Source organism: Camarhynchus parvulus, chromosome 5 (genome assembly GCF_901933205.1).
Source record: "Camarhynchus parvulus chromosome 5, STF_HiC, whole genome shotgun sequence".
In the NCBI taxonomy this organism is placed as follows: Eukaryota; Metazoa; Chordata; class Aves; order Passeriformes; family Thraupidae; genus Camarhynchus; species Camarhynchus parvulus.
The window spans coordinates 55,030,530-55,149,368 of NC_044575.1; the positions used below are offsets into that span (position 1 = coordinate 55,030,530).

The 118,839-nt window shown below is 40.4% G+C and overlaps 2 protein-coding genes across 4 annotated transcripts in view; both read left to right on the forward strand.

The window, feature by feature from the left end:
- WDR89 (WD repeat domain 89) overlaps positions 1-14,212 on the forward strand; it is an 18,430-nt gene extending 4,218 nt beyond the window's left edge. For both annotated transcript variants that reach the window (XM_030949615.1, XM_030949617.1), the window contains exon 3: positions 10,105-14,212. In XM_030949615.1, the coding sequence (XP_030805475.1) occupies positions 10,117-11,286 (1,170 nt within the window). In that variant the 5' untranslated portion in view covers positions 10,105-10,116 and the 3' untranslated portion in view covers positions 11,287-14,212. The remainder of the gene's footprint in view (positions 1-10,104) is intronic.
- Positions 14,213-38,162: 23,950 nt separating this feature from the next.
- On the forward strand, positions 38,163-108,072 carry PPP2R5E (protein phosphatase 2 regulatory subunit B'epsilon). Of its 2 annotated transcripts, none has more exons than XM_030948569.1 (14): positions 38,163-38,707; positions 41,296-41,459; positions 78,682-78,878; positions 91,126-91,227; positions 93,847-93,939; positions 97,814-97,944; positions 98,029-98,088; positions 98,712-98,820; positions 99,824-99,877; positions 99,973-100,023; positions 100,834-100,953; positions 102,034-102,161; positions 103,955-104,056; positions 106,691-108,072. In XM_030948569.1, exons 2-14 carry the CDS (start codon positions 41,303-41,305, stop codon positions 106,788-106,790), a joined length of 1,404 nt encoding a protein of 467 aa, XP_030804429.1. In that variant the 5' UTR covers positions 38,163-38,707; positions 41,296-41,302; the 3' UTR covers positions 106,791-108,072. The 2 variants fall into 2 exon arrangements, with proteins under 2 accessions (XP_030804429.1, XP_030804430.1); XM_030948570.1 differs by having other exon boundaries at positions 41,299-41,459.
- Positions 108,073-118,839: the final 10,767 nt, after the last annotated feature.

The window sequence follows — 118,839 nt, forward strand, 5'->3', positions numbered from 1 at the left end:
TGCTCTCTTACTAAATTCCTAATGCTGCTTTTGAAACGATGGGCTGAGCAAGAAATGTGTCTTGCTGTTGTCTGCCTGGCAGTGTGGTATCTTCCAGAAGGGAATAATGAGCCAGCTTATCTCAGAGTTGCTTGTTTCTCAGTCTGCCTTCCTATTTGGGTTCTTTGCTGTGCAAGGACAGTGGTGGGTGCCAGGCTGGCGGGGTTATAAAAGCAGATGAAGGCAGTTAAAGTTTTTACCCCCACTGTTATAACTGGGAAGTATTTTGTAAGATAAACTTTATGATTTCTGCTCCATATTTTATTTATGGTCAGTTTATACTTTTAAACTCTTGTGCCAGTATTGTTCTTGAGTAGCTCCCCTCCCTCCCCAGCATTTATTCCTTTGATGTATTTGTAGATAGTAATTGTATCCCCTTCAGTCTCTGTCTTTGCCAAGCTACACAAGGCAAAGCATGCAGCTACTGCTTGTGAAATAAACAGTCCATTACCTGCAGCATCTCACCCTTCCTTCTCTGCCCTTGATTATTGGCCTCAGCAAAGGGCACTGCTGGGAGCCTCCTATGACCCTGTGAAATGTGGCTTTACTTAAGCATTAAGAATAAACATGGCTTGAGAGCAAGGTTATTAAAATGCAAAAAGCTCTTGACTTTGCTTTTTATCCCTGCATTATTCTGGGGCAGCAGGCTGCTGAAGATGTTGGAAAAGTGTTTGTGGATCTCAGAAAATTAAGTTTCCACCTAGGTCTTCAGGGTTTGTGGGTCCTAACAAAACCATGGAGTTCTGGTTTTGCCAGCAGGGATTGTCTGTGCTGCTGCATTCAGCAGATCTCTTGATCAGAAAATTTGGAGTATCAATACCTGCACACTTTCTCCTTTGTCCTTCCCTTTCATGATTCTCTTTCTTGTGACTGAGTCCTAAACCACTAAAAGAGTGAAAAAACAGTTGAATGTGAACTTCCATTGGAGTATGGAAAATCACTGTGCATTTGAGTGTCGTGAAAAGTAAAAGCTGTTTTGGTTTTTTTTTTAAATCTTTTATGGCATTGGTGAAGCTGCTGCTGGAGTTCCATGTATGGTTCACTGTCTAAAGGCTCCTGAAAACAAAGAGCTGAAGAGAGTGCCTTGCATGGCTTCAATGTCCACATCCTCAATGCCTTAGCGTCTTTTGTGGAGACTCAAAAGTAAATTCTCCTGATCAGGATGAAGGCAACATAGCTCTGAAACCCTTTATTTCAGCCTCTTCCATCATCCTGTTGTCACTTAGATGACATCTTTTCCTTTTGTCTGCTACAAAGCACTGAAAATTGAGCTTAGGGCATGATAAAGATTCAGCAGAGCCTCCAGCTGTCAGACTGTGCACAAGGAGCATGTTTTGGAAACTGATAGTCTGTGAACTGTCACGGGCACACAGGGATCTCAGGTTTCTCTTGTTGCTTTGTAACTGGAGAGGGTCTGACAAATTACCTTGATGTGGGGATGTTCTGGAGTAGCTAAATATAAAAAAATATGTTGTGGGATCTGACTGGCAAAGACATCTCAGTGATCTGCAAGTTCTGGGGAAGCAGATGAGGAAAATCAGGAAGAGTCATCTTCCCTGCTTAGGCTTGGCAGATGTTTGTGCCTGTGCAACACATCTGGAACTGCAGAGAATTGCTTGGGCAGTGATGTTGGAGTGGGGCTGAGAATTACCAAGCACACAAATGTTGTTTGTCTTGTATTCCCCTACATCTGCATTGCAGGGGAATCTTCTTACCTGTTCAGCAGTGACTGATTTAAGCTTGGGTTGTTAAGAAAAGAGTCCTGAAAACATAATAGTTTCTGTTTTGAAGAATGAGCTGGGATAATGAAGTGTACTTAAGGTAAATTACTGTTGTGAAAGAATTTCTGAAGTATTCCAGTAAATAAAACATTGACTTTATGTCATTGTAGGTATTTTGGCACCAGTGTGTGGTAGTAGAAGCTCTTTTTCCAATTACAGCAGTTTCTTTATATCCTTTTATTATGGTTGCTGCTAAATTCAGGCTGAAATTCCCCAGGCTTCCTGTGGTGTAGAAATAAATTATTTGGAAGAATTTTAGCAAGTTTTTATTAATCTTTGGGAAGACTTCTTACTTATTTCCAGGTTTCTTCTATATGAGGATGCTGGTAGTAAGTGACAGTGTCTAAATTGAAGGAAATGAATGGTGTTGTTTCAGAGTCACTAAATTATTCATGCAGCTGTGTAAGTAATTTTTTCCTTTCACCTTTCTCTGTAGGGTGGATCATTGGTGTTGCCTGTTCATGTGGTGTTTTGTTCAGCTTAAAATGGCCCTGAAAATCATCACTCTTGGAGTCCTTTCTTGTAATCCCAAACTTGAAAGGGCATCAGAGCACTTTGTGATTGTGGAATTTGCAGGTGCACCACGGTGTCACAGTGACTTTTGCATTGTATCTTGTAGTGTAGACACTCAGAACAAGGCTTCTTGTGTGACAGTGTGCTGCTGGCTGTACTCACTAATGTTTGTGTGCACAAGGATTGTGAATTGGGCAAACACTGTCCTTGTTTCACTGGTTGGGAAAGTGAGGAGTGAATGTTGGCCCTTGCTGGGAATTGCTCAGCAAGTTATTCTGCCACAGTCAGGACTGGGAAGTGTTTGTAGGCCAGGCTCATGTTCAAATCCACTTAGATAAATACTTTATTTCTGTCTGATTTGAGATGCCCATCTCAGTGCCCAGCTCTAGTGCCAAGTCAGACAGCAAAGCTGTTGGACCCTTTCAGAAAGGAAAATGCTGTTTGTGAGCATGAACCTCCTCTGAGCTGCTTGTGGCTGCTGTGCTGAAGTGTGAATGGATCAAAACTTAATGCTACATGCAGGTGACCATTGTAGCTCCATGTTTGATTGCCAGCAGCTGTGGCTGTCTGTTATTTGGGAGGCTGATGCGTCCTGTATCCTCTTTCTCGTGTTTGTGGTTACGAGAATCATCTCGGTGTGATGCGTTCGGTGGGAGGTGCTCACAGGAGAAAGGAAATGACTTTTCTGTGGTGGCTGTGGTCTGATGAGATAAGCACAAGTGCTGAAGGCTGAGACTTGGATTGTCTTCAAGGTTTGCAGCAGACTGGTAGTATAGCTGTGGTTCCATTACAGGCAGCAGGCACAAGGCTCATCTTTGACCCCCCTGTCTCAGTGCAGAAGCCAGAGCCCAGCACTAGGGCTCTTTCCCTGTTCTCCAGAATCCACCTGAGGATGCAGCATTTGTTGTTCACCTGTTCAAAAGCTTCTGAGAGTGCAATCTAGGCATAGATGAGCTTTCAAAGTGTTTTTAAATACAGTATTCTTTGCCAGAAAAAAAGAAGAAGAAAACATAATATATAGAATTTAGAATTCAAATAGCCCAATTGCAGTATCTCTTTCTGTAATTTACCCTTTGCCTGGGACTCTTTCAGGCCTGCCTTTATGAAATAGGATTGCTTCTGCTGCAGCTTGATCTGAGAATAGCCAGGAGAGCAAAATAGAGCATCTCTTATCCTCTTATTACTCCTTTATTGGATGACCACCTCACCCACACCTGGATGCAGCCACATCCTCTGCCTGGCGAGGTCACTGCAAGGAAAGCTCCTCCTCACAGGAGGTTCTTGGCTGGGTCCAGCTGCTCATGGCAGAGTGGGATTTCAGGGACAGCTCCCTTTGTGGCTCCTCTGTTAGTTGGCCTGTGTCACAGGCAGGGAATTGGATGAAAAGAGAAGATTGAAAAAGGGATATTCTCAAATGTGTTTGAATTATTGTTTTACACAGTTTCTTAGAGTATTTAGAAACTGTTTCCCATGTTTATGTCAGGGCCTTCTAAATTGTTCTAGAGAAGGTAGGTTAGCAATCTGAGCATTATATTTTATTAAATTTGCCTTTATTTTGAAGCTAAAATTTGTAATTTGGCACTTTTATTGTTTTGTATAGTACTTTCTAATTTATTTGAGTTTTTTAATTGTACATTGGATTATTCTACACTTTTTCAACTGGTCATCTGATCTTTTGCAGCTCTTTACCATCTCTTTGATTCATGTATTTCTGTCAATAGGCTTTCAATTACTCAAGCTTGAATGTTAATTCATTGCACTTTGGACCTGACGGCATGCCTGAATGTTCTAGATCTCTCTAGATCTCCACCATATTTTCCAGTGTTGCAAAATCAGGATAGGTCTTTCTAGTTTGGATGCAGAATCTTACACAAAAAAGACCCCAATCTGAAAGTTTTCTTTTGATGAAAATAGTCACTGCATGGTTTTTGTGATCTGTGCATTTAAAGCTATGCTTGATCCAGTTTAGAAGTTGTTTTTGCATTCTCTCTCTATGGATGTCTAGAATAATATTCAAAAAAGGTTTTGTTTCTGCATTGATGTGAACACTTGCTTATGTCCCCAAAAGATGAGTTCAGAACAGTTATAGTTTCCATTTAATTTTTTTTTTTTTATTGAATCCCAAGGCACTGAGCACCTGGGCCTTTTTCCCTTTATTCTTTCTTACCTCTGACTCTTACTTTTTCCCTCCAGCCAGTGCTGTTTAAGGCCATTTCCTTGGTTCTCTCTCCCACCTACAGCTCCTCTCTCCATTGCTCAGCAGGATTGTACCCCAAAGCTCAATCCTGGTGGGAGGGCAGGAATTGATTTCATGAAAGGCAAGTAGCTTGCTAGACCTAATTTTTTTGATCTTCCCATAGACTTTGTGTTTTATCTTTTTCCTCCTTTCTATTCCACTGATACAATTTTCTCTGTACTGCAAATGAAGAATTACATGGAGCTTCTTTGTGACTGTGCCTTACATTTGGAAGCGAGATGTAGCTGATTGGAGAGGATGAAATAATTCTCTTGGCAGTTACATCTTGTCTCTGCACTTTAGTGTAGCCTCTCGTGCATTTCATTCCCTTCCTGCCTGATGACTAAATGCTCTTTGCCTTCAGCAGGCTTTATGGGAACGCTGGAAAAACCCCTTCTCCCTCTGCTTGGGGGAAACAACAAACCCAGCTATGGGAGAGTGTGTGATGGAAAAACTGAGGGTTCCTGGAGGGTGTTTTGTGCTTTCCCTCTGTGCTCAGCTCATTTGCTGGGGAGTGGTGCCAGTGAGGAGAGGTCTCTGCTGAGCTGGGGAGGTGCAGCAGTGATGTGTTCTGTCCTGCACTGGGGCAGTGCAGCAGTGATGTGTTCTCCCTGTACTGGGGCAGTGCAGCACTGATGTGTTCTGTCCTGCACTGGAAAAGTGCAGCAGTGATTTTTCTCCCTGCACTGGGGCAGTGCTGCAGTAATCTGTTCTATCCTTAATTGGAGAAATGCAGCACTGATGTGTTCTCCCTGCACTGGGGCAGTGCAGCTCTGATGTGTTCTCCCTGCACTGGAGGGATGCAGCTCTGATCTGTTCTGCCCTTCATTGGAGAAATGCAGCACTCACGTGTTCTCCCTGCACTGGGGCAGTGCAGCTCTGATGTGTTTGTTCTCCCTGCCTTGGCAGCTCTGCTCCCAAATGCAAACCACATGTCCTGTGCATGCACGAGCTGCCTGCCGCTGCCCAGAGCTCTGGGTTTGTTCTCAGCTTGCTCTGGAACTTGTAATAATTGTGAAAATAAAGGGAGGGTCTGCTTGTATTGTTTATGGTAGGGAAGAACAGTGCAAGATTTCATCTGCTGCTGTTCAGATCCCTTGCTATTTTTGGTATTTGACCTCTGCAGAGAAGATTGCCAGAACTACAGGTCTCTTTCATTTTTATTATGTGTTTCTGCCCTCCTACTCATAAGTTACTCTTATGTTAGTGATTAAATCTTTGAGAATGTGCCATTTTTCCCTGTATTTTTCAAAGGAAAATTTGTATTTCTATATATTTTTGAGCTAACATTCCCTTTTGGAAAGGAGAACTTGGCAGCATCTTCTGTACACCACTCAAAGGAAAAGGGAAATAACTTATGATTTGCTGGTTTATCTTTTGAAAAACGTTCTGGATTGAAGAGGACTGATGAGCCTGTTGGCTTGAACTGAAGCTGCAGCGTTTAGAATGCTGCACAAACAGCCCGGCAGTAAGTGCTGGGACAATGTTAAGTTTAGTTTGTGCAGATAGGTGTTTGCTTTTCATTCCTCCACCGTTGGAAAGGGCTGCCTTTAGCACAGCTGTTTACTTCTAGTCTTGTGTGGTTGTTTCCACATGCACCAGTGAAAAACACATAACAAAGGCATCTGAAAATCCTGTCCTGCTTCTTTGGCATCACTTCCACTTCGTGTCTTCTATTCTAAACACTGAGTTTATTTCTTTTTTAAAGGAGCCTTGTAGGATGCCCTGGAGGTCAAAATATTTTAGGTTATTTCAGAGAATGGTATTCATTCTGAGTTCCCAAGGTGTAATGAGTTTTGAGTGTCCTTCCAGAAGCTTATTGTTTCGGGTAGTTGTGGTATCCAGGAGATGTGCAGGGGTTGCATGTAACTGTGTACTTAATTCATAGAACAGATCACCTGAGTGTAGTTCCGAGTCTGGATATAATAACAGAATTTTCAGGTTTAATTTGTAAAAGGTGGCTTTTCCTGGCTAGGAGGGTGCAGGTGTGGATGCAGCTGGAGGATTCAGCTGTTCCAGGTAAGGAATGGTGATCCTAAGGATGGGATTGCATCTCTGTGTCAAGCACAAGTGACTGGCCAGAGCCTGACACCTTCAGGCAGGTGCTGGTGTGTCAGCCCAGTGGTGGTGGGGGTTTCCTGGCACCTTGACATCCCCTGCATTTTGTCAGTGTTGAGACTATAGATGCAGACTGTGGGAGAAACTGAAAAACCTGAAGTTAATGAATTTCTTTGCTGGAGAAACTGAAAAACCTGAATTTAATGAATTAACTCATATTCTGAGCAGAGGGGGATCCACGGGGAAAGAAGAGCTTTTGGCCAGTGCCCTCTGTGATTTCTTCTGAGACTGGAGTAGTCCAAGAGCAAGCTGTTAGTACAAGTCTTTGTGTCAGGGAGTTTGGCATACAAACATGAGCAGTTCTCCTCTCTGATCACAACTGGCTGTTGTGCCATGTCCAAAACGTTACAAAGACTCTGGTTTTGCCAGAGGATTCTTTTGAAAACAGATACCTCCGTTGTTGAACTTAAGGAACTGAAAGTGCTTCGGTGCAGAGGACCATGTGCTCTGTAGGTGGCTGCAGTCCAGTGCTTAGTTATCTTCTATTGTGTTTGGAAGACCATTGTTTCCTATTTGTCTCATAAATTTAACACAGATCCTATTCCTGCCATTTAAACTTTCCCATCAAAATACAACAGTGACTTCCCCTTCTGAAAAGGAAGGGCTGGCAGCTACACCCTGAAGTTTGAGCATGAATTGTTTATATAACCTTCAATCACAATTTCATAATAGTCTGAAGACTTTCTTGCTAAAGCAGACATTTTACTGAGTTTTTAGCAAAAACCTGGCTGCCATCGAACACAAGTCTGAGTTGTTGCAGTGGAAATAGAATTGAACCTTCACCTTCCTGATGGTAGAAATTGCATTTCTGTCTGAAAACATGAACATCATTTTATGGTGTTTCAGAATAGCTGTAGTTAAGTCATTCTGGGCAAAAGCTTAGGAGTTGTGTTGAGCTAATTTTATTTCCCAGAAAATATTATTAAAACTGAATGAAGCTCCTTTTGCAGACTCTGGCTTTTTACAACTTCTGGATATTTGCAGAGTTCCCTCACCTTCCCCAGCAGTAAAAGCTCTGACATGAGTGTTGTAGAAACTGCTTATTGAAAGATACTCTCTATCATAGTCAGTAATATTTAAACAACTGCAGCTTGCCTTCCAAATGGATGACATTTGTCAGGAACATGTCTGTTTGAGTTTGCTTGGCCTTTTGAGCAGACTAAGTCTGAATATTTAGAGCTTAAAATTCAGGTCAGCTTGGAAAACTATATTTTTCTTACAAGAAATTCACAGAGAGAACCAGATTTTTTTAGTAACCATAGCACTGCAGGAGAGCTGGTTTACGAAAACTCCTTTCTCCACCCTCAAGCATGTGTGTTTGAAACTCTATTTAAATAGAAGCTTTTATTGTAATTATTCAGTAAATTGAATTAAGCAGTTTTCCTAATTAATAATGTTAAAAATATTTTATTTCTTCAGTTAATATTATTAATTTGCATGGCTGTTTAACAGTTTTGTGTTTAAGCAGCGTAGCAAACAGCGTTTGGGAGCAGTTGGCTTTATGTAATAGTTCTAGTAAAAGCTTGTTTCATTTGAGGACATACCCAGAAAAGTAAGGAAGGAACAAGTTCTGTGGGTAGGTTGTGCACAGGGTAATGCCAGAAAACACGTTCAACTTCTTTGCTTTGGAGGGGGAAGGAGTTTCCACAGGATGTCTGCATTTTATGGCAAAAATGACTGGTAGATGTGCTCTGAAAGGTTGCTTTGATGTAGAAGATTAACCTGGGGACCTCATTGTCAGGATATTACTGAGGCAAATCGCTTAGTGAGATTATTTGTGACTTGGGAATTAATTTTTTATGTGTGCCTGCTTAAGCTGTTTTTTAAGAATTTGCTGGTTTGTCACATGGTGTCGTGAATATTTGTGTACACCAAACCAGAGGAGGGAAAGCAAACCCCTGAAACCACAAACAATGCCAAGAAGGGGAAAAAAAAGCAGAATGCAGCTTTGTCATAGCAACTTCTCCTTTGTTTTTGGTCTCTCATGGGCTATTAAAATAATTGCAACTAAAGCAAGTAATACATGGAAACTTGCACATTCCACCCCTAAAAATCCAGCCTGGAGAATTTGCAGAAAAATTGATGATAGAACAGCTGGGAAGGCATGAGAATATTTTCTCACATTCTGTGTCTGCCTGATTTTTTTATTCCATTTCTCTTTGGATTTTTTTAAAGGGTCATTTCATGCATATGGTACCTGGGATTGGTTGCTGGTCCAGATCTTAAGGAGATATCAGTACCAGTGAGAAATCACTGGAGTGTTGACCCCTTAAAACCTCTTGTGATTCCCTCAATGTTTGGGGTTTGATTCTTTTTAAACACAGAATTGTGGTCTCATTGAACCTGTGTTTTTGACAGAAGTGGATGACTGTAATAACATACCTACATCTTCTTTTAAAAAATGGTTGTAGTTTGTGAACCACTAAAACTATTGCAAATATCTCTTTAAAATGTAAATGCTGCTGTGCTTTTCCTGACTCTGAACTGATGGAGTCTTTACTGCAATTACAGAATAGAATTTTCTGTTGTGTTAAAGAAAGGAAAAGTATGTTTTTCCTTTTTTTTCAGGGCATATTTTCAAAATGAATCTGTGAGAGAATCCAAGAGAATTTTGTTTAACTTTGGTTTTGCTAGGTAAAGTTTGCATTTGGGTGCATTGCTGAAATAGTTTGGGTTTCTAGGAGGGTTCAGTAGAGCCAGAGAGGAATTGCCTCTGAAGGGAAGATTTTTATCAGCTGCACTAAAAGCCAGTGTTCTGTGGTTTTACAGGAGGCTCAGAGAACACTGAGGTGCTTAATTGCAGTGAATTCCACAGGTGACATTGCCTGTTTAGGTGGTCCCTGATATGCTGGCAGGTGTTTCTGTGCATCATTGGGCACCTAAATACTTGTAAAATTACCTCACCAGGCCATTTCAGGCTGTAGTGCTGTGTCATTTTGGTCCTGTTCTCTGCCTGCCCTGTGCACGTCCCTCAGCACAGAGGTTCACTGAAGAAGTCTCCTGCAGCTGTACTGATGCAGCTGTTTGTGGGCTGTGCTTCCTAGAACAAAACTTATTTCTCCTCAGGTAGAGGGAGTGACTTCATTTTGTTTCCACTTGTGGAGAACATCATGTTACTTTATAAAAATAATAAAGCAAATTTAGCTGAGTGATTTTCCCAGATAGACTGTTTAATCTGTTAAGGGGATTATCTGGTGTGGTGCTTACAGACACAAGAGACTGAACTCCTTGAATCAGGGAGCCCTTTCCTGTCCTGTGCTCCTGTGAATGAAGTTGTGCAGGGGAGGACATGGTGATAATTGAATTTTATCCCCTTGCATCACCTCTGCACAAGATGCTTCCTCGTACGAGTTTTTAAAGCTAACACTGTTGAAGAATGTTGTAATTAAAGCTCTCCTTGGCTTTTATTTGTTGCAGGTTGCTGGCGAGATGACGACAGTGGAGAAGGTGGAGCAGCAGCTGGCGGGGCTGCGCATTGCCAGGCGCTGTGTGCCCAGCGAGGAACCCACCTACCTGCTGGACATCCACACCTCCAGAGCTGCCCAGCCCGGGGGCAGCCCCTTGGTGGCCGTGTCCTGCTCCAATGAGTCCCTCAGGGTGTACGACAGGGACACGCTGCGCCTCCTGCGCGAGTACGGCGGCCGCGGCGGGGTCCTGGCCGGGGTCAGGTTTGCACACACCTGTGACAGCCTGGTGTTCTCAGCCTGCAGCCAGGGCACGGTGAAGTGCTGGGACGTTCGCTCAGCCACACAGAAACCAGTGCAGGTGTTCAGTGGTTATCCCTCCAACGTCTTCATCAGCTTCGACGTCAGCTGCAGCGACCTCATCGTTTGTGCCGGAACGGAGAAGGTTGAAAAGGACTCGTTTCTGGTGTTTTGGGATGCAAGAGGCGTTACAGACTGTGCCAGTGCCACCAAAGAGCCCTTGGGAGTCTATTCTGAAAGTCACAATGATGACATCACCAAAATCTGTTTTCATCCTGTCGAACCCAATTTGGTTGTGTCTGGGTCGACCGATGGCTTGGTGAATGTGTTTGACATCAACAAGGACAATGAAGATGATGCTTTGATATCCACTTGCAATTCAGATTCCTCAGTGAGTTCTCTTGGCTGGTCTGGAGAAGACTACAAGCAGGTCTATTGCATGACACACGATGAGGGGTTCTGCTGGTGGGACATGGCTCAGCTGGACACCGAGGAGCCAATAACCCTGCTGCACGTTCTGGATGTCAGAGAGTCAGTGTGTGCTGAAAACCACGGCCTGCATTACCTGGTGGGAGGCTTCTACCATGAGAAGGCAGGGAAACTCTTCCTGATTGGGGGAACCTCCACAGGAGACATCCACCTGATCAGCTGCAGGGCTGATGGCCTGAGCCTGGTGGCGACCCTGTGTGGGGGACACTCGGCCACCGTCCGCTCCTTCTGCTGGAGCCCCACGGATGAGTCTCTGCTGACGGGTGGAGAGGATGCTCAGCTGTTGCTATGGAAACCTGGGGCTGTGGAAAGGTCCCTCACAAAGAAAGCATCTCTGAAGATCTCTTCTTCTGTGCAGAAGAGAGTGAGAGTTCACAACACCTCCCTCAAAAGCAGGAAAAAGTGAATTGCCTGAAGTGAGAATCTCTGCTGTGTAGAGCTTTCCTGGTGTTTAATCTCTCTAGGCAATACTTGGCCTTGTTTTATTTGGAGGTTTTCTGTGGAAAAAAACTGTGGTGCTTAAATTCCCCCTGGGAATGTATTTCAGTCATCAGAAGAATGCCTTTTATTTTTTTTTAAGTTGCTAATATTAATCAGACAAGAGTAAATGTTTGCTCCTGAGTTCTTGAGCAACAGATGCTAAATCATATTATATAAAACTGTTTCTGTGGTTATTTAATGTCTCAGACAATGTTTTAAATGTGTAATACAGGCCTATGGCTTGCAAAGTTTGTTACCTTCCCAGTGATATTCCCCTGGCACATTTTAACAGCTTTTGTATTCCATGCTGTATTCTGCTTTCTTCACAGAAAACTTAATGAAATTGTTCAGTTTAGTAAAAGATTTTATGTCACATCTTAATGCCTGAAGGAATTACTTCTTGATGAAACAGAAAATAAGTAGTTTTGCACTGTCACATCACTGGTTTAGAACAAGCTCATAAAGAAGCAGCTGATAGAGCCATCTTTTTCATAGCAGATATGAATGTATTCAACCAAACAGCAGCTAATTTGTATGAGTATGAGAACTGTTCAACTGGCATTATTTCCTGAATGAAAATACCCAAGAATTTTGCAAGCAGCTTCATTCTCTCCTCCTAAGTGCAGCTGGAAGACTGGGGAGATCTTTGGTGGGTTGGAGAAATTGATGGGTCTAATTACACCAGTGGTGCTTAAAATCCCAAACACTGATTTGAAAGAAACTGGTATCACATGCTGAGTGATGATGTTGAAACCCAAAAATGAACACTGCCTTCAGAGTTATGGAGGAACAGACTGATATGAGGAGACTTCACCAAACACTTTTAGAGGTTGGCTGGGTCCTTTAAGAAAAGTTTCTCTCAGCAGAGAGGTTTATGCTTGGACATCTCCCCAGGAGAGTTTTGTTTTATTATTCCACCAAATACCCACTGAGTGGTGCAAAACCAGCCCTGTACTTGTAAAATGGGTGAGACTTCATGTTTATTCTGCTTTGCTGGCAGACTCCAACCTGTGCTCCTGGCTCTGCACACACTCATCTCCAGCCTTCCCAGGAGCACTGCAGGCAAATGGTGTTGGTGTTTAGGCTGTAGTTACACATGTGCACTACAACTGAAACCAGCAGCAGAGTATTTAAAAATTGCTCTCTTATAGATCAGCTGGCAAAGGATTTAAGAGGGGTTGGGTTTATTTTTTTCCCTTGAGGCTGGACGGGCAATTCTTTCAGAACAACTCCTGAACATCAGGTTTAGAAGATTATTCTGGAGTTTAGAGACAGTTTCTGAGGTACAGAACATATTCTAGTGTGTGGTTACAGCTGTACTGAAGATGCCTGAATCATCTCTGGAACTGAATCTTTTTCAACCACAAGTATTGAGTTTCCACTTGATTTTTCACAAACAGTTAATACCCTTTAGCCACAACTGTGACTCCATTGTTGGTTTGGGTTTGCCTTTTGGTGATAAGTAAGATGATTCACTTGGTTTTGTTACTGCTGGTTATTTAAAAGTGCAGCTTCAATTTGAAAATCACAGTTCTCTACACCTTTTTTTTGTCACTTGTGTTAAATTCATGTTGTCCCCACCATCCTTATCTGTTGCTTTCCAGATTACATTGTGCTGTTTTGAGACGAGGTGGGCACCGAGTGTCAGGGCTATGATGCACCTGGATCATGTGCCCTCTCAAGATTTATTATCCCAGGTTTTTTGCCTGTTGTGTGAGGGGACCAAGAGCTTCAGACTCTGAATTCACAGTAAAGCCCTCATGGGGCTGACTTGGTTCAGTGCCAAATTGAGGGTGGGGGACTGAAGGATGATTCTGAGACTTATTTCATTGCAGGTACCCAGTGTATAACTTGTTTTTTAGATGTTTATCCGCTCTTTCCCTGGTATTTTGACACATTCATTGGAGTGAAGTCGTTGGGTCTGTCTCATGCTTGATTTCTTGAAGACAGGTTTGTGTGCACGTAGAGAAATGCACAGAGAGGGAGCTTGTGGTTGCCCCACTTGCTTTCAAGTGTCTGCTGAGTGAAATTCCAGTGTGCTGTGCCAGCTGCCTCTGAATTAAAGCAGCAGAGGTGGGAGTCTGGGACTGAAGAGTTTGCAGTATGCAACCTGTGCCTGTTGTCTTGTTCCTGGATGAGGTGGATATTGATTTGTTCTGTATCAGTCACAGCTGAAGCCATTATTTTCTCTGGGAAGCTGATTTCTCCCTTTTACGTGCATAACAGAAATAGCAGCAGAAGGGAAAAAATGTGTGTCTGTATCTTAAAATTCTGCAAAGGCACAGCAGCTGTCACGAGACTGAGGCTTGTGTTGCCTCTGAAAATACTCAGTTTTGTTGTTCCTCTTTTTCTTTTGTGTTGACTTAATTTCAGGTTAATACCCACAAAATAAGCATAGATGGAAACCACATGTGAACAAGTAATTAGCGCTGCTTGCTTCTGTAGGCTGCAGACACTGTTTCACAGACCACAGAGCAGAATCCACGTGTGATCACATAAATAATAATAGACTCAAAATCAGGTTAATGTGTCCAACAGTATTTAATCTCGGGTTAATTTTGACATCTCCAAGTTGGCTTCAGCATTGGTAAGAAACTCTGAGTCATGGAATCACAGAATGATTTGGGTTGGAAGGGACCTTTAAAGGTCATTTAGTCCAACCCCCCTGCAAGGAGAAGGGACATCTTCAATTCAACCAGGTTGCTTAGAGTCCCATCCAATCTGACCTTGAGTGTTTCCAGGGATGGAGCATCCACCACCTCTCTGGGCAACCTGTGCCAGTGTTTTACCACCCTCATTGTAAAAGAAGTCTTCCTTATGTATTACCTGAATCTACCCTCTCAGGCAAAACTTTTACCCCTTTTCCCATCCCAACAGGGTCTGCTAAAACATTTGTCCTCATCTTTTCCATAGGCCCCCTTCAGGTATTGAAGGATTGAAGGATTGCAATAAGGTCTGTCCAGAGCCTTCTCTTCTCCAGGCTGCACACCCCCAGCTCTCAGCCTGTGTTCACAGCAGAGGTGCTCCAGCCCTGTGAGCATCTTTTTTGAGCCATCTCTCCCGTGCTGGGGGTCCCAGAGCTGGGTGCAGCACTGCAGGTGGCTCTCAGCAGAGGGGCAGAGGAGCAGAATGCCCTCCCTGGCCCTGCTGCCCACGCTGCTGGGGGTGCAGCCCAGGATGGGATTTGCTTTCTGGGCTGTTCTGCCAGCTCCTGGCCAGCCTCTCCAGCAGCAGCACTGAGTCCTTCTTGGCAGGGCTGCTCTGATCCCTTGATCCCCAGCCTGGATTGATACTGAGGGCTGCCCTGACCCAGCTGCAGCACCAGCACTTGGTCTTGTTCAGCCTCATGAGATCCCTGTGGTCCTGCTTCTTGAGCTTGTGCAGGTCCCTCTGGATGGCATCTCATCCTTCAGGAGTGTCAGCGGCCCCTCTGGGCTTGGTGTCACCTGCTGATTTGCTGAGGCTGCACTGGATCCCACTGTCTGTGCCAGTAATTAAACAGTGCTGGCCCCAGTACAGACCCCTGACCTCTGTCTGGACATTGAGCTGTTGGCCAGTACCCTCTGGATGTGAGCATCCAACCAATTCCTCATCCACCCAACAGCCCATCATCAAACCCATCTCTCTCCAGTTCAGAAGGATGCAGGAGGGGACTGTGTCAAAGGCCTTGCAGGAGTCCAGCTGTGACCTTTATAAACCTTACGTCATTGAAGTTATGTGCAAGTGGCTTTAGGAAATCATCACTGTGTGAATTGTTTAACCCCAGGGGAAGCTCTCATTCCGGAAGCAGTATCAGGTTTGTTCCAGTAAATGAAAAGCACAAATCCAGATAGACTTCTTGAATGCAAAAAACAGTGTCCATTTTTATTCAGAGTTCATAGTAAACCTGCTCTATGATATATCTGAGCAGCAGAGTATCCTGCTGTAAACATAAAATTATGAAAATTAACTTACTTGCATTTGGCATGTCCTGAAATGTACTCTTCATTTCTTTCTCTTGTCCCTGTAATTAAAGTGCAGTACTTGCATGCTCATCACTGTTCTTCAAGTAAAAGATGTTCAGGATGACATCCCACAGTCTGGGTAACTTCATCAATTACTTGAGTGTAGGATTTTACCCACACTTTGGACTTGAGGTGGAAATTATTTGACAAATCTAAAGATGTGAATTCATTTCTGGGTGGAATTTATTTAGCCAGTTCCCAGCCATAATCTATTCTGTGGTCAGATTGTATATGGCACATGTCCTGTGTATTCAAACTGCATATCTACATTCAAATATCCCTTAGCAGAGAAGCTGATACAGTAAAACATTTTAAAGACATGAGTGCAAGCTTTACACTGTTCCCAATGACAGCTTTCTCTTGGCTCCTGCTGTGCTGTGGCTCTGTGGGTCAGAGTGTTGTGTGAAGCAGTGCATTTTGTCATGGGAATGCTGATTCAGCCCCTGCACACTCCTGGAGCTGCATCTTGTGCTTTACAGGATCCTGGACTGGTTGGGGTTGGAAGAGACGTCTGGAGATCACCTGGTCCAACCCCCTGCTCTTGCAGGTTCACTGGAGCAGGTTGCACAGGATTGTGTTCAGGCAGGGTTTGAATATCTCCAAGAGACTCCACAGCCTCTCTGGGCAGCTGTTCCAGTGCTCTGCCACCCTCCCAATAAGCAAGTGTTTCCTCATATTCAGATGGAACTTCCTGTGCATCAGTTTCTGCCCATTGCCCTTTAACCTGTCACTGAAAAGAGCCTGGTCCCATCCTCTTGGTACTCACCCTTAAATATTTGTGTTTTGGGGAGAGGCTCCCATCTGTCAGGAGGGGTTGGGTATGGATGCAGTGAATTGCATTGTCAGTCCATCAGCAAAGCTTTTGTACTCCTGAAAGAGCTGACACACTTGCCTATCACCTAAAGATCATTTGCAGTGGTTGATTTGGAATTTTTTCACCTCTTCAAAATAGTCTTCTGTTGTTTGGTTTCTTGGTCTCTTTTTGGACAGGGTAGTGGCAAGTTGTGTTGGCACCTGCTTTTCTGGAGAGTTGAGTCCTGTTCCTTTCCTCTGGGAGCTCTCCTGCCCTGTGCATGATCTGCTGGACTCTGCACTTCCACACCACACCAAATGGAGAGTGGGAAGCAGAGGGAGAGAAGAAAAAGGGGAGGTTGGCCCCAGCTGAGCCTCTGACTGGGCTTCTCTCCAGGGAAGCTCCTTGATAAGGAGCTGGACCCTCTACCTTTTGAAATACATGTAAGAGCTTATTCTGGAGCATGATGTTAGCAGGATAGGACCTCAAATAAATTATACAAGACATAAACACCCTTTAAGCATAAAAGCCAGTTCCTGTTTGTCTGTGAGATGGGTTTGTCTGTGAGATTGTCTGTGTGATTTGGCAGTGAAGCGTGTGAGAGGCAGAAGCTGTTCGCTCACCAGGGCTGGGTGTTCTTTACTTCCAGGAGCTGTGAGCAGAGCCACTGGTTGAGCCACTCTTGCTCTCCCTGCTCTGCAGGAACCAATGGATTTGGGGATTCCAAGTGCCATGAGAAAACAGGAGGGCAGGAGTTGGTGTGGAGGTGACAGCCAAAGGCAGCAGTTCAGTCTGTGACCTTGCTGCAGCTGGGTGACTGTACGGCTCCCTGCTTCCTTAGCAGAGTTACTTCCTGATAACCTATCAACCAGTTCTGAGGATCTTTGATAACTTCTTGCTTTCTGTTTTCTTCTTCTGCACCAGTTCTGACCTGGCACAGGTGTGTTGGCTGAGGGGAGAGATGTTACTTGCAGTTGCTGCCACTGCAGGCGTGGCCTCAGCTTCCTGACAGGCTCTTCTGTCCTGCTGGGATTTCTACATGTGTGTTTCTTCCAGCCTTCCTCCTCCTGCCTTTGGATACTTTGAAATCTGTATTTTGAAAGTTATCTACTTTTCTGGAAATAGAATGTCAGAAAATACTATTCTGTATACTCTTCCTGCAATCTTGGCACTGATATTTTTGAGAGAATAGATTACATTTTGAATAGCAATTTCAGTCTTACTCTCTCGTGCTCTGACTAGATTTGATGGAGCTCCAACCCCATAAAGGTGGTACCTGAGCAGCCTGTGGCTGCAGGAACTCAGAACTGGTAGTGAGAAATGCTGGGAGGAGTTCAGGAGAGTTCTCAGTGGTGATTTAAAATTATAATTTGGAGAAATGTCCTGAAAGTGGGAAAAAAGACAGTCTAATAACTCAAAACACACAGTAGGGCACTGAAGGACTGTTGCATCCCAGGTAATATATTTGATATTACTGATTTGGAGAGTATATTAGATAGAAACTGAAGCAGGTTTAGAGACTGAGAATCCAGTTTTCTGGATGTTTTTAATACAGCAGTTCTTGATTTTTAAAGGAATTGAATATCTGCAAGTACAATGTATGCCAGCCCTCAGTATTTCAGGTCCAGATTAAAATAAATTGAATTTATTTTAATAAATAGCAGGCCAAACAGCTGGAAGTGGCTCCCTCAACTTTTACTGGGACTTCTGGAGAGCAATGCCCATAAACCCAGCACAGTGGTTTTGATTTATGTCTTTGATTTCAGAAATGCAGATACATGAAAAATGAAGGCAGAAAGGTAGACTGACATGTCTTAAAGAAACTGAGGCTGACACACTTTTCTGTTGGGAACTCTTACTGGTACATGGAGATCTCAAAGGTCCCTTTAGAGGTTTGTCACTCAGGCATTTAGAGAATGTAGAGTGCAGTGTTTTCAAACACAGTAATTTGGGCATCATTTGAAGAAGGAAGGCTCAGGGCTTCACTCTAGCAATGATCTGGGTGAATTATCTCAGTTTAGGACTGATACATCATGGATCAGGATAAACAGGGGATGTTCCTTGGATCAGTTAGGATGGTGGTTGTGCTTCACCCCCCAAAAACCAAAGACTGGCTGAGGCCAGCACTGGACAACCTAGTGTTTATTAGAAAGGAATGAGCATTTTAGAAAACAATCTTGTTTTGATAAATGAAGACAAATAATGCTGTGTGGGTCAAGAAGATACCCTGAGATAGCAACCCATCAACCTGGCAGTAATAAAGATCTTGTGTAGCTTTCTAGATATGTGTGGTACTAAACCACAGGTAGATTAAATCATTGTTGGAATTAATTCTTATTGTTGGGTTGAACTTTTGGAGTCCTAACTGTTGCAATCAGAAGAAAGTATGAAGGCAATTCAGGAATGTAGTAAAAGGAGCACACAGGCATCCCAGCACATGCCAAGGAATGAATAGTGGAGCTTTGTTAAAACATTTTGGCTAAAATAAGCCCAAATCCTTATTTATTCTTAATAGTGTTATTATTTTAACATTTCTGTTGTGGTTTATTGCCAGGATGCCTAGACAGTGAGTGAGCTGTAACTCAGCTGTTCTGAGTGAGCTCTGGGCCATGTGCAGGGGGTGAGAGCTGCTCTTCCCTCTCTTGTCCCCACCTGCCAGCCAGGACTCTCCTGTCTCCCAGGCTTCACCTTGCTTTTGTTTCAGATGTTCTAAGTCAGCAGGTTTATTCTATTTCATAGAAAAATTTGCTCCCATTTATTTTCTAAACTGTTAGAATGCCTCAGGACTGCATTTAAACGAGACATAGCTGAAGTATTTGTGGTTTCTTACAGGGGTGTGTATTAGACCCATTTGCTGATTTATTGTTGGACACATTTAATAGATTTACTAGCATGGCAAAATTAACACGTGGAGAATTACCTCTTTATGCATTAATACAGCAGTTTTAACTGCCTGGTCAGTACTCTTTAAAGACACAGACACAAAAAAAAAAATCCTGAGATTTGATTATAGTTGACAATTTCTGTAGGTGGGGGTGTTTTTAGAGACTTTTGTTGGTGCAACAATTCCAAAAAGCTCCACAGTATCTTGTAAATGAAGAGCCAGTGTTTTCCAGATGGCTCTATAAATAAATTTGGTAGATGCAGAAATAAGTGAAGGTATTTCAAGAGCTCCAGGCGTGTTTTTGCACATAGTGCAATGGTGAGCTAATAGAGGAAATGAACTTCCTTTTGTTTGCGAGGTACAAACCCCCTCCAGTCCTTAACGTGTTTTCCACCCCGCCGGGCGAGTCCAGCCACGGCTCAGCTTTTCCCTGTGGATCCTGGGCTTCACCTGGACCATGCTCAGCAGCTCAGGGGAGAAAGGCCACAGGGAGCTCTGCACAGCTCATGTGGCTGCAAACCACAGCGTTCTGCTGGGTCAGAATCCAAGGTCCAGGAGAATAAATCCTGCATGTGTGGAGCAGGATTTATTGCTCCTCTTAGAGCAGCAAGAGCTGCTGTGTTTGTGTCTTCCCATTCTATTCCCTATTTTTTTTTTTTTTGTTATATTCTTTAACTTCCTGTCCAATCTGGTGTCATCTTATTACCAAAAGAGAATGTTGCTGAACTGACACTTGAGACAGCAGAGTCCGGGTAGCCAAGAAGGCCAATGGCACCTGGGCTTTGTCAGGGCAGTGGTTGTCCCCCTGTGCTTGGCACTGGTCAGGGCACACCTCAAACCCCATGTCCAGTTCTGGCCCCTCACTGCAAGAGGGGCTGGAGTGGATCTGGAGAAGGGAATGGAGCTGGGGAAGGGGCTGGAGCTCAAGTCAGATGAGGAGCAGATGGGGGAGCTGGGGGTGTTTACCCTGGAGAACCTGCCACTCTCTGCCAGTCCCTGACAGGAGGGTGGAGCTGGGTGGGGATTGGACTCTGCCCCCAGGGAACAAGGAACAGGATAAGAGGAAATGGCCTAAAACTGGACCTGGAGAGATTTAGATTGGAAAAGAAAAAAATTCTTCACAGAAAAGGTTGTCCAGGGCAGTGGGGGAGTCACCATCCCTCGAGGGATTTAAAAGGTGTGGATGTGGCACTTGGGGACATGGTTTAGTGGTGGCCTTGGCAATGCTGAGTTGATGGTTGGACTCAATGATCTTAGAGCTCTCTTCCAGCCACAATGATTCTGTGGTTCTGTGATCTCTAAGAACCTCCTGTTCCCCACCTTGCTCTTCCTGATTGATCTCAAACCACTTCTGTCCTTTAGGCAAAGGTGAACCTGACAATGACCAGGAAAATTCCACCTCCCTGGCTCGCCACACAAGCACTGGGACAACACCAAAGGCACAGGAAACATGCTGTTTGTTAAAAAGAAATCATTTTAATCCCAAACTGCAATGTTACTGAGTGCTCCCTGACATTTTGGGCTGTGGAGCTTCATGCAGGATATTGAAAGAGGAATGGGAAGTGCAGGGCATTGTGCCCACCTGCCCTGTTCCCTGCTGGAATGTGCAGAGGGATCAGGTGTGAGCAGCCCTGCTCAGACGCTGGTCTGAGAGGCACTTTGCTCCAGTTTTTGGAGCTTGGAATCACTGGTGAATGCCAACAGCTATCAGAAAGGTTTTAACATGGTTGACATTAAAGCAACTGTGTTAAGTGGAATAGTCTAAATATATACTTGGAATAATAAACTATTGCTAATCTTCTGGAAGAAAATGGTCCTCTGTCACTCAAAGATTATTTTTCCCAGATTTTAGACAGGATTTAAGCTGGGTCTCACCCCCCACCCCCACTATCTCCAGTATAACTAAAATAAACTGCATGATTTTTAAAGTTATGTTACATATTTATTCTCAAGCAATGAAATTAAAACCTCTAAACTTTAGAACCCAAATGGAATCTAGGTTTCTAAAAGCACAGATTTTTTTAAATATAAAAAAATACACATTTTGTTCCATCAGGAGGGTTTAATTATGATATATTTCATGAGCAGAATGGTCTTGAAACCCATTGATAAATATTGTATCACCTTTTAGAAAATGGTACAAAACAGCAGCTCTCTCTAGCTTCCTTAGGAAAGTCTTCCCTGAGTGCCACTAACTTTTTTCTGATGTGTTCCCACCTGCTCGTGGTGTTCATTGTGACCAGCAGGGCCCAAGGTTTTCCTGCATGGATGAACAGCTCTGTACAGGCTGCCTGTGGTGTTTTGTGGATAAACAGTGGATTGGCCTGCCAGAGAGCTTGTCCTTTGGGTGTGGATGTTGTATGTTTCATTTTAGAGAGAGAAAGTGAGGCAAAAACCTCCCCAGGTGCACATAAGAAATCTGTGCCAGAGCTGATCAGAACCAAGAACTCCTGCCTCTCTTCCATCCCTCTGCTCCACAAGGCTGCTGCTGCTTTGGCCTCTTGTGGAGTTTATAAAGTCATCACCAGGGGTAATTTATTTTGTTAAAGATTTGAAGCTTGGGGTCTGGAACCCCAGAGAGACAAGGGGCACAGAGCTGATGTACTGAGGGAATAAACCACTCAGGGAAGGGGAAGGAGATGAGAACAGCAGCAATGCAAGTCAGGGTCATCAAACCACAAACCCCCAACCTTTCCCCAGCCCCTTCCCATTTCTGTGAAGTTTTGCAGACTAGCTGGCAGGGAGGGGAATGAACACATGATTTTAAAGGATTCTTAAAAGAGAATAAAGCAATGGCTTGGTGGTTTCCTGAGAGCCCCTGGGGAGAGCGAGGAGGGGCAGCAGGGGAGAGAGCAGGAAAGTGTTCATTTGGAAGTCAGACAAAGAGGTGATAAAACTCCTCCTAGATGTGTATCAGGCAGGAGTAGGACGGGTGTAACCCGTGTGGCCTGTCCTGTGCTTCATCAATGCTAAACTGCAAACTCAAGGGCTTCTGAAGGGATGGCAAGGGGCCTCTGAGGAAGCCCTTATTAGAGTAATTTCTGTTTTCCTAAAGCAGAAAGCCTCAGAGACATTGTGGGGCTCCGAAATGTGCTCCTGTTGGTGTGAAGCTGCAGGGCACTGACAGATAATGATGAGCCTTCAGAAAACTCAGAGGGCAAATGTTTGGAGAGAGGAGGAAGAGTCAGGAGAGCTGGGACTGGGATGTGCAGGAGGAGCTCGGTGCAGCCCAGGCAGGGTTTGGGAACCAGCTGAGCTGTCAGCCACGGTGGTTTATGATGATGCCCTGCAACGTGATCTCTGTTTACATTTTAATAGATCCATTTAGCAAACGCAGTGCTGGGATTGCTGCCAGCTCTGTTTTCCTTGCTAATGAGAGTGAGGGGAAGGCAAAGACAGGCAGGGAACCTCTTGTGCCAGTCCAGCAGGAGCTGGGCCTGGGAATGGGAGCAGTGGGGCTGAAGTTTGTGCTTAGCCCAACTCCTCTCCCCTGAGCAAAGATTTTTACCAAACTCTGCCCTCTGAAAAGTCCAGGCTGTGATCCTCTGCAGCCTCAAGATAAAGATGAATGGAGGCTTTTTACCGTGGGTGGCACTAAAGCAACCTTTTGGTGTTTTCTTTTGCATGTTTTGTCCTTAAAGAGCTGGATGGGAGAACAGGAAAAGCTGAGGGTGATGTGGAGGAGATGGTGTGAGATGAGAGACCACGGGGCACACAGGGGCTGTTGCCTTCTGTCCTCTGCTGCAGGCACTTGACTTCCCTGCTGTGTTCCTGTGTAGGTTTTAGACATTTTGGGAGCTCTTAACACCACACACACTTGGGATACAGCATGAAGTGTGTGCAGGAGCCTGTCTGTGCTTGCTGCCATTGTGCATTATGTAGGAAGAGATGATAAACCAAGTCTGTTTCATTTCACTTTAGTTTGAAAAACCCATGGATCTCTCCTGTGGCTCTGTTTGTGTTTTCCAACACTTTAGCAGAGTTGTATTTACTGCCCTAAGGGCACTGACAATCCCTTTAAAATCATCATTCTGGGAAACCAGGACAGGTCTGAAATGGCTGTGAGAGTCCATGGGAATGCTGAAGATGTTTTTTGTACTGTGCTGGCTCTGGCTGGGATGGAGTTAATCGTGCCCACATCAGCCCTCCCAGGGCTGTGCTGTGTATTGGAGGCTGGGAAGGTGTTGATAAATAACACACTGCTGTTCTGGCTGCTGCTGCCCAGCACTCCACAGCATCAAGCTGCCTCTCCAGCATCCTCCCCTCATCAGGGTGGACAAGGATTTGGGAGAGGACACAGCCAGGACAGCTGACCCTAAGTGACTAAAGGGATGTTTCAAACCATTTGATGCCTGGTCATCAATAAAAACTGAGACTGGAGAAAGAGGGAGGGCATTCCATCCTTACCCTGCACCATCCCAGGAAGTGGCTGGACCCTGCCTGCTGGTGGGAAGTAGGGAATAAATACTTTGTTTTCCTTTGCCTCCATGCATGGCTTTGCTTTTGCTTTATTTAACAACTTTTGTCGTGACCCATGAGGCTTTTTCCATCTCATTTCCCCTTGTCCCCATCCTGCTGAAGGAAGGGACTCACAGAGTGGCTTGGTGGGCACCTGGCTTCAGTCCACTACAAGGAATTGTCTTTAGGTGCTTTAGCTCAAATACTGTGTTTAATACAGCCTGTGTGCCACTGAGATCTATTTACATGTGAGAAACATTCGGACTTTAGCATGTTTAAAATTCCTTTTGCAACAGAGGCTTCTGGGAAGACATCACAATTAGTAGTAAAATTAATTAACAGCCAAGAATTTGAGTATCTAATCCTGCCACACATCTGTGAGAACAGCTGAATTCAGGTTTGGTGGGGTGACCACCAGAGTGGGATGCCTAAACTCATCAGTATTTTCCTTGCAGAGATCATAATGTACAGGGGAAAAACATCAACCCTCAAAAGTACAAGCCTGGCTCCAGGACCTTCTTCTCCACTGATCCTGCAGTCCTTTCCCTCTCCTGGGCTGGGAAACCACAGGAGAGAAGACAGAAAGTTTTTAGAGGCTGCTTATCCTGCTTGAAACAGCCTGTGAGCACTGCAGACCCAGTTTGCATATAGCAATAAATTCAGTAATGACAATATTTTTTACAGTAATCAACATATGACAGGATGAATGCCTGGGAGCCAAAATTGGACATAATTTCAATAAGAAAGAAGATACATTATAATGGCAGAGGTCAAAATTAACCATTCAGCAACTTGCCTACATCACACAAGGCCACAGGACAGGAAATACTAAAAATTAAGATTGGATTTCCTTCACAAGAGATGACAACTCCTCATTTACTAGAGCATCACAACTATTTTCATACTCATATATACTTTCATATATTTCATATATTTGAGTGCATTTTCATATAACATTTTCTTTTATTTTTCCTTCCTCAAAATAATTTCCCTAACAAAATGCAGAATGGATTTTTCAACTCTTTAGCCAGGAGTATTAACTTTCATTGAATTTTTCTCCCTGCTTTCCCTCCCAGTTAAGAAATTGTCACTTTTGTTAATTCAGTTTAGTGATTCCCTGAAAGGATCATGCCCTCCTCACTCTCATAAATTCTTGGCTTTTTTCTATTTGTTTAGCTCAGGTGTATGATTTATCAATTTTCAGGAAAAAGCTGGAGTAACTTGGTGCATCCTGGAATGTGGGAATGACCAGAAGCCACTAAAGGACAATACAGGGGACAGTTCTATCATTCTTAGAATACCTAAATACCCTGAAGGTTTTTAACTGTGAAAGAACTGTTAAAGAATAACAAAGTTACAGGGGAAAATGATCCTGAGGAAGAAAGAAAAGCAATAAGCAATTCACAGGAATAGGAGAACTAGGAGATGGGAGAAACTTGCCTGATAAATTGTGTATTGTGAGGCATTGAGTGGTTTTATGGTTTCATACATGTGTATTTGACCATGGTATTTTTGCCCCAATATCCTCATAGGTTAAAATCTGCAAAGAAATGGTTCTGGTTAAGCTGAAAAGAATGGAGACATTGGTGGTATTTCTAGAGGAGAGGTATTCTTCACTTACTGGGAAGGTTTCAGACTTCTGCTTGCAACATGATTGGCCCTGGTTCATCTCTGTTGTTTATATTTTGAATTTTCAAGTCACATACTGAATTTTGCCAAGTGACAGAGGGGAAAGTGTCAGTGTGGAGCAGAGTCATGCCCCCACAAGGAATTGGCTTCCTTGGCACATCATTGTTTTCAGGCACTGCTGACCCTCTGAGTGAGAAATGGAAAGAGGAATGATGAGCCAGGCTTCCAGACAGGCACACACAATTAAACACATTTGAATGTGCCTTATTTGTTCTCCTAGGGATTTATCTGGATTTCTCTCCTTAGCAGCCTGAGCCTGCTGTTACCTTCTTTAATAGCCACAGAGGGTCAGTGCCCTCCTCAAGGGCCTGATGAGCTGGAGCTTGCTGCCCTCCTCTGTGGCACTGCTGGAGCCCCTGGCTGGGCAGGAGAGATTTTGGGCAGTGTGAGGCACCCAGAGCAGTTTCAGGGGGGAAAGCCCTGAGCTGGATGTGGGATATCCACAGGGTGTGGGATCTGTGTGTGGGTATGGAGCAGGAAGGTGAGAGGCTCAGTGCTCACCAAAGGCTTCTGGCTGAGTGTGTGACTCTGGCTGTGACTCTGCTCAGGATTTCTGTAGGAACCTTCTCTCCCACTTAAAATTTGCAAGGCTTTACACATGGCCCTTTGCTGCTGATTACAGCAAACATCAATAGAAATGGAATCAAGAGAATGGTTTGGGTTGGAAAGGACCTGAAATCACCTTGTTCCAAACCCCTGCCATGGGCAGGGACACCTTCCACCAGACCAGGTTGCTCAAAGCCCCATCCAACCTAGCCTTGAACATATCCAGGGATGGGGCAGCCACAGCTTCTCTGGGAAACCTCTGCCAGGGCCTCAGCACCCTCACAGTAAAGATTTTTTTTCTACTAATATCCAATCCAAACCTACTCTCTTTCATTTTGAAGCCATTCCCCCTTGTTCTGTCACTCCAGGCTCTGGTAAAAAGTTCCTCTCCATCTTCCTTATAGGCTCCTTTCAGGTACTTACACTTGATTCCAGCTCTCTTGTTGAGGAATAAGTGATTTTGATGCCTCATTTGATCACAGGTGTCATTCATGACAATTTTATCAAGCCTTCTTTTGCCAGAAACATACATTTTTGTAGAGATGGAAAAGTACTAAGAAAAATTTCTTCACTGAAGGGATTGACAGCCATTGGAAGAGGCTGCCCAGGGAAATGTGGAGTCACCATCCCTGGAAGTGTTCAAAAAACATGTAGATGTGGCACTTGGGGACATGGTTTAGTGGTGGGCTTGGCAGTACTGGATTAGTGGCTGGAATCAATGATCTTAGAGAGCTTTTCCAACCAAAATGACTCCATGACTTTGTCTCATTCTGCATTGTTTACACTGTTGTCCCTCTTCCCAGATGCAAAACCCCGTGGCTCAGTGCAGCAGGCAAAATGGTTCACAGATGCTTTTGTTGAGTTTGAAAAACTCAGTGGAAAAGCCCAAGAGACACTGCTGTGGTGAAAAACTGTAAGAAAAAGGACTAGATACAGCTTTGTGGTTCATACTTTATTTGCAAACACCTTTGAGTGGGTCAGTACAACCAGTTGTAAATCTTTCTTCTCGATTAAAGAACCAAAACAAGAGCAGAAATATTGCAATTTGCAAAATATACTGAATTATTGGCAGAGTTCTGTGGCTGCAGGTTATCCACCTGACTTCAGTGCCCATATTCTTCTGTGGCTGGGATACATAATAAAATAAAGCAAATGTACATAAAGGGAAATGTTGATAGATTGTTTTTTTCTGTACTATTGATTCTTCTGAGCACAGCCTTTAGTAAAAATAAAGAAATCTCAAGAAAGTCTTTGGCTGCCTACCCCAGTCAATGACACTTAGTCCCATTAGTGGGAAAAAAAGCCATAACCAGCTAGAGAGTGTCTCTTCAAGTACAGAAGCTGCTGTTGGAAGACAGGATCAACAATCTCATCAAAGGTTTTGACCAACGGTGTGCTAGGCTTAACAAGAGTTTGTCAAAAAACCCCCAATGAATTGTAAAGGAAATTGGAAGTGTGAATAACTTTGATTTAGGAAATAATGAAGACTGTTGTGGACTATGACTAGCCTATTGAATTCTTAATGGAAATATGCACTCCAGAGCCACTGGGAGCTTTCTACATTGGTGTGATAGAGGAAAATATCCTATGGTATGCATTAATTCTGTATTGGGTTTGCATGACCAGAGAGGTTCTGGATGATGAAGGATTGTTAGTGCTAGCCTAGCCTGCACGCAGACATTTTTATAATCAGTACACTTGGAGGAGAAACATCAGAAATGTTGTCATTCTTTAGAATTACTTCCTGGAGTTGATGATCTTGGAGGTATTTTTGAGCCCTAATGATTCTATGATTCTAAACAAATGGCATCATTTTTAGGGCCTCTGAATGCAACAGAACAGATGTGTAGCCCATTGAAGATCATCCATGCAAAGAAATCAGTGCACAAGTTGTGGAAGAATGCAGGTGTTCTTTCAAAAGCCTTCTTTGATGCTAAATACTCCAACATGAGATGGAAAGTGGGCAGAAATGGCTGAGACTGAGCCTGTTGCTCAGTGGAGAGAAGTTTTAAGCAGGAAAAGATGAAACCCTCTCCCAAACTGCCCTTTCCTCAGGACACAACATTCTCAACAGACCTAGTAGAGGCTATTTGCTTGGACTTGCAGCCCAAATAACTCCTTTGTTGCCTCCTTCTGGGAGAAAAAATGAGTGGGAATGAGTCCCTGAACACAGCACACACGTGCAGGGTCAAGTTTCAAGCTGAGAAAAGTTGCCCAGAGAAGTTGTGGATGCCCCATCCCTGGTCAGGGCCAGGCTGGATGATCCTTGGAGCAACCTGGTCTAGTGAAAAGTGCCCCTGTCCACAGCAGCAGGGGATGGAATGAGATGATCTTTGAGGTCTCTTCCAGCCCAAACCATTCCAGGATTCTGTGATTCCTGCTACTTCACCTGGACACTGAAGTGCCCCTGATTCCACACCTGGGGTTAAGCACAGACACCTCAGGGTACTGCTGCTGCAAGGACATTTGTCTGTGTCCCCTGAGTGTTACCTGAGGTGGAAAAAATACAAATCACCTTCTGCAGATCCTGCCAGTATCCTGAGCAGGAACTGGCTCTGAGCACCAAGGAAACCCAGTCATTCCAAAAAACACCATTTACCTCCACAAGATACTTAATCACAGAGGAAAAAAAATTAAACATACACAGATTTTAACAAATGCACAAAGGACCTTCAGGCTTGGTGTTTAAAGACTTGCATGTGGATGCTGTTACCAGTCCACCTGGCTCAGCACTGCTGCACATCCATCCCAAAAAGTAAGATGGGATGAGCTATGGAGAATCACCATGTAGGACTGATTTGGGCTAAACTGCTTTGTGGCTGGATCCACGTTCCCACCTTCTGGAAGTATACTGGGTTTGGATTCCAGAAATAAGTCTGCTGCATGGGAAATGTGATCCATCCTATTGCTCACAGTTTGCAGAAGCAGCAGCCATCTGCTGGGGTTTAGAGAAGGCTGAGGAACACAGGATGTTTGCTTTCATTCAGATGTGCTGTGGATGTGCCTCGTGTGAGCAGACTTGTCACAATCCTAATAAAACAACTGGGACATCACACTCGAGAGGAAAGCTTGCCTTATGGGGTAAAATTAAACTTGAGCAAGATAGAAAGCACTACAAATACACATGCACACATGCATATACATAATCATCTAAGTAAAGGTCAGCAGAAAACAGGCCAGGCAGAAATTCCAAGCAAATGCAGCACTAACTTTGAGACTGAATTAAATGCTTTCTGAGGTGTTTGATGGAAACCACTCCCAAGAGAAAAAAATCTACACAAGGTAAGATAAGGAACGGTCCAGTTGCAAAATAAACCTACATGGCAAAATAACAAGATGAGATTAATTCAGATAAACTCTCCCACGGGGGATTTGGGATTACTGACAGAACTGAAACGTGGGTGTGGATTCACAGCACCAATCCAAGACTTGGGAAGAGGAGACAGAGGCATTCCCTTATCACTGGCAGTGATCACCAAGGCCACCTGGGAGACTCGGAGGGAGCTGGGCTCAGGTGTCTGCAGCTGCAGGAAAATGTCATCCACAAGGAGAGTAACTCCATGCTGCTGCTGTGAATGGTAGCCACAAAGGGGAAACATTCCCATGGGAGCAGAGGATGCAAGCAGCATTCTGCAAATGCAGGAGGAGAAGGAACCCGAGGAGTAACCAAAGATGCAGATGGAGGTGCTGGCAAACAGCATGAGCAGCAGCTAAGGCTGTTCCTGCCAACAAGGGAAAAAGTTAAGTATAGTAAATCAAATAAAATTAAACATGCAGCAACAATGGATGCCCCACTTTTCTCTGCAAACGTCTTTTACCCTGTTTTCCCCAGGAGGTAATGAGGATTTTTGTAAATCTCTGTCAAAAGCAGACAATCTTGCTTATACTTCTGTCTTATGGCTTGAATAAGTGGTGAGTATTTCTGGTGGCAAATATTTTTGCAACAAAAATAAAAGAAAACATTCTGCATATGTGGCATTGAGGTTGAAATATCCTGTGGATGATCACCAGCAGGACTAACACTACTTGTATTTTCTGTGAAGAAACCATTCGAATGGATGAAAGGCACTGTATGAAAGCTTTGGTGAGTGTATTTGTCAGAATCCTGTCAATTCCTCAAAAGCAAAGCAGTGAGGGAACAGGGGACAAGGTAAATTGCTTACACAGATGTATCAAACCACTCTGCCGAGTTGCAATGCTACCAGGAATTCTGAAAAAAGTCTCCTGAGTGTATTCACTGCTGTGTATCAGAACAGTAGTGTGCAACTTCTGCAACATCCCAAAGAAAAAGCCCTGGATCATGCTGGGAGAAGGCCTGAGGTGGGTTTCACTGGGGGCAGAATTACATTTGATGCCATCAGAACAGTTTGAATGTCATGGCATCAAATTCTGGATGAAATCAGTGTACTTTGGAGGAAAGTTTAGTAACTCAGAAAGGATGCTTTATGAAGAAGATGAAAAAAATCTATTTTCACATCTCCCAGGATGTGACTTACATAATACTTTAAGATCTTAAATGAAGATGCAGAGAGTTTTCAAGAAGGAATCCAAGATCATAATATGAATTTGACCTAGCTATAAATCAGAGAAAAGACAAAAAAATACATTTAAAAATTGTACTCAAGCAGGCATTGAACAGCATTTCCCTGGAGTATCTCACACTCATGCATCAAGATGGTGATAAAATTTCAGGAACAAAAGACTCTACAAAGATTATGGAACTAAAAAATGTCTCAACAGCCTATCATTAAAAGCCAGTAATTGCAAGAAACTATAATTATTCTAAAACAAACTTGCTGAGAAGTGCTTGTCTGAAGGGCTCTCATTAGCCATTTTACTAAAAGCTTTCAATATTAGAATTTCAGTGCCTAGTGTATTTTTGATGGCCTTTAACACAAGAAATAGAGGTACACACCTATAGAATTGCAGTTAGAAATTAATTTGCTCCAAGGCAGGAGATCTTAGAACTAAACATGACTCAGAAGCACTCAACTCTCTAAAATATTTCTTTATTTATTTGTATTTGAGCTGAAATGGCTCAAGTGGGAGCTACAATTTCTTTGGATGTACTAAATACAGCTTAAGACAAATTTTCCAGAGATGTCCTCTGGTGCCACTTGGTGCCCCAGCAAATTGTGGTTTTAACTTCTCCTTGCTTCTTAAAAAGGGAAATCTCAACTCTGTTTTTGATCAGCTCTCACTCAAGTCCTGGCTATTGATTCTTACTATAAATTCTTTGAGGTCCCACCTGACACTGGATAATGCTGAAAATCCCCCAAGTGTGGGGACTGCACAGCATGTCAAAGAAACCACTCAATAATGATAATATGCCAAATATTACACATCACAGATTTTATATTGGTTCCAATTCTTCTCTATTTACTGAGCTATCTTACCCTAAATCTGATGTCTAGACTTCTCTACAGAGCAGACTTTTAAAGCTGAGAGTTGTGCATTTTTATTTAGTATTTAGATAGGCTTCTCCACTCATTAATATGTTGTATGTGTCTTGTATGTTGTAATTAAGGCAGGCCATTAAATATAAGGACAATTTAATCTCCTCGGTGCCCTTGAGCATCTGGTTTTTAAAATTTTGCTTTATTGAACCTGTTCAAACCTTTTGCCTCCCTAACAGGATGTGGAAGCTTGCAATATTCCACCTTGCCAGATAACATAAGAACAAAAAATACAAAGCAGTTTTGATATTGATAAATAACTCACTCATTCACCTGTCTCCCTTCTACTGAAGATCTCAACAAACCTCTATCAAATTCAGCATGAAGCTTTTTTAATTCTGAGATCAAGATCACCAGAGTGTGAATCCTGTCCTCCTGTGGGAATTGTACCAAGCCATCTTATTTCTTGGCTTTCTCTAAATTACACAGAGTTAGAGATAAGGAAGGATGCACAATGGATTTGTACAGTGGTATGTTTTCTGTTTATTTGCTATTCTTTTCCTAACTTTGGCATCCTCAACTCTTTTGGCCACCATGTATAGGGAGGCTTTAATGCCATTCCTTCTCAGTGTTTCCTAAAAATCAGTCCTATCAGAGTGCTCTTTTAAAGTGAGATGTCCTCATCTCTTCAAGTTTTTAAACTTCCAGTGCTTGCACACAACACCAGTTTTGTTCTTGTTCCAGTTATCTACTTTTGTGTGGTCTGCTTAGTCATGAGATTATTTAGGCATTTCTTTGCTATTTTCCATCTCAATCTAATGAATTTCTGCCTTTTTCTAGGATTTATAGCTTTTGGATCCCAACTCCAGTTCCTGTCTCACACACAGTCCGTTCTTACTGGTCATTTATAGGGTATCTGAAATTCCTGTACAGGGTCATGACAGAACTACAACCTCCTAATCCATGTAATTTTCTCTGTGGCAAAATTATCCTATTTGTTTTCCTGACAATGGATCTCAGAAGACTCTAGAAAATGCTCCTATTACCTTTCTTTTTCTATCCTTCCCATTTTGGCAGTATTCCTACATATCTACTCAATCCCTACTGCAAAATCTGGAACCCTTTAAGACTTGTATTTTAAACTTAAGTGCTGCTAGACCCCCTCTGATGTTAAGCATTCCTTACAATGCTGAGCTGAACCACTGACTATAGAACAGTTCCATTTGCTGTAAATTGAAAATTTAAAAAGTATCCAATAGGTTAAGGCTCTACAACGAGACAGAGATAAAGCAGGTTGCAAAAATACAACATGAATACTTGCCTGTTCTCTTTTACAGCAAAGAGAACGAGGTATCTGTCAGCCTACTCCATCCTCAGGGTCTCTGCACTTGTGGAAAAATCCAAGAGTTTCATCAGCTGCTGCTTTGATCACCAGAGATGCACCAAGCTTGGGAGGGAGCTAGTGATGCTTCAGTGAGATTGGGAAGTGCTACAGTTCACTCACTTTCTGGGCACCTGCACCACACACACACAGAGGTATTTTACTCATTTGTTCTTTCCAGGGTGATGTTGTAAGTAGGAAGCTGGGCCACGACAGAAGGGGCTCACCTGAAGAGGATGTTTTATGGCAGTGTAATATTGGTTTGTAATACATTAAATGCAGAGATAACTGAGGAGACAGAGCCAAGGAATGGTTTGGGTTGAGAGAGACTTGAAAGATCATCTTGTTCCAACCCAATGCCATGGGCAGGGACAATTTCCACCACACCAGGCTGCTCCAAGTCCCATACAACCTGGCCTTGAACACAGCCAGGGATAGTGCAGCCACAGCTGCTCTGGGCAACCTGTGCCAGCACCCTCACAGTAAAGAATTTTTTTGTAACACATCATCTAAACCTATCCTGTTTCAGTTTGAAGCCACTCCCCCTTGTCCTGTCACTATATGCTCTTCAAAAAATCCCTCTCCATCTTTTGTGTAGGCTCCCTTCAGGTACTTGAAGGAGACTTGATCACAAAGCAAAGAGCACAAGCTGAGTTCCTGGAGACTCTGACATCCCCCAGTGGCCCACTGCCCTGGAGGAAGGGGCAGCACCAGAACCTTCTGAGGCAGTTGTAGGTGACAGTTGGGGCGGGCAGGGACAGTTGGGGAGGGGAGTTGGCCCAGCAGTGGAGCGCAAGGCCTGAGGAAGGTAAGAGGTAAACAGGCAGCGAAGGAAAGCGAACAAAAAAATTCAGAAAACTTGGCTTAAAGGAGTGCCTGGGGCCTGGAGGCAAGTTAAGACGCTGGGGGAGGGGAACAAGGCAGGAACAAACCCATGAATTGGGGAATAAGTGAGAGCAGTGTTGTGCTGGAGGAGGCAGCTAGCCAGCTGCCAAGGCGAGCAAGCTCCTACTTATCTTGCCATGTTGACTACAGAAACAGACCTCAAATGACGCAGTGTCTATAAACAGAGAGGAAGAATTAGTTCCCATTCTGGTAGTTGTGTCTATGACCCTAAAATGCTTACCCCACACACAGCAGGAATTCAGTTCCTGAGGGCACTGACAGTGCCATGGCACAGCTGATAGAGGAGGAGCAGGGGGAAGCTGTAACAAGCACTTGCTTATTATTAGAGAAACTTGGTATGGCAATTGCAAACACTGCCTAAAAGCCACACCACTCCTCCCCAAAACCAAAAACGCGAATCAGGAGTCAACTGCAGGGTGAACAGACTTAAGCAGAATGCTTTCTTGTTACACGTGAATTGGATTCCAAAGTAAACAGAAAAGTCTCAGATTGTGCCCTTTCAATCCCAGTGATGGAGCAGGACAGTTACTTTGATGCTGTGTTCCACAGTATTAATTTTTGTTAAAAGATGTATCAGAAAAGCCTTGTTCAGATGCTGATTTGCCTCTTCAAACAGCTCTGCTGCTTCCTCCATAAGACTTCCCTGGCTGGTCTTTTTCCTGATGGTCTGAATAATTAGTTCTCTGGGGAGATCAAGTCTTTTCTTGCTTCCTACTATTGGAACAGGGAATATCTGGACTAATCCCATAGTACCCTGATAATGCTCCCTCTGACATATAGGAGATCCTTTATGGAGCATTATGTGACCCTTCCTGTAGACAAATACATGTCACATGTGCCAGGTGAAACAGGCTCCAGCTAGATCCATTTATGTTTATCACTCAATACAGCAGGACTTGCACAGTGGTATCTCTGCAGCAATCCTGTTTGATAAGCTGCTCTGCAAAGAGCAGAATGCCAATGTGGATGAGAGCTCCTGTATTCCTGCCTGGGTGCCCATAACAGATGGTCTATAGTGGAACTCCAGACACACAAAAAAAACGTGAAGTGGCACAAATCTGAGTCACTGGTGCAAAAATCTCTGTTCTGGAGGGCTCTTGACTGCTGTTCCAACTGTCTGTGTGCTAAAAAGCAGAGCTGAACTGGTGAGGAGCTGGCCCTGAACATTCCTTTCCAGCTATTTTTAAAAAGCCCCTTTGTATGAGAGTGAGGCAGTGTAAGTTTTCAAAATAATAGGTTTGTCTTGTACCTTTGATAGCAATGGAAAAACACTGATCAAAAGCATTTATTATTGCTTGTAGATCTCCAGGAAGGGCTGCAGGTACTGAGTGTGCACATATTTTCATATATATGCCCACACACTTGTATGGGAGATGTTGATCATGTGAACTTTAATCTGAGGAAAGTTAATTTTTATTCTTGCAAATTGGTATTACATGTATTTATACAAACACATACATAAACACATACAGATACACATCTATGTAAAACACATGCAATACTCAGTTCTTCTCCATCTCTGCTTGGGATTCACATAACCATTTTCAAAGCAGCAATTTTTACAAAATACAGGCTAAACAGAGAATAGGAGAAGGGCAAGTAACAGTACCCCTTTGAAACCTCAGCAGTCTTACATTCATATCTTATGTTGTGCTCTGAAATCTCATCACAGATGAGGACTTCACAGATTAAAGCAGAAAAAAGAAAGCGACCAGGAAATAAATGGGAAGCCCACTGCGTAAAATCTGATGGCCACGTGATAAAGAAAAGGTAAGATTTGTTTATTCCCTGATAAAGCCTGTATTTTTTTCTTGAATTGTTACTGTCCAAACATCACCTGATATAAAACTGAAGCATGAAAAAATGCTTTACACAGCCAAAATGGACCAACCAGACTACATGATGACCATCTAAGAAATGAATTAGCTGAATGCATTATTTACCAGCTTGTTCAGCTGTACTGAAGAACCAATTCTGTAGTTATTATACAAAGTCAGAATGAAGAGTAAAAACATCTGTGTGCACTGGACAGTGGACTTGGACAGCACTGTTGATTTTTATGCCTTCTATGGCAGTTATTTTAATAGATACCCACATCACAGGCTTCAGTTTTAGATATTTGATGTTTTACAAAGATGGATTAATCTCATACTAGGAAAACTGAAGTACATTCATGTAAAATGACTTGCTCAAAGTGCACCTGAAGTGCCAGTGCAGCCATCAGGCTGTGCTAGAACCTCCCTTCTGCAGAGCGTGCTGCCAGTAGCTTTATGAGCTGCTCATTGCATGGCTCACATCAAAAGCAGCACACAGGACAGTGAGCAGAACTGAGGAATTCTGGGCTAACAGAATTAAGCACATGGAACAGCAAAACACACACAAATACAGGTTCTGTCCATCACTAATGGGACATTGCACTGTTTTTGCCATATTTTACCTTAAATTGGTATAACTCCAACCCACATTCTTTGTTATCCACCCTTGTTTGCATTTAGAGTATTTTAGCTGGTTTAGTTTAAGAAAATTTAAAGTTTTAAATGTCGACAAATACATACAAATCACTCTTCTAAACTTAAGAGTTACACAACCCTTCTGTAACTGTGGCACAGTTCAATCTTAGTTTTGCTTTTTTAAATACAATCCTTCTGAGAAATGAAATCGATTTACAGAGGATGACAAATTCTACAGTTCTCTGACTTAACATCATGTGGAATTTCATTTTAAAAGATGTCTTGACTGCTTGATTATAAAATAAAAATGAAGGCATGGCATTAGGGCTGTTGCAGGAAATAATTTCTCAAGCAGCATTACTGTCTACTTGAGGGAGAAATACCTCGCTTGGGAGGTCAGCAGAAATGGATGCGGGGTAAAACAGGTCAGCAAGATTGTGAATAGATCAGACTGACTCAAAAGCATCTGTACTGGCATGTGTAAACAGGAGTGGGGTCTGTGACAGGCAGGACAACAGATGCTGGCCTTGTTGAGGCCTTAATTTTGGTAATGTCCAGTCTTGGGCACTACTGTTAAAAAAAAAAGATGTGAATGGTTTTGAGACAACACAAGGAGAAGACATAAGCATCTTAAGAGGTTTAAACCTGCCCCACACCAGGAAGGATTGAAAGGAAGCAAAATTGCTTTGTCTGTAGGAAAAAAAAAATAGGAGAGACATTTATCTTAAGATATAAAGAGGCATTTTGAGAGATGAGAAGCAAAACCACTCACATGCATTAAAGTTATTCTTCAGTGGCCATGAGCTTTTAACTAGTGTTGCAGGTTCCTCAGCGAGAGCTAGACCAGGGAACTGGCTGAAAATTAGCAGTTTTGAAAGCAGTTTGAAAACAGCTTAAATGACTTTGAATCAAGTCTGACACAGTCTCACTTCCTCCCTTATGCCAAAAGCTGAGTCAGGAAGCCGAGTAGGACAACAACTAGATATCCTTTGCAGGGTTAGTAATGTTGAGAGGATTCAGTACCTGCACAAACAGCAGGGATGTGGCTGACCCACCAAAGCAACCAACTCTCAAACTGCCTTTGAGCTAATTTCCTTAAAAAAAAAAGACTGTACGTCAGAGGGATTTGGTCATATCAACATAGGAGGGCTGCTACTCATAAATGTCAACTTTTTTTAAAACGTAACATTCATATTAACACCAATACAGAATCACACAATCAGTTAGGTTGGAAGAGACCTCTGAGATTTGGACTGAACACCACCTTGTCAACCAGACCATGGCACACCCAGTCTTTCCTTAAACACCTCCAGGGACAGTAACTCCACCGATCTCCCTGGGCAGCCCATTCCAATGTCTAATTACCCTTGCTGTACAGGAATTCTTTCTAATGTCCGATCTAAACCTTCCCTGGCCCAGCAGGGATGTTCCCCGACATCCCCTACTGTGTCCCTTTATTTCTGCCACTTTTCTGACAGAGAAGAGACTGAACCCTGGCTACACCCTCCTTTCAGGGAGTTGCAGAGCACTAAAATCACCCCTGAGCCTCCTCTTCTCCAGACTAAACATCCCCAGCTCCCTCAGCTGCTCCTCACAGGACTTGTGTGCTGCAGATCCTTGCCCAGCTTCATTACCCTGCAGCCATCAGATGTATTTTGGGAAAACCCACAGCAAAAACAAACAAACCAAAACTATCAAACACCAAGCCATCGGGTAGATAAATTTAACCGAAATTTATGATATTTAACTATGGTATCTACAAGCAGTCATTGTGCTGGTCCCTGGTTCCAAGTATGTATAAATATACTCGGGGGGCAAAAAAAAAAAAAAAGCGATGCAGACAGCGAGATCACACACTGGGCTAAGAAACCCAAGGGTGCAAAGCTGCAGCAGAGAAGAGTGAGGGGTGCAGCGGCTGCTTCCCAAAGCAGGGAACCGCCGGGTCGGTCTCTCCGGCTGCACCCAGCGCGGCCCCTCGCCCGCAGTCCGCCCCGGGCAGCGGCTCTGCGCCCCCCGAGAGGCTCCGACGGGGCTTTACCTCAGCCTGAGCGCGGTTTCCCCTCAGCAGCGCCGGGTTTTACTGCTCAGCCGACGGGCCCCGCCGCTCGCCCGGCAGAGGGATGCGGGCGACGCGCGGGCGAAAGAAGCGAGAGAAGCGAGGGACGCGCGGGGCTGCGGGGCCGCGCTGCCAGGGGAGGGGGCGGCCCTTTCCCGGCGGTCCCGGCGGCCAAGGCGGCTCCGGGCGCCACTGAGGCGGCGCGTCCCGGCGGCGGCTCCGGTGGGCGGTCGGGGGCGGTCCGCGGGCGGGGGGCGGTGGCAGCAGCGCGCTCGGTTGTGAGCGAGAGCGAGTGCGTGCGAGCGAGTGCCATGGCCGGAGCCCGCTGAGAGCCACAATAGGAGCGAGACCCCGACGCCCACCGGGACCCTCCGCTCGCTCTCCCCCGCGCCAGCCGCCGGCGGAACAGCAGCGCTCCCCGCCCTGCCCGGCACTGCCCCCCCGCGCCCGCCGCTCCCCCTCGGCTCGGCTCGGCTCCCTCCCGCCTCGCAGGGCCCTTCTCCGGGAATGTGAAGAGGCAGCAGCACCGCAGGCAGCGGGGAGTGCACGGGACTGAGCGGAGCCGCCCGCGCCTGAACCCGCCGCCGACGCCGCCCTGCGCCGGGGAGGCCGCGCTGCCGCCGCCGCCGAGGCCGAGGCCTACAGGGCTCCTGCGCCGCCGCGGCAGCGACCGAGCCCGGCGAGAACCGCACTCGGGCCGCCGCCGCCGCCAGGCATCGGCCGCGCTCCGCCAAGGCCGCCGCCGCCTCCCTCCGTCTCCGGCTTCTCTACCGGGAGCGTCAAGGTAACTCCATCGCCGGCCCGGCGGTGCGGGAGGAGGAGGCGCGGGGGGCTGCGGGAGGACATGTTCCAGCTGCGGAGATCCCGTCTGGAAATGACAGCCGAGAGCGGATAATTGCGCCTCTGCTCCCTTCCCCGCCGATAGCCGTCGGTATTTTCACTTCCCCCCCCCCCCCGACCCCCGGGACCGGCGGATCTGATGAGCGTGGTTTCGTATTTACCAAAATACTCGGGGAATAGAGCGGAGGAAGCGGGGAGCGGTGGCCGGGTTTGCAGCTTTTCCCCCTCGCACACAATAAATAATCTCGGGCTTTATTCCCCCCTCCCCCCCACTGTTGGTGGAAACAGAGTATTTCCCTGTGATAGTGTATGCAGGGCAGCGAATGTTCATTTGGAGAGGCGAAAAAAAAGATCAGTGTTTACTGTAAGGTTGTTAGGCTGGATGTAGTCTTGTTGAATTAGAATTAGATTTTAATAATTTATAAAGCAGGTTAGGGAAACTGTTACTAAATTTACAGCAGAGAAGTGTCAGTAAAGCTCCTTGCTGACACAATGATCCTGCAGTTTAAGTGATCTACTTTAGTCGCTGTCCATTATTACTATTTTTATTATTTTTTGTAATTTAATTTGGAGAGAGCATGCAAACATTTCTGCAGGGATGGTTACACTTTAATGATGCACGTGATGAGGAGGGGAAGCTTTCTGATGAGATGAGATGGGGCCAACCCGATTCAGGTTTAGGGAATATATTTTTGCTGATATATTCAGAATTTGGTTTATGTAACAGGTAACTTTGTGTGTTTTTTGGCGGACTGTTGAAATCTTAGAAGTGGGTTACTAAAGTACAGGCCATTCTATTCCAGTTTATCTGACTTTTTTATTTATTAATCTTGGCTGGGGCCTGAATGCCCTGGTGATGGTGGCTTTTTTTTTGCCTGGGTGATAAACAAGACCAGTTTAAGGTACGGGTTCATGTTGCTGATAGTATATTATATTTAGAAAGCCTAAGCTGGTAGTGAAAGAATACCTCAGGAGAAATCAAAAAGATGGAATAAGGTTTTTTTCATTATTGTAATGCCAGCTGCACAGTTCAGCTTCTGGGTGCTGAACATGCTTCCTTGAAGAAGCTATGGAGTTTATACTCCATTTTTGATAGATTCAGTGCACCTCTATGTAATTTTGCATTAAATAGTTCTTATCTTTTGGAGCTTGTTTACACTGTTGCAACAAATCATGCTTTCGAAAGCTTTTCTTACAAAGGACAAACCCAAATAATGCCTGTTTCAGTGGGTTTAGTAATCTACCAAGCACACCAGTAACCAGATAATTTCAATAAAAATAATAAGTACTCGAAAGCGTTCTGTATGTTGTGGAATCAACTTCTTGTAGCACACGAGGAGTCGCTTTGGTAATTGAAGTCAACAGACATTGAGGATGAGTAATGCTTTCCAAGGACATGCTCTAAGACCCTGATCCTGCAAGTGCTTACGCCGATGCTTAACTTTGCACGGGTGCCTGTCCTGGCCGAAATCGACAGAGCTGCCCTCGTTAATGGTCGTGTTAATTAATGAATGCAGATGAGGCTGCTGGAGTTAACTGTGCACCGAGCTGCTGCTTGTAACGTGTAGGCCTGAATTCCTCCTGTCTCCTCTCCCTTGAGTATTACTCATGTATTTCATCAAGCTCTGATGGGCCTTTTTAACAGACAGCACCAGACTGGTAAATAAAATAGCTGGATGTGTTAATTCAGTGTTTGCTCGTGGTACAGAATCAGCTGCAGGAGTACCACCAAGGCAGGTTTTGTAGGAAGAAGCAATGCCTATTGCTTAGGCCAGCTGAAGTTGGGAAACAAACAAACTTTTGCTTGCAGAAACCTTTTTTGGCTCTCTGCCTCTCCCTGCAAACCTTAGAGTCTGTCTCATGCCCTTAGAGCAGTTACTGCTACCACACTGCCAGTCGTCCAGAAATGCCAGGACATGGAATAACTACATGTATAGGCACTTGCAGGAAAACAACTGAGTGTTTCTGAAGTGGAGAATAAAGAAGTAATATGCACAATCTGTCTCTGTTAGTGAATTGTGAAACATAGCAGTACTTTTTACTATACTTTCCTCAATTTCTATAAAATCTTGTATGTAGGTGTGGCAAATAAATGGAGTTTTTGTTCTGTCCTGTGTTTTTTGTCCTTAATGCCAAAAAACCATCTGTGCCCTTTTGTGTACCCATTCTTTAGCAGAGTAAGTTGAAATGACTTCATCCCAAGGAGTGCATAATTTAAAGCTACAGTCAGGTCTGCAGGTGTATGAAGTTCTGTTCTGATGAAGTTCTGAATGCAGTGATGTCAGCATTAGGTCTGAAATTTTTGGCAAATGGGAGACACAGATAAAAAAGTAAGCAAGAGGAATTACTACACTAATAATTAAGTTCCATTAAGTTTATTCCATTCATAAGATGGGTTAGATCTCTCAACAGTTCATCTATGTGAGTTGTCAACAGGAGAGCAGTGCAGGAAGAAGATATTTGGAAAGTTTAGATTAATCTTTACCTGTTTCACTCATTTGGAACACATTTTTAACACGTGCTTTCCTTCAGTAGGGATATGTCCTCAGCACCAACTACTCCTCCATCAGTGGATAAAGTAGACGGATTTTCTCGGAAGTCCGTCAGAAAAGCCAGACAGAAGAGGTCACAAAGCTCCTCCCAGTTCAGGTCTCAGGGCAAGCCTATCGAGTTAACTCCCCTGCCTCTGCTAAAAGGTAAGATCAAACACAGTTTTTAATAAATTAAACAATTTTTGCTCTACAACCAACTTTGAAAATCAAAGTATTCTATTGTCAGGAATTGCGGGGAAATTTTGCAGGCATTGAGAAATGTTTCATGCCAGATATATATGTATTTAAGCTCTGCAAAATATTTTATCTGTGACTTGAGGGTGTGGTAATTGTTTGCAATACTTTTGAAAGTTTTAAATGCTGATGTTAACCCCTACCATGACTTGAATTTTCAAGGCTCTCAGGCTTTGTGCAAGAGTGTTCTGGTTTGTGAATCCTCAGCAGTAATTTTGGTAAGGGTAAATGGACTTGTGAGCTGAAGGAAACTGGTTTTTAGTATCTTTCCTTGGTGTTTGGATCTGCAGCCCCTACAGCAAGAGAAGGAGGTGGGATCCCCTCTCATACCATTTGTGCATGGATAGCTCCCAGGTCCTGCCTTCTGCTGGGTTTTGAAATGGAAAGGTCCCATGAGCTGCAGCCTCCCAAGGGGAAAGATGCTGCCAATCTGGTCTTAGGCAAGGCCCTACTGTTTTGAGATCTTGCATATCCCAATGCTGGTTGAGTTTCTGCTGGCAGATTTAACCTCTGATTTGAGAAGGAAAAATATTATCCAGCATACTACTCTTAAAAGGATGCCAATATCTCTGTGATACCTTGACTGCTTCCCCTGAATTCTAGTTGTCACTGAATTTCAGTACAAATCCAGGGGTCAAAAGCACCTCTCAGAATGTCTGTCTGGTGAGGAAGGAGAAATCACCTTTCAGAAGTCTTCGACACTGACTTCTCAAATGGTTTATTTACTTCAGTGTATTTTTTTCTTTGCTATTCCTCATTTCTGCCTTAAGTAGTAAAAATAGGCATGGCTGGTGCTGATAATTCTGGAAAATAGAAAGTTTATTAGGTTTAATACTGTATCTGTCCCTTTTCTTCATTTTTGGGCAAGTATATTCCCCACATTCTCTCATCTACCTTGTTTGACAAATTTGTTAATCAGAGTATTGGAATACATAACAAATACGGAACTGCTCTTTGGTTAGTTCTCAACCCCACTTCATAAGGATACAGTAGTTGCAAAAAAAACCCAGCAAACCCCAAACCCCCCAAAAATCTCTCACCTTAATGTGTGTTTCTAAATTTAATTAAAAGTAGGATTCTTTTGCAGGAACAGGATTAGTTCTAGTGGATCTGTCATTGCAATATTGTGGACTTCTTTCTGTGGCTCCCTGTAAGAATGCACAAATGGAGTATCCTGAGTCCAATGAAATGTGCACCCAGCCCTCCTGCACTGTGCCTGGTGGTGACTTTTATCCAGTATTTCTCAGTTTAGGGTTGGTTGGTGCCACTGGATTTGACTTTGTAGTCTGCAGTGAATATTATTTGTGATTCTTTGGGTGATCCTGTGCAGGGCCAGGAGTTGGACTTCAATGATCCTGTGGGTTCCTTTCAGCTCAGGTTATTCTGTGATTCTAAAAATTTTTTTTCTCTTTGTTGTTGAACTCTTTCGTTTTGTGACAGTATGATAAAGAAGCAAATACTTCTTTCAAATAATTTTAAAGCTCTGTTTTACACTTTTTCAGGTAATTTTTGATATGCAAGTTATTTCATGCCAGTTGCTGCATTTTGGAAGGTGACTGGAGTTTATCCTTTGGCTTAAATGATGGGATTAGTGGAAAACATTGAGATTTGTATTTGTACAAATGAAGAAATTGATGTTGTAATTATTTCACTCTCTTCTGTAGTCCCATTCAGGGAGTAAATCAGGCATGGTCACAAGCATAAGCAAAACAGTGAGAACCTTGCCTTGCAGAAACACAGGTGTGTCCAGGTGCTTAATGTGACTACTGCAGCCAGTCCTGAGGATTGAGATATAAAACTATAATAAGATAAAACAAACAGATGGAGAGTGTTGGTGAGACATTTATGATTAGTGTCATAATGAGTTACAGTGGTCCAGCTTCAAATTAAGAATGTGATGCTGGGAGTTGGTTTTCCCTCTTTGCCTTAATGCGGATTCCCAGAGGTGCAGGGGAATCCTGTGCAGATTAATTTGTGGGATTTGGGCCCAACCATCTCTCTGAACAGCAGAGCTACTGGTCCCTGCAGAAGGGACAGCAGCTAAAAATCATGCTGCTGTTTGGAAGTATTCTTGACCTACATTAATATTTGTAACATTCAGGGTTGTTAAGTCTGCAAGAAGTGAGGAAATTATTTTCTCCTGTGTTTTTCATCCTTTTCTTGACCAATTTCATCAATGTCCTGATTATTTTTTAGCTCTTATGGTTACACTCACCTTCCAAGAAGTGACCAGTTCTATTCATTCTGTCCAGTAACTGTATGATTTCCAGTTTTATCCTGGAAAATTTTGTCTTTTAAACCCAAATAGAGAAGAGATACCAGCAAAGTAGCTTTTTAAAGTCTCAGCAAATAGAACTTAGTTTGGAGATGTGCAATTGATAGGCTTCCTGGTTTGAGTAAATTTCAGGTTTAATTAAATCTCTTCAGAAATGTTTCCGTATGGGAACTTTTTAGAGGACAGACTTCAAATTCATATTCATCAGATGTATTTCATATGCATCATGGAGGGGTCTTGCTAATACAAACATACATGCTATGCTCCCTTCTATTTTTTTTTTTAATTTTTTTGTGGATATATTGCATATTGACATTGGCAGGCTGCTTTATCTCAAACAGCACTTTATGGCCTTCACTATCTTCTGTGATTACAAGATTCATGTATGCAGAAAACTGCGTAACTGCTTGGTCCATTCCTTGCAAGTTTTTATACTCTGCCTGTCACCATAATGATCTGAGCACCTTCCAGTAGTGTATTAAGTGACGTGACTACACATCTGTCACATCTTATCTGCTCTCTTTCCTTTCCCTGGGGGCAGAGTCACATATAGTGAAATGGCTTGTTTTGGTAGTGTTTTAATGCAGTCTGTTGCCTTCTGTGAGCATACACGCCTGTATTGCAAAAACAGATAGATACGCCAGCCTTGTTGTTGTTCTTTTGGTAATAAAAATATTTTGGGTAAGAAAAATAAGAGAGATGCTATGTTTTGATGCTCTGTACAAGTCTGAAGGATAAGCTACTATTTAGGAAATGGAGTAAGAACAACTGGAATTTTCAGTGTTGCTCATTTCAGGGAAAAAAGTATGGAGAAATTAAGTTGTTGCTCTCATATTAAAAAAAAAAAGTGTGTATGGTATCAGTTTGCAAAGAAACATTTAATGTATTTGGAAAACAAGGTGTTGCTTCTGAGGCTCTGCTGGGCTGAGTTCAGGCTTTCAAAAGCCCCAAGTCAAGAAACTGCTGTTTGCCTAAAGACTTAAAATTTTAGATGATTTCATTATATTTTTATTTATTGAATTGTGACTAAATCTGATTTGATGTTATCTTTAAAAATCTGACTATTGTCCAATATAACACTTTAAGCCCAATGTTTTCTGCTTTGTTTCAAGTGTAGAGGAATGGGATGGGAAGTGCACATGGGAGTTGTGGCACAGTTGTATTTTGCCTGTGTGTGCTCCTCTGTATGTTTCTCACATGCATTTTTTGAAGGTTGCATGCTTTTCCCTGGTGGATCTCGCAGTGCATGATGGATTTTGGCTGTACTTTGAAGAGGCTGGTACTACCCAGGCTGACAGGTGCCTTAGGTGTAACTGGCTTGTGACAGAGCAGTCCTGGTGAAGGGCCCTTTTTTGGGATTGAGTAATTCCATCTCTGTGCCTGAGATTCCCTCCCATTTTTGCTAACCAGGTTTGTGGTGTGCCTCAAATCGAGCTTGCTCTGTAGAGGAAAATAGGATTGTAGCTGCATTGGATAGGTGTATTATTTATTGGAAGACTATTTTGCTTTCATTTTGTATAGCTGCTCTTTTTACTTAGAAGTCTCTAGAGGTGGAACAGCAGGAGTGCAATGTTAGAAAGCATTTGGCTGGAAAAAGAGTATATTGTAAGTGCTGGACATGTGAAAACAGAGCAATTTCAGTATTACCTGCAAAAGGGGGAGGGGGAGCTCATTTGTGTTCCTGCCTGGTGTCTGTAGAGGTAGGGGAGTGTTCAGAGGATGAAAACATGCACAGAGGTGATTAAAAACATCATGTGTCTTACAAATGCACATTTAGCATCCTGAGAAATTGCACAGAAAACTTGCTTATAGCTCACAGCATCATTGCCACCCCCCTTGCCCTCATTGCAAATACAGAAGTTGGGCAAAGCAAACCATCCAAAAGCCAGACTGTTAATTGTTAAATCATTTGTATCCCATTTTTCTAATTCAGGGTGTAGTTTTTTCCTGTCATCCTTCCACATTTTCCAATGATTTAATATAATTAGTGAAGGTTACTTTCATGTTCTCTGCAAAGATTGTATATTTTTGTTGAAAACATTTCAAAGTATGATTTTTATTTTTAGATGTTTTTTCCCCTTAAAATAAGCGCTCAGAGCAGAAGTTCTCTGTCAACAGTACCAATTGCTTTGCTACCTCAATATTATGAAATTTTTTGAGCTTCTAATACATTTATCAGATAGTTTCCATGGCATTAAAGAATTGGTGTGGTGGCAACAAAAGAGCATTGCATAGTCAAAAAGGGAAAAATCTCTTTTCACTTGCTATTTGCTTTTGATCATTAAATTATTTCCCTATAGCTGAGATTTTATTATAAGCTTTTCTTGTGAATCTTATCTATTGGTCAAATGCTGAGATTCCTAAAGAGTAAAAAATTCTAACAATTTGAAAAGACTCTCAACTGAGAACTGCAAGATGTGCACCTTCTTGTTCAAATGCAGTTACTTTTGAATTTTTAAAATATTCCTTTAGCATAAAAAAAAGTATCCAGGCCTTTGCAGACCTATGGAAGCCATCTAAAACTTGTCATATGGGAAATAGTTATGATTTGAGTTGTAGAAGAAGAGTTTGTTTTCTGTTGGCTTCCATGGGAGCTGCCTGCTTATCTTGTCTGTGCTGCTCTTCATTTGAGACATTTGGAATGTTTTGCAGTTATCAGATATACAAATATCAGTAAACTGTTAATAAAATCACTGAGCTAAATGCTCTCTTCTCATATATAAACAGGAATTTAGGGTCATAGTGGTTATGATTTCTCAAAATAAAATTCAGCCTTATTTACAGAATTAGAAATAGATCTTAGGACTCCTAATTTGTTGCATGGAAGAAACACTGGAGCTTGGTCTGAGCTGCATGTACATAATCAGGGATGAATCCTGGAACTGCTTCTAGGAATTTTATGCCTGTTCTGGTTGATATAAATCTGGACATAATAGGCCATCTCTGTGTAAGATTTGGGAACAAGGCCACAATCTCAAAAGGAAGAAGGACTTAGCCCATTTAGTATTTTCTTTATGAATATGTATGATGTTCTAGTCATAAGTAATAAATTTCTTCACTTTCTTTGTGCTCTTGTCAGTTGGATTTTGAATATGCACTTAACCTTCTTTATGACATGTTTACATCTGTTGATTGTAGACATTTTTTTCCAGTAATCGTAAAGGTTTCTGTTTTTTTCAATAGACTAATTACATTGTCTTTTTTTTTTTTTTTTTTTTTTTTTTTTCTTGCTTGTTACTGTCTCCCACATTGGGAATGTATTTCTGGAGGACAACATTTGTAGAGAATGGGCCGATTAAGTAAAAGAAATACCCTCTTCTCTTAACAGTGTATGGTTGAAAATGCAGTTGGTGAGGAATTCTGTCAGCTTATCCCCAGTCCTCCAATGTTTCCAGTCAGTTCTCTGTATTCATTTCTGAGTCTCTCTAGGACTGGCAGTTTTCCTATGGCCAGAGCAGTGGTGGGTTATTTTTTGGTTTTTTTTTTTTGAGGAAGGTGGTTTGGTTTTGTTTTGTTTTGCTTTGCTTTTGAAGCCTCCAGTGTAATTGTTTTACTTCCGGAATTTCTCAGCCTGGCTTCTGGAAGTGTTTAGTGATGATGATTCCCACCTTTTCCTTTTCTGTTTTCTTTTTAATAATTTTAAAAGTGAAGTAAGTGATAATTCTGTAAAATGTGTTTCTATACTCTTTACAAGATTGAGTCTAAAATCTTGATAATTTTCTGCGGGATGTTTAGACTTTATCATAGAATCACAGAGTTACAGAAGGGTTTGGGTTGGAAGGAACCTTAAAGATCATCTCATTCCAGCCCCTGCCATGGACAGGGACACCTTCCACAGACTAGGTTGCTCAAAACTCCATCCAACCTGGCCATCATAATGAAAAACTTTTGGTTTCAGTCTGTTCTTGTACAGTATGTCTTTATAACGTTCCCAGTAATACTTATCTCTCTAATAATATTGCCATTTTCTTTTCTGTGCCCAAGTGCAACTCTGTGGGTCTGTAATAAAACCACCTGTTTCTGTAATAAGTACCTCCTTTATATTCCTTTCCTGAAGTACCTTCAACAAATACAAGTTCTGGTTCAGCCAGGCTATTACTTCTATATAGTGCACATGGTTGTTGAAGTATAGTGCTGCCTTTATAATTGGTTATGTTATGGAGCTTTACTGTTGTGAAAGAACACATTTTCCATATCTCTGGAATTATGTGTGTATTTATAAAATCTGTGTTTGTGTATATTACATGTGTATAATATAGAAGTGTATATAAATAAGCTATAGACATATTTAATGTCTTATACAAAGTTTATATTTTGAGTTTATTTAATTTTCTGTTTTTCAAATGGGATACTGCTTCTGTTCATTGGTAGAGCTTTATAGTAAGGCAGCAGTCCTTTCACATTCATCCATTGTAAGCTACTGCCTCCCTGAGAAAAGAGCACTTTCATTAATGCTTTCTGGGGAGTGGGAGGAGGACACACAACTATTTTTAGGTTCAGGGTAACTTCCTTTCACCTACAGTTTTTTCATTCAAGTTATTACTGTTTCTTTGACTCCATCAGGCAAAAATCCTTAGTAACAGAGGAGGGGACTTGGGGAGTTCAGGGAGTTTTGGTAGGGTGGGTATTTATGGATTACTGTACTTTTGATAACTGTATAACGCACAAGTATCAGCAGATGGGCTCACTTTGCTTCATAAGAGGTTAAGGCAAATCTGTTAGAAAAATACTAGAATTTTCCTCTTAAACCTCCCTGGTAATGTCATTCTGGTTGCAGGTGCAGTGACAGGAAGGTTTTTTTCTGGTGGCAAAACTTTGAGAAGTTCTGGAGCCAAGCGTGGCCTCTCATGTGCTGAGAGAAGTGTCTGAGGGCCACAGTGTAAAACAGATTGTTTGGAACATTCCACCTCCTCCTGATTTGAGTGATGTGCTTGATCTTGTGTCCTCTCAAACAGTTAATTCAGCAAATCTGAAATGCTGGTGAATATTTATGTAGGGTTGATAGTTTCTGTGTCTGTGGTTTTCTGCTTAAAGTAAAAAACAGTGCAGCTACAGTCTGAGGATCTTTATCAAGCATTTCAAAAGATAAGGCAGATGTCCAAAGAATCAGTGTAAAATACTTTTCTACCCTTAGTGGTTGCACTTGATTGAAAATTTTGTCTGTTTTCAACGAAGTCTTGTAGTCAGACCTAAGAGGAATCAGTTTGATTAAGAGTAATAATGATCCACAGTAATGGAAGGTTTTTCACCAGTAGTTTTTTTCTAATTGTTACATTAAACAAATCTAAGAGTATATACATGAAAATTATACATGTCAGTATCATTTTACTTTTGAATTTCCTGTAGGAAGTTTATTTTTCAAGTCACAGTATGTCTGAAATTAACCTTTTTTTTTTCTTGAAAACAAGGTATTTAAGATTTTATTGTAAAACACTTTAGCATTTTAAATATATTTTTAAAAAAAAAGACTATTATTTTTTATTTATTCTCTTTGTTGATTTTTCCACTCTTCTTCCATTGCAGTATGTATGACAGATTCTTAGACAGTAGTATTTGCTTTGTGTGTGAAGTGCAAGGTCCTTCCTTTAGCATTTGCCAGAGTCTGGGGCAGAGGAGGAAAACAATACAGCAGAATTGCTGTACCTGGTTAAATGGGCAGAAAGAAAAAAAAAGTGAAATAGCTAATTTCTGGGTAGCTTCCCAAAAGAAAAATTAGAATATCAGATTGCTGTAAAGTCTGTTTTACAGGGTTGGACATGGTGCCAGCTCTTCTGTAACAGCAGTTTCTCGTGTTCCCCGAGCTGAAGAGCTTGTTCTGATAACTCAGTGTTGGACTTCAGAGCTGACTGAGTTACAGGAGATGTGGAGACTGCAGACAGCAGCCTGCTGTTCTGATTATAGAAGTTTGTGTATAATTAGGATATTTCTGAAGATTTTTATGAATTGGAAAACGTGCATCTCCTGCAAAACACGAATCACAGATTCAGCTGTCCTTACTTGATGGCATTTTGCAGAAGTTGAAGTAAACCATCAGTGGTATCTCAGGGGTGGTGAGTGAATGCTGACACCTTTGTGCCCCTGCTGGTTAAAAGTATCAGTTTTAGAACTTGACCCCCAGAAGGAGATATGATAAATTACTCAGTTGAAGCAATTTTTATTCTGAAAAATCAGATACCATAATGAAGGATAAGGTTACATTGAAATTGTCGGTTGTCTGGAGTTCTTTGCTGTCAGATTTTGATTAAAACAATGAAATAAATATAAGTTGCATGGTTATCTGTTTTATATTTTTCATTGTGAAGGCTGGCTGGGCAAAAATGTACTTTGGATATTGGGGGAAGGCATTTCTTAGGGTATTCTTTTATCATAAGGCTAAGGAGATCTGTCATTAGAATTGTTTGTGAGTTTCTAACTCTTTGAGGAATATCAGAAAAAAAGTTTAGTGTCATTAAGAATTGTAGTAACTGTAGCTGGATGTGGTCTTAAGTTTTCTGTGGGATTCCTGGAAGGTTTTCAGGAAGTTTTAGGGATGCAATGTGTATGATGTATTTTTTCATAATGCTCACGATGTAGCTACCTAGTCCGAGTTGTGCTTTTGTTGTTTGGGATTTCTATGCTTCTTTGCAGTGTCATGAGTTTAATGTTGTTATGACTTCCTTGGCTTTTTTTTTTCCATGTGCTTGTGCTGAACTTGGATTTTCAAATTTTACAGCGTAGGTGGTAGCAAATTTGTTTGTTGCTTTCACTGCTTTTGTCATATGGATTATGCTGCAAAGGAAATCTACTGCAAGTTAAATTTCTCTTATTACAAATTGATACTATGGATAGTCAGAAACTGAGGGAAGGATGATTTCAGATTTTAGAGGAATTAAATATTCTTATTTTTCCTTTATGTTACCCAGTAGGAAGTACTGTGAGTGCATAAACTTTCATCAGTTTTCTTGGCAAGTTTTGCTCATGTGCTCTCCTCTTTCACATTCCAACAGCAGGACATAGATCTTATATGCAGTCTCTGTATAAATTAGAAAGTCTATTTAGTGTTTTCTGATTTCATATAAGATTAACTGTTCAAAGCTGTTTATAGAGAATGTTTTCCCATCTATGTGTAAACAGAAATGCAAAAGGTGATGATTACAGCTGAGACAGTACTTGATTCGCTGTCGAAAACGAAACTTATTGGTTGAATATTGTCAGTGTTACCAAGGGAGAGTAAATTTGGCAGCTTGCTCTCTTGATGTTTTCAAACAACATTTTTGGGATAGCTTTTTGAAGAAGTTGAGGTGGTACTGTGTCATCGTGATTCTCCTTTACTTTCCCTTTATTGACCCAGCCCATACTTCTCCTGCTTTCTTCTGTGCTTGTTCCTTATCACTGCCTTCCTTACTCCCACTTCTTTTTCTTCCTGCACCCTCTGATGGATACGATAACATATTTTTCCACAAGAGGGTGATAAAACTCACACGTGTTAAAACGAGCACTCCAGGTGGAGGGGATTGCAGAGGTTATTGGCAAACTCAATGGAATAAAATTAGCTGTACTTATACAGAAAAATAGTCTGCTCACCTTCAGCTCCATCCATGTGTTACAGTGGTTGTTTGTGTGCACTTCTGGAGGCAAGACTAGACCTGTCAGGATGGAGATCCACCCTGGGAAGAGCATGCCAGCTCCATCCTGCCTCTCTTGCAGTAATCAGACCTTGCTGCAAGACAGTCTTTTATATCTGTTATTCATGCAATAATTTTCCTTTTCCTTTCTCTCCCCATGCACTCTTGTGAGTAGTTCTTGCTTTTTTCCCTCCCTGTCCTGTTTACTAGGATACAAAACCTCCTTCTTCACTGGTCCTATGAAACTGCAGTGGTTGAAATTTCTGTTCATCTTTAAGAAGTGCATAAAGAATGAAAAGATGAGGCAGAGAGAGAGAGGAAAATAGCCACTCTTGTGATTTGTCTTTAATAGGGAATCTTAGGAAAAATTTCTGTCTGTTTTTGACTGTACCCAGGCTTGAGCAAGTGTTTTACTCATGACTAGATGCTGCTTCAGTTTTGCTTTTTAGGGCTAGGAAGGCTGATGGAAATAAGTGATTCTTAGTCCCTCTGACAAAAGCAGCTCCAAAATTGTATGCCTTAAGTGATGGAGACCTTGACTGGAGTTCTGGCTACTGGGCTTGGCTCTTGGAAAAGTGTTGTGGTGTGGCTGGATGACCAAGATGTGGGAGCAGATCCATTATATGTGTGGGAGAGGGTTGGGATGCAGGGCTTTTTAGATGACCTTCAAGAAGAAGTCAGCATTTCAGGGTGGTTGTTATCCTGTATTTTGGATGCCATAATCTCAGAAGAAGTGTCCATTGCTGTAAATTGCTTTGGAATATGATCTGAGCTGCCAGATTAAGTCTCTGCAGTCACAAGTAAAAAGACCTGCTGTGAGTCTCCTAATATTAGAGAAATGAGCTCTATACTGTGGGTTAGGCATAAGCCAGGCAGTGAAAAGGCTTCTGGAAAAATTCTAAACACTTCATTGCCATGAGTCAGCGGGAATCGTGGCAAGGAGGGAGAGAGGAACAAAGTACTTGAGGTTATGTTTACTCCATCCTCCTATTAACTGTGGAATTCCAGGTCACAGAGTGAAATTTCTCACTCTTCTTTAATTTCAGGAAGAACAAACAAGTGTCCCAAATAATAAATAAAAAAGATTCTATCTTTTTTCTAAAAAGACGACCACAGAGTCGATGATCTTGTCAGAATCTCTTTTTAAATATTTTGTCTCTCTTTAGCTGTAGGAAATTCCAGTGGCAAGAGAAATGTGTTGAATTTCTCAGGACAAGTCTGTTTCTCTTCCTGCTCTTTTACTGTCCTGTTTGTCCCTAAACTACCACATCCATCATGAGCACAGTCAAGTTCAATAAACAGCATTTGGAGCTCTTGCTTCATGGGCCAAGTATAAGCTTTGGTTCAGGTATCCCATAATCTTAAATGGGACAAAATCTTCCAATTAACACTCTTGAGGTGAACATCCCAACTCCACAGCAGAAAAAACAATCTACAAAACCCCCAAAATACTTAAAATTTCTGTATATGCTTCTGAGCTGATTCTGAGTGTAATTGGGCACATTCTAATTTCCATTAGCAATGTATAAGTATTTTTCTTAAGTTTTTGGGATATTCTCCTAATTAAAGAATGCCTTAATACCTAGAAAAAAATGTAAATGGCTAGAAGCAGGCTTTGAGTATCTCTAAGCAAGTTTCTCTTATTTCCTGCTTGGTAAGGAGCAGTCATTCCTCTTGCAGAAACTTTCTTAATCAAGGACTTTGTAGAAAGGAGGATTGCCGTGCCCTTCATATAGATTCTGAGGCGACCTCATTTGACACGAGTGTAGCATTGGTTTGTCTTCCCTTGTTTTGTACAGTTGTTCCCAACATGAACAGGCATTGCACTATGGCAAAAATTCATTTGAGAGCCAAAATCTTCAAAGTAATTTCAGTTGTGGTGAGATGTGCCAAAACTTCATGGTCAATAAAAAGCAAATGGTTTGGAAATGAGCATATTTTCATGTTTATTTGCTTTTGGAGAAGTATTATACTTCTGGATTAAAGTGTTCCGATATATCAAATATAACAAAAAAGCTCTAAATCACCACATCATATACAATAAAAAAATCCCAGACTGCTTTTCATTACACTTGGTCTTTTAAGCTAAAGCACTCAGTAGTTGATGGTATTTTTGCCTATGTAGTTTGAAATGTCTGAAGGAATGGGACCTATCTCATGTCCAGAGCTGCAACAAGGAGTGGAATAGGGCACCCACTCGTGTGTGCTTCATTTTGGGAGAGCTGTCAAATGGGTGAAAGGGAAGTAATTCAGCCTTCTCCCCATTCCTACATTCAGTGGCTGGACAGACACTCCCTCCCTCCCTCTTTTTTTTTTCTCATGCTGCTTTTGTGGTTAATGCAGTTTTTCTGCATTGTTGTTTCCCAGGTTTCTTGTCCATATTGAATATCTATATTTGGGATTATTTTTCCCAGATGTATTAGCTGATGTTTTTCCAAACTGAATTTCACATTATTTTCTGGCTGTGTAAGGAATGTGCTTAGGTTCTTTTGTATTATTTCTGACTTTACTGCTACTCAAAGTTCTCTATTTAATATCCTCAGAAGATGTTATCTATATGCTAGTTTAATCATTGGATCATTAAGGAAGTTATTAATGTCTGGACTAAATTGATTCTTATCTCTCACTGGCATTTCTTTCCAGCTGGGATACTTGGAGATTTTTATCCTTTTAATTCTAGACTTTTTGGCAGCGCTGTGTGTGTCAGCCTCTTCAATCCAAAAAAATTGGAATCTGCTTTAAACGTAGGACTTTGAGGGAAAACTGAAGTGTGATTCATGCTGGAATAGAGTAAACTTTGTAAATCCAATCACAATTGAAACTGAAGATGTGTTGTAATCACTACATATGTATCTTCACATGGATTTCAATATGCTGTCTTTTGTACTTTCATTTGTACAGTAGTAGTTCTTAAATGATAAATTATTAAGTAAATATTTTCCTAGTGGAATGTGCTTTCTATTTTTGTATATCATCTTGAGAACAGAATGTGATTCCTTTCTGTAGGGTCAGCTATTTGAAATACTTGCCTGTGTTTGTTCTAACTGCATAAGCTATAATCCTCAATATGTCTTTAATCCACTTTATCTCCTACAGAACTAAATCTTTGGAATTGGGGAGAATATAGTGTGATAGATGGTATCTAAGGTTATAAAGTTTGGGAAGATTAAATTTACTTCTGAGGTCAGATTGATAGATTTTGGCAAATAACAGATAAAATAAATGACTAGTAAAAAATAAACACTACTCCTATTTTCATGCCTATGGAATAAACAAATAATAAGTAACAAAGAGGTTTTGTAGTATTTCATCTCTAGAAATAAGATAAAATTAAAGATGAAATTTCCCACTTTGCTAATATTAAGCATCTCCTACAGTGATAAGGAAAGGAATTGATTTATTTTCTGTTTTATTTTTCTTGTGTGAAGTTGAATTGAACTTCAAAATGTTTACCTTTGTGTGCATGACTAAGGCAGAAACCGGAGTGCATTTTTTAGCACTGACCACTTGGGAGTGAGTGGATGCATTAATGTGAACAAATTTAACCTTGGGTTCAAGGAGAAGGTGTGTGCATCCACACACGTGTCTTGAAGTCTGTGCTGGGAGAAATGAGCTCGTCCTGGGATCGTTTAGGGTGGCTTTAACACTTTGGGGTGCTGGCTTTGCTAAGGATTGCACAAAGTGCTTTTGTGGGATTGCTTCCTTAGAGAAATGGAAGGAGAAAAACTCCTGGGAAAAAAAAAATCCTTTTTTTTTTAAATCCTTAAATAAAACAAGTTGTCAAAGGTCAGGTGTCTGTGTTGGTCTAATAAAGGCATTAGGTATCGTTTGTTAGGGGATGATGGATTTGTCATTTCACTTAGTGATAAATAATCTGATTTTATAAGGTGTTTGGGGAATGGGGATAATGATCATGTCAAATGGCAGGTCTGCACAGCACAGGCTTTTGGTAATGAAGGCACACTGCATAGCAGACCTGGGTTCAAAGTCCACAAGTAGTTATTTTGTTTTAAGTAGTTGGTGTTTTACACAAATACTCCTGGTTTCATATTTTAGAAGAAGCAAGATGATCAGCAATGTTAAGTAAATCTGGCTCATCAGTCCTAATATTTGTTCTTAGAACAACATGCATAACACTGAAAAAAACACATGCTTCTAATACTAAACATAAGAAAAAAGTTAGTGTGGAATTTCAGCATACTGTACTTGTAAAATTGAGGACAATCTTGAGGAGATGTAAATTGCCGGGAAGCTTATTTACATGAGTAGAGATTTCCTTTACAGAGCAAAAACTACCATGTAAAACATGGCCTTGTCTGGTACAGACCCTTGAAAATTATTCCCTCTGATCCATTCCCTGGGAGGGATAGGAGCTGGATGGCAGGGCAGTGAGTGATTCTGACCACTGAAACGTCTCTTTTGCCACAGTGATGGCATCCATATGGCTGCAGGGAGGGACGACCTGCATTTTATTTTTTCCAGTGAGGAAGTAAGTGGGATTTCACTCCTTTTTTTTCCCCCTTTCAGACAACAAGAAGTTTTCTCCCAGCTTCACTGCTTAAATTCGTGTTGTGCTCTCTGTGCTGCCATACCATTTTCAGTAAAAGAGCAGTTGCATGGAGACAAAGAGGCTGCTGATTTAAGTCTCAACAGAAAAGTCTGTTAGACTTCAGCTGTGGGAGGATGCTAAATGTAGCTCAGAGGTTGGCAGATGCTACCTGGACCAAAACTACTTGAAAATATTAGGGAGCTGTTTAGTAGGTTTGCCTAAAAAAAGAGACATTTAATGACTGGAAGAATTAGTGGGACAAATATGACAATGGACTTGCAGTTTAAAAAGGTACTTACTGTGTGGATGTGATCTGCTGTTCATGTTGAATAAAAAAAAAGAGTTCAGCAAAAAAATATTTTGCTAATCTTGATGGGAGGGCAGAAGAAATCTAAACCCAAGCCCTTTTCTCTTCCTACCTGTCTTACAATTTTTTTTTTAATTATGTCAGTTAATGCAACATTTTGAACTTCATTTTCAAAGGGAGCAATACTGTTTCTGATCACGATTATGTAAGTTAAACTGAAAGCTGTGGAGTGTTATTTTCTGAAGTTTTCAGAAAGCTCAGTGTTACTATTAACATTTTTGCTAAGCCATAACACAATGAAAATTTACCTTAAGGGTTTATTTTGTGCTGAAGCCTTTGGGAGCACCATAAGCATCATTACTGAGGCGGTGGGACTGGGCTTGGCTTTCTGCTGGGTGTGTGTAGAGCTTCATGGATGATCTAAGAGGGGAAGTTTTCTTCATCCCTGCATGAGCATCATCTATCCCTGCAGGCTGGATAGTCCTGGGATCTGCCAGGGTTTCTCACCTTGTTGCTGAGCCAGGGTTAAAGGCTCTTTAGCCATTTCATTTCTGACCTGTGAGATCCTGTGCAGGACACATGAAATGAAGTATCCCAGCATTGTTTGTTATTTTCTGTTTTAGGGATGGAGAGGGGAGATAAAAGTAGTGTGAAGGTGTTGTGCAGCCTGAGTAAACATAGAGAAAAGACCAAAGGAATCCACTGCTCAGGACTAGGGTAGTTGGTTTAACAGGGAGGATGAACTTCTAATTAATTTCCAAGTGGGGTTTCTTTTATGACCTGTTCCATGGGGAGAGTTGATGAGAGGATCTCTGTGCCAGGTTATTAAATAGTTAACTTCAAGGAAGATAGTTTTACTTCTGAAGCAGAGGTTTGCACATGTGTGGGTAACAAAGCATTTCCAGTAGAGCACGTTTGATACTTAACCTGCAAAATGTCAGAAGAAGTGATTAATGTTTTGTACCTTTGGAATAGGTTTGATTTTTGTGTGCCTGAAGCTTCTAGCAGGTGCTATAGAAACCAGGGAAAAACATTATCTTTTCAGCATGTTGCACTCAAAGTTCACGTTGAGCCACAAAATATCCAAATGAGTGACAATCTCTTGTTCGAATCTAAATGGAAAATGGAGTTTTCCATGGCCTACTTACTCTAGAAATGATCATTTCGTTGTAGGCAGATTTAGCTAAAACCTAGGAGACTTTGTCAAAATTACATGAAAGAAAAAAAGATATTATTCACTTTTAAAGTGAGGCAAAGAAAATGACAAGAGACTTTTCAGAGGGTCTGTGTTGAGCTATCTTGCCTGCTGGTTCTGCTTTTGAGAGAAAGCAGTTTTCAGTTTTCATAAACATGTTCTTGGTTGTTTGATTACTTTTTTTTTTTGCTACTACACTATACAGTAATATGGCTAAAATTGCTGTATACAGTGTCTTAAATTTCAGGGATGTTTTTCAGAGTTTATAAAAGTGTATTTCTGAAAGAATGTCTGTATGCCCACATGAAATGGTACTTTAGAACTCTGCTAGTGGTCCCTTGCTATTTGTCAGGGATGATGTTTGTGCCCTATGTCAGCTTTTTGCCATGTCTGTGAACAGCAGCCCAAAACTGGCTGAATTCTGAGACAGCAGATTACTCTGTGTATAACTGCTAGATAGGGTTATCATAATTAAGAATGACCAGGCATTTTAGCATCTGTTATTAATCGGAGTGTAGGTGTGTCATCCTCATGGAGCAGCTGAGGGTGATTTGTTTCCTCTGAGGTGTGATGGAGGCATCGTTGTTAGATCTGGCTGGGGCTCTGGTCAGATCAATATGAGGATGCATCATGGCCAAACTTGCAGGAGCTGTAGGAGGATAAGAGAGGTGTAGACCCATTAAATGATAGAAAACCCAGAGAAAATGCCTTATGCAATACAATTAGAAAATAATTTTGAATAGTTTATTAAAAGGCTCATGACCAGATACGGTCACAGTGTCTTATGGGGAGGAAATACTGGTTAAATAGAAGAACTGATGCTGTCAGCTAAAGCAGGATCCATGTGGTTTTAATAGTGAGGAAAAGTCTGTGCTGGCAGGAGCTCTTTAAATGGATGATAAATTCTCTGTGAGTTTCCTACAAGTCATGACTTTTGATTTGAGAAGTTGTAGTTGAGCACACATTGCCAGATTAATTCATGGAAGGTTGCTTCTGTAGGGTGTTTTAGGGACTGTTTTCATTTAGGGTAAATTACCTGCTTTGGTAGCTTCTTCCAGCTTTCAGTCTCCTAAATTTGCAGCTCTAAGACCCCTTGTGAAGCTGTCAAAGTTGATGGAAAAGCAGCAAGGAATTTGGGAAGAAAAGTGAGGCTTTCATGAGTTAGACTAGTGGGATGTTCCCTTGGAGGAATTAGCCTCTGTTCTTTCCTCTGCTCTTTGTATCTTGGGTGAATCTCTGCTCCTTGTTGAGAGCTGCTCCTTTACTGTTTCTGCTGCTCAGCCTGAGACAGGAGGGGGTGATTTCCAGAATGGAGGATGACTCAAAGTGTGAGTGAACTTGGTGGGAGCTAGTCCTGAGTGTCACACAGTGCTAAGTAAACATCCAGAGAAATCAGGATGTCTCCAGTTGAGCATTGAGAATTAATGGGTGCTTTTAATCTGACTCTTTGTATTTCTCAGCATTCTTTTACATTGGTATCTTGTGAGTAATACAGCATAAAAATGACAGTCTTTAAAAAAATATTATTGTCAGCTTTAAGGAAAAACAAGATAAAAATTACATATGACATTATGCTAACTCTAAGATTCACTGCTTTTATTACAGCTAAGTAACTGAAAGATTGCTCTAATTTTACTTTTAATAGAAACAAATCTGATTGAATTATTTTTGTTTTTCTTTTAAAAAATGAGACTATCATAAACATTTTAAAAAGTCTTGATTAGAGGTGATGAAGTGCCTAGTGAAATTCAAGTATCCAGACTGGAGCAGCGTTGCTTTGTTGGCTCATTTTGAGCATGAAGTCTTTTGCTTTTCAATCAGATTTTATTTTTCTTTACGAATAAAATTTTAAAAGTAATTATTCTTGGTTTTTATACAATACAGTAATTCCTGATTTTATTATACAAAATTAATTTTTTTTTCCTTAAGAGTAGTGTACTCTTAGGGTTTTCAAAAATTTTTAACTGAAATCCATAGTTCATTTTGTTGCTTCACCGGCTCTTTTTCCTCTCCTTAGCATCTTTTAGCAAGGCTCACCAGGTTAAGGAAAGGCCATAGTGTTAAAATAATTTTAAACTGGGATCCTGCTTAAGCTCTTCTATTTTCTCACTTCCTGACTGAGCACAGCTATCTTTGCCTGCCCTTTCTCCCCTCTTTTGTTTACAGCTGAGGACAGGGCTGATACCCCATGCATTGGATATCCTCATTGTCAGCTGGAAGGAGTTCAGTAACAAATGCTTTGTCTTAGGGAGTATTGAACAGCATATCCCTACCCTGTGAAGAGATATTTTATGGCATCAGAAAATTCATCTGTGTGGGCTTTCAGTGTTTATTCTACTAATTTGGTAGTGGAGCATGCAGTAATTTATTGTCATGTGTTACATATTAATAGATCCAAAAAAAAAAAAAAAAGGAAAGCAAAATAAGGTTAAAACTTGCTTTTTGGTTTATTTTTTAATAAGTTTGGAAACATGAAACAGTGTGCTGATGAATCTGAAATTTATGGAGATTTGATATATATCTTATCTATTCTTAAATATATGAAATGTTTATATCAGTGAATTGCTATTTAATATATCTTGTTGAAAAATGGATATGCTCTTGTTCTCTAAAAATAAGGGCTTGTAATTTGAGACTGCCTTTTCTGCCTTTTTAAGAGTTCCCTCCAACGCTGTCTCAAGGTAGAGTTTGAAAAAGGAAGCCGTTTTTAAACTACTGAAATACAGCTCAGTGTCAAAGCAACCAAAGAGTAAAATTGCTCAAAAGAAATAGTCACTCTTATTTTGAAAGCCAGTCAGAGTGGAGGAGCTTGCTTTTTGCACAGCTGCTATTGGCTGCACAAACCCCTCATCTCTGTGGCTAGTGCTAGATAGGAATATTAATAATATAACTCATGCCTCGTCGTATTTTGCTGCTTAATCATCTTGTTTGGCACACCCCTGGTCATGTTCTACGTGGCCATAATTCAGGAAAGAAAACTCACTGGGGCACTGGTGTTAGAGTGCAGCGATCAGAGAGGCTGGGATTATGCAGATGATGAAAGGACTGCCCGGCGTGGGTTTATCCAGGAAAACTGGAGAGAAGTTGTAGCAGGCAGGAGCTGAGTGAGGAGCCACCTCCTGTGCCAGCCCATGGCCGGGGCTGCCTCGTCACAGCTGTGCTGAGGATCCAGGCTGGGTAAGCAGAAACCTGTGTCAGCAGCTTTGCTGTAGGCAAAAACTCCAGCTCTCTCAAGTCCTTCCCAGTGTTGTCTTCCCTGTGCTCTTGCTGCTGTCAGAAGTGGCATTTCAAGGAGGTTGATAATATTTTGTTGGAAAATACTTGATTATGTTAATGTAGTTTGGGAAGGTAGAGAGGGGCTCTAGCATGAATTCCAATAGAAGTGAAAAGCAGTATTTTTAAAATGTCCTCCTAATTTTTTCTAAACCTGACATTTCCTCAGAGACTAGAACTGAACCCTGTGAATTGCTTGTAATTCAAAGCGTTGCTATATAAGTCAGGAAAACTTCTGAAAAAAATGTGGAGTAGAGAACAAATGTTTGGCTTGATCCTAAAGGTTGGATCCTTTACAGCTGAGCACTATAAAGGATAAAATGATGAGAGAACAAGAGGAAGTATCTAAAACAAATCAAAGGGGAAACTAAATTTGATTGGGTTTTGTTTGGTTGTTTTTGTTTTTTTTTTCTTTGTTTTATTTTTAAAAATGAAGAAGTCCTTTCCCTCTTTTGGTTTTTAAATAGTTTGATCTTTAAATAGTGTAGGTCCTTCCAAGAGACTCATGATTTTTTGTGAAGTGTCTTCCATGCTCATGTCAATGCATGAATAAGAAATAATACAATGGGTGGGGAGGAAGTTGATTGTAATTTGACTTAAAAGCATGAATGTTTTGACCTCAGCGATTGGCAGTTTGAAAAGAATGATTTGCTGTGCTGTTTGTTTGAGTGTTGGGTTGTTTAGTGTTAATCACCATCCAGTTATGAATATAATTCACTCGTTAGACAAGTGAATTAGACCATAGGCTAGTGCTGGACTTCTAAACATACCTTCAGTAAACACTCAGGTTAAAAGGAGGGAGGTTACTTGGAGTGCTTTGTTGAGGGAAATTTCATATTCATCTTGTGGAAATATTCATCTTGTGGATGTAATGAAGGTAATGCTCTTCAGTTTGGAGAGGTCTGTAAAAATAAGAAAATTTTATTATAGTTTCTTATATATTTAAAAGGTGTATTTTCTGAAATACAGTTTTGACTGTGAAATTTTCATGCCTAAACAAAGGATATGGTGTTAGGGTTTCCTTTTTGGTGGGATGTTGTTTTATTTGCTTTTTCTAGTAGTTTATGTTTTGGGCTCTAAGGTTCAAGTAGGACCCTTTTTGGTTTGGTTTATAGCTTAAGTTGGCTACTTTAGCAGCTGATACCATTTAAGAATATTTTGTCTTTGCTTGCTGTAGCAAAGCGGTGGTGTCAGAGGAAAGCTGATCCTTACTTTTTAAAAATGATACTTTTGTTTGTGGTTTTTAGAGCTTTGAGGCAGTGGGTGGAAATCAAATCAACATAAAACCTGATCCTAGCTGCAGAGTTCTCCTAGGCTGGAGAGGCCCAAATCTGAAGAAGTGGAGGATCAATCCCCACATTGTAACAGTTTTTCCTGCATTTCAGAATTCAGACCAGTTCTTGTGATGCTTAGAAATAATTCTCATTTGATTATATTAGCACTTTGTCTGATTAAGGATTGCTGAATCAGGTTCAGTATTTGAAATGTGAAGGAAGATGAGTGTTAATGTTTGTGTTACTCTGGCTGGTGTGTTTTGTGGTGACATTTTAATAAAGCAAGGACTGATCATTGTGTTGAAGGATGTTAAAAGGGACCGTGTTTGTAGTCTAATCCAAAAGAGAGATTTTTCAATTTATTTTTTGACCATGTTTTTGCTGAAGTTGTTGAGCATGCCAGGGCCTGAGTTGGTTCTCTGGTTGGAGGCAGAAAGTTATGCTCAGAATAAAGGTAAAATTTACTTACAAAAATCAGCTTGAACTAGAATTTTCAAAGTTTTTATGTGAAAGTTATAAATCCAGAAGTTTTTGTACCAGTAATGTGTTTTCTTAAATATTTTTCATAGGAATGAAATACTGTGTTTCAGTTTGGTTTAAGAAAGGACATCAGCATTGCTTATTAGGCATAATAAAAAAGTAGCTTAGTTTCAAAATACCAGTCCAGTGGGAATTTCATACACCTCCTGTGTATTCTCCCCCATGGACATTAAGAAAACATTAGGAGTTTCAAGTACTGTAAATAAGACATTTACTGTGGTCACAGGGTGGTTTTGTTTTTTTTTGTCCCCCCTAAACATTTTCAAATAGTTCTAAACTTCTTCTTCTTACAGATTACAATGAGAAAATCAACTTCCTGTTTTTTGTTGTTGGTTGTTTTTTGTTTGCTTTAAGGGCTCGGGAAGCCCAAAACCAGAAAATGACCAATGATTGTTATCTTAGACCTACCCGAAATTTAAGGGTTAAAGGCAGCTTGTGAGGGGGTGCCAAGGAAAAGGTGAGATGAACAGGGAAGGGGGAAAAGCCAGGGAAGTTTGTTGCTCAGTCACAGAATGGGGAGCAGAGGGGAACTGGCCAGACCTGTTGTATGGGAGGAGCTGTGTCAGGTGCAGGGCAGGGAGCACAGGGAGCTCTGCTCCAGCCCTTTTATTCTGCACCTGAGAGGGGCTGAGTGCGGCTGCTGGCAAACTGCTGGGAGAGCTCAGCCACCTTCCTTTCAGCCTTTTAAAGTCTGAGCACTTTGTAACACTGGAAACAGAAGAAAGTTCATGGCTTACTTGATGTGCCGTTTCTTGGAGATAGTGAGGATGTGGAGAAATGACAATAAGATGTTATTCCTGAACAGGTAAAGTTCTGTACAGTAGCACACTACTGTATAATAATACAGTTTGGTTTGCCTTACTATGACTTTAATCAAAATGTCTATGCGTGAGCTTACATCTGTCTGCCAATTGGTTGAATTTTGGAATAATTTGATTTTTTTCTCAAGTATCTGAGCTGTTGAAGGGAGGGCCAAGAGTAAATACTTGCCCCATGAGTGCCCTAAAGTGGTGCAGGTGCTTCAAGGAAGGATTATCTCACAGTGGGAAGAGTAGTGCCCAAAGCAGAAGAACCTGTCATTTTCCTCTTCATTACACAAACAGCCTTTTTAATTTCCTCTGCCTTGCTGAATCCTGATTGAAACCTTGCATTAGGCCAAGGCAGCCTGGGTGCCCAGGTAAGGCTGTGTGCAGTGAGAGAGGTCTGCCTCAGAGATTGGATGAGAGGAGTCTGCTGTAAAATAATGAGGAAATCATCAGGGCAAAGACTACTTGGGTATGCCTGAACCATTTCTTGGAGAGTTGGAGTATGTAACTAGCGGTGACCATGTCCACAGCTAGAAACTCCCAAACATTTTTTCCAGCATTTTGGCTAACAACCATAAGGTTTGGGAGGTGGAGGAGTGAGAGGGATGCTCTTGAGCTGGGTTTTAGGGCCCAGGTTCCCTGGTGCTCTTGTGATGGGCTCTGAGTGTCCTGTGGGCTCTTGTTCTCCCTCTGCTCACTCCTTGCTCTCTGTGAATGTCCCTCACAGTGCTGTGTCATGGGATTCCTCATTGGTTTTGAGGTACCTCCATGTGTTTGAGCCCAAAAAGATGTGCACACCCATTCTGCAATTAACTCAAGTGCTCAGTCAGGACCAGGGCTGTGCACAGCCATATGGAACTGTTCCTTCAGAAAGAGAAACAACCCCAGCCAAACCACACTAATGTGAGAGTGGGAAGTAGGGATGTACCAGCTAATGATGGTGGTGGTGGTTTGCTGGGCAAGGATTTTGCAGTCTGTTGTATGCGTTCTTTTCAGTAAAATCACATTTAAAGCAGATTGTTTTAGCCTTCATTTCAAGTGAAAAGGAGTTCCTTTCTCAGCACAACAAACCATCATAGAAGCATTCAGTTTCTCATCTGCAGAATAAATGATTTTAAGTTTTCTTGAGTCCAGCATGGAAAAAGTGTTCCATCGTTTTACTGGATGCTATGTTCTCCAAAACATGGGTTTTTTTAAATGGCTGCTGCTTAATGATCCACAGCTGAAGGTCCTTTCCTTTACTCTTGGCAGCCTGAGTTGTCTTCATAAGGTGGACCAGGCTCTCTCTTTGGTCCTAGGAAATAGTATTAATCCTGCCAGTATTGAACTGAATCCAGAATTACATACCTGTCAAAACTCTGCTTTTAGTTACTACAGATGATATTCAGGATATTTGAGAGTTGCATTCATGTTGTCAAAAACACATGATGTATTTGTCTGTGGTAACATCAGAATTTCTAGAAGGAATTAGTTATAATAATATTAAATTATTCCAGTCTCTATTAGTAAAAATGAGTCAGGTTCTCTTAATAAAATGGTAATTTTCTAATTTATGTACTATATTTCTAAAGTAATGGCTTTTAAGTACCAAGCATTTAAATTTGGCTTTTTAGTGGAATAATGAAGTATTACAAAGGCTGTCAAATAATTTAGGATGCATTCAGATAATTTAGTTATTTGTTTTTCCCAGTGTTTTCTTAGTAAAAGCTGCCTAACTAGTCTGTCTTTCTCATGGTCTGTTTTTCCTGTTTGTACCAGTTTGGTTGATAACTATACAGAAGCAGAACAGTTGGGAGGAAATTCCAAGACGTTTCAACTTTTCATTAGCAAAGTGATTGGGAAACAAGGAGGGTTCACTCAGATGTCTGAAACATTTTTGTAGCTGTGTAGCAAGCTGGGCTGTGTCACATACATAAGAAATAAGTCCCTGTGGAAAAGCACTCTCCTCAGGGTGCTTTATGTGTGTATTGTCTTTGCTTGTTTCAGTCTTCAAAACTCAAAATTTACATTATTTTTGTCATTTCTTTTGAGTAACCCTTGCAAGTTTGCACATTGGTGTAAGTAGTATGAGGGGAAAAAAAACCTGGTGAATAGGCAGGGTAAAGTTTATCTCGAGTGCTGCAGTTCTCTCTTGTTTTATATGGTGCTTGCTTAAGGATTTTGAACTTCAAACATCTTGTGCAGGAAGGCTATTATTTAAAAAAAAAAAGTGAGACCGCTGTAAAATCTTAGAAACTAAATTCTGGTTAATTTGTGTTAAACCCTGGAACAAATTTACTGGAAGCTTCCCTGTCTGAATGAATGCTAGCAGCTCGGAAGGAGTTACTCAGCCAGGTTACTTTTCCAGTTGTGACTAAGGGGCCAATTAGCAGCATCCGGATGAGATGGCAGCGCCTCGGTAAAAATAGATGGCATTTGGAGGAGCTGGGGCTGGCTTGGAGGAGGTCTTCAGCTGTAGACTGAGAGAAACAAGAGAAAGAGGCACCCTTCAGAAAGGAGTAGTACAGGACTGTGAGAAATTCCATGAGCAGACAAAGGTAGGAGCAGCCCAGAGGAATGGCAAAAAGCAATGCCAAATTAGAGCCTGAAACCAGCAGGCCTCTGCTGGGCTCTTAGTTCCATTTGACAAGAGCATAAGGCTGGCATTGATATGAAAATGAAACAAGCTGTAGCATCCTCTGAAATGACAGGAACCAGAGGTGTGGGTGTACAGCTCGCTAGATTGTTAGCTCTTCTGTTCAGGATTGATACATTAATGCCTCAGTCAGAGGCAGGAGTAAGTCACACACCAGTGATGCTTCAGCTGATTTGCTTGAAGGCAATTAGTTGGCTACTGCTGGCATCTCTGAGACTAAATAATTAACTACAATGTGGGGTACAGGGAGGAGAGCTGGATGGGCTGGGATTTTGCTTTCTAGCCTTTACAGTTACAACTTAGTCCTGGGACCACAGCAGCTTTGATGGTCCTGCCCTGTTGTTTTCATAGGATACTGAAGCTGCTGGATTAGTATAGTTAAAAACTCTTTTGTTGCCCACTGACCTACTTTGGCTGCATGTTAGCTATTGGATTGGGAAAGGGCCATCTGTGTATGTGCCCACTGGTACAGCCCGAGTGCAAAGAGAACCTAGGATGCTGTCTGCCTTCTCTTGATAAAACTCAGTCCAGGGGAGGCAATTACTTAAAATACTCAATTTTATTGTGAATGGCTGGCTTCACTCAGCGTTTAATAATGTATTAGTGAATTTGATACTTCATGGAAGAAAGAGAAGGCATGAGGGATGCACTTGAAGTCCTATCTTTAAATACAAAGGGTGTAAGTTAAAGATTTCTAACTAGTGGTGTAGTAGTGAGCTGGCTGCTTTCTGAAAAGTGCAAGCCAGGGAAGGTGTGATCTGGGTATTCCTTTGGACAGATACAAAGCATGTTTGCTGATCTGTACCTGCAAAAGCTTTATAAAAATGCTTGCAGAATGTTATGCTAGTTCGCCAGTAGTGTATTTGGATCACCTCACTTTGAGAGTTACCTATATTTGTATAAACCTGCAGAGTGCACACTTTTCCTGCTGAGTTTTTCTCCATTAATTTGTTGTGGAATACATAACTGATGTGATTGCTCTTCCTTTTTCTTTAATTTTTTTTTATTCATTAGTAAGCAATGAGCTTTCTGCCAATTAGAGCAAAGGTGTAATCACAGTTGTAATGAACCAGAGTAACACTTCTTGACTTCAGTTTGGCCAGTTTTCCCACCTTCAAGATGTAGTTTGTGACCACAGCACAGCTGGCGATAAGTATTGCTGGAAAGCTAATTTCAGTTTATCATCTTCAACAGAGAAGCAACTGAACTAATGAGCAGCTTGGAAGAGGTAGAGAGGGTAGCAGTTAATGATGAAGGGTATTGTTTGGTAACCACAGAGGAAGTGTTTTAATTATATTTAATGCCTAAACTGTTATGTCTGGTTAATATTTGTAACAGTCTAAACTAAGAAGGCTTTGCAAAGTGACTCTAAGCCCAGCAGAGCTCTAGCTTTGGTTGTGTTACTTGCATGTCATAACCTTGTCTGTAAAGCTTCTTATTTTCTCAGACTTGTTCTTGAGAATTTAATACAGAACTTTTAATTTGATATGGGTCAAATATTTATTTTTAACAGCAATATGCTGTTGTAGACTGATAATGATATTGCAGAGAGTTTAAATAACTTCTATAGAAATTCAGGTGCCAAGGCCCACTGGTCATCAGATATATTTGTCTGTCTAGGAGCAGACAGCATTTATGAGGGACAAAACCCCCTATGATGGATTTGCACACAAGCAGGTGGATAATATTCTGCCTAAAAATCCCTGGATTATTTTCTTCAGTGTTTTTGAAGAGGTGAGAGGTAAAGATCTTGTGAAAAAAGGTCCATGTGCATCATGCCTAGTGCAAGGTTATGATAAAGGTTGTTCTTTTGACAATTTTAAATATTCTGAAATTAGGTCTTTGCTCTCTAAAACCATGTTAGGGAGATAAAATGCCTATCCCATTAGGGTTCAAGAAGCAGAATAAAAAGTTTCTGTTCAAAAGAGAGAAAAGTGGCCTAATAGTCTATGTCAGTCAATTTTGCAAGTTTTAGCAAAAATACCTGGTTTAGGTATAACAGAGCGATAGACTCTAAAGGTGGATAATTACTAGTAAATGACTCTCATTTACATAGCTTTGAAACTGAGCTGAGCCATTCTGTGATGGACAAGATGCTATTTCTAAAGGAATAGCTGTTATTTTTACTTAGACATATGTAATGATAATACATAATAACATAAAATACCCAGCATAGCACATTAACTTGACAGGTTATAGATGGGTATTATATAAATGTCATGTTTTTCCCTTCTATTGCTGAGTTGTTCCAGATACTGAATAATGTGAAGATCAAAAAGTTGCTGTAGAAGTGCTATAGAACAGCAATGTGTTTCTGTGCACCAGGGAATGTGCACAGAGAGAGCTCTACAGCAATTGCAAAAGCAAAACAAAGTCGATTTATATATTTATTTTCTGTCATTTAGACATATGCGCTGGGCTTGGCAATATGAAAAAGGGTGTTCCCTGTGAGTTGTTTGAGTTATTGGCACAAGGTGTTGAATACCAGAGTGTGAGGCTCACAGGTGACGGTGTCTGTTATCCCAGCCTGCAGATCAGGCTGCACCTTCAAGTTTTCCTGTGTTTGCCATGGCTGGGATGCAGCAGGGGTTTTTGTTCTTGTGCTCAGCAAACACGGGGGTTGCTGTCCCCCAGGGATTTGCTGCTGCAGGTGGAGCATCCCTGCAACCCCAGCTGGCTTCTGGCATAACGTTGAGTCCAGCTTGTTGATTCTCATCTTGGACATCTCAGTAGGCTGAAACTAGAATTAAAAAAAAACTAATAATGAAGGCTAAACCCCATGATTTTGTTGTTGTGTCGCACTGGAGCTTATACAGAAAAGAAGGAGATAAGAATATCTCTTATTCTTAAGAAAGAGAAGAATAAGAATGTGTAAGAACTTGAACTTTCACTGTGTCCATTCTTAAGAAAGAGAAGAATAAGAATGTCTAAGAAGTTGAGCTTTCACTGTGTCCATTTGGGGACTTCATAGTGATTTCCCAGCTTGTTTCTGCATTTTTGTCGTAACTTTGGGGCATGTTTACTAAATCCTGGCTTCTTTTCTTACACAAACATAGTACTTTAATGATGTGCAGTTCCATAAAATCTTTACTGCATTACACACATTTGTCCCCTCTGTGGAGGGAGTGAGAGAGCAAACAGTTGGGTTGTGTAGCACATTACTGGAAAATGTTGGGAGACTATTGTGGTAAATTAGCATAAAGTAGAATATGTTGCTGACTAAATTTATACTGCCAAATGAGAAGAGAATGGAAATCATGTTTTCAGGGTTCAATTAAACTCTTCTCAATGTATAAACAGGGCTATAGAAATGTATATTTTATATGTATGTATATTATTTAAGCTAATAAATGTGAATATTTTAAAATACAAGCCTGAGCTCTTAGACATTGGATTATGTATGTAGAACAGCTCTCACATAATTACTGTTTCACTCGAGAATGAATTCCTGTAACTTCTGGGATAAATTAGTGGGTCAGTATCAAGCAAAGCAACAATTCTGGCACTTGCTCTGAGCCTGCTTGGATAAGAGTTATGAGTTGGGTTTCCTGTGCTCTTGATTCAAGCTTTTTTGCAAGTGTCTGGGCATTTCTGTATGAATTTCATAGAGCAGCTCTGTAGTTGAAACAAAATGAATATTGCATATTTTATTTGGACAGATGGCAGTTTCAGAGCACTTACTAAGCAAGACACAATTTTTGCATTCTTACAGGAAGCATGTACAGATGTATAATTTTATCATTATTTCATTATGTACTTAATGCACTGAAGAAATTAATTGCAATGCAAATCCTGGACTGCCTTGTGACTGCATTTAGGGTGGAAGTTAACTGTAAGATTGCTGTGACGTGTTTGTGTTCTTATATTTAATGATCATTACGGAGCACAGGCCTCTCATGTCATGCAGAAAAAAAATTGTGATCTGGTAAGAATCTTATCAAAAGAAAGACAATAATCCTCTTAAGGATCCTTCTGTCTTAGGTCAGGAGGCCATCGTGGGGTTTGTGCGAAGGTTTGTTTCTTAGTGTCCTGGAAGTTGTAAACATTTAAAATTTTTTGCCATCTAAGAGACCTAGAAACAAGGTCCTACTCATTTTAAATGGTTGGTTTTGCCATAACATTGCCATTAATTTACAATGGGAAAAAAACTGTACACATTATAGCAAGATAAAGCTGAAGCTGCAATGCAATCCATCATGCTCTCTAAAATTAACAGAAAACGAGTATGAGATAAAAGAGATTTGAGCATAGCACGACCAAGTTGAAATAATGAGCTGAGACTCGGTGTTTCTATTGATGTTTTGGGTTCCAGTGCTCTACTAAGAACTTCGGAATGGATGTAGGATGGCAGGGTCCTAGAGAGGAGGCAATTAAAAATACACTGAAAAGCACCTGGAAGAACTGTTAGGGATTTTAAAGGTAAGGGTGATTTCCATGGAGCATTAAGCCACCATTGTGCAGCTTTGCTCTTTATTGGATGTTTGAGAAATCCTTTGGAAAATGAGGCGGCTTTGTTTACGTGGTGTTCCTGCCTCTGCTCTTTGGGATGTGATTTAGGGTAGAGGAGTTGAGCACATAGGTAAGTTCAGCTTACTTTGCATTTGCTCTACCTGTAGCTTTTGCTGTCCAAATGTCTGAAGAAAAACTTTAATTCTGATGTGCAGCTCCTCCTGGTAAGGGCCGAAAGGAGCTGGTGGAGGGCTCTGCGCTGGAGGCATTACCAGCTAGGGCTCAGCAAAGGTGGAAGGAATAACACTTGGTGACTAATCCTGGAGCCTCACCAGCTGCAAGGATTTCCCATGAAGAGTCAGTCTTGTGCTTGTAACCAAGCATGGTGCTAAAATTCAGGAGATCTTCTGAATTTGTGGTATTTTGATCTTACACTGAGAATGTTCTAACAGCTCAGGGAGTTGCAAAGCATGAGCTGAGTTTACTGTGTGTTAGGGATGTCTCCCAGGTTTGGTTTTTTCTAATACATCTGGCTAGTTAAAAGGTTGGAGTCAGAAAAAAACCAGAAGCAATAAACCATCCAAGAAACAAACAAAAAACCAAACTGAAAGATGCTTATGTTTATATACAAGTAGAATTTAGAAAAGAAACAGTGGGGATTTTTTTGTCTTTTTTTTTCTTTTAATAAAGAACATTTACAATCCATTGCACTTTTTTTCCCCCCTTCTTGGAGAAAACTTTGAAAAGTAACAATTAAGTGTTTCATGTGTAATGCTGGATGTTATAGGGCAGAAAGTGTGTGGCAAAGGTATCCTGATAACTTCTTGTCTGCCTCAGGTCAGTGTTTTCAAGAGGCAGGACAGACATTGGCACCAGCTCTCTCTGGTGACTGTTCAGCAAACTCAGTGACTTGGCTGAGTGAAGAGTAGCTTGTACTTTGAAAGTGCAATTCAGTAAAAACCTACTGAAAACAACTGGCATGAGCTTTCTGAACCAGTGTAAAAAAAACTTGAGTCAGTCCAAGAAACTGGCCGCAGTAACTCTCAGTGTTTCAGCAAAGTATTTTTGTCTTCTTTAGGAACTTTATGCCGTGTGTTCAATTTAGAGAATTGAATTCATATTTATGTGTGTTTTTGCCAGCCTACTTGCCTTCCTGGAAAAAAAAGAAATTACTAGTAATTGTTTTTGAAATATTAGTAAAAACTGGGGGGGAGAGAGCAAAAGCAACCTACAAAACCTTTGATCAGCCTGAGGCTAAAATGTGTTAATTTGATGTCTAGGCACACTCACCCCAAGTAATGCAATTGGATATATTAAAGATGTCAGAGTGTCAAGAACCTCCAGATATGTGGCTGCTTAATCAAATCCAGCCCCTAACCTCTAACTCCTTCTTTCTTGTTTTGCTTAACCACTTTGGGCTACTACTTTTTTTTTCCTTTTAAAATATTCTACTTTCATTGTGTACATATTCTCCAAACATTTTTTCCTCCATCTTCCAAGTCTCTTGCTCTACCTCATTCTCTCTCTCCTGATCTTTTAATAATTTGTTGTTTCCCTGCCTTCTTTAACTTCCCTCTGTCTACCCTCCTCATAAAATTCACAGCCTCTTTGCGTTTTTTCCATCTCATCTGAAATTTTTTGTACAGTCATCTACTTGCTGTTTTTCCATCAATTTTGCTCTGAAATCTTGTCATTTGAATACTTTTCCTTACATTCTCTTTTACCTTCTTTGGCCTGGATCATTTTTGGCTTGAATGGACTTGTATGTAGAATAGGTAAACCTTGACTGTCTTGGGGTTATTTCATTAAACTCATCCCAGTTCTTGAAGAACTAATAGGGAAATGTTGAAAATGTTGTCAGTTTACCCAAAAAACGAAGATATTGCTGCCTGATTATGAAGAGACACGGTTCTGCTGAGTGGTGATTATCAGTCCAAGCATAAGGACTGATAATGTACAGACCAAATACCTCGTGAGGCTATTTTTGTGGGACACCAGTTGGTGTACCAAAATACCCTGGCAGTCTTGTCTTCCATTAATTGCTCAGGAATTCTCACTATCCATCATGTATTTCCTTGATTACATATCATTATCTGAGATGTTTGATGTAACTATTTCATAACAGATTCCTCGTGTAGGTCAGTGATGAGTGAGAGCACCCAAACTTGTAAAACCTCAGGTCCCTTGGAGTCTCTCTGCTCACTTGAGGGTGCACATCATCAGTGTCAATTTGCACTAACACAGACCTTTTGCAGCCAGTATTCATGGAATAATGTTTTGTTATGGCTCATAAATAGCTTTGACAATCGGGCTTGTAGTGTTGGTTCACTTCCAAATTGAAAGATGTTCACAGCACAGACATCACTGGTGAGAATGGACAAGTGTTGGTCGCAGGTTAATGAACCATAGCCCAAAGGAAGCTTTTCCTTGAAACTTTGCCTGCTGTAGCTCTGGATTGAGCTATAAGAAAGTGAAGAGAAATTAAATTAAATTATTGCCTGCACCATGCCTGCTGTGGAAATAGGCAAAAGGTTCAACTGAAACTTCATAAAGTGTAAAAGTACAATTTTGAAAAATATGGTTTATTAAATTCTTTTTATTGTCAATTTATAGCATTTCATCCACATATTATTCTATTCAGGGGCTGAAACCTGAGGTACCACATATGTGAGTAAAGCATAATTTTGATTAATATATCTACATTACAAAATTTGGGCAGTTTATATGACTAAGAATACATCTGTTAAGGAGTACCCTGTGTTGTTTCTAATGCTACCCCATCAAGGCACTTGAATGATATGTTAGATCTACACTGAGTTTATAATACCCACCCCAGTAAATGTTGTTTGTTGAATATCTCTGAAATGATTGAGGAGTCTTACAAGCAGTGGAGGCATTTGTGGATCCAGGATCCCTGTGGAACTACCCAGGAAACTCCCACTTGGTGCGAATTTGCTCAGTTTGAGTCAGGGCAAATTTATGACCAGGGAAATAATTCTCAATTTTGTGACAGATTAGCTGAAGAGGCAGTGATTATCAGGAAATTGGTGGATTATGTCCTGTGTTGCATTTCTAATCATGCAGTTTGAATGTGCTGGAAATGGTTATGGTAATGTTGTGCTTTTTCTTTGAGTGTTTTCACTCAGGAAAGTCAGCTTGAGTTTGTCCCACTGTATTTATTGCTGTGTGAATAATTGTACTGGTTAGATTTTACGTATTTGAAGCACAGTGCCTAACTGCTGCCCTGCCTGTATAATTATTAAGTCTAGAGAATGGGTTGGGAAAACAGCTTTGAGAAAAGCACCTCTTAAAAATGAATGATTACTGACTTGGCAAAGCATTCATAGTATTGACAGCCGGTTAGGAAAATTAAATCAATGCAATCAGGATAGTCATTATTTTTCTCAAGAAGTGTTTGTTTAAGAAAAAGGGCAAACATTTGTACTTCTTGGAATGTTAAGACCAATATTCTGCTGTGAAAAGTGACCTACAGACACGTGGTTGTTCTGTATTTCAGGACTGTAAGTTAGGGAAAGCTCTGAGCTGGGTCTCTTGAAGTCAGCTTCTCAAAGAAAACCAAGAGGCTTTCAAATTCAAATTTGCCAGTTTGTTGGAATGAAGACTAGAAAGGTAACTTCTTCCATAATAAAATCTTCACAGTGATTTGTGAGTGTTAGCTTGTAGCAGTTTTATGCACCACTGCCCCCTTTGTGCAGGTAGGTCTTGATGCAGTACTTGGCTGTATTTAATGTGATTTGGTGAGTGGCAGCAAAGTGGGAGCTGTTTGGGGTTTGGAAGATTTTTTTTGTCACAAGGAGATTTTGCTTAACTAGAAAAAAAATTGTGCTAGATTTACTTAGTAACTGGAAGATACGAAAATTGACGAAGAGTTGAGGAATTATTTTGCTATTAAGTCAGAAGGAAAAGTTGAGATTTTGCAACTTAAATGAAAGAGGAAATCCTAGAGGTGGAGTGATTGCAGAGTTCTCAGATGTTGGGACATTATAAGGAAGTTCTTAAAATTAATGTGAATAAAAATGTTACTATTAGTCTCTCTTCCCCATTTTGGACTTACTTGGGTTTTAGTATGTGTTTTTATTTTTTGTATTTAGTGTGGTGTTTGCTTTTACTATCATACAAGAAGATGATGCTAATTCTCTATGCTAATGAATACCAGTAATGTATATACTGGAAGCAATACTTATTCTGAGAGCATTTTGATTTTAATGATTCATAAATGTTCTGATAATGCATATGTGGGTGAAGGGTAGCATGTGTGAGTATCCTCTAGTTCTGCTGAATACTTCATATGTAATCTGCATATTTTGTCTTGTTTCATTCTGATTTTTACTGCCCTGTGTCTGCAGTCCCATGGCTTTTCTTCACACTTATCATGCTGCTTTGAGCAGCTCAATGCTTCCCTACACCTTCACTTCTTCACTTCCCAGCATTGGATCCTTCATTGCAAAATTAGGTGCAGGAGGGAACTGATCCAGGTTCTCCCCCCATCTGGTTTTCACTTGCCAGGGAGAGGAGAGCCAGAGCTCACTTCCCTGCATGCAGTTTCTCTGGTGCATAGTTTGTTTCCTATAATCCAAAATGAATTACTTGTAAATGACTTTAATTAAAACATTAACGTTTATACTACATCTGTATGTTTTTATGGCTGTTAGAGACTTGCAATAAAAGTGTGTCATCAGATTTTTATGTCTTTAGTTGATAAAAGGATGCAGAAGGCAGAGACTGATGAGAAGGGATGGGCTGGTTGGATTAGGATTATTTTGGGAAAAGGCTATTAAGAGGAAAACAGAATTGCTTTAGCCATTTTACTATTTCAACCCTTGCAGTGAAAAGTGTTGCTCCGTGTCTAAAAAAATATTATAGCACTTTCTGTCAGTTTTCTGATAACTTTATAAAAACTTGACTTTAAAGCTCTGATTCCATCTTGATAATCAGCATTCAGATGTCCTAGTACATGCTTTCACTAAGCCGATTTCCTTTGAGTCTGTGAATACTCACTGTATTTCAAAAGCTCTGAACAGTTTTAAATGGCTGAAGAGAAAACTGACAGGCCTGAAAATTAAATTGTAGCAAAGACCTGAAAATGAGGAGAGTTCTCACAGTCACCCAAACAGAAATTTATCTTGCTTTAAATTTTGGTTTTAATAAATGTATACTCCTCTGTGTATTTGACATAAATCACACATGCTACTTAATAGTGTCACTTTAATTTTATTTTATAGGTTATTAAAGTGTTATGTGTATTTACACAGATTTATTAGAGTGGTTGCTCAATTTTCTGTTCTTTTATGTGAAAGTAGATGCAATGGTAATATTGCAGGTTATTAAATTTTGGCACCTAAATGTGTGGCTGTGTGTTAGCATGGGGAGTAAAATTCATTGAAAGCTCTGAGTATCTGCTGAGAAGAAAAGGGTTTGCTGTCTTTCCTCAGCCAGCTGTGAACATCTGTAGGGAACTGTGTGTTTCGTTCCAAGCTGCTGCATTAAGGAGTTCAGGAGTTCTGCTGTGGAGTCTGCAGGTATGTGCCCCAAATACCAGAAAAAGACCCCCCTCATCCCAGAATCTCAAACCAGCCAGTGCCATGGTCTGTGTGGGAAGGCTGGGAACATGGAATACTGATTTTATTTATTTGTACCATCCTTTTTCTTGTCTTAGGACCCCCTAATTTCTCAAGCATATTTACTCTCATATACTTCCAATGTTTCCAAGTACAAAAAACCTCTGGCATTAGGTATTACCCTGTTCCCAAGGCACCCCAGATTTCCAGGAACACTGAGAAAAATGAGTGAAACTTAAGAGTTGCATTCCCTAGTGTGAGTGGCAACTTGCTTATTAAAGAAAAGCAGATATGACCAGAACAATTGGTTTGTGGGGTTTTATTCTGTGGGGCTTTGAGGTTTTTTTGTTGTTTGTTTAGAGGTTTTTTGCTTGGCTGTGGTTTGGTTTTTCTTAGCTTCCCCTATGGTTCATATGGCCTGTTGATGTAGTCAGACTGGCATGAATTTTGTGAAGGGTTTTACAGTGGTTTTCTTGAGAAGAATGTAATTATATTTTTTGTTTTGTTCCCACACCTCCAGATACTTAACAGGAGAAAGAAAAAGAAAACAAACATTTATGACTTATTTTAATGCTTTAGTAATTTAAAGATTTTTATTTAATGTGAACCCTGCTTAAAATGAGTGTAATCTTGAGTCATATATATGTGTCTGGTTTTAACTTGTGCTGAATTGTATCCTAATGGATTCCACTTGATTTCAGCCTGTTTTTCTTTAACTATAATGTCCTTGTTGGTCAAAACAAACATGTAAAAGCCATGTAGAGCAGTGCAACCAAAACCCCATTATGGTCATGCAGCAACATAGATTGTATTGATACCTTTTAAATATTTTCAAGGTCTGTGGTGCATTATAGGTGTAATAAAGAAGAAAGAGTGTAAGTTTTAGAAATAAAGCTTTTGGAAAGTAACCAATTGCACTTTCTTTTTCTTTTTTTCAACCCGTGTATAAGGCTGTCTTTGGAAGAAATGTTTCATCATTTAACTGTTGCCTGCTTGTTAATAACAGTGAATTATGAAGTGCATTCATCTCTCTGTTATTTGAAGGCAGGTAGTCAAGAGAGCAGTCACAGAACTGTGCTTCCCCAGGCCCTTTATGTCCTGTAGGGCTGTAACCTTAGAAAGGTCGCGTATAGAAGTGATCTTTTTTGTTGTGGGTGAAGGCTAATGAGTTTCTCTGTCTCCTTGGCTCATCTTAGGTTTCAGCTCTGCCTCCTTTGACTGTTTGAATGTGTGAGAGAGACCTGGCCAGGGGAATGGCTTTAGGGTGCCTGGTTTTGGGACCTTCAGTATTCCAGAGGTGTTTGTGGAGGATTCTTCTCCCATGTAGATTCCCTATTGAATCCTGTCGCTACTTCAGCGCTGTGAACAAAAACAGGTTGAAGAAACTGTTGCATCTTTATTTGTACTGCAATCCATGTTTATTCTCTTTTGCGTTTAAACACTGGTTTTAATTAAATTGAAGTACTGTGTTTAAGCAAAACAGATTTGTGGTGCTTAAGTCTTAAAACTACTTAAAAGTACCATACAATTACTAACACCTTCTAGCATTTGCCAGGTATTCCTTACTATGACTTATTCTGTGTGAGCAGTGACAAGTTCCATCTTAGATTGGCCTTTGAGAAGTCCAGGTTTTAAGAAATAAACACAAATTATTTACTACTAAAGCTTTTCTTTAAAGTGAGATCAGGAATGTCAACCAATGGGTTTTGGTGCTGAGGCAGGCATTGATGCCTAAATAAAACCAGGTAGTTCAAAGGAAGCTCCCTAGTCTGAGGACAGACCTTTAGAGTAAAAATGTGGATTTCATCTCTACAAATTTCTGCTATTGCTATCCTCTTGTGTACATCAACATTGGATAAATGAAGCTGCCTCTGTATTCTTTTGAAGCATTTGGTAAAGTAACCAACAACTAAGAAGTTGACATTCCTTTTGTTATTGTATTAAGTCTTTTCATTTGCTGTGAATTAAGAAAACAGAGCAAAAGTAGTGAGTTCTGCTTACTTTATTGGTCAAGCACATAATATTTTTTGTGAAAATGTTCCTATTGATGTATGTTATGTGTTCACAATACAGAGAAAAATCCTCACTATGTTTCAGTGAAATTGATTTTGCTATGGGAAGTGTCAATATGGGAATAATGATTGAAACTCAAAACTTGTTTGTGGAATTATGGCCTTGCTATGTGTTCATATATATGTATTCATGTATATTCATACAGGGTTATAAATGGTGTGGTGTTTTTAGAAATACAAATTAATCAAGCTTGATGTGTTTGACACTTCTTTCATCCTTCTTTGGAGTTGAAGTTAACGATGGTAAATACCAGCCTCCAGTCAAAGTAGTTGTTTATTGTAAAATTAAGTCTTGTGTGCTGGTGTGTTTCCATTCTCTACTTCAGCCTGGACTTTCTTGGTCAACTTTATTTTCCTCATAGCAGTTGATGATTAAATTCCTTCTACAATATGTTCAAGATCTCAAACACACAATAGCAATACAGTTCCTGTAAGTGGTTCATTTGTTAATCTAAGCTCTGTTTTACAAGAATTGTATGAATGCTGCTTTCCTTTGAAATTGATCTTCAAAAAGAAATCCTGTTTTGTATAATAAGATGCCAGACTCACAAAGATTTCCTTTCTTGTTTCATAGACGTTCCATCTTCAGAGCAGCCTGAACTGTTCCTAAAGAAACTTCAACAGTGCTGTGTCATTTTTGACTTCATGGACACGCTTTCAGACCTTAAAATGAAAGAATACAAGCGCTCCACTCTTAATGAACTGGTGGACTACATTACAATAAGCAGAGGCTGTTTGACAGAGCAGACTTACCCTGAAGTAGTTAGAATGGTGAGTTCTTTCTTTCTCATGGTCTCTTTTTAAACCCACTTGCACTTCCAGTTACACACTGTGGGCAAAATTGAACCCTGGAGTAGGTGGATTAAATGATGCCTTTGGCTTGGATTTGCTAATAGACATTGGTTGGGGATAATTCTCCAATGCCAAAAATATTAATTTTATGTATTTTTAATAAAAGTCAAGGAGATTATGGTTATTATAGTGTCACAAATTATGAAAGGAAACCTGGATTGTTTCCTGATAGAGAAAGCCAGCAGCCATTAAATCAGAGTCCCTCATGTTTCCTCCTATCTATCTTCCCTCTCCTCCCAGTATAAATAATGGAATAATTTTTGCAAATTTCTTATCTATCTTGAGATAGATGAGAACTTGAACTTTCTCCAAGCTCTCAGGTGTCTGCTTTAGGTAGAGATACCTTAAAGTATGCATGGATAATAATTTTAAAATAATAAATGCTAAAAGTGTTGTATAGATCTGTTGTGTCGATTTCATGGTTGGATTATGTGGATTCATTGCAGGTGCTGTTGGAGTGAGCAAGATTGCTCCACTATAAAGCCATACCTTGTATATATTAATTGTTAAATCATAGTGTTTTCATTGTAAAAATGGAAACAGTACCAGATGCTGCATGGTGAAGAATGTTCATTGCAACTGGCAAAATCAATCACTGCTTTAAAATGTTTGTTCTGTGCTACTGAACAGAACCCTTATAACCTGTTCTCTAAATGAGAAAACAATTAATTCAATATAGATTTGTTCATGACAGTTTCCTAACAGTACTGTGTGATTGTGGAATCCACTGGCTATGTGCTGTAAGAAGAAAAACATGAATAGTTTTTGCATTGCATTGTGTATGCTCCTTGCTTCTTTTCTGACACGCAGATACATGCTGTGTTGCTTGTCTGTAGTACTTAAAAATAGCTGTAAATTGTGACAGAACCATCAAGCAGTTAATCATGAAGGAAAAAAAAACAGAATTAAGGGTGTATGAAAAAATCTTAATATGGCTTCTTTGTGTGTATGCATTGTCAGGAAGCCTATAATTATGAGTTCAGATTCTTTCCCTTCTCCCTCACCTCTGCACTGGACCAGTCTTGTGAATGAGCTGCTTGCTGTGTTATTTCTTCAGAATGTGAAGTCATGCACCATTAAAATACCAGGCAGAATACAGAATGACTTTTTTTTCTTCTCAGTTTTTCTGCTGGTGCTTCACTGCAGTATCTAAATGGTTTGCATGTGTTAGTTTAATCTGATGTGTACCCCTTGTGATGAACAGAGTATATCACACCTTTTGCCTAGAAAGGATGTTTGATGCACAGATAACTTCAATAAAATAGGGAACTTTTTCTGTGTGTAGTAGATGCCTCCAAACTCATCCCCCAGAGAATTTGGTAATTTTTATAGCATTTCTGTTACTGAGGTTGTATTCTTGGGTTGACACTGGTTATAGTTGTTTACTGCATCAACATCTCTTGAATAAAAACTCTGCAAGTTAGTGTTGTCTTAGCTTGGGCCCCAGGAAGCAAGAAGAATTTGATTTGTAATTGTTTATGAGGTTCAAATTGAATCATAAATAATAATCTATGAAACAGTGTGATCTTGAACAGCCAAGTAAAATCCCTTTGGTATCATGTCCTACTGTCCCTGCAGTCATTTTTATTGATTCACACAACAGTTTTTAACTTAAGGAAATGATGTATTGCCTAAAGAGTTTGGAAAGCATGGTTTTGAATAATTTCCTTAAATGTAGTCTGTATCTATGATATGGAGGAGTTACTGGAAATAAAGATACAGCCAGAATATTTCCAGTGGATTTCATAGGTATTTACTAATGGTGCTTAAGAAATTCCAGTGTCACCTTAGATCCTTTTTGATAGAAATCTGTTCTCTCATCTTTTCTTTTATTGCGTCATGCCCTTCTTCATTCTGCTTTCTTCTACTTTGCATTTATGGTGCTGAACCCGGGCTGTTTCCTCTTCAGTGCTGGGATATTGAAACAGGAGAGGACTGTGAATATTCTCATGTCCTGTGTCTGGCTACCCAGTGGCCCCTGACTGCCCAAACCTGATTTTTTTATAACAAGTAAAAAGATGCCTAAGTGTTTAAGGAAGTGAACATGTTTTTTTTTCCTTAAGAATTTCCTGAGAAAAATTTAAGTAAATACAATTGTAAATTGTAATTTAGATTTTGGGTGAAACTCCAGCCTGCAACAGCCACCTGAGCTTTGGTGAAGGTGTAAGCAGTTGAAAGCTGGACTCCCCTGATTGTGCCTGTCACAACCAGTGGTGTTTTGGGTGCATGTGCTGCTGGAAAACCACTTTGGTGGTTGTGTTCCATGGGAGCAGGATGCAGTGCTGTGATACTGAATTTATGGGGGTGAACCCATAGCAGATGCATGAATGATTCCTGTTGATGGTCCCAGTGAATGCTGCTGCAGTGTTTCTGCTAAACCACATCACCAGGGCTTTCGAGGCTTGCAGGTATTTTGTTTTTTGTAGATGGACTATCTAATAAAAATGCTGGTTTTTCCTGCTGGTCTTTGCCTATAAAAGCAAGACTTCTTCACCGCTTTGAGAACAGTCACACAGGCCCTAGATAGTTCTTCTCCTAATATGATACAGAATAAGTTTTCAGCACATACTGCCTGGTGAAGAGATGGCATTAGTCACTTTGTGCTGAAGTACTGCTTTTTGGTGTAACTTATTCTTTGCAGTAAATACATGTTCTTGTTTCAGGGAGTTTTGTGCCCATAATCATGCACTGAGACAGACTTAAATGTGCACAGTTCACTTCACAAGTGCAGCTACCACCTTCATGTGCTTTTGGGGATTTTCACCAAAGTCTGCAGCTGGGTTCACAAGGGAGCTGTCACGTTGACAGTCTCAGACCTGTCATGGTAGTGAAGAAAACAGCAATATCTATGTCCTGACCAAATTAGCATCCCCACTGCCTGCCTGCCACAATTGTCATGGGAGTGTTTTGATTGAAAGACCAGGATCTTAAAACTGATCAAAACTGAGCCCAGGTGTTTTATGTCCCTTTGAAGGATCTCTACCCTGTTATGCTTAGTGTTTATGAATCTGAGAATTAGTATTTCCTGCTTGTCCCTTTGGGCTGCTGTGATTTGGAGGTGAAGGGAAAAGTTCTTTTGTGAGTTTTAACATCATCCAGGAGCAGGAGAAAAAAAAAAGGTGCACCAGTCTAAAACTGGTATTTTTTAAAGTTACTAGTATTCATAGAGAAGGATTAATAGCTAAAGTGTTTTCTATTCTAAATCATCTAAAATGTTTGAAAATGTAATTTCTGTGGAAGAGACTTTTGTTTTAAGGTTTTATAATGTATGTGTACGTTAATGATCTCTGTTAGTGACCCAAGAGATGTTTGGCTCTAGACATACTAGGCTAGGAAAAGGTTGCCAGTAGAATTCTTCAGAAGAGCTGAAATTCTTAATTGCTTCTAAAATATAAGGGTTTGAAAAAGTCATTTGTGGCAGCCAGATAACTTAAGAGATGTTTTTCATGCCAACCATCTAAAATGTATGCCATTAAAAGCTTTATGCATGCTTGTAACATCACATGTTTTCATCTTCTTCTCTTGAGCATGTGATATGATGTTGTATATAGCTAAATGTGAAACCACTTGGCTGTTTGTCAACCTGTGTGCAAATCTGCTTCCTTAAACCACTCTCTATAGCTTGATATGATGTCTGGCATGTTATTTGTTATTAAAAAAAAATAAACCAAAATCTCCTAATGACCACCAAAGCAAGTTGCAGAGGCCTCACCATGTCATCAATATCAGTTGATGGGGAAAGGAATTGGGATTTGTGGTAATGGCCATGAGCTGAACAGATTTATTCAGGAGGGGGTTGCTCAGCATGCTTCCCCTGCAGTTTGATGTGTTGTTCAGAAGGGCAGATGACATTCTTTAGAATTAGGCAAATCTTAGGAAAAATGGCCTTGCCAATTAAGCCACACTCTGCTAAGAAGGAAATGCCAGTAATAGGACTTTATGAGCCAATAATTGGACACTTAATCTAAGATTTATTCCTGTCTGAGCAAAATGTGGAGGCTTAAACTAATGATGCTGATTTTTGCTGGTAGATTAAGCAGTGGTAGTTGAAGGAAATAAATGTTTGTTTTTATCTGTGGTGTCCTGAAGGGTGTATGTGGTAGAACTGTTTGTGCTTTATGGATGTTAAGACATAGATTGAGGAAACTCATCTATTTAATTTGAAAAATGAACAAAAAAAATGACAAGCTTTTAAACTGAGAAGTCTGGATGAATCTCTTTGTTGGTGAGCAACCTTTCAGCTCTCCTGCTTTCTTCTTTAGAAATTGTAGACCTGGGCCCTGACGTTTACACATCAGTGTGTGTTTGCCAGCCCACAGGAGATGGCTAATGAAACTCTCTTCAGATCCATCTTTTAGAATGGAGTAGTGATACTTTGTTCTCTTTTCTAAGTGCTGAAATGCCTCTGGCTTCCCATTGTCATCTTTATCTTTTCTGTAATGGCAAATTGAGTAAAATAAGACTGTAATTTCTGTACAGCCCAAGTGAAACATCATAGGAGATGTCATGTGGTGTAGAAGCCGTGTTAAGCAACACAGAGAAAGAAACTTGGTTAAATCAATACCCAAATAAACACAAAAAAATGCATTTTAAAGGTCAGATTCTGGTTTGGGTTTGTTTTTTTTTCCTTCTCTTCTTTCTACTGACATAAATCTGGAGAGATTGCATTGATTTTTACTGCAGGTTTGTCTCAACAGATGTGAGGGCAGAGTCTGTTCAGGAGTTTGTTTGTGACAGACCCGTTAAACATAAAGAATATCTTGCTAAGCCATGATTTTTTTAGTATGTTGAGGAAACTATTTTTAGGAAGTGTTCTAGCTGTTAGACTTCATAGGCATTATGGTTTTTATATTTTCTATAGCTTTAGCTGTGTCTTGTGACTAAGTATGACATCTTCAGAGTTTCTGTATTAAAATGTTCTTGGATAGAGATTTTTCTGCAGATCCACCTATATTCAGTCTTACCTTTTTCATTTGACAAAAAAACCGTGTGTATGTTCCTGTTGCTTCTTGCATTAGATTTCAAAATATAAAATGAATGTAATTTTGAGTTTAAGGGAAAACTATGAAATCATATGCTCTCACAAGAATTGACAAATCATATCCCTTTCTAATGGGAATCTTACATAAGTACAGGAGTTCTGTAAAATATTAGGAATTAATATTGAACTTAACTTGAGTCAGTGGAAGTAGATCAGATTTTGAAGCCATCTGAAATGCTAGAAGGAAAATGCAATGTCCTTTGATTCCCTCCACCATGTTTTTTGATTAAAAATTGTCATGTAAGTGCAGCCATAATGGAGCAAACATGCTATTGTTAAAAAGAAACCACATAAAAAATCGCATAATATTTTACATTCTGCTCTTTTTTCTTTAATGTGAGGGTTAGCAATTCTGTAGAAGCAAGAAAAGAATCTAACTTTGATTTCTTTTATGCATTTTTCTAAATACTTTTGTTAGATGTTTTTGTTGCTCACATTCTTTATACTCCTAGCTCATATTAAATGTACAATGCTTATTAAAAGAAGAGGCTCTGATGTTTTGTGCCCTTCTCAAAAAATCAGTTGGAGGCAGCTCCTCTTGCAGCAGTTGTCCCTAATAATTTTTCTGGACAGTCTGTAATTACATTTACCTGTATCCATTATTGCTGTGGTTGGTTACATGGGCCTTGCATCTGTCAGGCTCTCTCTGCATAACAGTGCAGTGACTAGGTCTGAAGCAGAGAAAAAAACTGGGAAAACACTTTCTTCTTCAAGAAGCACTTTAGCTGTATTTATTTATTTATTTATTTACTTGAAGGACCTTTACATCCCCACACCCTATTTTGGCTGTGCCATCCTCTTAAGTACCTTTAAAGCGTTTTGTCTACCGACAGCCACAGCGTTAATCTGCTTCTGAGGGATTGTTTTCCTGAGTTTTGAATTGTATGTTTTGTTCTTTAGTTTGGAGTCCAGGACAGCATGAGTTTTGTAATGCTGTCTAGAGTTCAGGTTCATTCATTGGCAGGCTTTCACTTGATCTCCTGCCTGCTCTAGAGGTGAGGGGCTCTTCCTGTTTGTACTGTGCTTTATTTTGACCAAGATACTTAGCTACTGCTATGATTTTCAGACTGTATTATAGAATTACCTTGGCACACATTAAATAAATTATTTTCCCATTGAATCATCTGAAAACTTAGTTACAGGGAGATAGTGATGAATGGGGTTACTGGTAGGGTACCCAGATACAGTTTGGGTCTAGGTGACCTCGAGTGAAATTGCAGAGCTCCAGTCCCCAGCAGGGAGGAGGTTGTACCCAGGGCTGGGGGCTGAGCTAACACTTCTAATTCACATCCCAAGTGTCATAATCCACCATGGTTCTTGTCAGAGTGAACAAGATTAGAACAAGGGGTAGTGGCTTTAAACTGGAAGGGGAGAGCAAATGGTAGTGGCTTGAATTTGGAAGAGGACGGGGCCAGATTATGTGTTAGGATGGAATTCCTGACTGTTAACTTGGTGAGACGCTGGCACAGGTTGTCCAGAGAAGCTGTGGCTGCCTCATCCCTGGATCTGTTTAAGGCCAGGTTGGATGAGGCTTAGAGCAACCTGATCTAGTGGAAAGTGTCTCTGCCTATGGCAGGGCAGATAGGAATTAGATGACCTATAAGGTCCCTTCCAACCCAAACCATTCTGTGGTTCTATGAGAAGCTTCAGGGTTTGTAAATTTGGTTTCTTTTGGGAAAAACATCCACTGCAGGAATATAGCTACTGCTTTTTCCAGTGCAAGATATCACAAGAAAGCAGCTCCTCCCTCTATAACCACCCATGGTGTGGACATTGCACCTGAGCTCCAGCTGTTTTCTCCTACAAACTCACTCCTGTTGTAGTTCTGCCAAGAGAAGCATTGCCCAAGGATCTCAGGTTTGCTGCTTCCTCATCTGTATGGATGGAAGCTGCCACCACCACTGAAGTGGGTGAGGGTAAGCTAACAAGTTCAGGAGCCCTGATCCAGAGCTAAATTCTTGCAGGTTATTGATTGAATTTTTAGAAGACTTAAAGGTCAAGGGAAAATGAGAAGAACTGTTTTCCCCCCAGCCTGTGATCTGGATTGTTGACTGTGTTCACAATCCAGTGTAGTTCATTCATTTTGATGCAGCCAAGTCAAAAGTAATGCTTCTGGGCAAAAGAAGGCACATAATATTAAGCCCTGAAAGACTGTATTCAGGCAAGCAGTGGTGCAGAAAAGAACCTGAGCATTGTGGATTGCTTATCATGAGTATCTTAATATGAATTTCTGGTACGCTGCACTGTTCAAAGAAGTGAATGTCGATAAATTCATATGACAACATGCAGGAGAAAAGAGGGAGATGGTCTGGCTTTTTGATATATACCCCAGTGCACTTGTGCACAGGTGGGACGTCAAAGGAAGGAAGCAAAAATAATCACAGGATTAAAAACAAACAGAGAAACCAACAACTGCCTGGGTTTAGGAGCTTTGTTTTTCCATTTAACGACAGAGGTTGAGAGTTGTCATGTCTATATAAAAATACCTATCTATAGATAGACACATACTGCATATGCAAATATGTATATACAGGTGTAAAAGAGATCTGGTGGTTTAGCAAGAACCAACAGGGTATCAGGCAGATTCAACCTTGAGATCAGAAACAGTGCTGTAGCTAAATTAGTAGTGAAACTTAGGGAAAGAGAGCTGGTGGAACAGTTTATAATCTTTTAAGATAAAATTAGATACTACATTTTGTAAGATGTTCTTTAGTCAAACTTCTGGGAACAATTCAGCAGGTTTTTTAGAGAGATTGTGGCTGAGTGACTGCAGTAGTTGCTTCAGGCTCTAGAATTTGTAAATCTGTAAATGATATTAAAAAACTCCACATATGCAGATATGTTTCAGAAGGACAAGTCCAGTGTCTTTTCTGGGGGCCAGTGTTGTCTCCAGGTTAGCATGGCTTCATGTTATGACTTAATTATATTTTATTACTTCTTTTTGTTATTATTATGCACAGCAGTTTAAACATTGTGAGCAGAGATACTGGGTTTCAATTTTATATGTACATGGGGTTTATTTGGATGATTCCACATATTTTTAATTGAAGAGCAGGTGTTCCCTGTAAGCTAAATGGGTATCCACTTACCCTGGTTTTATACAGAGAATACATTAAACTTTGCAGTGTGTGTGTTTGTTTTCATTTCAGCTTTCATTCAGGAAGACTATTACTGATAAAAATCTTTGTTTCAAACAGCACAGAGTAGAAGTGCTCGGCTGCAATTCAATTTGTGAAGTGTTTCTGTTACAGCGTTGTCACTTTTATAGCACTCCAGTGAGGGGCAAGGAGAGGACTTCTCAAAACATGAATTTTGACTTCAGACTTGAGCCTGTAACTACCTTCTTTTCTAAAAGTTCTTTCAAATATAAATGTGGTGATAAAGATTTCTTGAAGCTTGATGCTTTTACCTGTATATTCTTAATTTTGTGGTTGTGCATTGCCAGGTACCAGCCATCAGATCTGTTCAGAAATTGCAGCTCACTCTCTTGGGGAGGGTCACAGAGCAGCCTTCCCTGTCTTGTCTGTTTTTAACAATTTGACATTGACTTGTAATTGCCTGGGAGAGTTTTTGTCTTGCATCTGGCTGGACTTAGGTGTTAGATCAGATCTTAAGAAGGAATTCTTTATTAAGAGGGCAAGTGAAGCACTGGCACAGGTTGCCCAGAGAAGTGGTGATTGCCCTGTCTCTGGAAGTGTTCAAAGCCAGACTGGTCTAGTGGGTGGCATCCCTGCCCATGGCAGGGTGGTGGAACGAGATGACCTTAAAGGTCCCTTCCAACCCAAACCACTCCATGATTCTGTGACTTGTGCCTGACTGACACACAGCTCAGAGGTTTCTGTGCATCTCCAGCCTAGAAATCTGTCATTTCAGCATTTCCACTTTGGTCTGGGATGTTTTTGATTCAGTGCCAATGGGTGGATTGAACTGCTTGTTAGGTTGGTTTCTGGCACTTGGGTGTTGAGATTCTGCATGATGGAGGAGCTCTGGTGGACTTTGCACACCCAGTTTGATGTGTGCTTCTGAAAGGTACAGCCATGGAGGAAGAGGATGCAGGTGTTTTTGAGGACAGAGAGGGGACATCTGTCTTGATACAACTTTCTAGAATATTGGAGTTCTGGTTTGCCTTCCAAAAGGATCATCTGGGCTTGGAGGCGTTCCTAATCAGTGGCAGATGGAAGTCAGTATTGATCCATGGTCATTTGTGTTGGCTTTGGGACAGGAATCCCTGGGGACTGTGTATGCAGGCTGGCAGGGATGTCCTCTGGCTTGATGATCCAAGAAAGGTCAGGAGAGAGAAGTGGTTCAGCCATCCAGCTGGAGGAATTTTGGCATGCTGCTTGGGCCCAGGGATAAATTCTAAATAGCTGCCTTATGCCTATCTGAGAAAAAGTCTTTCCAGATCTGATGTTCCTGTGTTGTGTGGTGGCTGTCAGGGTCTCCAAAGTACAGCTGGGCGGTTCATGCATGGAAGGACTTGTTGTCTTCAGTTCTCCCTTAGAGGCTTATAAACATTAACCACCCAGAGGCTACTGATTTAGAGAAGCGTGCTATAAATTGACACTGCATGTAAACGAGCTGTCGTGCTGTGTTGTGGTGATTAATGTAACTGTAATGGCACGCATTATCTCCTAAAGTTATGATAACCTGGGGAAATCACTTAAAGATAACCTGTTCTGTCTGTTCTCCTCAGGAGGATATCTGCATTTTGGCTCCACATAGCTTATCTTTACTCCTAATGCAAACCAGAAAATTAAAGAGAGCAAACTGCATGCTAGGACCATATTCTAGCTTGCATTGCATTCACTCCTGCATATTAATTTTCTTATGCAAAAAAACCTGCTTTTGAGTTGCCTTGAGACTGGCATTTTTTAATAGGCACTCTCCAGAGATCATACTAATTTTGTCCCAAGCTCAAGATCCAGGTGTCTGTGCTGGGACTTAGCTAATTGTTGCTGAACCTCTCATACTTCTGTCATGCTGGTAAGGCCCTGGCACTAACTGCTTGAGGCTTGCTTTGACTTAATTTGAGTCTTACAGGAATTTGTCTTTGTTTAGCTCTTCATTCTGAAAGTGTGTACTTTCCCTTGCAGGTTTTACTTGTGCCATAATTCAGTATTTGTTCGAGTTTCTAAACAAAACAGCTGATGAGTGATCTGTAGGTACAAGTTTTAATAATACATGTATAGTTAAATTTGCAGAAAATTTTCTTTCTTGTTTCAAATGAAATTTAAAGCAGAGAAGGGGAAAAAAAAGCTGCCTTTGGTTTTCTTAGTTTCTTATTTTGATCCAAATCCTGAGAGAGCTGGGATTTTTGACTGTGAAGCATTACCAAAAAATGCTTGAGTAAGTATTTTAGAATCCCAAATCTTTGGATTCAAGGTACATTTCCCACTTTTTACTTGGGAATCCTTTGGGCTGTCTGTCCTCTCTTGTGTTCTACCGTAGAAACTCTGTCTTGCTAATTGTGATCACTCTCCTTCTCTCCCTGCATTTTCATATCAGGGATAGTAGAAGGAGGAGCTCAGGAATCCTTGAGGAAAGACAAACTCTAACATGTATGTATTCCTGGAATAGTTATTTGACCTCTCAGGAGATTAGAAATGTCTCTTCATGAAGGGGCTCTTGAGAGAAGTGAATGAGCTGGGGAAGAGGCTGGAGAAAGGAGGAAAAGATCTTTTCCTGATGAGTGCTGGCAGTCACTCGGTGCTGTGGGCGCAGGGCAGGAGGAGCTCAGCACCCACCAGCCCGGGCTGCAGGGAGTGCTGAGTCTCTCCAGGCTGAAAGCAGCACTGAGCTTTACAGAGAGGGGCTCCTGTAGAGAGCCTGCAGGACTGGAACTGCAGTGGCACACACCCTCTTGTGGCAGCAAGGGACAAGTCCCAGCACAAACCAGTGTAGCCTCTTGTTTTCTGTGCTCCCTGGTTTGCCTTGCTCGCTCTTTGGTGTTCAGTGAACATCCCTCACTCAGGTGCACCACCTGTGCTTTCGTGCACTTCCCTCTTTCATCTTCCTGTTCTTGCAGTGCCTGAATCTGTTCTGCTTGTCTTGCAAATTCTTAAACTTCACCCTATTTAAATCTGGTTTCATCAGTATTTGGACTGTATTTAAACTGTGGGCTTTAAAGTGCCCTTTCTCACTAAGTTGCCAACATACTGAAAATAGTCCTTACAGGCTAAAACATTTACAGGAGCAAAAAAGCTGGAAAAATAAACAAGGGTGCTGAAGAACATACTAGTTTGGTGTCTTAAATAGCTTAGTTTGTCTGAACTACTGTGAAGGGGTCACGTATAGATTAGGGGATAACATGCTGCTTTTCCCAGCTGTTTGATTAACCAGCTTAGGGCTGGGTCAAATGCGCAGGAGCGGAGCAAGGAAGGCACATCATCACCTTCCAAGTGCAGAGGGGCCCTACAGCATGTTTGCAGTTATCAGATTTGCTGCATAATAAGCTGTACGCTCCATTCAGCACTCTAATTAACCCAGGAAAGCTCTCTGGCTCAGTCTTTGCTGATAGCATGAACCTCACAAAGCCAGGCAGTCTCACCAAAGTACCTCTAAATAAGATTAAGCAAAGAGAGCCAGCCATGAAATAAAATGTAGGCTAAGTGTCGAGCAAATACTCTTATTTGCTTTCATTTAGTACCAAGTTCTGTACTTGGCATGAGGTGTCCAAGCATTTAATGTGTGAGTAGCACTGGCAACTCCTAGCAAGCGCTGACAGATGAGACCTTAATCATTAATGTTTCTCTGTACAGACAAAAATAACCAAATGCTGTATGACAACACTTATAAACACGAGTTGATGGTATTTCCTACAACTCCTAAGCAGTCCTGGCTCCCACTGATGCCCATCAGGATTGGGAATTACATGTTGGTGGAACATGGTGGCAGACTGGCTAATGCTGGGATATCAGAGGAAAGGAGAAAAGCCAAGGCTGGTGGCAGGTTTGTGAAGTGACAGGTCCCTTAGCCTTGTGCTGCTGCTAAAGATCCTTGTCAGACAGCAGGAAAAAGGAACTGTGTTCAACTGATGGAGGATGGAGCAGGTACAGACATACAGGGTCCTGAAATCTATTTCCTGTTTGCAGAATGGATCTCATCCTCCTTTCTTTGCCTTTTCAGGTATCTTGCAATATCTTCAGAACTCTCCCACCTAGTGACAGCAATGAATTTGATCCAGAAGAAGATGAGCCCACCTTGGAGGCATCGTGGCCGCACTTACAGGTTTTTGATTATTTACCTCAGAAGAAATTCTTGTCATTGCTTGGTGTATCTAATAATTTTCTCAGCTTTTTTTTTTAACCTGTGAATCAGAACTAGTCTGTGAGACACTAACATTTGCTAATACTGTTTATGATTCTAATATAGTACCTACAGAGAAGGGAGAGAACTTTGTGATATTTCCAAAATGTTATAGCTTTCTTTCAAAATTATATTGATGATGTCCCTCATATTCCTGTTTTCCTTCACTGATTTAAAAATTATTTTGCTTTCCCAACTGCTTTGATGCACAAGTATTTTTCAACAACTGCAGCAAGAGCATTGTGAGGATGACACTGCTGGCAGTTTTGCTTTATTGAGGGTGGTTAATATTCATAGGAAAGTGCACAGGTGTTGGCAGCTGATCAGAAAAATGAATGAGAAGCTGCATCCCTATCTAAGTCCTCCTTCCTCTCCTCAAGTCAAGGTTTGCTCCCAGGTGTTTGGAGCAGGATTCAAGCTCACTCAGTAGCATCCCTTCCTCTGAATTTCAGTTGTCAAAACAAGGGATTTTGAGACCCCCATGTGGAATAACACTGCATCCTGGTCTGGAGTTATCAGCACAAGAAAATTGTGGGCCTGTTGGAGTGGGTCCAGGGAGGAGGGTGCAAAGATGATCCGAGGGCTGGAGCACCTGTCCCGTGAGCACAGACTGAGAGAGCAGGGGTTGTTCATCCTGCAGAAGAGAAGGCTTCAGGGAAACCCCATTGCAGCCTTCCTGTACTTGAAAAGGAGCTTGTTAAAAAACAAGGGAGTGAATTTTTACTCAGATAGTAAAAAGTCAGATAGTGGTAGGACAAGGAGAGATTCAGATTACGCTTGATTAAGAAGCTCTTGACTTGTGAGGGTGTGAGGGCCTGGCACAGAGGTTGCCAGAGAAGCTGTGGCTGCCCCATCTCTGGGAGTGTTGAAGGCCAGGTTGGATGAGCAGCCTGGTCTTGGGAAAGGTGTCCCTGCTCATGGCAGGGGGGGTGAAATGAGGTGATCTTTAATGTTCTTTCCAACCCAAACCATTCCATTGTTCTGTGATTTTTGAATGAAGAACATAAACTAAACAGGAGAAAACATCCTTGATACTAATGCAGTAAATTCCTCTATAGAAAATATAGATGAAGATCCTGTGTGTGTTAGTCAGGATAATGACTCACACCACTGGTAAATTTACAGGAAGTTAGCTTGAGTAACAGTTTATGGAGTATGGGTGGTTTTGTGAGCAAAGGAGCAGAATTGGTCTCAGCCTGAAATGAGGATTTTATTTTACAGTTGCATGCACAATCCTGTGAGTGGTTTTTTTCACTCTTTTGTGCTCTCTAATTCAGAATCTGTTGAAATGTAGGCTCATCCCTCATTTATATTTAAATTTCACAAAAAATAAGAATCTTCAAAACTTCAAGGCAGCTCTGAGGAGCTGTGCCTGCCTGGAAACAGCACATTCAGTGACACTGGTGCTGTAGTTCAAAAAGTCATTACTTGCATGGAAACGAGGGAATTTCTTATCCAGTGGATGACTTGGCATTGTCAAGAAGAAATTCACTAAAGTATTTGTGAAAAGTCAATGGAATTGATTTCCTGATGATTTAATGTTGGTGTTATGTAAGCTGTCACTTTTCCCACAACTTACTTCTAAACCTCTCTCTTTCTTTGTGATTTCCTATTGCTTCCTTTGAAAAGTCAGAGAACACTGTTAAAAAGTACCAGCAGCAGTTTTGCAGCATATTTCTGTCATGGAAAAATTTAAAATGATTTTAAAATGTAATTTTTAAGCTTCCTTTCTCCTTTCAGTATCAATATTCCTGCTCACTAAAGACAAAAAGGAGGAAGTTTTCAATGGCTGCTCTTTATGAAAAGGTTCTGCAAAGAGAATGGCTGGCTGGTAGCTCATTATCAGTGACAGATCAGAGTTGCTGTCTTACGAGGCCACAGCAGTCTCTGTTTCACTTCACTTCCTTGTTCCCTGGTTTTTATACTCTTCTTTTTCTCCACTAAATGAAAAGTCTTGCATGTCCCACTGAAGAGTTTAGGTAGAGATGGAATTGCATGAAAATAAGCAGATTTTCTCCAGCCCTGAGGCTAATCTTTACAGTAAGTTAGGAACTTCTGAATAAATTCTGGTTTGTATTCTTCTTCTGTGTTTCAAGTTGTACTAGAACACTACTCTAAGCAGTTTCTAATTTAATTTAAATATTTCCAACTGTTTCACCAACCCCTTCAGAATTGTAATGTCTGTATTTGATGTGACTTCAGCAGTTCAGAGGGCAGTTTAAATGTGCTTCCCAATTACTCTGGGAAGCTTTACAAGATGATAACAAGCATTACAAGATGGCAGTGCCTGTTCTTGGTGATAAAATGTCTTTGACTGGAGTTAAATAAGCAAAGGCAGCTTAAAAAGCTCATGTAATTAATTTTAACTAAAAGGTGGCAATTTGATAAAGGAGAAAAATATTTTCCATTTTTTTAACCCTTTGTACTGGGGAACAATAAGCATTTAATCTTCTAACAAAATAATTTAGGGAAATACTAAAAATATAAAGAGTAATCAAGTCATAAACTAAACCCATGTTTTGTTTATTTTTTCTTTTGCAGCTTGTATATGAGTTTTTCATACGATTTTTGGAAAGCCAAGAATTTCAGCCCAGCATTGCCAAAAAGTACATAGATCAGAAATTTGTATTGCAGGTAAGGTGGTGTGTTTTCTTTAGGGCTTAGTGTCACTTTTGGGAAGAAAAAAAAATCCTTTAAAAAGATTTAGTTTAGAAGTTGAAAGTGTAACTTCATTTGAAACAGAAAAAGGCTAAACCAGCATCTACAATGGAAGCTTTCAATCTATGGAGGTAATGGAAAAAGGTGTGTGTGTTTATATGTCAGTCTCTGTTACTATAGATACACAGAATAGATGGTTTGGATCCAGTTTCAATACCTCAGTCAAAATATTTGACTTACTGGTTTTGAGACAGAGCTGAAACAGTAACTGTTAAAAAATGAAAAGTTTCCCAAGTAGTCTCAAAATGCTGCTCTCTCTATCTAGAGAGACTACTTAAACACCAGTTTTAATGTGTCTTAGTATTGTTTGTACATTTGTTTTCTGGGATAAGCCAGGATACATTTTTTGTCTTCAGGTTTGAGAACAGGCCTGTCTTGGGTTTTGTCTTCCCTTTGTGAGTTTTTGTGTAACTGCAAAGTCAAAAAGAACTTTGTGCTTGATGCTGTCTGTAGCTTGCTTTTGAAAATCAGGGAAATTTAGAAAGATTATTTAGATAGAAAATGGAGTTTCCTTGCAGACTGACACTTGAATGAAAAAGCAACTTGGAGTTGGCAGGAGAGACTCAGCATTTCTGAAGACCTTATCACTCATGGAGCTTTTATTTTTCCCTGTGCTGCTCAGGCAATAAAAGTTGTGCTTTTACTGTTCATCTGTATTGTTTGGATGAAGAATACCTGAAAAATGTAGTGGACAGAGCAATTTCTGTCCTTACATTCAAAGTTTCAAAGAAGATAATTCAGTTTCCTTCTCGATACCACAAGACCTTCTTCATCCTACAAAAGCAATAGGATATACTTAAATTTTTACTTTATCCTTCTCCTAAACACAAGAGCATTTTTCATTTGGATCAAACCTCTGGTGGTTTCCTTTTTGTTCATCTCAGTACTGATTTGACAAGGAGGTACACCAATGTGTTCATCCAGTACCTGGTGGAGATAAAAGAATATGCATGACAAATCACTCCTGACTGGTTTTTCCAGGCTGGTTTTGGTTTGATTAGGTAGAGCAGGATTGCATTAGGATGAATACATGTGCTCTCCTTCAAAATCTAGTAAAAATGATTGTTAGATGCTCCTGTTCTGTGCTGCTGAATTTGGTCATAACTGGCAACATCCTGCTCAACCTTTTTAAGACATTCAGAACTGTCAGTTTGGCACAGGAGAATGGGTCTAAACCAAGGATTTAATTTTTTTTTTAAATCTTGCTTGTTTTCGTTAAATCTACTAAATGGAGGAATATTATCTACTGAAAGTGGGAAATAGGAGATTTTAAAACCTACATATCAGAAAACATGATATGACAATTAAGAGGTCAAAAGAGTTCTAAGGATTTCTATGTTCTTGCCATGGGGTTTGGTGATGCCCATTTTTATATTGCTGTGCACAGGGTCAATTTAAAATCCACATTCTTCTATAAAAAGTTCTATTCAGACATATATATACACACATATACAAACTACATATAAGTAGTTATATTTCCATGTGTGTAAATACTTTGTGGTGAGCTCTAGGAAACTGGGGTGTCCTTCCACTTCCTGTTGTGTTTGTTGTGTGTCAGGAGTAACTCCTGAGTACCTGCAGATCCCTTACACAGGAAAGCAATTTGAGACTTAAGAACATGAAGCATTTTGGTGTCTTGTGACACTGACAATACAAGTGGGACTTTTGGAGTATTTGGAATCAACTTTTTCTCAATTTTTTTTTTTAATTTTAATGAAGTGTTTCTTGGCAGTAAGGATGCCTATATGAAAAAAAATTTAAAAGGTTAGGCTTTTAATGGACTTTTTCCTCAAACTTTTTGCTTGTTTACTTGCTTTTTGCTTTCTTTTATTAAGTATAGCTGTGTTTCTGGCTTTCAGCTGTATGTTTTAATAAAATACTGTATTTACCAGTGTAGCTGTTCATTTCTAAAGCCTGCTTATGTACAGTTTGAAATGGTTGGCAGTGGTTGCTAAGAGACATACTATTCAAATATATCCACAAGTCTCTGTTATGTAGGTTGCTATTTTGGAAAATTTAATTTCCCTTTTCTATGTATGTTTAGAATAGTCAAAATAAATTATGGAAGTCTTGCTGCTAATTCATAAAAATAAGACTTTATTGTTGAAACCTGAAAACAAATTGGACATAGCAAAATAATAGTCTTATTATTATTATTTTTTTAATGAGAGACTTAGTTTAGCAATGTTTCCAGAGAGGATCTGCATAAGAGAACTGGAAATATAAATGCTTTTCAATCCAGTAAGAAAACAAAAAACATAAGTGCTTCCAGCTGTTTGCTGTCTTAGGCTGAGATGTGCTATTTGGGGAAGGATGAGGTGACTATTTATTTATTTAAATCCAGAACTAATTGAGGAGAGCAATGTGTTTATAACCTCTGGAGGGCAGCTGACAAACCTCATACTTCCCTCATGAAATCCCCACCAGAGATTCTTACTGCAAGGAGGATACAGTGAGGTCTCACTGCAAGCTGCAGAAATGTTCCAAACAATGAGGAAGAATATGTACATCAGTCCTAGACCTGGATGTTGGAAAGCAAAACCCCAGACAGCCTAACAACTTTTAATGATATTTTTTTCCTATCTTTTTTCGCCTTCTCAAAGATATATAGTAGTTTAACAGAGATCAGGTGTATTCATACACTGACATATCTACTTGCAATAGGTATTTATAATTGATCTGTTTGTGAATCTAAGATAATTTTGTTTTCTGCCACTCCTGTAATGATTTTCTGACAGCATCTTACCCATTTGTAAGACCTGTTTGACAATCTCTCTATTTCTCTTGCAAGACGGGTACTGGTTCACAGTTACTTTTTTTCATGCAAGACAGATACTGGTTGCCTATGATTACTAAAAATTACCTACAATTCCCTGGTTTCTGCACATTTGTGGCAGTTGGTTGTGCTTTTTGCTTTAAAGTTTACCTCTGAATTTATTCCAAACATCCACCAGAATAGCCAGTGTTGTGGTGTCACAAAAAAAATGAAGAGGGTGGCTAAGGGAAATCTCATGCTGTTGTGGCAGAGGGTTCAAGGGGAATAAAACAAAGACCTGCAGGTGACATTCCTGCTGCTCATTTCATGCAGCTTCAAGTGCCAGTGTTTGGGATATGTTTTGTATAATACCAGACACTAAAACACCTTCTGAATCTCACATAACCATTTAAGAGCTACTTAGTAAATGTGGGTTTTCTATTATTTTTTTTCCTTTATTCATTGTTTTGTTTTGTTTTTTAATTGGCATTGATAATGAAATCACCATTTTGTTCATTCCCTCTGATGCTTTTGATTTGTGGCAATTGGTGGAGATCCCATAGCAGCAGATCCAGTGCTGGCATGGACTTCCCTGTTGAGTCTTTCCACAGCATGAGGGCCATGCAATCACTAGGAAGGCTTAAGAGCTCATCATATGAATTACAAACAATTAGAAAAATGTGACCTTGACACAACCTTGTGAGAACAAAGTGTTAGAGCAAAGGAGGATCTTCTGGTTCTGCAGAGTCAGGGAATGGTGGATGGTAAAAGGCAAACTGTCTTATCTTATTTATTTTTGGGGAGAAGAAAGGCAGCATTTTGGAGCAAGTTAATCACAAATTTATTATTCTGAGTTTTATGATGCTATACTGAGGTTCCAGCAGATTTTTTTAATACTGGATATCTACTCCAGGGGTACATGCATGTCACATTCTTTGACTCATGTGTTTTCATGAATTCAGTTTCATACAGAAGTCTGTGCGTCCTGCTTGTCAAATGTCTCCTGTTTCAGTTCTCTTTTTCCTTTAAACACAGCTGTTGGAGCTGTTTGACAGCGAAGACCCTCGGGAACGAGACTACCTAAAAACAGTCTTGCACAGAATTTATGGCAAGTTCCTGGGCCTTAGAGCATTTATCCGAAAACAGATTAATAATATTTTTCTACGGTAAGTTGTGGAAGAAGGGGCTTTTCACTTAGGAACCCTTTAGGAAACTGATATATTGCTTATATTTAACTTTTCTTTTTTTAGATTTGTTTATGAAACTGAACACTTCAATGGCGTAGCTGAACTGTTGGAAATTTTAGGAAGGTAAAGGAGTCTTTATTTATTATCTAACTCAGACTTCCCTTTGGACACGTCAGGATAGTGTCAGATTCGGAAAAAGTATTATGATAATCCTTGACTCTGCAAACAGATGTGTGCACATGCTCATCTTTAAGCCCATGTGCAGATCTCTGTCACATCTTTGCCAAGAATATAGAACTACAAGTTACAGCCAAAGTGTTGGGTTGATTTTACGTGTGTGAGTCCATTAAACACTGCACGCTTCGTCCTTACATGCTGGAGGATTATTTTCTTCTGAGCACACTTAGCAGAGGGAATGTTTTGAGTGAGTCTACTTTTGGTAGGTTAATTACTCAAGACCACCTTGCTCAGATGAATTTACAGACCACATAGACAAGGTCTTCTCTGTTTGGCAGCAGGTTTGTGCAGCTGTTTTGTGATTATTCCTAATGGGAGCTGGATTGCTACCTGGATATGTAGTGCCCTGCTAATATAAAGCAGGACCAAAGTCAGCAGCTGTTTACAAGTGCTGTTTGTAAACAGCTGCTGACTGCTAAATATATTTTAATCTAGAAAGTGCTTGTTCAGATCTCAGTAATGCTCTCTGTGATGATGACACTAACAAATATTTCTTTTCTAATTTCCAGTATTATCAATGGTTTTGCTTTACCTCTCAAGGCAGAGCATAAACAGTTTCTGGTGAAGGTGCTGATCCCTTTACACACAGTCAGGAGTTTATCACTCTTCCATGCACAGGTAGAAATTATGAAATATTTTCTGTTCAGTAAGAATTATATGTATATTTTTAAAGGTTGTTTTGTAAATTTAATTACATGAACATAAAAATGGAGGGAAAATTCTAAATCTGGAAAAAAATTACAATTGATTTTTTCCAAATTAATGCAGTATCCTTTGTATGATAAATATCTAGCTTCTGTTCTGATTAGGTAATTAAAAGCATAACAGACATCTGTAATAATTTGGAAATTTTATTTAGTAGTTAAGCTCTCTCTCTAGGTTTTCCTCTCTGCTCTATCCTCATTCTCACAAGTTTGCCTTTCCCATTCTTTCTCCCAAGAGGATGTTTGGATTTCCTTAGTCTTGTCCTGTCAAGGCTCTTCTGCACCCTGGCAACCTTCTGAATACTGATACCCACATTTTTTCCATTTAATATTCTCCCTCACAGATTCCTTAATACTGCACTTTATGCTCTCATACATCTTTTTATACCTTCAGCTTTCATGATGTAATTTTTTCTCTGATAACTGCTACCTGGTGCCTTTCTCTCTGATTTTCAGATAGTGAAAATTTGCAGTATTTCTTATGGTGATAAAGCTCTGCCTTCTAAGTATGTTATTCCAGGTTTTAGCTGTGTCGACTCATCTTGCAAGAATTCTCATGATTTTGCTGTATAAAATTAGTAAAAAGTTGCACTTTAAGAGAATAGCAGAAGCTTCAAAACATTGCTTGTATGACTGTATTTAGAATTCCAAGTTGTTCTGATTTTTATGTGCTCCTTTGTCATTCTAATTGTTCTTGTATAGAACAATTGTTTCTTATAAACTTGTTTCTTATGAAAACTGAACTTTGAATGGATTTGTACAGTGCAAACTCTGCCTCTCAATCTAAAATTGGATGTAGTTTGAGAGAGCTGAATAGCATCTTGCCTTAAGTTTTTATTTTTAAAAAAGTTGGAGTTTTGTGGTTTCTTTATAGAAATGTTCTAATTTTGTTTTTGTAAATTCTTACCTCTTCACAGCTGGCGTATTGCATAGTACAGTTTCTGGAGAAGGACCCCTCACTCACAGAACCAGTAAATATTTCTTTCATGTTTTTTTTTCCACTATGAATGATTTACCCTGTAGAGAGAAAAGTAAAATATCTAACTTCTTTTTCCTTCTAATTTAGGTCATTAGAGGTTTAATGAAATTCTGGCCAAAAACCTGCAGTCAGAAAGAGGTAAGTGATATGCTAGTATTACAAAGAAAAAGAAAGAGTTATTTTGCTCTAAAACATAATAAGCAGGGATCTTTAATTCATGGTTGATAGCACATGCTGTGGTGAATCTTGATATTTTTTCTTGTAGATGATTTTTCAATACTTTAATTCTAGTTTTTTGAACAGTTTTGACTGTGCAAAGTTTGATAAGTCTGGTTCCTATTCACAAAATAGTTCCTGGTTCTGCTGCAGAGAATATTTTAGAAAGGAGAAAATAAACATAGTTAAGGATAGGTTGGAAAACTCTGTTAGATTTGGAATTGTTAATATATGAAGACAGTATTTTTCCAGTGAGGATGAAAGATACTTTATGTGGTGTTTACCTACTAGACATGTAAAAGATGCAGTTAAACATGTGCATTTTTGTTTCAGATGCAAATCAGAGTCTCCCTAGTGAGGTTTTGTGAAACAGCAAAACTGTTATTTTCAATGTTTCTCTCAAATTAGGAGAATCTCCTTAATTACTGAAGTTTAAGCCTTTGTTCAGATCTTTGTATGAGACAAGGTTTTCAGCATGGATGTTTATACAGGTGCAATTCTGAATTTCATTCAAAATATTTTAAATGCAGCACTTGAAGAAGTAACTTGTCCTTGTTTAAAGGACAAAAGCTGCCGGTGGTAGAACTGATGACATTTTTTGCGAGAGGGTCTCACTGAACTGAGTGAGGTTTCCATTTCTTCCTGAAGCACTAGAATTTGGAGGTTATCAGCATTCTGCAGAACAAGATGATTTGGAGGTTTTATATTCAATGCTTTCTTTTTTGTCTTTAGGTCATGTTCCTAGGAGAGCTGGAGGAAATCTTGGATGTAATTGAACCATCACAATTTGTCAAAATCCAGGAACCCTTGTTTAAACAAATTGCCAAGTGTGTCTCTAGCCCTCATTTTCAGGTCAGTGGTAAAGGTTATTGTTTATATAGGAATGTATAGTCTCAGTTTCAAACATAACTCCTCCCAAATGTAAATATTATTCTATGTTATGTTTTTAAGTACTTGTCCTCTGTGGAAGAGGATTATGTTGGGCTGGAAGGTTAGGTCTGAGCTCCATTAATAACTTGTTGGAGTTGTTTGGGCTTACAGCACAGAGCTTCTCCTTCTGAGCCCCTCACAAATCCTTAACCTGTGTCCAAGCAGGCTTTGAACTCCTCTCACTGTGGTGGCAGGTGCTGGCCCTATACACCCTGGAGGATGGATTTGCTCCCTGGTTTTGGTGCAGTTCCTGTTTTCTGACTTAATTCCTTCTAACTGTGTACCCACGTGTCTGGTTAGAGGTGACACAAACTGTAACCTGTTTTAATCACATTGTATAATGGGAGGAAGGGGAATGCATGGGATGTAAATGGATATGTGAAGAGGATATAGAGTTCATGGCCTGTGGTGTCTCCATATTAAGTTTGGTGATCTGTCCTGGCACAAAGACAGGTGTGGCTTTTCAGCTCTTCCTTGGACTACACGTTTTTTTTAATCATAATTCAGATCAGCATCCTCCTTCCTACCCCCAGCTCCTCTCCAGGGTAATTACTGTCCTTGGTACCTTCCCCACACTTAAGATTTCTCCTCCCTTATCCAGCCCAGCTGTGGGGCCTTTCCCTGTCTCCTTCCTCTGTTATCCCAGCGCTGCTGGTTTTTTTGCAACTGCACTCTTCCTGATTTTGAGGGAAAGGGTGATGGGAAGTCTGTCTGCTCTTCCTTCCCCTCCTCAACTGATGCTGTGTCTGCACCCTGTCTTCAGTGAGCAATAACACATTGCTCAGGAAACAGAGAGTGGGTGCTGTGGGCTCAGAACTACAGGATAGAAATTAATTGCATTAATGCATGTTATGCTACTGATTAGAGTAGTTTAATTCCAAAACTAATAAACTCTGTTAGCTCATCTTCGTGGATTTTCTCTGTGATTGGTTTTTTTATCAGAAAATCACAAAATTACAGATATCTGAATTCCTGTTCCTATTTTATTTCTTTGACTCAAAGGTGGCTGAAAGAGCGCTGTATTATTGGAATAATGAATACATCATGAGTTTGATAGAGGAGAACTCAAACGTTATACTTCCCATCATGTTTTCCAGCCTTTACAGGATTTCTAAAGAGCACTGGAATCCGTAAGTTTGTGCATTTACACTTTATCTCTTACCATTTGACATCCCACTGATAAATTCAGGGAATGTCTGCTGCACAACATCTGAATGGGAGGGATGCAGACTCAAAGCTGCTCTGAGCAAGTGCAGCTCTGTTAATGACAATATATATTAGTCTGCACTTGAGCTTGTCTCAGTGTTTTTAATTAACTGGTATGTGTACAAAAATCACTACTTTGTAGGATAAAAATAGGCCTTCTCACAAGCTGGAAAAAAGAAGAAATTAAATGTTACATTGTTATTGAAGGAAAAATGTTGCTCATCAAGTGTTTCTCCTACGCAGTTTTTTATAAACGGGTTGGCTCTTAAACCTGATTCTAAATTGTCTAGAAGAATATCAGTTGGCATTAATAAAGCTTTGTGACTGTGTCATCAACTGATACCTCTGTGAGACTTTTGGTGTTGGCATTTTTTTAAACATCCATGAAACAGACAGTATGTTCTTAGGTTGGGTTGTTTTTTCTAAACTTATTTAAATACAGCTGTTCTGTATGACAATAATTAAGCAGTTACTTAGCATTGATATTGTGATAATTAGGCAATTTTATTTTAAACTGAATGGCCTAGTAAAAAGTGTTTTTATGAAAAATTCTATTGCAGTAAGATGACATATATCCTTTATTTTAGTTGGAAAGTTTTTCTAAGTCAAGATGATTAGCATTTAGTAAAGACGGTATTTTTAATGAGCTGTGCTATGTTCAGGTCCCAGTTGCTTTGAGACCTTACTGTAAAATGTTTCATCTTTTCAAACATTGGTCTTTTTGTCCTGTACCTTGTCAAACTCTCAGGGTTGTGTGCTTACATGACAAATCTAATACTGCTGGAAAGCCTCTGTAACTTAACACTGGTCACAAAAAGACATTTTCCAGTACCAGTCTCCAACCTTATTAATTAATACTGTGCACTGAGATGCTTCTGGTAATGAGAATATTCCAGTATCCCAATTCACAACGTTTTCATACCCATAGTAATTTTGTTACACGAGCCAGGTAAAGACACATCTAAAATAAAGGAGCTATTTAAAGAATTCTTATATTTATAAGAAAATTTTTCATGTAGGCGACAAAAATGAAAGTTTATTTAAAGAGATGAGAGAGACAGGGGTGCGTGGGAAATGGCACATAGTTTGTGTGTCCTGTAAGGATTAGCTCCAAAGGTTCCTGGCACTTGTACTGTTGATTCACTGCCTCCTGGCTGAAGAGCTGCTTCTTAAGCAGCCCTGGGTCTGAATATGACAGCCAGAGTAGTGGATCAGGAACTGTGAAAGGGAAAATGAATATGAACTACATGAGCACAAGGAAATCACTCTTGAAATACAGCTTTGTATTTTGCATAGATGCACTGAATATTCAGCTTCACAGAAGAGTCATAAGGAAATATGAATCACTTTCATTTTGTGTATGAATTCTATTCCTTCTGCCAGCATTGATGATTTGAATCTCTGAAGTTGCATTCAGAATTGCTCCACAGCATGAGGGAAGAGACTAGTTATATGTAATAGCTTTCTGTTGTTGCCTTTCACCCTAGAGTTTTGGCCTGCTCCATTTCAGTAGTCAGTAGGGACATGAAAGCTGATTCTCACCTTTAAGTATGTTAATCCAAAGTCGTTTCAGTGAAATCGAAGAATTTACATAACCTACTTGCAGGAACAGAATTGGTCACAGAAAGGCTGGGAAGAGAAGACACTTTTTATTTCACGTTTGATTTCACCTGAAACTAATGGATTCTCTTCTTTCTTCTTTTTCCATGTTTCACAGGGCTATTGTGGCTTTAGTCTACAATGTGTTGAAGGCATTTATGGAAATGAACAGCACCATGTTTGACGAGCTGACAGCCACTTACAAGTCAGATCGTCAGCGGTAACTTTTTAAAGCTTTTTTTTTGTCAGCTGTGCACATGGCCTGCAGTTTAGTTCTCCCCTTACACTCAGGTGCAGTTGCAGAATCTCAGGCATAATAGACACTGCCCCATTTTTGCCCTTGCCTGCTCATTGGGCTTCTCATTGCAGGATGTGAGATTGTGTGCAGGTTGTTCTTTAGGCTTTATTAAATACAGTATCCATTGCATGGCTTGGGAATCACATTCCTCATGCAATTCCTTTTTGACTCCACATTCCAAAGCACTTAGGTCTATAAAGATCTTCAATGATAGAAGGAAAACAAGGGTTGAAAGGTAACTGAAAGTTAACACTTTGCTTAAAGACTTAAAAAAAAAAAGTTACCCTGAGGTTTGGAAAGAGACATGGGGGAAAACCCTTAAGATTTGATTTTCCAAGCTGCTGTTTGTTGGCTGGATGTGATCTTAAAGCAAAGAGCCATCTCTTAGCCTTTTTGTTTCTTATTCAGAGGTCGTGCTGTATCTGAGTCTTTCAGCATGCAGGATCCATTAAATACACCACTCATAGAGGCATTAGTTCAACTCCAGTGGCTTCCTGTCTTTTCTCCCATTTTCCCTAATCTTTATTTCTCCATTACAGTGCAGCATCTTTTCTCAAAAGTTTCACCTTAGGCAAAGATTAGGTGAAAAAATGAGCAAATTTCAGGAACTTTGAACAGGTTACAGCTTTATTTAAGCCATACTTTGACTGTGACTCAGGGTTTCCCCAAGCAATGCAGAGGGCACTGTGAGTCAACAGAGGTTTTTAGGGTAGTCCAACCTTGAAAGTCTCTTGGCTGTTGTAGTTTTTTGGCTTGTGTGGCTGGAGTCACTGGCCTTTTGTTGCTCTTTGTTTTATACCCCAAAATATCTGCACATAACAGGCTAGTTCATTAATATGGTATTTTACTTGTAGAGACTTATTTAGAGATATATTTGAACTAAGAAGCCAGATACTCTTGATATGTATTGATACATAAGTGCCAATCACGTGCAGTTGAGACAAACTCTGTGGTTTCCTGGCAAAAAGGCAGAGAGTTTTAGGACTGATCATCTAGTCCAGATGTTCACTGAGGCAGCTTGGTGACCTGAATCCATTTGTGGTTGCACTTTGCCCCTTAAGATGAGAAATTCTGCTCTGAACAGCACCAGACACTGCAGTGGTGTGTCCCATGGCTGGATAACGGGGGAGGTTTAGTGGCTGAACTGCACAAAAAATTTCTTTTGCACCTGCTGACATTGTACTTCTTACCAAGGCTGGTGCTAACCATTTCACCATTTTTATTTGCTTCTTATAATTTTAAAATCTGAATGTATAAACCAGGATATTTACCTTAAGGTTTTCAGAAAATCTTTAGCATCTTAATAAAACCACATTTTAGAAGGTTAGCTTTGATACCACTTAAAGCCTGGGGAGAAATATGTTCAATATTAATGGCTAGGATAGGTCAAATAGGTAAGTTGGGTGAGGTGATCATCCTCTAACAGACCTTTAGGTAAGCAGGCAGGTATTTCCTAATGATTAGAAGATAAATATTGGTAAGTAGCCTGAAAATGTAAGGCTATTTCACTTATTCTTGTATTTAATTTTAAATATTTTCTAGTAACAGTAGGCTCTTTTTTTCCCCTTTACTTTTCTTCAGGGATTTATCTGAAAGTTGTTTGTATTTTTAATATGTTTAAAATCCTCTTGGGAAATCAGAATTCCAAACAAGTGAGCCAAATGTTGGAATGTTGAGTGAATCAAAGTGTGTAGGAATGGTTCTAATCCCTTGAAATACTTCTCAAGGCTTCTGTAATGTGACTGGCAGAGAATCTGTGTATCTGTCATTGTTAGATTTCCATTTCACCTAAACCTACAAGGTGATGTCATAGAACTTGAGAGCATTTTGTGCCTTGCAGTCTCAAGGAGATTTATTCACAGTAAGCTGTGGCAGAGACAGGAAATTTAGAAAGCAAACAATGCAGGTAAAGTAAATGTTAGGTTTGCTGTTTAATTTTCTCAAATCAGCCACTAAAGTCTGTTTTTAAAGCAAATGCTACACAGATCTTGCAGGAATTTGGTGTGGAAAAAGAGTAACTCACTGCACAAAAGGCACATCTTGTAGGTTGAACTTTGCCTTGGTTGGTGCCTAAGCTATAGGGAAGCCAGCAGTCATGTAAGTAAAAACAGTGATTCTAAAAGGATCAGTGAATGCTTTCTAGAAAGTTGCTGTGATTTACAAGATTATTTATATCTTAAATAAATAAACATGAAAATAATTACATAACTTAGTCCAAAATGTTAATTTTTATAATTTTGACAGATCAGTTCTGTAGTAAAAGTCCACTGCATTTTTTAATTCCTCATTGCAAATTAGTGTCTATGAACACTCATTTTGCTCAGCTTACATGTTATGCTCTTCTCATACTGCTTTGTTTAGTTAAATTTATGTAGGTAACAAAAAGAAATAAAAGAGAAAATACTAAAAAAAGTTAACATATATGTTAGGAAAATTGCAGTTGTGTTCAAGAAAATTAGTGCAGCTATTTAATGTCAGCTATGTATTTTTTAGCATAAATATTATTTATCTCCAGTATTGTCTCCTGCTAACTCTTTGTTTTATTTCATCTGTCAGTGAGAAGAAGAAAGAGAAAGAGCGTGAAGAACTGTGGAAAAAACTGGAGGATTTGGAATTAAAGAGAGGTCTTAGACGTGATGGAATAATTCCAACTTAACAAAAATACAAAACAGCATTATTAACCTGTGGAGTCACACATTTATGTAGTAGAAGATGGAGCAACAGTTTTCTGTATTGTGCAACTTTACAGTAGATTTCACATTTGTTTCATTATTACAACAGCACTGTATATACCTGTCTCTAAGTAAAGGAAAAAAATAAGGACTTTAATCCAAAGTTTGGACAACAGATGGACTTCTCAGAACTTTGCAAACATAATCATTGTTTTAACCCTTCTTTAAAACCAGTCTTCAAAGATCTGTTGATGAAAATTGCAATGTCAGATTCCATTGTCAGGACCTGTTCCTTATTTATCGTTAGCAGAGAGTATAATACAACTTTCAAATGTGAACGATCTTAAAATTTAGCTTGTCTTTCTGCTAAACTGTTACGTGTATTTATAGTAAAAGAGAAAAAAGACTGTCATTTCCTTATGAGTTTGTGTAACATCCTCCTTCTCTGGATAACTTTACTGTAATTTGACTTTCTTTTCCTTTTGCATATCTTCATAAGTTGAATGTCCATTCAGATCAGGGCCATGAAAAACATTGGTCCTGAATAAAAGTTTTGTTTACTGGTGTGAGCATTTTTTTAGTACCAGGCTGTCTCTGGTGCTTCCTTAATTTGAACATTAGGAATTAAAAAACGAGTAGGTGATAAACATAGTAGGAAAGGGAGCTTTGGATTCGTGCACCTATTTATTGCAAATCCAAATTAGTGTCCACAATCCATGGAAAAAAAAAGGGCAGTGGTAACACCCTGGACTTCAATACCTAACCAGTATTAGTGATGCAGCATTGGACACATGTACCAGAGTTGGTTTAGAAACACCAATTGCTAAATTATTACAGTATGTTCTTACTGGACCATTCTGAAGGAATAAAGACACATGCTAAACAACACAAGCATGAAATTGATCTCCAGTGGTCATGGATCTAATTGGAAATTGAGTTGAGATAGCAGTTTGGACAGTTTGGAGTTGTTGCCTTACTTTTTAATATGTATTTATAAAGTGTTCCAGCAAAAGAGGATGTAGCCTCTAAGAAACATACTCTAGTGTTTTTGTGGTTCTAGTACTATTACTCATCACAGTACCAGCCCTATGGTCTTAGCGGGAAAGGATTCTGGATAATACACTTCTGCATTCTCATCTGGATGCTCATTCCTAACTACTGTATTTGTTACCAAAAGTGGTTCTACAAATGCTACTGAAAAAAAAATTCTGGAAATCCTAATGTTCTGAGTATTAATAATAAAGTTTAAAATGCTTTTATATCAAAGGTGCATTGTGACCAAATTGTTTAAAACAAAAGAGGAAAAAAAATACAAAAACAAAGAAGAGGGCTGTATTATAAGTATACATTATTGGCTATCTGCTTTGTATTTGAAAGTGGAATCTTACATCTTTGGTAGGTAAAATGCTGATAAGACTTCTGTACAGTATATATTTAGCTAATGCAGTTGCATTATTCTATACCGGAAGGTATGTGTTTCAGGATTTTTCTCCAGGATGCTTTTGAATTGTTATAGACATATGACAACAGTGAATTGATAATCCTAAACCATCAATCCAGCAGTATTTACAGTATAAAAATGAATTGGTGTTCATGAGTCTTTGTGATAGTTGCAAACATGAATTTATGACCTGTTGCCATTGATAGAAATACAGTATAAATACAAGCTTGTATATTTTTCTTCCTACCATTTAAATATACAGTAGAATTTGAAGTTTTCTTGTTTTCAGGCACGGAAAAAAAAAAGTAAAAACGAATTCCCTCCTAGACTACTGACTGTTTCAGGATTATCAGGTCACAGTTTGTACTCCTGGGTCTGCACACACAAATGCTGTAAACTCAAGGCTTTGTAAGAACTTGACACTGTTAATTCTGGAAAGAAAAAAAAAGTGGAACTAGTCATATGCAACACCAAACACAACATGATTTAATGGGATTACTATGAGCTTCTTTTAAGAACATTGACTGGGACTCAATGTAAATTAGGCAGTTACTGTCATAGTTGAAACATTTTATTTTAAAGTGCTGAAGCAAAGGTGCAAGCTGAAATACTGAAGATTAAATAAATTTATAACAAATCATGTCCCTTAGCCCATTGATTTTGACAGTCTTTTATTTCTGTTACCAAAAAAACCAACTTGCTAGTGTGATTTCTGTGTGAAATGATCGTTTCACAGTACAAGAGGGTGGACTCAAACTCATGCTCAAAGACTATGTTCCATTGTGCAAAACTGAGAAAGAATGGAGGAATAAAACTTGATGTTCTTCACCTGGTGGAGTAAAACACAACAATGTGAAATTAGAAAAAGCACCTTGTCCTGTACTTAGAGTTTAGGTGAGTGTTGTTTGTTCATAACTATTTTTGGTTTTGCCATGTCATTCTACTCTTGATCATACAAAACTGACCAGAACCTGGTGGGTTGCAATATTTCGTGGCCTCTGCCGCGGGGACAGCGGGGAGTGTCTGACGTTCATAGATGATTTATCACTTCTGAGAAGGAATGTTCCTTCAAGGAGAAGGAGATGATGTGCTGTTGTTGTGAAGTCACTTGACTCTAAAGGCTGGGTGATGCACCTGAAGAAGCACCTGCTGCCAGGACCCCGCGTGTGCCGCAGCCCCAGCGCCGTGTCCGGCCCCGCAGGGCTCCCACTGCTCCCGCTGGAGCTGCAGCAGGAGGAAGAGGAAGGCAGCCCGTGGGCCCAAGCGTGATCAGTGCATCATAAATTACACTTTTGTTAGTTTGCTTCTTGAGTTCCACAAACCACCTTTGTTGGTGTCAGTGTTGTTCTTGACTGCTCGTCTGGCAGGCGTTGGGTGGTCCTGCGTGTCCTGGGCCACATTGGTCTCAGGGGGAAGGGTTGGGCACTGTCTGCTCACAGGAAGGAGCTGCGAGGGCATTGGGTCATGGGGATGTAACAACTGTGCAAGTAAAGTTCCTCCCATACACTCTGAATTGACCACATGTTGCTTTCTTCATCTTGCACGTCTCCCGTACTGTTTTCCTTTTGTTGCTTTTGAGTATTTTTTGTCTTTCTTCCAAAGGTTGGAATGCTTTAAATAAAGGTATTCTAATGCCATTGGAGCGTTTGCTAGCAGGGTTACAGTAAATTTAATCTTGGTTTTGTTAGCATAAGTAAAAGGGTTTAAATTATTTTTTTATCTGTTCTCATATATGGAAAAATCGAGGGTGTTGGAGCCAAGAATTGCTTGAGTAAGAAATGCAGCAGCTGTACTTGCATTATATGTGCATAAGTGCAGCCTTAGGCTCTCTCACTTGATGGAAAAGAAAATACATTATGGGCTCTAAAAAGCTCTTTATTGTTTTGTGAGGAGTGGGAAAGATGAGATTCTTCTCCCTCCAAGTAAAACTGACATAATTTCCTTTTAGTTCTGTCTTTGGAAACAAAGATGCCCTTTTCTCTTAATTGTGTGACACCACTATCCCAAAGCAGTTGCCCTTAAAGAAGACAAGAGAGATGATGCTCAAGGTTGAAGAATGTTTTTATTTACTTACAGCTTTTTAAATTTGGCTCCTGTGCTTCCCTTAGCAGCTCTGGAGTGAGCCATGAATTAGTTCTTCCTAGTTGGTATGTGCAGCAGATTTTATGTAGCCCAGTTTTCCATTTTGAACTCTATGAAACAACATTTTGAAAGAGAATGGAACTACTTTTGCTAGAAAACTTTTATCCAAGTGTTGCTTCCCATCCACAGAAGCGTGTGCTTTTTATCACGACCTCTCTGAGTAAGAGTTTTTGTTACCTGGATCACCTGCTGTAAATATGTTGTATTCATAACCTCATGGAGCCATGAGGAGTTTTCAAATATAAATAGTACCAATACATTTCTTCTTGTTGTCCTATTTTTGATTGTAGTATAGTGAATGACCTGTCATGCTTTTTGTTTCAAGGTTAGCATTAGATTCATAGATCTTAATATTTTAGCATTTCATTGTTTAAGCAGGAGAGGGCAGCAAAAGTTCATTTTTCCCCATAGGAATGCTCTGGTCCCATTACTGTTTTTAAACTTAGGTGCATCTAACTATCTATGGGTAGGGGGGAAAAATGAAACTTTTTTATATATATTAAAAGGTGCATATGAAAATATATAGACTGGTCTAACCAGACTGTGAAAATGTCTTCTACTCTACATCCAAGTAATAATAAAAATATCTTCCACCTCTGGATAAAGTACAAGCAGGTCTTAAACTCTTGGATTCAAATGTCATTCTTTGGAAACAGTTTACTTTCTTAAAAGTGGCATCAAAGAAACTCAAACTCAATGGTGCTCCCAGCTATAAATGTGTTATCTTCCTCTTTTGCACATGCTCAAGAGGCTCTGTACTGTGGGTGCATCTAAATAAAGAAGCAATGAAGTGTTTTCCAGGTGCTTGGCTTTTTTTTCCACCTCCTCCCATCTAAACTTCATGAGCCTTTTCAGCAGTGAACTTGGAGCAGTCAGGTGCCCATCCGCATGTATCAAATATAAGGAATCTTGTCTGGAGAAAAAAAAAAGCCCAAAAATGAAGCAATGAGGTGGTCATTTTAAATTTCAGCCAGAATTACCATAGCAAACACTAAGTTTTCATTAAGTTATTCTTTTTCAGAGGGCCTCTGATGATGGTCAGTATCCTTGTACCTCACACAACCCCCCTGTGAGGGAGGTCAGGATGCAGGAAAGAGGCATTAAAGCCACAGAGAGTTATTTGGGAACCCTCTGAGCCTTCCCCTGTGTAGCTGCTGAAGGGATTTGTTCCTTTATGGCAGCATTCCAGTGTTTCAGTGCTCGTGCTGCTCTGCCTTGCAGTTTGGAGGTGAAGGGAAAGGCTGGAGGTCATCAGGGGAAACCTCTGGAGAGAGCCATGGATAGAGCCTGGAAAGGGGCACTGCAGGTGAATGGCTTTAGCAGCAGTGTAGGAGTGCTGGTTGTTTCCATAAAATGAGAAATATTTATTAAACATCTGATTTTTAAATACCATGTTTTTAACATTATTTGTTCCAATAGTCTAATCCTTAATTCTTTCCAATTTTTTTTCCAACTTTAATTTTAATCTGTTGGATCTTGCCTTTGTTAGAAGAGCTCATTATCACAAATCTCTTTAAATACTTGTAAGACAATATGCAGAGCAATTCATCTTAACAACTCCATGTCTCTCTACTTTCTTATTGCAAGGCAAGTATTTTCTAAAGAACTTAAAAAAATTAGGAGAACATGCAGTAAGTTGGCCTCCAGGGTAGGATTTGTCTTCTTACTTGCAAGTTAGAAATCAACCTTTACAGGATTGGAATTAAAAACTTAAATTAGTTTCCTACTTTCAGTAATGATAATTGCTTTGCTAATTTTTCATCTTGGCCTTTCCTTCTCAGGGATGTTTTGGTTTCTCCTGCAACAGCAGAATGTCTAGTTTATCTTACATTAAATTTGGACCTCAGATCACAAGTGTGTAGCTTACAAAAGTAGTTTTGTGTGCAGGTACAGGCTGGTCTCAAGGCTGCATTAATTAGTGCCTCAGTGTACTCTGAAGGAATAGCTTGGGAGTAAAACTGGACACTGATACAAGGTCTCAAATTACGATCTTTGGTTTTAAAGATTCAGCATTGGAGCTGAAGCTAAATCAAATACCCTGAATTTGTTAGTAAATACCTCAAAAGCAAGTGTTCCAACCCACTGTGAGCAGTGACCACAGGCTCTTCTGGAGGTTTCCATGACATGAAAATAGGTCATACAAAAACTTTATCTTGCACTATTTTATTTGTTTGATTTTGTTTCCCCCCTGTCCATCTTGTCTATTCAGTATTATCCCCCCTTCAGTCACTGAAGGTGTGAGAAGCTGGGGGTCACTTGGGAAGGATGGAAAGCTGGAGATGCATTTAAAGAAATGTCTGGTTTTTATTCAGTGGTTCATTCTTCCATGCACACTGAAAGTGTCTGTGAACTTGGCATTATCCCTGCATTTGGGAACAGCTTCCAAAAAGAGAATAAGAAATGAATATTCTATACACCAGCTGAATCTTGTCAAAATCCTTACTTTGCAAGGTTTTCCTTGTGTAAGAAGCCTGTGCACTTCCCTGGCAGAGGCAGCAGTGACCCAGCAGTGAGTATTCCCAGCCACAGCAGGAGCATGCTGGGGCAGAGTGGCTCTGACAGCCAGGGAGGAAAGACCTTGTGTTTGCACAAGGATCTGTGCAGCCCTCAGTGAAGGCAGAGGTTACCTGCCAACCTTTTGTGAACTGAGCAGACTCAGGTCAGGTTTGAATCTTTGCCTTTCGAACCTTCAGCACATGTGAGCAAACTGGACAACTGATCCAGCTCAGTTTTAGGTTTTTATATTTATTCTGCAAAGTGTGCTGAGTGGGGTTGCAGCTTGTGCTCATCCCAAAGGCTGTGGAGCAACTCCTCTGCTTTTTAAAATATTTGGCAATGTTTATGATGTGCATGAGTGGAAAATCACTGTATATTTATTTAACTGTCTTCAACCAACATGGGCATCTGCATTACATAATCTTCCATTTCAGGCATCTTGGAGGACCAGGCTGAAGTCTGCAGGTGCCAGATCTTGGAGTAAACTGCAATTGGCAAAGGGCACTCTTCATTTCTGGAGGAAGGAAACGTGGAATTCAGACAGTGGTAATTAGTTTGTTAGCCCACAGACTATGTCACAAGCACAAGGGGATATTATTGCTGTTTGCTCTCCATGACACTCATCAGACAATAATTGTCACGGTCAGTGGTTATGCACATTTCAAACAGCAGTTCTGGCCAGACAGAAATGACTCAGGAATACAAAGAAAAGAATATTTCCCACTGCAGTGTGGTGCCCCCAGCCCCTCTTTCTCCTGTGCTGCACTAGGTGCTGCGAACACAAGTGTGAGGAGTTGTATTGGGCTGAATTTAAGCAAAATGTGCTGTTCTGGTTGAGATTGTCATAAGGGGGACATAACTACAGACTGGGGGCATTTCAGGCTTTTCCAAACAAATGCCTTTAAGTGGTCAGCTAAAGAAATGGGACTTTTTTAGAGGCCCTTCCACCAGATCAGGTTGTTCCAAGTCCCATCCCCACTGGCTTGGACACTCCCAGGGGCGGGGCAGATACAACTTCTCTGGGCAGCCTGTGCCAGGGCCTCAGCCCTCACAATAAAGAATTTCTTCCCAATATCCTGTCTAACCCTGCCCTCCATCAGTTTGAAGCCATTCCCCCTTGTCCTCTCACTACACACCATTGTAAAAAGTCCTCTGATCAATATCTGCAAAGATCTCAAGCTCACAAGCGGCATAAACCTTTTGGATTTTTCTGCTAATACAGCTTAGCATGTGCAAGAGTTCTTGCTTGCTTGTTTTTTGTCTGAGTTTGGGAGAACAGAGGTGGCCACTTGTCCCATGGAATTTTAGTCCCTCAACTTCCAACTTTTTCAGCTGTTTTTTTTCCCCTGAGCTTTTCATCTGGTTTTCTTGCACTGGGTGTGAGTTGGTGACTTTCTCTGCAGTTCAAATACACTTTAGTGACAAAGATCTCCCTGGCTTACATCAGGTGCTTCAGACTTACCAAACCTGGCACTCAGGTGCAAGAGAACATTCTTCCAGCAGGAATCAGGTGTGCCCAGAATGTACCCTTTACCCTATGATTTCAGTTGCTTGGAAAAGAGATTAATTAAATTAAACTGTGAAAACACATGCACAATTTTACCTATCCCCTTCAAATAATAATTTCAATAATTTTATTTCTGTTTTTACATAATAATTTTATATTTCTGTTAAATCCACAATCAAACTGCTTCTCACGTCCTATTCTAATTTACCAATCCCCTCTAAAATCATTGACAATGATATGTATGCTGTATATAATTTCATGGGACAATATCCAATCTATTACTAGGATTTGAAATCTAATAATTAAATTTATATGCTTGAATTAATTGTCTAGGAAAACACAATCTATAAATAAGCCATTTAATGTCATAGTGGCTTTTTGGTGGTTTTTTGGGTGTCAATTAGTCACTGATGTAGAATATCCTGTTTTGATTGCATCATCAGTGCAGCAGGGAGTGTGGGCATGGAATCCAGATCTTGCAGCAATATATAAAACTTGATTTCTAATGCTTAAGTTGTTGCTTCAACATAAGCCTGATTTCATGGGATTGCTATTGGTCCAACCTTCATTCATTGTGGTAGGGTAGTTCAAAGCAAAAATGGATTCAGTTTTATATTCCAGTGCTTTATTGACCAGAAAGAGAAAAATCAGATGAAAAGAAAGCATTTCTACCACAACATTCTTTATCAGCAGCCAGGGTGGGCAAAATACAGGTAAGGCTTAGCAGCAGTGATTTCAAGCTTGCTATGGAAATGCTGGTAGTTAAACTTCTGTGACCTTACTTCCACAATGGCTTGTCTCCTTCTGTGCTGCCTGACTTGGCAGCAGATGAACTCCCTAAAACACATCTTTAAAATGTATTTTCCTTTACTTGAATTGTTTTCCATGTGTTCACATTCTCTCATTCCCATCCATTTTCCCCATCAGGCTGTCCATGCTAATACATTTTCCAAGTAGAGTCTCCCCTTCTGGAAGTGTCTCTCTGCAAAGCTGGGGCTGTTATCTCTTTGCCCTCAGAATGAGGACTGAGGAGGTGAGAGGAGGAGGAGGAGAAGGTTTCTGGCATCCCTGTGCCAGTGGGGAGGGAGTGTGAGCAATGCAGGGAGGACATCCCTGCTCCCTACGTGGTTCCTTCCTTCCCTGAGGGGAGAGGGCTCTGGGGTAACCCTCACCCACTCTCCACTGGATCCCCAATCCTTAGGTTTTCCATCCCACCACACATTTCCCTGAGAATCAGATGCCTGGAGGGGAGGATATCCATAAAAAACGTCTGTGTTAGTCTGGAATAGAGTTTGTCCCTCTGCAGAAGGGGATTTTGTTTAAATCTCAAAGATAAATCAGATGTTTTCTATCCAAGGCTAAGGTTTGGGATATTTTTAAAGATTATTGTCATTATTTTTACCATGACTACACTAATATGAGCTTGAATGATGGAGATCTTGTCTCTTCCAAGTTCAGAAACACGGTGAGACAGATTAAGTACAGCTCTTCTGTAAACTGCAGGACTTAATTCTCTTCCTGCCAGAGTCAATGATGGAAGCCCTGTTGCTGTCACCAAAAGTAAAATAAAGATCTGTGAGGAGATTGGACAAATCTGCTGTGTCTATGTGGGAAAGTGGTCAGTACTAACAGGGGTGACATGCATTCATTTCCTTTTCCTGCAGTAAATGGATCCTATTCACATCACCCACTACTGTGTGCACATCGTCTGCGTGACCTCTAGAAAGCTTTTATGGATATGAGCTTCAGAGGGAATGTGTGATCCCAGTGTGCTTCCTGCATGTTTTAGAATGACACCCATCAGCTCCAGAAAAAAAACCTGAATAAATGTCTGCTGCATAATTTGTGATCTGTACCTGAGCATTCAGGTAAACACTTCAGCACATGTAATGAACCCAGCCCTGGGATGTTAAGTGAGGCAGTTTTTCTGAGGCTGTCTAGACACAATGTCTGCCTACAAAAGAATTTGGTTATGAACAGGGCCCCATTGTTCAAAAGATGTTATTCTGCTGCTGGGGAAATGGAAAAGATTTTTTTTTTTTTTCAGGAGCAGGGAACTGCCCTTTCCTGGTGCAGTTGTCATTTCATGACTGGTGTTACTAAAAATTTTCTCCTCTGAGACTCTCCATTATTATTAATTACGTAAAACATGCTGTCTTGCAAAAAAACCCTGCTAACCTATTCTTTGACATGAGAAAATAATGGAAAGCAAGCAGTATGATTTCACTTGCTTTGTTTGGAGAAATGCATCCAGGAGAGGTATTTTGTATGGGCTGCAGTAAGTGTCACTGTGATGCTGAGAAGCAAGGTGTGTACCATCTGTTTTGGCACCCTGTAATGGAAGTGGACCAGCACTTTGTAGACTGTGGAAAAAGGAACTTTGCATGGAATTTGCTGCTCTACCCCAGACCTGAGAGGAGAGGGAAAAACGTGGGTTTGGAATGAAGTTTTAAAGCTGGAGGTGCTACAGTGAGGTGAAAAGACCAGTCAAAAGCTGTTCAAACATTTATCTGCCTTGAAAGATGATGTTTAAGGAATTAAGGAGACAAGGCATTTTTGAAGATGTCACAGGATAGGGGTGTCTCAGCCATGTCAGTGAAAAGCTCAGTCTGGGTCTCTTGACTGCCTGGGGGTGCTGATCAGCAGTGGTTGAACATGAGCCAGGTGTGCCCAGGTGGCCAAAAAGGCCAGTGCAACCTGGCATTTCCTATTTGTATGTGCCAAAGAGGTTTGGCAGAGGAGAGATTCTGAATAACACCATATCTGGATGAAATGCCCTGAGCCTTTTCAAAAAATGTATGAAAATCCAGTGATAAAAACCCCATTGACAATGATGTCAAGAAGACCACACTTATAGCAGGGATCCATTCTTGGATCATGTTTTGAAGTTCCCACTTTCCTGTGACATGGAGAATCCTTTTTATTCCAGAGTTCCCCTTGGGTCAGGCAAAATCTGTGTTGCTCAGCCTGCAGCCACTGTCTGTTTCTTATATATTAATGAGAAAGTTTGGAAAACCTTTGCCTGGACATGGTCCTGTGCATGCACTCAAACAACTTAAATGGGGGAAGAGAGCAGATTAGATAATTTTAATCTATCTGTCAACACTCTGGCTCCTTGGATTAAAAAAAATAAGGCAATTTCTCAGTTGAAAAAGGCTGTGCCACTGTGATGTCCAGAAGTTGCTATTGGTAGAGACACATTATAGTTCCACCAGTGCTCTCCACTCTGTGCAGGGAATGCCACCCAAAGCAGGAAGATCAGTAAATGTTGGGTTGTGGCTCTGGAGTTTGTTCTGTATCTTCTTGGCATTCTGTGGCCAGCCTCTGAGGAGGGTTTTCTAAAGGAAGTCCAGACCAGCAGTTTTCCCCTTCCAGTGTCAGTGGAGATTTGGCCATTGCTAACCCTGGTAAATTTAACCTACAGTGCTTGTTGCTCTTGGGTGATGCTTTATAAAGTGTTCAGAAACTGCAGCCTACAGGACACCTGATCCTTGATGCTAATTAAAGAGGCAAAACTTGAATTTAATTTTCTACCCTTATGTTTCGAGTCAAACCCAGCATTTTATTATCATTTCAGCTTAATCTGTGAGTCATCTGTAATGCATTTTCCTTATAAAGCAACATCTGTATGTTGTATTCTTTACATGTCCAAGAAGTTCAGAGTCTTTCAGTACTTTGAGTCGAGTGGGAATCCCTGGGGTACAGTTTGGCACACACCTCTGCAAACATACCTTTTAGTCATTTACTGCTGGGTTAAAAGCTAAATGGATGATGGAGGATTTAAGCAGCTGGATTTCAACATCTATTTGCCGCATGCCAGCTGCAAGCAAAGCGAGAAATTATTATACTTAGCCATGATTTACATATTTGACATTTGAACTTCAGAGGATATAGCTGACATTGTCAGAGTCAAATCCTGTATGAAACTCTGTGAAACATGAAACTTGTCTTGTTAGACTTGTTCAATCTTTATAAATTAATGTCTGGTTTGAAAGTGTCTTTAAATGACAAAAGTGTGTTGTTTTTATCAGGATTTATCTGTCTGACCTAATTAAAGTAGACATAGCTTACAAAGACTGCAGAATAAAAAGCATGCTTGAAGAAAGGCAGAGGTGTGTAGCATCAGCACCATAAAACTGAATTTGTGGTACATTTCTCAGTTAATCTCTATTGATTAATCCATATGCAGGAGAGTGCAGGCTCTGACCTGAACTTTCAGCTCAGGTGAAATCATTACTGCTGTGATATCAGAATTTGTAAATAAGCTGTAAACTATAATGAGTGATGTTAATTAGGAAGAAATTCTTCCCTGAGAGGGTGGTGAGACAGCCACAGTGTGATGTGCCTGTGGCAGTGATGCTCAGAGGTGAAAGATGGATCTTTGTTATCTCTCACTCTTCTTATCTTCCTCCCCTGGTAATTCTTCAGTTGCTGATAAGTTGGTGAC

Excerpts from the sequence above, each read along its gene's own strand:
- PPP2R5E (XM_030948569.1), top strand. The coding sequence starts at position 41,303 with ATGTCCTCAGCACCAACTACTCCTCCATCAGTGGATAAAGTAGACGGA. Across the intron at positions 41,460-78,681 it reads TCCCCTGCCTCTGCTAAAAG|ACGTTCCATCTTCAGAGCAG; the intron begins GTAAGATCAAAC and ends CTTGTTTCATAG. Across the intron at positions 99,878-99,972 it reads ACCCCTCACTCACAGAACCA|GTCATTAGAGGTTTAATGAA; the intron begins GTAAATATTTCT and ends CTTCTAATTTAG.